Source organism: Mytilus edulis, chromosome 3, assembly GCF_963676685.1.
Source record: "Mytilus edulis chromosome 3, xbMytEdul2.2, whole genome shotgun sequence".
Classification (NCBI taxonomy): domain Eukaryota; kingdom Metazoa; phylum Mollusca; class Bivalvia; order Mytilida; family Mytilidae; genus Mytilus; species Mytilus edulis.
The window spans coordinates 19,743,820-19,865,715 of NC_092346.1; the positions used below are offsets into that span (position 1 = coordinate 19,743,820).

Below are 121,896 nucleotides of genomic sequence, written 5' to 3' on the forward strand. Positions count from 1 at the left end.
TTATGATAACTAGGTATAAATAAAAAACTACTAACCATCATTTTCACAATTTTCTGTGGTGTACAAGGTGAAATTATCTTAAGATATCTCTGGATCTTGTCTTAGAAGATGGGGCAATATGCGCAATTGTTTCTCCATAGGCCGTAATGGTAACGTTTTCTTCAGTTGCTCAGCCCATATCGTAAACTTGTATATGTATGATGGCTTGTTTCGAAGCTGAGACATTTTTACATATGTGGTTAAATTTTCGGGGTACGAAGTGTGATTCATTTTTCCGTAATTTAGCAAACCCCGAGAATCCTTTTGCGATGTGGCTCCTCATGGTAAAAAATCCCATTTTTAACACAATAAGTTCTTTGAAATTTTAATACTTTGAACACATTTAATAGCTCCATGGTTTTTACACATTTATTCTGTGTTCCCCTACTTTCTAAATTAACACTAATGGTTCATCTCAGTCATTTGTTTATCATAGAAATGTGTCAAATATCACTACACAGAGATTTTTTGTTTACACGTGACTTTTGTGTTCCTCATTTCAAGGCGCATTAGGGGTATTGTCCCATATTGAAATCCATAGTTCTGATTTTTCCAAATATTTTTAGGTGATCTTCATCGGTATGACATTCTGAATAAATCTGTGTATTTTTGTCCATTTCTGAAAAAAAATAAAGTTGTTTCAGCACTATATGGCAATGACACTTTTATCGCTATATTCATTTATTTTTAATACAACGTGTATGTATAATTAATTTCTTCCAGTATACCTTTACTAGTCAAAACAAGGACAAAACTTCTGATGATAACCTTAAATTACAATATACAGACCCTGTTAAAGCATTCCATAACATTTTCCTGTGTCTTAAAGTGCATTTTGACAGAGAAATTATGCAAAAATGTAGATTTCATAAAAAAAACCAACCAAAATAACTATTCTTACTAGTAGACATCTGGTATATAATACTATGAAAACCCCTCAAAACTACTGGGAAAGTCATTCTTATTATGTAATTAGAGTGCAATGAAGTGCAAATTTTCAAAACTTGTCCATTCACATAATTCTATTTGAGAAAAAAAGGCTTTTTACATGTATTTTAGTGAAAACCCTTTCTCAGTGAGAAATCCACATGAGGTATTATAGGAAACATTGTGACATCACACGTATTATGGCGTCATTAAATAACGACAGATCAAAATAGTGCTAAATAGAGTTTGCAGTGTTACATGAGAATCAGTTGCCGCAAGATTTAACTCAAAATGTTGAGTCGAAAAGATCAGTAACCAAGCCTTTTCATTTAATAGCAAGACCATAGCAACAGTTTTCATATAAGCATATTTATAACATACCGACTGTAATTTCATTTGCACAAATACCATAAATAAATAATTTAGAGCTTACCTAATAAATCAAAATGCTTACCAGTTATTCAGGACTTTTTAAAACCTTTAGTTTGCCATCTCATGTTTAATAGTAATGATATGTCTGGAACTGAAATAAGACAAAATTTTTTACTCCGGCTGTGTTATCATTTAATTTAAGTACATAAGTATTATCGAGAGAGAAAAATCTAATTCTTGAAAGTTTTATCACAAAGAAAGAAAAATGCCTCTCCCTTGTGGCTTAGCCACCTTCATTTAAACTGTGTATATTAGAAGCAATGGGTAGTAGCTAACTAGCTTAATACATGTAGTTGAATAGCAATATTGTTTTCAAGAGGGTTGGCCCTCCCCCTTTTTCACTGAGAAATGACAATATCTTGTGTTTGCTCGTGTGCATTAACAATAGTAATACATGATTTTCTTAATACATGTACAAGGTTTTTTTCTGTTTATTTGCATATGATATCTACTGACCAAGGTCAAATCATTGTATAAAAGCATGTGATGATGTATCTCACTTTACTCGTGTGAAGTGTGTTATCTCCCTTGATTATCAGCTATTCCTGCAGACCAGAGTGATAATTACATAACAAAGACTATATTGTGTCATGTTTACTTACAATTAATTCATATTACATGTAAGTTTTCCTGCCTTTTTCAATTGAATAAACAATTCCTTTCGGATCTCTCGGGGTAAACAAAGTTATGATTGTGCCTAAAAAAAGTGTTCAGCCCCGTGCCAGTAACGATTTTAAAAGCGAAAAATTCATTGAATTTTTGCTGTTCTTTATCAATAATATTTATCTTAAATCATTTATGATAACTAGGTATAAATAAAAAACTACTAACCATCATTTTCACAATTTTCTGTGGTGTACAAGGTGAAATTATCTTAAGATATCTCTGGATCTTGTCTTAGAAGATGGGGCAATATGCGCAATTGTTTCTCCATAGGCCGTAATGGTAACGTTTTCTTCAGTTGCTCAGCCCATATCGTAAACTTGTATATGTATGATGGCTTGTTTCGAAGCTGAGACATTTTTACATATGTGGTTAAATTTTCGGGGTACGAAGTGTGATTCATTTTTCCGTAATTTAGCAAACCCCGAGAATCCTTTTGCGATGTGGCTCCTCATGGTAAAAAATCCCATTTTTAACACAATAAGTTCTTTGAAATTTTAATACTTTGAACACATTTAATAGCTCCATGGTTTTTACACATTTATTCTGTGTTCCCCTACTTTCTAAATTAACACTAATGGTTCATCTCAGTCATTTGTTTATCATAGAAATGTGTCAAATATCACTACACAGAGATTTTTTGTTTACACGTGACTTTTGTGTTCCTCATTTCAAGGCGCATTAGGGGTATTGTCCCATATTGAAATCCATAGTTCTGATTTTTCCAAATATTTTTAGGTGATCTTCATCGGTATGACATTCTGAATAAATCTGTGTATTTTTGTCCATTTCTGAAAAAAAATAAAGTTGTTTCAGCACTATATGGCAATGACACTTTTATCGCTATATTCATTTATTTTTAATACAACGTGTATGTATAATTAATTTCTTCCAGTATACCTTTACTAGTCAAAACAAGGACAAAACTTCTGATGATAACCTTAAATTACAATATACAGACCCTGTTAAAGCATTCCATAACATTTTCCTGTGTCTTAAAGTGCATTTTGACAGAGAAATTATGCAAAAATGTAGATTTCATAAAAAAAAACAACCAAAATAACTATTCTTACTAGTAGACATCTGGTATATAATACTATGAAAACCCCTCAAAACTACTGGGAAAGTCATTCTTATTATGTAATTAGAGTGCAATGAAGTGCAAATTTTCAAAACTTGTCCATTCACATAATTCTATTTGAGAAAAAAAGGCTTTTTACATGTATTTTAGTGAAAACCCTTTCTCAGTGAGAAATCCACATGAGGTATTATAGGAAACATTGTGACATCACACGTATTATGGCGTCATTAAATAACGACAGATCAAAATAGTGCTAAATAGAGTTTGCAGTGTTACATGAGAATCAGTTGCCGCAAGATTTAACTCAAAATGTTGAGTCGAAAAGATCAGTAACCAAGCCTTTTCATTTAATAGCAAGACCATAGCAACAGTTTTCATATAAGCATATTTATAACATACCGACTGTAATTTCATTTGCACAAATACCATAAATAAATAATTTAGAGCTTACCTAATAAATCAAAATGCTTACCAGTTATTCAGGACTTTTTAAAACCTTTAGTTTGCCATCTCATGTTTAATAGTAATGATATGTCTGGAACTGAAATAAGACAAAATTTTTTACTCAGGCTGTGTTATCATTTAATTTAAGTACATAAGTATTATCGAGAGAGAAAAATCTAATTCTTGAAAGTTTTATCACAAAGAAAGAAAAATGCCTCTCCCTTGTGGCTTAGCCACCTTCATTTAAACTGTGTATATTAGAAGCAATGGGTAGTAGCTAACTAGCTTAATACATGTAGTTGAATAGCAATATTGTTTTCAAGAGGGTTGGCCCTCCCCCTTTTTCACTGAGAAATGACAATATCTTGTGTTTGCTCGTGTGCATTAACAATAGTAATACATGATTTTCTTAATACATGTACAAGGTTTTTTTCTGTTTATTTGCATATGATATCTACTGACCAAGGTCAAATCATTGTATAAAAGCATGTGATGATGTATCTCACTTTACTCGTGTGAAGTGTGTTATCTCCCTTGATTATCAGCTATTCCTGCAGACCAGAGTGATAATTACATAACAAAGACTATATTGTGTCATGTTTACTTACAATTAATTCATATTACATGTAAGTTTTCCTGCCTTTTTCAATTGAATAAACAATTCCTTTCGGATCTCTCGGGGTAAACAAAGTTATGATTGTGCCTAAAAAAAGTGTTCAGCCCCGTGCCAGTAACGATTTTAAAAGCGAAAAATTCATTGAATTTTTGCTGTTCTTTATCAATAATATTTATCTTAAATCATTTATGATAACTAGGTATAAATAAAAAACTACTAACCATCATTTTCACAATTTTCTGTGGTGTACAAGGTGAAATTATCTTAAGATATCTCTGGATCTTGTCTTAGAAGATGGGGCAATATGCGCAATTGTTTCTCCATAGGCCGTAATGGTAACGTTTTCTTCAGTTGCTCAGCCCATATCGTAAACTTGTATATGTATGATGGCTTGTTTCGAAGCTGAGACATTTTTACATATGTGGTTAAATTTTCGGGGTACGAAGTGTGATTCATTTTTCCGTAATTTAGCAAACCCCGAGAATCCTTTTGCGATGTGGCTCCTCATGGTAAAAAATCCCATTTTTAACACAATAAGTTCTTTGAAATTTTAATACTTTGAACACATTTAATAGCTCCATGGTTTTTACACATTTATTCTGTGTTCCCCTACTTTCTAAATTAACACTAATGGTTCATCTCAGTCATTTGTTTATCATAGAAATGTGTCAAATATCACTACACAGAGATTTTTTGTTTACACGTGACTTTTGTGTTCCTCATTTCAAGGCGCATTAGGGGTATTGTCCCATATTGAAATCCATAGTTCTGATTTTTCCAAATATTTTTAGGTGATCTTCATCGGTATGACATTCTGAATAAATCTGTGTATTTTTGTCCATTTCTGAAAAAAAATAAAGTTGTTTCAGCACTATATGGCAATGACACTTTTATCGCTATATTCATTTATTTTTAATACAACGTGTATGTATAATTAATTTCTTCCAGTATACCTTTACTAGTCAAAACAAGGACAAAACTTCTGATGATAACCTTAAATTACAATATACAGACCCTGTTAAAGCATTCCATAACATTTTCCTGTGTCTTAAAGTGCATTTTGACAGAGAAATTATGCAAAAATGTAGATTTCATAAAAAAAAACAACCAAAATAACTATTCTTACTAGTAGACATCTGGTATATAATACTATGAAAACCCCTCAAAACTACTGGGAAAGTCATTCTTATTATGTAATTAGAGTGCAATGAAGTGCAAATTTTCAAAACTTGTCCATTCACATAATTCTATTTGAGAAAAAAAGGCTTTTTACATGTATTTTAGTGAAAACCCTTTCTCAGTGAGAAATCCACATGAGGTATTATAGGAAACATTGTGACATCACACGTATTATGGCGTCATTAAATAACGACAGATCAAAATAGTGCTAAATAGAGTTTGCAGTGTTACATGAGAATCAGTTGCCGCAAGATTTAACTCAAAATGTTGAGTCGAAAAGATCAGTAACCAAGCCTTTTCATTTAATAGCAAGACCATAGCAACAGTTTTCATATAAGCATATTTATAACATACCGACTGTAATTTCATTTGCACAAATACCATAAATAAATAATTTAGAGCTTACCTAATAAATCAAAATGCTTACCAGTTATTCAGGACTTTTTAAAACCTTTAGTTTGCCATCTCATGTTTAATAGTAATGATATGTCTGGAACTGAAATAAGACAAAATTTTTTACTCAGGCTGTGTTATCATTTAATTTAAGTACATAAGTATTATCGAGAGAGAAAAATCTAATTCTTGAAAGTTTTATCACAAAGAAAGAAAAATGCCTCTCCCTTGTGGCTTAGCCACCTTCATTTAAACTGTGTATATTAGAAGCAATGGGTAGTAGCTAACTAGCTTAATACATGTAGTTGAATAGCAATATTGTTTTCAAGAGGGTTGGCCCTCCCCCTTTTTCACTGAGAAATGACAATATCTTGTGTTTGCTCGTGTGCATTAACAATAGTAATACATGATTTTCTTAATACATGTACAAGGTTTTTTTCTGTTTATTTGCATATGATATCTACTGACCAAGGTCAAATCATTGTATAAAAGCATGTGATGATGTATCTCACTTTACTCGTGTGAAGTGTGTTATCTCCCTTGATTATCAGCTATTCCTGCAGACCAGAGTGATAATTACATAACAAAGACTATATTGTGTCATGTTTACTTACAATTAATTCATATTACATGTAAGTTTTCCTGCCTTTTTCAATTGAATAAACAATTCCTTTCGGATCTCTCGGGGTAAACAAAGTTATGATTGTGCCTAAAAAAAGTGTTCAGCCCCGTGCCAGTAACGATTTTAAAAGCGAAAAATTCATTGAATTTTTGCTGTTCTTTATCAATAATATTTATCTTAAATCATTTATGATAACTAGGTATAAATAAAAAACTACTAACCATCATTTTCACAATTTTCTGTGGTGTACAAGGTGAAATTATCTTAAGATATCTCTGGATCTTGTCTTAGAAGATGGGGCAATATGCGCAATTGTTTCTCCATAGGCCGTAATGGTAACGTTTTCTTCAGTTGCTCAGCCCATATCGTAAACTTGTATATGTATGATGGCTTGTTTCGAAGCTGAGACATTTTTACATATGTGGTTAAATTTTCGGGGTACGAAGTGTGATTCATTTTTCCGTAATTTAGCAAACCCCGAGAATCCTTTTGCGATGTGGCTCCTCATGGTAAAAAATCCCATTTTTAACACAATAAGTTCTTTGAAATTTTAATACTTTGAACACATTTAATAGCTCCATGGTTTTTACACATTTATTCTGTGTTCCCCTACTTTCTAAATTAACACTAATGGTTCATCTCAGTCATTTGTTTATCATAGAAATGTGTCAAATATCACTACACAGAGATTTTTTGTTTACACGTGACTTTTGTGTTCCTCATTTCAAGGCGCATTAGGGGTATTGTCCCATATTGAAATCCATAGTTCTGATTTTTCCAAATATTTTTAGGTGATCTTCATCGGTATGACATTCTGAATAAATCTGTGTATTTTTGTCCATTTCTGAAAAAAAATAAAGTTGTTTCAGCACTATATGGCAATGACACTTTTATCGCTATATTCATTTATTTTTAATACAACGTGTATGTATAATTAATTTCTTCCAGTATACCTTTACTAGTCAAAACAAGGACAAAACTTCTGATGATAACCTTAAATTACAATATACAGACCCTGTTAAAGCATTCCATAACATTTTCCTGTGTCTTAAAGTGCATTTTGACAGAGAAATTATGCAAAAATGTAGATTTCATAAAAAAAAACAACCAAAATAACTATTCTTACTAGTAGACATCTGGTATATAATACTATGAAAACCCCTCAAAACTACTGGGAAAGTCATTCTTATTATGTAATTAGAGTGCAATGAAGTGCAAATTTTCAAAACTTGTCCATTCACATAATTCTATTTGAGAAAAAAAGGCTTTTTACATGTATTTTAGTGAAAACCCTTTCTCAGTGAGAAATCCACATGAGGTATTATAGGAAACATTGTGACATCACACGTATTATGGCGTCATTAAATAACGACAGATCAAAATAGTGCTAAATAGAGTTTGCAGTGTTACATGAGAATCAGTTGCCGCAAGATTTAACTCAAAATGTTGAGTCGAAAAGATCAGTAACCAAGCCTTTTCATTTAATAGCAAGACCATAGCAACAGTTTTCATATAAGCATATTTATAACATACCGACTGTAATTTCATTTGCACAAATACCATAAATAAATAATTTAGAGCTTACCTAATAAATCAAAATGCTTACCAGTTATTCAGGACTTTTTAAAACCTTTAGTTTGCCATCTCATGTTTAATAGTAATGATATGTCTGGAACTGAAATAAGACAAAATTTTTTACTCAGGCTGTGTTATCATTTAATTTAAGTACATAAGTATTATCGAGAGAGAAAAATCTAATTCTTGAAAGTTTTATCACAAAGAAAGAAAAATGCCTCTCCCTTGTGGCTTAGCCACCTTCATTTAAACTGTGTATATTAGAAGCAATGGGTAGTAGCTAACTAGCTTAATACATGTAGTTGAATAGCAATATTGTTTTCAAGAGGGTTGGCCCTCCCCCTTTTTCACTGAGAAATGACAATATCTTGTGTTTGCTCGTGTGCATTAACAATAGTAATACATGATTTTCTTAATACATGTACAAGGTTTTTTTCTGTTTATTTGCATATGATATCTACTGACCAAGGTCAAATCATTGTATAAAAGCATGTGATGATGTATCTCACTTTACTCGTGTGAAGTGTGTTATCTCCCTTGATTATCAGCTATTCCTGCAGACCAGAGTGATAATTACATAACAAAGACTATATTGTGTCATGTTTACTTACAATTAATTCATATTACATGTAAGTTTTCCTGCCTTTTTCAATTGAATAAACAATTCCTTTCGGATCTCTCGGGGTAAACAAAGTTATGATTGTGCCTAAAAAAAGTGTTCAGCCCCGTGCCAGTAACGATTTTAAAAGCGAAAAATTCATTGAATTTTTGCTGTTCTTTATCAATAATATTTATCTTAAATCATTTATGATAACTAGGTATAAATAAAAAACTACTAACCATCATTTTCACAATTTTCTGTGGTGTACAAGGTGAAATTATCTTAAGATATCTCTGGATCTTGTCTTAGAAGATGGGGCAATATGCGCAATTGTTTCTCCATAGGCCGTAATGGTAACGTTTTCTTCAGTTGCTCAGCCCATATCGTAAACTTGTATATGTATGATGGCTTGTTTCGAAGCTGAGACATTTTTACATATGTGGTTAAATTTTCGGGGTACGAAGTGTGATTCATTTTTCCGTAATTTAGCAAACCCCGAGAATCCTTTTGCGATGTGGCTCCTCATGGTAAAAAATCCCATTTTTAACACAATAAGTTCTTTGAAATTTTAATACTTTGAACACATTTAATAGCTCCATGGTTTTTACACATTTATTCTGTGTTCCCCTACTTTCTAAATTAACACTAATGGTTCATCTCAGTCATTTGTTTATCATAGAAATGTGTCAAATATCACTACACAGAGATTTTTTGTTTACACGTGACTTTTGTGTTCCTCATTTCAAGGCGCATTAGGGGTATTGTCCCATATTGAAATCCATAGTTCTGATTTTTCCAAATATTTTTAGGTGATCTTCATCGGTATGACATTCTGAATAAATCTGTGTATTTTTGTCCATTTCTGAAAAAAAATAAAGTTGTTTCAGCACTATATGGCAATGACACTTTTATCGCTATATTCATTTATTTTTAATACAACGTGTATGTATAATTAATTTCTTCCAGTATACCTTTACTAGTCAAAACAAGGACAAAACTTCTGATGATAACCTTAAATTACAATATACAGACCCTGTTAAAGCATTCCATAACATTTTCCTGTGTCTTAAAGTGCATTTTGACAGAGAAATTATGCAAAAATGTAGATTTCATAAAAAAAAACAACCAAAATAACTATTCTTACTAGTAGACATCTGGTATATAATACTATGAAAACCCCTCAAAACTACTGGGAAAGTCATTCTTATTATGTAATTAGAGTGCAATGAAGTGCAAATTTTCAAAACTTGTCCATTCACATAATTCTATTTGAGAAAAAAAGGCTTTTTACATGTATTTTAGTGAAAACCCTTTCTCAGTGAGAAATCCACATGAGGTATTATAGGAAACATTGTGACATCACACGTATTATGGCGTCATTAAATAACGACAGATCAAAATAGTGCTAAATAGAGTTTGCAGTGTTACATGAGAATCAGTTGCCGCAAGATTTAACTCAAAATGTTGAGTCGAAAAGATCAGTAACCAAGCCTTTTCATTTAATAGCAAGACCATAGCAACAGTTTTCATATAAGCATATTTATAACATACCGACTGTAATTTCATTTGCACAAATACCATAAATAAATAATTTAGAGCTTACCTAATAAATCAAAATGCTTACCAGTTATTCAGGACTTTTTAAAACCTTTAGTTTGCCATCTCATGTTTAATAGTAATGATATGTCTGGAACTGAAATAAGACAAAATTTTTTACTCAGGCTGTGTTATCATTTAATTTAAGTACATAAGTATTATCGAGAGAGAAAAATCTAATTCTTGAAAGTTTTATCACAAAGAAAGAAAAATGCCTCTCCCTTGTGGCTTAGCCACCTTCATTTAAACTGTGTATATTAGAAGCAATGGGTAGTAGCTAACTAGCTTAATACATGTAGTTGAATAGCAATATTGTTTTCAAGAGGGTTGGCCCTCCCCCTTTTTCACTGAGAAATGACAATATCTTGTGTTTGCTCGTGTGCATTAACAATAGTAATACATGATTTTCTTAATACACGTACAAGGTTTTTTTCTGTTTATTTGCATATGATATCTACTGACCAAGGTCAAATCATTGTATAAAAGCATGTGATGATGTATCTCACTTTACTCGTGTGAAGTGTGTTATCTCCCTTGATTATCAGCTATTCCTGCAGACCAGAGTGATAATTACATAACAAAGACTATATTGTGTCATGTTTACTTACAATTAATTCATATTACATGTAAGTTTTCCTGCCTTTTTCAATTGAATAAACAATTCCTTTCGGATCTCTCGGGGTAAACAAAGTTATGATTGTGCCTAAAAAAAGTGTTCAGCCCCGTGCCAGTAACGATTTTAAAAGCGAAAAATTCATTGAATTTTTGCTGTTCTTTATCAATAATATTTATCTTAAATCATTTATGATAACTAGGTATAAATAAAAAACTACTAACCATCATTTTCACAATTTTCTGTGGTGTACAAGGTGAAATTATCTTAAGATATCTCTGGATCTTGTCTTAGAAGATATTGAAATCCATAGTTCTGATTTTTCCAAATATTTTTAGGTGATCTTCATCGGTATGACATTCTGAATAAATCTGTGTATTTTTGTCCATTTCTGAAAAAAAATAAAGTTGTTTCAGCACTATATGGCAATGACACTTTTATCGCTATATTCATTTATTTTTAATACAACGTGTATGTATAATTAATTTCTTCCAGTATACCTTTACTAGTCAAAACAAGGACAAAACTTCTGATGATAACCTTAAATTACAATATACAGACCCTGTTAAAGCATTCCATAACATTTTCCTGTGTCTTAAAGTGCATTTTGACAGAGAAATTATGCAAAAATGTAGATTTCATAAAAAAAAACAACCAAAATAACTATTCTTACTAGTAGACATCTGGTATATAATACTATGAAAACCCCTCAAAACTACTGGGAAAGTCATTCTTATTATGTAATTAGAGTGCAATGAAGTGCAAATTTTCAAAACTTGTCCATTCACATAATTCTATTTGAGAAAAAAAGGCTTTTTACATGTATTTTAGTGAAAACCCTTTCTCAGTGAGAAATCCACATGAGGTATTATAGGAAACATTGTGACATCACACGTATTATGGCGTCATTAAATAACGACAGATCAAAATAGTGCTAAATAGAGTTTGCAGTGTTACATGAGAATCAGTTGCCGCAAGATTTAACTCAAAATGTTGAGTCGAAAAGATCAGTAACCAAGCCTTTTCATTTAATAGCAAGACCATAGCAACAGTTTTCATATAAGCATATTTATAACATACCGACTGTAATTTCATTTGCACAAATACCATAAATAAATAATTTAGAGCTTACCTAATAAATCAAAATGCTTACCAGTTATTCAGGACTTTTTAAAACCTTTAGTTTGCCATCTCATGTTTAATAGTAATGATATGTCTGGAACTGAAATAAGACAAAATTTTTTACTCAGGCTGTGTTATCATTTAATTTAAGTACATAAGTATTATCGAGAGAGAAAAATCTAATTCTTGAAAGTTTTATCACAAAGAAAGAAAAATGCCTCTCCCTTGTGGCTTAGCCACCTTCATTTAAACTGTGTATATTAGAAGCAATGGGTAGTAGCTAACTAGCTTAATACATGTAGTTGAATAGCAATATTGTTTTCAAGAGGGTTGGCCCTCCCCCTTTTTCACTGAGAAATGACAATATCTTGTGTTTGCTCGTGTGCATTAACAATAGTAATACATGATTTTCTTAATACACGTACAAGGTTTTTTTCTGTTTATTTGCATATGATATCTACTGACCAAGGTCAAATCATTGTATAAAAGCATGTGATGATGTATCTCACTTTACTCGTGTGAAGTGTGTTATCTCCCTTGATTATCAGCTATTCCTGCAGACCAGAGTGATAATTACATAACAAAGACTATATTGTGTCATGTTTACTTACAATTAATTCATATTACATGTAAGTTTTCCTGCCTTTTTCAATTGAATAAACAATTCCTTTCGGATCTCTCGGGGTAAACAAAGTTATGATTGTGCCTAAAAAAAGTGTTCAGCCCCGTGCCAGTAACGATTTTAAAAGCGAAAAATTCATTGAATTTTTGCTGTTCTTTATCAATAATATTTATCTTAAATCATTTATGATAACTAGGTATAAATAAAAAACTACTAACCATCATTTTCACAATTTTCTGTGGTGTACAAGGTGAAATTATCTTAAGATATCTCTGGATCTTGTCTTAGAAGATATTGAAATCCATAGTTCTGATTTTTCCAAATATTTTTAGGTGATCTTCATCGGTATGACATTCTGAATAAATCTGTGTATTTTTGTCCATTTCTGAAAAAAAATAAAGTTGTTTCAGCACTATATGGCAATGACACTTTTATCGCTATATTCATTTATTTTTAATACAACGTGTATGTATAATTAATTTCTTCCAGTATACCTTTACTAGTCAAAACAAGGACAAAACTTCTGATGATAACCTTAAATTACAATATACAGACCCTGTTAAAGCATTCCATAACATTTTCCTGTGTCTTAAAGTGCATTTTGACAGAGAAATTATGCAAAAATGTAGATTTCATAAAAAAAAACAACCAAAATAACTATTCTTACTAGTAGACATCTGGTATATAATACTATGAAAACCCCTCAAAACTACTGGGAAAGTCATTCTTATTATGTAATTAGAGTGCAATGAAGTGCAAATTTTCAAAACTTGTCCATTCACATAATTCTATTTGAGAAAAAAAGGCTTTTTACATGTATTTTAGTGAAAACCCTTTCTCAGTGAGAAATCCACATGAGGTATTATAGGAAACATTGTGACATCACACGTATTATGGCGTCATTAAATAACGACAGATCAAAATAGTGCTAAATAGAGTTTGCAGTGTTACATGAGAATCAGTTGCCGCAAGATTTAACTCAAAATGTTGAGTCGAAAAGATCAGTAACCAAGCCTTTTCATTTAATAGCAAGACCATAGCAACAGTTTTCATATAAGCATATTTATAACATACCGACTGTAATTTCATTTGCACAAATACCATAAATAAATAATTTAGAGCTTACCTAATAAATCAAAATGCTTACCAGTTATTCAGGACTTTTTAAAACCTTTAGTTTGCCATCTCATGTTTAATAGTAATGATATGTCTGGAACTGAAATAAGACAAAATTTTTTACTCAGGCTGTGTTATCATTTAATTTAAGTACATAAGTATTATCGAGAGAGAAAAATCTAATTCTTGAAAGTTTTATCACAAAGAAAGAAAAATGCCTCTCCCTTGTGGCTTAGCCACCTTCATTTAAACTGTGTATATTAGAAGCAATGGGTAGTAGCTAACTAGCTTAATACATGTAGTTGAATAGCAATATTGTTTTCAAGAGGGTTGGCCCTCCCCCTTTTTCACTGAGAAATGACAATATCTTGTGTTTGCTCGTGTGCATTAACAATAGTAATACATGATTTTCTTAATACATGTACAAGGTTTTTTTCTGTTTATTTGCATATGATATCTACTGACCAAGGTCAAATCATTGTATAAAAGCATGTGATGATGTATCTCACTTTACTCGTGTGAAGTGTGTTATCTCCCTTGATTATCAGCTATTCCTGCAGACCAGAGTGATAATTACATAACAAAGACTATATTGTGTCATGTTTACTTACAATTAATTCATATTACATGTAAGTTTTCCTGCCTTTTTCAATTGAATAAACAATTCCTTTCGGATCTCTCGGGGTAAACAAAGTTATGATTGTGCCTAAAAAAAGTGTTCAGCCCCGTGCCAGTAACGATTTTAAAAGCGAAAAATTCATTGAATTTTTGCTGTTCTTTATCAATAATATTTATCTTAAATCATTTATGATAACTAGGTATAAATAAAAAACTACTAACCATCATTTTCACAATTTTCTGTGGTGTACAAGGTGAAATTATCTTAAGATATCTCTGGATCTTGTCTTAGAAGATCTTGGGGCAATATGCGCAATTGTTTCTCCATAGGCCGTAATGGTAACGTTTTCTTCAGTTGCTCAGCCCATATCGTAAACTTGTATATGTATGATGGCTTGTTTCGAAGCTGAGACATTTTTACATATGTGGTTAAATTTTCGGGGTACGAAGTGTGATTCATTTTTCCGTAATTTAGCAAACCCCGAGAATCCTTTTGCGATGTGGCTCCTCATGGTAAAAAATCCCATTTTTAACACAATAAGTTCTTTGAAATTTTAATACTTTGAACACATTTAATAGCTCCATGGTTTTTACACATTTATTCTGTGTTCCCCTACTTTCTAAATTAACACTAATGGTTCATCTCAGTCATTTGTTTATCATAGAAATGTGTCAAATATCACTACACAGAGATTTTTTGTTTACACGTGACTTTTGTGTTCCTCATTTCAAGGCGCATTAGGGGTATTGTCCCATATTGAAATCCATAGTTCTGATTTTTCCAAATATTTTTAGGTGATCTTCATCGGTATGACATTCTGAATAAATCTGTGTATTTTTGTCCATTTCTGAAAAAAAATAAAGTTGTTTCAGCACTATATGGCAATGACACTTTTATCGCTATATTCATTTATTTTTAATACAACGTGTATGTATAATTAATTTCTTCCAGTATACCTTTACTAGTCAAAACAAGGACAAAACTTCTGATGATAACCTTAAATTACAATATACAGACCCTGTTAAAGCATTCCATAACATTTTCCTGTGTCTTAAAGTGCATTTTGACAGAGAAATTATGCAAAAATGTAGATTTCATAAAAAAAAACAACCAAAATAACTATTCTTACTAGTAGACATCTGGTATATAATACTATGAAAACCCCTCAAAACTACTGGGAAAGTCATTCTTATTATGTAATTAGAGTGCAATGAAGTGCAAATTTTCAAAACTTGTCCATTCACATAATTCTATTTGAGAAAAAAAGGCTTTTTACATGTATTTTAGTGAAAACCCTTTCTCAGTGAGAAATCCACATGAGGTATTATAGGAAACATTGTGACATCACACGTATTATGGCGTCATTAAATAACGACAGATCAAAATAGTGCTAAATAGAGTTTGCAGTGTTACATGAGAATCAGTTGCCGCAAGATTTAACTCAAAATGTTGAGTCGAAAAGATCAGTAACCAAGCCTTTTCATTTAATAGCAAGACCATAGCAACAGTTTTCATATAAGCATATTTATAACATACCGACTGTAATTTCATTTGCACAAATACCATAAATAAATAATTTAGAGCTTACCTAATAAATCAAAATGCTTACCAGTTATTCAGGACTTTTTAAAACCTTTAGTTTGCCATCTCATGTTTAATAGTAATGATATGTCTGGAACTGAAATAAGACAAAATTTTTTACTCAGGCTGTGTTATCATTTAATTTAAGTACATAAGTATTATCGAGAGAGAAAAATCTAATTCTTGAAAGTTTTATCACAAAGAAAGAAAAATGCCTCTCCCTTGTGGCTTAGCCACCTTCATTTAAACTGTGTATATTAGAAGCAATGGGTAGTAGCTAACTAGCTTAATACATGTAGTTGAATAGCAATATTGTTTTCAAGAGGGTTGGCCCTCCCCCTTTTTCACTGAGAAATGACAATATCTTGTGTTTGCTCGTGTGCATTAACAATAGTAATACATGATTTTCTTAATACATGTACAAGGTTTTTTTCTGTTTATTTGCATATGATATCTACTGACCAAGGTCAAATCATTGTATAAAAGCATGTGATGATGTATCTCACTTTACTCGTGTGAAGTGTGTTATCTCCCTTGATTATCAGCTATTCCTGCAGACCAGAGTGATAATTACATAACAAAGACTATATTGTGTCATGTTTACTTACAATTAATTCATATTACATGTAAGTTTTCCTGCCTTTTTCAATTGAATAAACAATTCCTTTCGGATCTCTCGGGGTAAACAAAGTTATGATTGTGCCTAAAAAAAGTGTTCAGCCCCGTGCCAGTAACGATTTTAAAAGCGAAAAATTCATTGAATTTTTGCTGTTCTTTATCAATAATATTTATCTTAAATCATTTATGATAACTAGGTATAAATAAAAAACTACTAACCATCATTTTCACAATTTTCTGTGGTGTACAAGGTGAAATTATCTTAAGATATCTCTGGATCTTGTCTTAGAAGATGGGGCAATATGCGCAATTGTTTCTCCATAGGCCGTAATGGTAACGTTTTCTTCAGTTGCTCAGCCCATATCGTAAACTTGTATATGTATGATGGCTTGTTTCGAAGCTGAGACATTTTTACATATGTGGTTAAATTTTCGGGGTACGAAGTGTGATTCATTTTTCCGTAATTTAGCAAACCCCGAGAATCCTTTTGCGATGTGGCTCCTCATGGTAAAAAATCCCATTTTTAACACAATAAGTTCTTTGAAATTTTAATACTTTGAACACATTTAATAGCTCCATGGTTTTTACACATTTATTCTGTGTTCCCCTACTTTCTAAATTAACACTAATGGTTCATCTCAGTCATTTGTTTATCATAGAAATGTGTCAAATATCACTACACAGAGATTTTTTGTTTACACGTGACTTTTGTGTTCCTCATTTCAAGGCGCATTAGGGGTATTGTCCCATATTGAAATCCATAGTTCTGATTTTTCCAAATATTTTTAGGTGATCTTCATCGGTATGACATTCTGAATAAATCTGTGTATTTTTGTCCATTTCTGAAAAAAAATAAAGTTGTTTCAGCACTATATGGCAATGACACTTTTATCGCTATATTCATTTATTTTTAATACAACGTGTATGTATAATTAATTTCTTCCAGTATACCTTTACTAGTCAAAACAAGGACAAAACTTCTGATGATAACCTTAAATTACAATATACAGACCCTGTTAAAGCATTCCATAACATTTTCCTGTGTCTTAAAGTGCATTTTGACAGAGAAATTATGCAAAAATGTAGATTTCATAAAAAAAAACAACCAAAATAACTATTCTTACTAGTAGACATCTGGTATATAATACTATGAAAACCCCTCAAAACTACTGGGAAAGTCATTCTTATTATGTAATTAGAGTGCAATGAAGTGCAAATTTTCAAAACTTGTCCATTCACATAATTCTATTTGAGAAAAAAAGGCTTTTTACATGTATTTTAGTGAAAACCCTTTCTCAGTGAGAAATCCACATGAGGTATTATAGGAAACATTGTGACATCACACGTATTATGGCGTCATTAAATAACGACAGATCAAAATAGTGCTAAATAGAGTTTGCAGTGTTACATGAGAATCAGTTGCCGCAAGATTTAACTCAAAATGTTGAGTCGAAAAGATCAGTAACCAAGCCTTTTCATTTAATAGCAAGACCATAGCAACAGTTTTCATATAAGCATATTTATAACATACCGACTGTAATTTCATTTGCACAAATACCATAAATAAATAATTTAGAGCTTACCTAATAAATCAAAATGCTTACCAGTTATTCAGGACTTTTTAAAACCTTTAGTTTGCCATCTCATGTTTAATAGTAATGATATGTCTGGAACTGAAATAAGACAAAATTTTTTACTCAGGCTGTGTTATCATTTAATTTAAGTACATAAGTATTATCGAGAGAGAAAAATCTAATTCTTGAAAGTTTTATCACAAAGAAAGAAAAATGCCTCTCCCTTGTGGCTTAGCCACCTTCATTTAAACTGTGTATATTAGAAGCAATGGGTAGTAGCTAACTAGCTTAATACATGTAGTTGAATAGCAATATTGTTTTCAAGAGGGTTGGCCCTCCCCCTTTTTCACTGAGAAATGACAATATCTTGTGTTTGCTCGTGTGCATTAACAATAGTAATACATGATTTTCTTAATACATGTACAAGGTTTTTTTCTGTTTATTTGCATATGATATCTACTGACCAAGGTCAAATCATTGTATAAAAGCATGTGATGATGTATCTCACTTTACTCGTGTGAAGTGTGTTATCTCCCTTGATTATCAGCTATTCCTGCAGACCAGAGTGATAATTACATAACAAAGACTATATTGTGTCATGTTTACTTACAATTAATTCATATTACATGTAAGTTTTCCTGCCTTTTTCAATTGAATAAACAATTCCTTTCGGATCTCTCGGGGTAAACAAAGTTATGATTGTGCCTAAAAAAAGTGTTCAGCCCCGTGCCAGTAACGATTTTAAAAGCGAAAAATTCATTGAATTTTTGCTGTTCTTTATCAATAATATTTATCTTAAATCATTTATGATAACTAGGTATAAATAAAAAACTACTAACCATCATTTTCACAATTTTCTGTGGTGTACAAGGTGAAATTATCTTAAGATATCTCTGGATCTTGTCTTAGAAGATGGGGCAATATGCGCAATTGTTTCTCCATAGGCCGTAATGGTAACGTTTTCTTCAGTTGCTCAGCCCATATCGTAAACTTGTATATGTATGATGGCTTGTTTCGAAGCTGAGACATTTTTACATATGTGGTTAAATTTTCGGGGTACGAAGTGTGATTCATTTTTCCGTAATTTAGCAAACCCCGAGAATCCTTTTGCGATGTGGCTCCTCATGGTAAAAAATCCCATTTTTAACACAATAAGTTCTTTGAAATTTTAATACTTTGAACACATTTAATAGCTCCATGGTTTTTACACATTTATTCTGTGTTCCCCTACTTTCTAAATTAACACTAATGGTTCATCTCAGTCATTTGTTTATCATAGAAATGTGTCAAATATCACTACACAGAGATTTTTTGTTTACACGTGACTTTTGTGTTCCTCATTTCAAGGCGCATTAGGGGTATTGTCCCATATTGAAATCCATAGTTCTGATTTTTCCAAATATTTTTAGGTGATCTTCATCGGTATGACATTCTGAATAAATCTGTGTATTTTTGTCCATTTCTGAAAAAAAATAAAGTTGTTTCAGCACTATATGGCAATGACACTTTTATCGCTATATTCATTTATTTTTAATACAACGTGTATGTATAATTAATTTCTTCCAGTATACCTTTACTAGTCAAAACAAGGACAAAACTTCTGATGATAACCTTAAATTACAATATACAGACCCTGTTAAAGCATTCCATAACATTTTCCTGTGTCTTAAAGTGCATTTTGACAGAGAAATTATGCAAAAATGTAGATTTCATAAAAAAAAAAAACCAAAATAACTATTCTTACTAGTAGACATCTGGTATATAATACTATGAAAACCCCTCAAAACTACTGGGAAAGTCATTCTTATTATGTAATTAGAGTGCAATGAAGTGCAAATTTTCAAAACTTGTCCATTCACATAATTCTATTTGAGAAAAAAAGGCTTTTTACATGTATTTTAGTGAAAACCCTTTCTCAGTGAGAAATCCACATGAGGTATTATAGGAAACATTGTGACATCACACGTATTATGGCGTCATTAAATAACGACAGATCAAAATAGTGCTAAATAGAGTTTGCAGTGTTACATGAGAATCAGTTGCCGCAAGATTTAACTCAAAATGTTGAGTCGAAAAGATCAGTAACCAAGCCTTTTCATTTAATAGCAAGACCATAGCAACAGTTTTCATATAAGCATATTTATAACATACCGACTGTAATTTCATTTGCACAAATACCATAAATAAATAATTTAGAGCTTACCTAATAAATCAAAATGCTTACCAGTTATTCAGGACTTTTTAAAACCTTTAGTTTGCCATCTCATGTTTAATAGTAATGATATGTCTGGAACTGAAATAAGACAAAATTTTTTACTCAGGCTGTGTTATCATTTAATTTAAGTACATAAGTATTATCGAGAGAGAAAAATCTAATTCTTGAAAGTTTTATCACAAAGAAAGAAAAATGCCTCTCCCTTGTGGCTTAGCCACCTTCATTTAAACTGTGTATATTAGAAGCAATGGGTAGTAGCTAACTAGCTTAATACATGTAGTTGAATAGCAATATTGTTTTCAAGAGGGTTGGCCCTCCCCCTTTTTCACTGAGAAATGACAATATCTTGTGTTTGCTCGTGTGCATTAACAATAGTAATACATGATTTTCTTAATACATGTACAAGGTTTTTTTCTGTTTATTTGCATATGATATCTACTGACCAAGGTCAAATCATTGTATAAAAGCATGTGATGATGTATCTCACTTTACTCGTGTGAAGTGTGTTATCTCCCTTGATTATCAGCTATTCCTGCAGACCAGAGTGATAATTACATAACAAAGACTATATTGTGTCATGTTTACTTACAATTAATTCATATTACATGTAAGTTTTCCTGCCTTTTTCAATTGAATAAACAATTCCTTTCGGATCTCTCGGGGTAAACAAAGTTATGATTGTGCCTAAAAAAAGTGTTCAGCCCCGTGCCAGTAACGATTTTAAAAGCGAAAAATTCATTGAATTTTTGCTGTTCTTTATCAATAATATTTATCTTAAATCATTTATGATAACTAGGTATAAATAAAAAACTACTAACCATCATTTTCACAATTTTCTGTGGTGTACAAGGTGAAATTATCTTAAGATATCTCTGGATCTTGTCTTAGAAGATGGGGCAATATGCGCAATTGTTTCTCCATAGGCCGTAATGGTAACGTTTTCTTCAGTTGCTCAGCCCATATCGTAAACTTGTATATGTATGATGGCTTGTTTCGAAGCTGAGACATTTTTACATATGTGGTTAAATTTTCGGGGTACGAAGTGTGATTCATTTTTCCGTAATTTAGCAAACCCCGAGAATCCTTTTGCGATGTGGCTCCTCATGGTAAAAAATCCCATTTTTAACACAATAAGTTCTTTGAAATTTTAATACTTTGAACACATTTAATAGCTCCATGGTTTTTACACATTTATTCTGTGTTCCCCTACTTTCTAAATTAACACTAATGGTTCATCTCAGTCATTTGTTTATCATAGAAATGTGTCAAATATCACTACACAGAGATTTTTTGTTTACACGTGACTTTTGTGTTCCTCATTTCAAGGCGCATTAGGGGTATTGTCCCATATTGAAATCCATAGTTCTGATTTTTCCAAATATTTTTAGGTGATCTTCATCGGTATGACATTCTGAATAAATCTGTGTATTTTTGTCCATTTCTGAAAAAAAATAAAGTTGTTTCAGCACTATATGGCAATGACACTTTTATCGCTATATTCATTTATTTTTAATACAACGTGTATGTATAATTAATTTCTTCCAGTATACCTTTACTAGTCAAAACAAGGACAAAACTTCTGATGATAACCTTAAATTACAATATACAGACCCTGTTAAAGCATTCCATAACATTTTCCTGTGTCTTAAAGTGCATTTTGACAGAGAAATTATGCAAAAATGTAGATTTCATAAAAAAAAAAAACCAAAATAACTATTCTTACTAGTAGACATCTGGTATATAATACTATGAAAACCCCTCAAAACTACTGGGAAAGTCATTCTTATTATGTAATTAGAGTGCAATGAAGTGCAAATTTTCAAAACTTGTCCATTCACATAATTCTATTTGAGAAAAAAAGGCTTTTTACATGTATTTTAGTGAAAACCCTTTCTCAGTGAGAAATCCACATGAGGTATTATAGGAAACATTGTGACATCACACGTATTATGGCGTCATTAAATAACGACAGATCAAAATAGTGCTAAATAGAGTTTGCAGTGTTACATGAGAATCAGTTGCCGCAAGATTTAACTCAAAATGTTGAGTCGAAAAGATCAGTAACCAAGCCTTTTCATTTAATAGCAAGACCATAGCAACAGTTTTCATATAAGCATATTTATAACATACCGACTGTAATTTCATTTGCACAAATACCATAAATAAATAATTTAGAGCTTACCTAATAAATCAAAATGCTTACCAGTTATTCAGGACTTTTTAAAACCTTTAGTTTGCCATCTCATGTTTAATAGTAATGATATGTCTGGAACTGAAATAAGACAAAATTTTTTACTCAGGCTGTGTTATCATTTAATTTAAGTACATAAGTATTATCGAGAGAGAAAAATCTAATTCTTGAAAGTTTTATCACAAAGAAAGAAAAATGCCTCTCCCTTGTGGCTTAGCCACCTTCATTTAAACTGTGTATATTAGAAGCAATGGGTAGTAGCTAACTAGCTTAATACATGTAGTTGAATAGCAATATTGTTTTCAAGAGGGTTGGCCCTCCCCCTTTTTCACTGAGAAATGACAATATCTTGTGTTTGCTCGTGTGCATTAACAATAGTAATACATGATTTTCTTAATACATGTACAAGGTTTTTTTCTGTTTATTTGCATATGATATCTACTGACCAAGGTCAAATCATTGTATAAAAGCATGTGATGATGTATCTCACTTTACTCGTGTGAAGTGTGTTATCTCCCTTGATTATCAGCTATTCCTGCAGACCAGAGTGATAATTACATAACAAAGACTATATTGTGTCATGTTTACTTACAATTAATTCATATTACATGTAAGTTTTCCTGCCTTTTTCAATTGAATAAACAATTCCTTTCGGATCTCTCGGGGTAAACAAAGTTATGATTGTGCCTAAAAAAAGTGTTCAGCCCCGTGCCAGTAACGATTTTAAAAGCGAAAAATTCATTGAATTTTTGCTGTTCTTTATCAATAATATTTATCTTAAATCATTTATGATAACTAGGTATAAATAAAAAACTACTAACCATCATTTTCACAATTTTCTGTGGTGTACAAGGTGAAATTATCTTAAGATATCTCTGGATCTTGTCTTAGAAGATGGGGCAATATGCGCAATTGTTTCTCCATAGGCCGTAATGGTAACGTTTTCTTCAGTTGCTCAGCCCATATCGTAAACTTGTATATGTATGATGGCTTGTTTCGAAGCTGAGACATTTTTACATATGTGGTTAAATTTTCGGGGTACGAAGTGTGATTCATTTTTCCGTAATTTAGCAAACCCCGAGAATCCTTTTGCGATGTGGCTCCTCATGGTAAAAAATCCCATTTTTAACACAATAAGTTCTTTGAAATTTTAATACTTTGAACACATTTAATAGCTCCATGGTTTTTACACATTTATTCTGTGTTCCCCTACTTTCTAAATTAACACTAATGGTTCATCTCAGTCATTTGTTTATCATAGAAATGTGTCAAATATCACTACACAGAGATTTTTTGTTTACACGTGACTTTTGTGTTCCTCATTTCAAGGCGCATTAGGGGTATTGTCCCATATTGAAATCCATAGTTCTGATTTTTCCAAATATTTTTAGGTGATCTTCATCGGTATGACATTCTGAATAAATCTGTGTATTTTTGTCCATTTCTGAAAAAAAATAAAGTTGTTTCAGCACTATATGGCAATGACACTTTTATCGCTATATTCATTTATTTTTAATACAACGTGTATGTATAATTAATTTCTTCCAGTATACCTTTACTAGTCAAAACAAGGACAAAACTTCTGATGATAACCTTAAATTACAATATACAGACCCTGTTAAAGCATTCCATAACATTTTCCTGTGTCTTAAAGTGCATTTTGACAGAGAAATTATGCAAAAATGTAGATTTCATAAAAAAAAAAAACCAAAATAACTATTCTTACTAGTAGACATCTGGTATATAATACTATGAAAACCCCTCAAAACTACTGGGAAAGTCATTCTTATTATGTAATTAGAGTGCAATGAAGTGCAAATTTTCAAAACTTGTCCATTCACATAATTCTATTTGAGAAAAAAAGGCTTTTTACATGTATTTTAGTGAAAACCCTTTCTCAGTGAGAAATCCACATGAGGTATTATAGGAAACATTGTGACATCACACGTATTATGGCGTCATTAAATAACGACAGATCAAAATAGTGCTAAATAGAGTTTGCAGTGTTACATGAGAATCAGTTGCCGCAAGATTTAACTCAAAATGTTGAGTCGAAAAGATCAGTAACCAAGCCTTTTCATTTAATAGCAAGACCATAGCAACAGTTTTCATATAAGCATATTTATAACATACCGACTGTAATTTCATTTGCACAAATACCATAAATAAATAATTTAGAGCTTACCTAATAAATCAAAATGCTTACCAGTTATTCAGGACTTTTTAAAACCTTTAGTTTGCCATCTCATGTTTAATAGTAATGATATGTCTGGAACTGAAATAAGACAAAATTTTTTACTCAGGCTGTGTTATCATTTAATTTAAGTACATAAGTATTATCGAGAGAGAAAAATCTAATTCTTGAAAGTTTTATCACAAAGAAAGAAAAATGCCTCTCCCTTGTGGCTTAGCCACCTTCATTTAAACTGTGTATATTAGAAGCAATGGGTAGTAGCTAACTAGCTTAATACATGTAGTTGAATAGCAATATTGTTTTCAAGAGGGTTGGCCCTCCCCCTTTTTCACTGAGAAATGACAATATCTTGTGTTTGCTCGTGTGCATTAACAATAGTAATACATGATTTTCTTAATACATGTACAAGGTTTTTTTCTGTTTATTTGCATATGATATCTACTGACCAAGGTCAAATCATTGTATAAAAGCATGTGATGATGTATCTCACTTTACTCGTGTGAAGTGTGTTATCTCCCTTGATTATCAGCTATTCCTGCAGACCAGAGTGATAATTACATAACAAAGACTATATTGTGTCATGTTTACTTACAATTAATTCATATTACATGTAAGTTTTCCTGCCTTTTTCAATTGAATAAACAATTCCTTTCGGATCTCTCGGGGTAAACAAAGTTATGATTGTGCCTAAAAAAAGTGTTCAGCCCCGTGCCAGTAACGATTTTAAAAGCGAAAAATTCATTGAATTTTTGCTGTTCTTTATCAATAATATTTATCTTAAATCATTTATGATAACTAGGTATAAATAAAAAACTACTAACCATCATTTTCACAATTTTCTGTGGTGTACAAGGTGAAATTATCTTAAGATATCTCTGGATCTTGTCTTAGAAGATGGGGCAATATGCGCAATTGTTTCTCCATAGGCCGTAATGGTAACGTTTTCTTCAGTTGCTCAGCCCATATCGTAAACTTGTATATGTATGATGGCTTGTTTCGAAGCTGAGACATTTTTACATATGTGGTTAAATTTTCGGGGTACGAAGTGTGATTCATTTTTCCGTAATTTAGCAAACCCCGAGAATCCTTTTGCGATGTGGCTCCTCATGGTAAAAAATCCCATTTTTAACACAATAAGTTCTTTGAAATTTTAATACTTTGAACACATTTAATAGCTCCATGGTTTTTACACATTTATTCTGTGTTCCCCTACTTTCTAAATTAACACTAATGGTTCATCTCAGTCATTTGTTTATCATAGAAATGTGTCAAATATCACTACACAGAGATTTTTTGTTTACACGTGACTTTTGTGTTCCTCATTTCAAGGCGCATTAGGGGTATTGTCCCATATTGAAATCCATAGTTCTGATTTTTCCAAATATTTTTAGGTGATCTTCATCGGTATGACATTCTGAATAAATCTGTGTATTTTTGTCCATTTCTGAAAAAAAATAAAGTTGTTTCAGCACTATATGGCAATGACACTTTTATCGCTATATTCATTTATTTTTAATACAACGTGTATGTATAATTAATTTCTTCCAGTATACCTTTACTAGTCAAAACAAGGACAAAACTTCTGATGATAACCTTAAATTACAATATACAGACCCTGTTAAAGCATTCCATAACATTTTCCTGTGTCTTAAAGTGCATTTTGACAGAGAAATTATGCAAAAATGTAGATTTCATAAAAAAAAACAACCAAAATAACTATTCTTACTAGTAGACATCTGGTATATAATACTATGAAAACCCCTCAAAACTACTGGGAAAGTCATTCTTATTATGTAATTAGAGTGCAATGAAGTGCAAATTTTCAAAACTTGTCCATTCACATAATTCTATTTGAGAAAAAAAGGCTTTTTACATGTATTTTAGTGAAAACCCTTTCTCAGTGAGAAATCCACATGAGGTATTATAGGAAACATTGTGACATCACACGTATTATGGCGTCATTAAATAACGACAGATCAAAATAGTGCTAAATAGAGTTTGCAGTGTTACATGAGAATCAGTTGCCGCAAGATTTAACTCAAAATGTTGAGTCGAAAAGATCAGTAACCAAGCCTTTTCATTTAATAGCAAGACCATAGCAACAGTTTTCATATAAGCATATTTATAACATACCGACTGTAATTTCATTTGCACAAATACCATAAATAAATAATTTAGAGCTTACCTAATAAATCAAAATGCTTACCAGTTATTCAGGACTTTTTAAAACCTTTAGTTTGCCATCTCATGTTTAATAGTAATGATATGTCTGGAACTGAAATAAGACAAAATTTTTTACTCAGGCTGTGTTATCATTTAATTTAAGTACATAAGTATTATCGAGAGAGAAAAATCTAATTCTTGAAAGTTTTATCACAAAGAAAGAAAAATGCCTCTCCCTTGTGGCTTAGCCACCTTCATTTAAACTGTGTATATTAGAAGCAATGGGTAGTAGCTAACTAGCTTAATACATGTAGTTGAATAGCAATATTGTTTTCAAGAGGGTTGGCCCTCCCCCTTTTTCACTGAGAAATGACAATATCTTGTGTTTGCTCGTGTGCATTAACAATAGTAATACATGATTTTCTTAATACACGTACAAGGTTTTTTTCTGTTTATTTGCATATGATATCTACTGACCAAGGTCAAATCATTGTATAAAAGCATGTGATGATGTATCTCACTTTACTCGTGTGAAGTGTGTTATCTCCCTTGATTATCAGCTATTCCTGCAGACCAGAGTGATAATTACATAACAAAGACTATATTGTGTCATGTTTACTTACAATTAATTCATATTACATGTAAGTTTTCCTGCCTTTTTCAATTGAATAAACAATTCCTTTCGGATCTCTCGGGGTAAACAAAGTTATGATTGTGCCTAAAAAAAGTGTTCAGCCCCGTGCCAGTAACGATTTTAAAAGCGAAAAATTCATTGAATTTTTGCTGTTCTTTATCAATAATATTTATCTTAAATCATTTATGATAACTAGGTATAAATAAAAAACTACTAACCATCATTTTCACAATTTTCTGTGGTGTACAAGGTGAAATTATCTTAAGATATCTCTGGATCTTGTCTTAGAAGATATTGAAATCCATAGTTCTGATTTTTCCAAATATTTTTAGGTGATCTTCATCGGTATGACATTCTGAATAAATCTGTGTATTTTTGTCCATTTCTGAAAAAAAATAAAGTTGTTTCAGCACTATATGGCAATGACACTTTTATCGCTATATTCATTTATTTTTAATACAACGTGTATGTATAATTAATTTCTTCCAGTATACCTTTACTAGTCAAAACAAGGACAAAACTTCTGATGATAACCTTAAATTACAATATACAGACCCTGTTAAAGCATTCCATAACATTTTCCTGTGTCTTAAAGTGCATTTTGACAGAGAAATTATGCAAAAATGTAGATTTCATAAAAAAAAACAACCAAAATAACTATTCTTACTAGTAGACATCTGGTATATAATACTATGAAAACCCCTCAAAACTACTGGGAAAGTCATTCTTATTATGTAATTAGAGTGCAATGAAGTGCAAATTTTCAAAACTTGTCCATTCACATAATTCTATTTGAGAAAAAAAGGCTTTTTACATGTATTTTAGTGAAAACCCTTTCTCAGTGAGAAATCCACATGAGGTATTATAGGAAACATTGTGACATCACACGTATTATGGCGTCATTAAATAACGACAGATCAAAATAGTGCTAAATAGAGTTTGCAGTGTTACATGAGAATCAGTTGCCGCAAGATTTAACTCAAAATGTTGAGTCGAAAAGATCAGTAACCAAGCCTTTTCATTTAATAGCAAGACCATAGCAACAGTTTTCATATAAGCATATTTATAACATACCGACTGTAATTTCATTTGCACAAATACCATAAATAAATAATTTAGAGCTTACCTAATAAATCAAAATGCTTACCAGTTATTCAGGACTTTTTAAAACCTTTAGTTTGCCATCTCATGTTTAATAGTAATGATATGTCTGGAACTGAAATAAGACAAAATTTTTTACTCAGGCTGTGTTATCATTTAATTTAAGTACATAAGTATTATCGAGAGAGAAAAATCTAATTCTTGAAAGTTTTATCACAAAGAAAGAAAAATGCCTCTCCCTTGTGGCTTAGCCACCTTCATTTAAACTGTGTATATTAGAAGCAATGGGTAGTAGCTAACTAGCTTAATACATGTAGTTGAATAGCAATATTGTTTTCAAGAGGGTTGGCCCTCCCCCTTTTTCACTGAGAAATGACAATATCTTGTGTTTGCTCGTGTGCATTAACAATAGTAATACATGATTTTCTTAATACACGTACAAGGTTTTTTTCTGTTTATTTGCATATGATATCTACTGACCAAGGTCAAATCATTGTATAAAAGCATGTGATGATGTATCTCACTTTACTCGTGTGAAGTGTGTTATCTCCCTTGATTATCAGCTATTCCTGCAGACCAGAGTGATAATTACATAACAAAGACTATATTGTGTCATGTTTACTTACAATTAATTCATATTACATGTAAGTTTTCCTGCCTTTTTCAATTGAATAAACAATTCCTTTCGGATCTCTCGGGGTAAACAAAGTTATGATTGTGCCTAAAAAAAGTGTTCAGCCCCGTGCCAGTAACGATTTTAAAAGCGAAAAATTCATTGAATTTTTGCTGTTCTTTATCAATAATATTTATCTTAAATCATTTATGATAACTAGGTATAAATAAAAAACTACTAACCATCATTTTCACAATTTTCTGTGGTGTACAAGGTGAAATTATCTTAAGATATCTCTGGATCTTGTCTTAGAAGATATTGAAATCCATAGTTCTGATTTTTCCAAATATTTTTAGGTGATCTTCATCGGTATGACATTCTGAATAAATCTGTGTATTTTTGTCCATTTCTGAAAAAAAATAAAGTTGTTTCAGCACTATATGGCAATGACACTTTTATCGCTATATTCATTTATTTTTAATACAACGTGTATGTATAATTAATTTCTTCCAGTATACCTTTACTAGTCAAAACAAGGACAAAACTTCTGATGATAACCTTAAATTACAATATACAGACCCTGTTAAAGCATTCCATAACATTTTCCTGTGTCTTAAAGTGCATTTTGACAGAGAAATTATGCAAAAATGTAGATTTCATAAAAAAAAACAACCAAAATAACTATTCTTACTAGTAGACATCTGGTATATAATACTATGAAAACCCCTCAAAACTACTGGGAAAGTCATTCTTATTATGTAATTAGAGTGCAATGAAGTGCAAATTTTCAAAACTTGTCCATTCACATAATTCTATTTGAGAAAAAAAGGCTTTTTACATGTATTTTAGTGAAAACCCTTTCTCAGTGAGAAATCCACATGAGGTATTATAGGAAACATTGTGACATCACACGTATTATGGCGTCATTAAATAACGACAGATCAAAATAGTGCTAAATAGAGTTTGCAGTGTTACATGAGAATCAGTTGCCGCAAGATTTAACTCAAAATGTTGAGTCGAAAAGATCAGTAACCAAGCCTTTTCATTTAATAGCAAGACCATAGCAACAGTTTTCATATAAGCATATTTATAACATACCGACTGTAATTTCATTTGCACAAATACCATAAATAAATAATTTAGAGCTTACCTAATAAATCAAAATGCTTACCAGTTATTCAGGACTTTTTAAAACCTTTAGTTTGCCATCTCATGTTTAATAGTAATGATATGTCTGGAACTGAAATAAGACAAAATTTTTTACTCAGGCTGTGTTATCATTTAATTTAAGTACATAAGTATTATCGAGAGAGAAAAATCTAATTCTTGAAAGTTTTATCACAAAGAAAGAAAAATGCCTCTCCCTTGTGGCTTAGCCACCTTCATTTAAACTGTGTATATTAGAAGCAATGGGTAGTAGCTAACTAGCTTAATACATGTAGTTGAATAGCAATATTGTTTTCAAGAGGGTTGGCCCTCCCCCTTTTTCACTGAGAAATGACAATATCTTGTGTTTGCTCGTGTGCATTAACAATAGTAATACATGATTTTCTTAATACATGTACAAGGTTTTTTTCTGTTTATTTGCATATGATATCTACTGACCAAGGTCAAATCATTGTATAAAAGCATGTGATGATGTATCTCACTTTACTCGTGTGAAGTGTGTTATCTCCCTTGATTATCAGCTATTCCTGCAGACCAGAGTGATAATTACATAACAAAGACTATATTGTGTCATGTTTACTTACAATTAATTCATATTACATGTAAGTTTTCCTGCCTTTTTCAATTGAATAAACAATTCCTTTCGGATCTCTCGGGGTAAACAAAGTTATGATTGTGCCTAAAAAAAGTGTTCAGCCCCGTGCCAGTAACGATTTTAAAAGCGAAAAATTCATTGAATTTTTGCTGTTCTTTATCAATAATATTTATCTTAAATCATTTATGATAACTAGGTATAAATAAAAAACTACTAACCATCATTTTCACAATTTTCTGTGGTGTACAAGGTGAAATTATCTTAAGATATCTCTGGATCTTGTCTTAGAAGATCTTGGGGCAATATGCGCAATTGTTTCTCCATAGGCCGTAATGGTAACGTTTTCTTCAGTTGCTCAGCCCATATCGTAAACTTGTATATGTATGATGGCTTGTTTCGAAGCTGAGACATTTTTACATATGTGGTTAAATTTTCGGGGTACGAAGTGTGATTCATTTTTCCGTAATTTAGCAAACCCCGAGAATCCTTTTGCGATGTGGCTCCTCATGGTAAAAAATCCCATTTTTAACACAATAAGTTCTTTGAAATTTTAATACTTTGAACACATTTAATAGCTCCATGGTTTTTACACATTTATTCTGTGTTCCCCTACTTTCTAAATTAACACTAATGGTTCATCTCAGTCATTTGTTTATCATAGAAATGTGTCAAATATCACTACACAGAGATTTTTTGTTTACACGTGACTTTTGTGTTCCTCATTTCAAGGCGCATTAGGGGTATTGTCCCATATTGAAATCCATAGTTCTGATTTTTCCAAATATTTTTAGGTGATCTTCATCGGTATGACATTCTGAATAAATCTGTGTATTTTTGTCCATTTCTGAAAAAAAATAAAGTTGTTTCAGCACTATATGGCAATGACACTTTTATCGCTATATTCATTTATTTTTAATACAACGTGTATGTATAATTAATTTCTTCCAGTATACCTTTACTAGTCAAAACAAGGACAAAACTTCTGATGATAACCTTAAATTACAATATACAGACCCTGTTAAAGCATTCCATAACATTTTCCTGTGTCTTAAAGTGCATTTTGACAGAGAAATTATGCAAAAATGTAGATTTCATAAAAAAAAACAACCAAAATAACTATTCTTACTAGTAGACATCTGGTATATAATACTATGAAAACCCCTCAAAACTACTGGGAAAGTCATTCTTATTATGTAATTAGAGTGCAATGAAGTGCAAATTTTCAAAACTTGTCCATTCACATAATTCTATTTGAGAAAAAAAGGCTTTTTACATGTATTTTAGTGAAAACCCTTTCTCAGTGAGAAATCCACATGAGGTATTATAGGAAACATTGTGACATCACACGTATTATGGCGTCATTAAATAACGACAGATCAAAATAGTGCTAAATAGAGTTTGCAGTGTTACATGAGAATCAGTTGCCGCAAGATTTAACTCAAAATGTTGAGTCGAAAAGATCAGTAACCAAGCCTTTTCATTTAATAGCAAGACCATAGCAACAGTTTTCATATAAGCATATTTATAACATACCGACTGTAATTTCATTTGCACAAATACCATAAATAAATAATTTAGAGCTTACCTAATAAATCAAAATGCTTACCAGTTATTCAGGACTTTTTAAAACCTTTAGTTTGCCATCTCATGTTTAATAGTAATGATATGTCTGGAACTGAAATAAGACAAAATTTTTTACTCAGGCTGTGTTATCATTTAATTTAAGTACATAAGTATTATCGAGAGAGAAAAATCTAATTCTTGAAAGTTTTATCACAAAGAAAGAAAAATGCCTCTCCCTTGTGGCTTAGCCACCTTCATTTAAACTGTGTATATTAGAAGCAATGGGTAGTAGCTAACTAGCTTAATACATGTAGTTGAATAGCAATATTGTTTTCAAGAGGGTTGGCTCTCCCCCTTTTTCACTGAGAAATGACAATATCTTGTGTTTGCTCGTGTGCATTAACAATAGTAATACATGATTTTCTTAATACATGTACAAGGTTTTTTTCTGTTTATTTGCATATGATATCTACTGACCAAGGTCAAATCATTGTATAAAAGCATGTGATGATGTATCTCACTTTACTCGTGTGAAGTGTGTTATCTCCCTTGATTATCAGCTATTCCTGCAGACCAGAGTGATAATTACATAACAAAGACTATATTGTGTCATGTTTACTTACAATTAATTCATATTACATGTAAGTTTTCCTGCCTTTTTCAATTGAATAAACAATTCCTTTCGGATCTCTCGGGGTAAACAAAGTTATGATTGTGCCTAAAAAAAGTGTTCAGCCCCGTGCCAGTAACGATTTTAAAAGCGAAAAATTCATTGAATTTTTGCTGTTCTTTATCAATAATATTTATCTTAAATCATTTATGATAACTAGGTATAAATAAAAAACTACTAACCATCATTTTCACAATTTTCTGTGGTGTACAAGGTGAAATTATCTTAAGATATCTCTGGATCTTGTCTTAGAAGATGGGGCAATATGCGCAATTGTTTCTCCATAGGCCGTAATGGTAACGTTTTCTTCAGTTGCTCAGCCCATATCGTAAACTTGTATATGTATGATGGCTTGTTTCGAAGCTGAGACATTTTTACATATGTGGTTAAATTTTCGGGGTACGAAGTGTGATTCATTTTTCCGTAATTTAGCAAACCCCGAGAATCCTTTTGCGATGTGGCTCCTCATGGTAAAAAATCCCATTTTTAACACAATAAGTTCTTTGAAATTTTAATACTTTGAACACATTTAATAGCTCCATGGTTTTTACACATTTATTCTGTGTTCCCCTACTTTCTAAATTAACACTAATGGTTCATCTCAGTCATTTGTTTATCATAGAAATGTGTCAAATATCACTACACAGAGATTTTTTGTTTACACGTGACTTTTGTGTTCCTCATTTCAAGGCGCATTAGGGGTATTGTCCCATATTGAAATCCATAGTTCTGATTTTTCCAAATATTTTTAGGTGATCTTCATCGGTATGACATTCTGAATAAATCTGTGTATTTTTGTCCATTTCTGAAAAAAAATAAAGTTGTTTCAGCACTATATGGCAATGACACTTTTATCGCTATATTCATTTATTTTTAATACAACGTGTATGTATAATTAATTTCTTCCAGTATACCTTTACTAGTCAAAACAAGGACAAAACTTCTGATGATAACCTTAAATTACAATATACAGACCCTGTTAAAGCATTCCATAACATTTTCCTGTGTCTTAAAGTGCATTTTGACAGAGAAATTATGCAAAAATGTAGATTTCATAAAAAAAAACAACCAAAATAACTATTCTTACTAGTAGACATCTGGTATATAATACTATGAAAACCCCTCAAAACTACTGGGAAAGTCATTCTTATTATGTAATTAGAGTGCAATGAAGTGCAAATTTTCAAAACTTGTCCATTCACATAATTCTATTTGAGAAAAAAAGGCTTTTTACATGTATTTTAGTGAAAACCCTTTCTCAGTGAGAAATCCACATGAGGTATTATAGGAAACATTGTGACATCACACGTATTATGGCGTCATTAAATAACGACAGATCAAAATAGTGCTAAATAGAGTTTGCAGTGTTACATGAGAATCAGTTGCCGCAAGATTTAACTCAAAATGTTGAGTCGAAAAGATCAGTAACCAAGCCTTTTCATTTAATAGCAAGACCATAGCAACAGTTTTCATATAAGCATATTTATAACATACCGACTGTAATTTCATTTGCACAAATACCATAAATAAATAATTTAGAGCTTACCTAATAAATCAAAATGCTTACCAGTTATTCAGGACTTTTTAAAACCTTTAGTTTGCCATCTCATGTTTAATAGTAATGATATGTCTGGAACTGAAATAAGACAAAATTTTTTACTCAGGCTGTGTTATCATTTAATTTAAGTACATAAGTATTATCGAGAGAGAAAAATCTAATTCTTGAAAGTTTTATCACAAAGAAAGAAAAATGCCTCTCCCTTGTGGCTTAGCCACCTTCATTTAAACTGTGTATATTAGAAGCAATGGGTAGTAGCTAACTAGCTTAATACATGTAGTTGAATAGCAATATTGTTTTCAAGAGGGTTGGCCCTCCCCCTTTTTCACTGAGAAATGACAATATCTTGTGTTTGCTCGTGTGCATTAACAATAGTAATACATGATTTTCTTAATACATGTACAAGGTTTTTTTCTGTTTATTTGCATATGATATCTACTGACCAAGGTCAAATCATTGTATAAAAGCATGTGATGATGTATCTCACTTTACTCGTGTGAAGTGTGTTATCTCCCTTGATTATCAGCTATTCCTGCAGACCAGAGTGATAATTACATAACAAAGACTATATTGTGTCATGTTTACTTACAATTAATTCATATTACATGTAAGTTTTCCTGCCTTTTTCAATTGAATAAACAATTCCTTTCGGATCTCTCGGGGTAAACAAAGTTATGATTGTGCCTAAAAAAAGTGTTCAGCCCCGTGCCAGTAACGATTTTAAAAGCGAAAAATTCATTGAATTTTTGCTGTTCTTTATCAATAATATTTATCTTAAATCATTTATGATAACTAGGTATAAATAAAAAACTACTAACCATCATTTTCACAATTTTCTGTGGTGTACAAGGTGAAATTATCTTAAGATATCTCTGGATCTTGTCTTAGAAGATGGGGCAATATGCGCAATTGTTTCTCCATAGGCCGTAATGGTAACGTTTTCTTCAGTTGCTCAGCCCATATCGTAAACTTGTATATGTATGATGGCTTGTTTCGAAGCTGAGACATTTTTACATATGTGGTTAAATTTTCGGGGTACGAAGTGTGATTCATTTTTCCGTAATTTAGCAAACCCCGAGAATCCTTTTGCGATGTGGCTCCTCATGGTAAAAAATCCCATTTTTAACACAATAAGTTCTTTGAAATTTTAATACTTTGAACACATTTAATAGCTCCATGGTTTTTACACATTTATTCTGTGTTCCCCTACTTTCTAAATTAACACTAATGGTTCATCTCAGTCATTTGTTTATCATAGAAATGTGTCAAATATCACTACACAGAGATTTTTTGTTTACACGTGACTTTTGTGTTCCTCATTTCAAGGCGCATTAGGGGTATTGTCCCATATTGAAATCCATAGTTCTGATTTTTCCAAATATTTTTAGGTGATCTTCATCGGTATGACATTCTGAATAAATCTGTGTATTTTTGTCCATTTCTGAAAAAAAATAAAGTTGTTTCAGCACTATATGGCAATGACACTTTTATCGCTATATTCATTTATTTTTAATACAACGTGTATGTATAATTAATTTCTTCCAGTATACCTTTACTAGTCAAAACAAGGACAAAACTTCTGATGATAACCTTAAATTACAATATACAGACCCTGTTAAAGCATTCCATAACATTTTCCTGTGTCTTAAAGTGCATTTTGACAGAGAAATTATGCAAAAATGTAGATTTCATAAAAAAAAAAAACCAAAATAACTATTCTTACTAGTAGACATCTGGTATATAATACTATGAAAACCCCTCAAAACTACTGGGAAAGTCATTCTTATTATGTAATTAGAGTGCAATGAAGTGCAAATTTTCAAAACTTGTCCATTCACATAATTCTATTTGAGAAAAAAAGGCTTTTTACATGTATTTTAGTGAAAACCCTTTCTCAGTGAGAAATCCACATGAGGTATTATAGGAAACATTGTGACATCACACGTATTATGGCGTCATTAAATAACGACAGATCAAAATAGTGCTAAATAGAGTTTGCAGTGTTACATGAGAATCAGTTGCCGCAAGATTTAACTCAAAATGTTGAGTCGAAAAGATCAGTAACCAAGCCTTTTCATTTAATAGCAAGACCATAGCAACAGTTTTCATATAAGCATATTTATAACATACCGACTGTAATTTCATTTGCACAAATACCATAAATAAATAATTTAGAGCTTACCTAATAAATCAAAATGCTTACCAGTTATTCAGGACTTTTTAAAACCTTTAGTTTGCCATCTCATGTTTAATAGTAATGATATGTCTGGAACTGAAATAAGACAAAATTTTTTACTCAGGCTGTGTTATCATTTAATTTAAGTACATAAGTATTATCGAGAGAGAAAAATCTAATTCTTGAAAGTTTTATCACAAAGAAAGAAAAATGCCTCTCCCTTGTGGCTTAGCCACCTTCATTTAAACTGTGTATATTAGAAGCAATGGGTAGTAGCTAACTAGCTTAATACATGTAGTTGAATAGCAATATTGTTTTCAAGAGGGTTGGCCCTCCCCCTTTTTCACTGAGAAATGACAATATCTTGTGTTTGCTCGTGTGCATTAACAATAGTAATACATGATTTTCTTAATACATGTACAAGGTTTTTTTCTGTTTATTTGCATATGATATCTACTGACCAAGGTCAAATCATTGTATAAAAGCATGTGATGATGTATCTCACTTTACTCGTGTGAAGTGTGTTATCTCCCTTGATTATCAGCTATTCCTGCAGACCAGAGTGATAATTACATAACAAAGACTATATTGTGTCATGTTTACTTACAATTAATTCATATTACATGTAAGTTTTCCTGCCTTTTTCAATTGAATAAACAATTCCTTTCGGATCTCTCGGGGTAAACAAAGTTATGATTGTGCCTAAAAAAAGTGTTCAGCCCCGTGCCAGTAACGATTTTAAAAGCGAAAAATTCATTGAATTTTTGCTGTTCTTTATCAATAATATTTATCTTAAATCATTTATGATAACTAGGTATAAATAAAAAACTACTAACCATCATTTTCACAATTTTCTGTGGTGTACAAGGTGAAATTATCTTAAGATATCTCTGGATCTTGTCTTAGAAGATGGGGCAATATGCGCAATTGTTTCTCCATAGGCCGTAATGGTAACGTTTTCTTCAGTTGCTCAGCCCATATCGTAAACTTGTATATGTATGATGGCTTGTTTCGAAGCTGAGACATTTTTACATATGTGGTTAAATTTTCGGGGTACGAAGTGTGATTCATTTTTCCGTAATTTAGCAAACCCCGAGAATCCTTTTGCGATGTGGCTCCTCATGGTAAAAAATCCCATTTTTAACACAATAAGTTCTTTGAAATTTTAATACTTTGAACACATTTAATAGCTCCATGGTTTTTACACATTTATTCTGTGTTCCCCTACTTTCTAAATTAACACTAATGGTTCATCTCAGTCATTTGTTTATCATAGAAATGTGTCAAATATCACTACACAGAGATTTTTTGTTTACACGTGACTTTTGTGTTCCTCATTTCAAGGCGCATTAGGGGTATTGTCCCATATTGAAATCCATAGTTCTGATTTTTCCAAATATTTTTAGGTGATCTTCATCGGTATGACATTCTGAATAAATCTGTGTATTTTTGTCCATTTCTGAAAAAAAATAAAGTTGTTTCAGCACTATATGGCAATGACACTTTTATCGCTATATTCATTTATTTTTAATACAACGTGTATGTATAATTAATTTCTTCCAGTATACCTTTACTAGTCAAAACAAGGACAAAACTTCTGATGATAACCTTAAATTACAATATACAGACCCTGTTAAAGCATTCCATAACATTTTCCTGTGTCTTAAAGTGCATTTTGACAGAGAAATTATGCAAAAATGTAGATTTCATAAAAAAAAAAAACCAAAATAACTATTCTTACTAGTAGACATCTGGTATATAATACTATGAAAACCCCTCAAAACTACTGGGAAAGTCATTCTTATTATGTAATTAGAGTGCAATGAAGTGCAAATTTTCAAAACTTGTCCATTCACATAATTCTATTTGAGAAAAAAAGGCTTTTTACATGTATTTTAGTGAAAACCCTTTCTCAGTGAGAAATCCACATGAGGTATTATAGGAAACATTGTGACATCACACGTATTATGGCGTCATTAAATAACGACAGATCAAAATAGTGCTAAATAGAGTTTGCAGTGTTACATGAGAATCAGTTGCCGCAAGATTTAACTCAAAATGTTGAGTCGAAAAGATCAGTAACCAAGCCTTTTCATTTAATAGCAAGACCATAGCAACAGTTTTCATATAAGCATATTTATAACATACCGACTGTAATTTCATTTGCACAAATACCATAAATAAATAATTTAGAGCTTACCTAATAAATCAAAATGCTTACCAGTTATTCAGGACTTTTTAAAACCTTTAGTTTGCCATCTCATGTTTAATAGTAATGATATGTCTGGAACTGAAATAAGACAAAATTTTTTACTCAGGCTGTGTTATCATTTAATTTAAGTACATAAGTATTATCGAGAGAGAAAAATCTAATTCTTGAAAGTTTTATCACAAAGAAAGAAAAATGCCTCTCCCTTGTGGCTTAGCCACCTTCATTTAAACTGTGTATATTAGAAGCAATGGGTAGTAGCTAACTAGCTTAATACATGTAGTTGAATAGCAATATTGTTTTCAAGAGGGTTGGCCCTCCCCCTTTTTCACTGAGAAATGACAATATCTTGTGTTTGCTCGTGTGCATTAACAATAGTAATACATGATTTTCTTAATACATGTACAAGGTTTTTTTCTGTTTATTTGCATATGATATCTACTGACCAAGGTCAAATCATTGTATAAAAGCATGTGATGATGTATCTCACTTTACTCGTGTGAAGTGTGTTATCTCCCTTGATTATCAGCTATTCCTGCAGACCAGAGTGATAATTACATAACAAAGACTATATTGTGTCATGTTTACTTACAATTAATTCATATTACATGTAAGTTTTCCTGCCTTTTTCAATTGAATAAACAATTCCTTTCGGATCTCTCGGGGTAAACAAAGTTATGATTGTGCCTAAAAAAAGTGTTCAGCCCCGTGCCAGTAACGATTTTAAAAGCGAAAAATTCATTGAATTTTTGCTGTTCTTTATCAATAATATTTATCTTAAATCATTTATGATAACTAGGTATAAATAAAAAACTACTAACCATCATTTTCACAATTTTCTGTGGTGTACAAGGTGAAATTATCTTAAGATATCTCTGGATCTTGTCTTAGAAGATGGGGCAATATGCGCAATTGTTTCTCCATAGGCCGTAATGGTAACGTTTTCTTCAGTTGCTCAGCCCATATCGTAAACTTGTATATGTATGATGGCTTGTTTCGAAGCTGAGACATTTTTACATATGTGGTTAAATTTTCGGGGTACGAAGTGTGATTCATTTTTCCGTAATTTAGCAAACCCCGAGAATCCTTTTGCGATGTGGCTCCTCATGGTAAAAAATCCCATTTTTAACACAATAAGTTCTTTGAAATTTTAATACTTTGAACACATTTAATAGCTCCATGGTTTTTACACATTTATTCTGTGTTCCCCTACTTTCTAAATTAACACTAATGGTTCATCTCAGTCATTTGTTTATCATAGAAATGTGTCAAATATCACTACACAGAGATTTTTTGTTTACACGTGACTTTTGTGTTCCTCATTTCAAGGCGCATTAGGGGTATTGTCCCATATTGAAATCCATAGTTCTGATTTTTCCAAATATTTTTAGGTGATCTTCATCGGTATGACATTCTGAATAAATCTGTGTATTTTTGTCCATTTCTGAAAAAAAATAAAGTTGTTTCAGCACTATATGGCAATGACACTTTTATCGCTATATTCATTTATTTTTAATACAATGTGTATGTATAATTAATTTCTTCCAGTATACCTTTACTAGTCAAAACAAGGACAAAACTTCTGATGATAACCTTAAATTACAATATACAGACCCTGTTAAAGCATTCCATAACATTTTCCTGTGTCTTAAAGTGCATTTTGACAGAGAAATTATGCAAAAATGTAGATTTCATAAAAAAAAAAAACCAAAATAACTATTCTTACTAGTAGACATCTGGTATATAATACTATGAAAACCCCTCAAAACTACTGGGAAAGTCATTCTTATTATGTAATTAGAGTGCAATGAAGTGCAAATTTTCAAAACTTGTCCATTCACATAATTCTATTTGAGAAAAAAAGGCTTTTTACATGTATTTTAGTGAAAACCCTTTCTCAGTGAGAAATCCACATGAGGTATTATAGGAAACATTGTGACATCACACGTATTATGGCGTCATTAAATAACGACAGATCAAAATAGTGCTAAATAGAGTTTGCAGTGTTACATGAGAATCAGTTGCCGCAAGATTTAACTCAAAATGTTGAGTCGAAAAGATCAGTAACCAAGCCTTTTCATTTAATAGCAAGACCATAGCAACAGTTTTCATATAAGCATATTTATAACATACCGACTGTAATTTCATTTGCACAAATACCATAAATAAATAATTTAGAGCTTACCTAATAAATCAAAATGCTTACCAGTTATTCAGGACTTTTTAAAACCTTTAGTTTGCCATCTCATGTTTAATAGTAATGATATGTCTGGAACTGAAATAAGACAAAATTTTTTACTCAGGCTGTGTTATCATTTAATTTAAGTACATAAGTATTATCGAGAGAGAAAAATCTAATTCTTGAAAGTTTTATCACAAAGAAAGAAAAATGCCTCTCCCTTGTGGCTTAGCCACCTTCATTTAAACTGTGTATATTAGAAGCAATGGGTAGTAGCTAACTAGCTTAATACATGTAGTTGAATAGCAATATTGTTTTCAAGAGGGTTGGCCCTCCCCCTTTTTCACTGAGAAATGACAATATCTTGTGTTTGCTCGTGTGCATTAACAATAGTAATACATGATTTTCTTAATACATGTACAAGGTTTTTTTCTGTTTATTTGCATATGATATCTACTGACCAAGGTCAAATCATTGTATAAAAGCATGTGATGATGTATCTCACTTTACTCGTGTGAAGTGTGTTATCTCCCTTGATTATCAGCTATTCCTGCAGACCAGAGTGATAATTACATAACAAAGACTATATTGTGTCATGTTTACTTACAATTAATTCATATTACATGTAAGTTTTCCTGCCTTTTTCAATTGAATAAACAATTCCTTTCGGATCTCTCGGGGTAAACAAAGTTATGATTGTGCCTAAAAAAAGTGTTCAGCCCCGTGCCAGTAACGATTTTAAAAGCGAAAAATTCATTGAATTTTTGCTGTTCTTTATCAATAATATTTATCTTAAATCATTTATGATAACTAGGTATAAATAAAAAACTACTAACCATCATTTTCACAATTTTCTGTGGTGTACAAGGTGAAATTATCTTAAGATATCTCTGGATCTTGTCTTAGAAGATGGGGCAATATGCGCAATTGTTTCTCCATAGGCCGTAATGGTAACGTTTTCTTCAGTTGCTCAGCCCATATCGTAAACTTGTATATGTATGATGGCTTGTTTCGAAGCTGAGACATTTTTACATATGTGGTTAAATTTTCGGGGTACGAAGTGTGATTCATTTTTCCGTAATTTAGCAAACCCCGAGAATCCTTTTGCGATGTGGCTCCTCATGGTAAAAAATCCCATTTTTAACACAATAAGTTCTTTGAAATTTTAATACTTTGAACACATTTAATAGCTCCATGGTTTTTACACATTTATTCTGTGTTCCCCTACTTTCTAAATTAACACTAATGGTTCATCTCAGTCATTTGTTTATCATAGAAATGTGTCAAATATCACTACACAGAGATTTTTTGTTTACACGTGACTTTTGTGTTCCTCATTTCAAGGCGCATTAGGGGTATTGTCCCATATTGAAATCCATAGTTCTGATTTTTCCAAATATTTTTAGGTGATCTTCATCGGTATGACATTCTGAATAAATCTGTGTATTTTTGTCCATTTCTGAAAAAAAATAAAGTTGTTTCAGCACTATATGGCAATGACACTTTTATCGCTATATTCATTTATTTTTAATACAACGTGTATGTATAATTAATTTCTTCCAGTATACCTTTACTAGTCAAAACAAGGACAAAACTTCTGATGATAACCTTAAATTACAATATACAGACCCTGTTAAAGCATTCCATAACATTTTCCTGTGTCTTAAAGTGCATTTTGACAGAGAAATTATGCAAAAATGTAGATTTCATAAAAAAAAACAACCAAAATAACTATTCTTACTAGTAGACATCTGGTATATAATACTATGAAAACCCCTCAAAACTACTGGGAAAGTCATTCTTATTATGTAATTAGAGTGCAATGAAGTGCAAATTTTCAAAACTTGTCCATTCACATAATTCTATTTGAGAAAAAAAGGCTTTTTACATGTATTTTAGTGAAAACCCTTTCTCAGTGAGAAATCCACATGAGGTATTATAGGAAACATTGTGACATCACACGTATTATGGCGTCATTAAATAACGACAGATCAAAATAGTGCTAAATAGAGTTTGCAGTGTTACATGAGAATCAGTTGCCGCAAGATTTAACTCAAAATGTTGAGTCGAAAAGATCAGTAACCAAGCCTTTTCATTTAATAGCAAGACCATAGCAACAGTTTTCATATAAGCATATTTATAACATACCGACTGTAATTTCATTTGCACAAATACCATAAATAAATAATTTAGAGCTTACCTAATAAATCAAAATGCTTACCAGTTATTCAGGACTTTTTAAAACCTTTAGTTTGCCATCTCATGTTTAATAGTAATGATATGTCTGGAACTGAAATAAGACAAAATTTTTTACTCAGGCTGTGTTATCATTTAATTTAAGTACATAAGTATTATCGAGAGAGAAAAATCTAATTCTTGAAAGTTTTATCACAAAGAAAGAAAAATGCCTCTCCCTTGTGGCTTAGCCACCTTCATTTAAACTGTGTATATTAGAAGCAATGGGTAGTAGCTAACTAGCTTAATACATGTAGTTGAATAGCAATATTGTTTTCAAGAGGGTTGGCCCTCCCCCTTTTTCACTGAGAAATGACAATATCTTGTGTTTGCTCGTGTGCATTAACAATAGTAATACATGATTTTCTTAATACATGTACAAGGTTTTTTTCTGTTTATTTGCATATGATATCTACTGACCAAGGTCAAATCATTGTATAAAAGCATGTGATGATGTATCTCACTTTACTCGTGTGAAGTGTGTTATCTCCCTTGATTATCAGCTATTCCTGCAGACCAGAGTGATAATTACATAACAAAGACTATATTGTGTCATGTTTACTTACAATTAATTCATATTACATGTAAGTTTTCCTGCCTTTTTCAATTGAATAAACAATTCCTTTCGGATCTCTCGGGGTAAACAAAGTTATGATTGTGCCTAAAAAAAGTGTTCAGCCCCGTGCCAGTAACGATTTTAAAAGCGAAAAATTCATTGAATTTTTGCTGTTCTTTATCAATAATATTTATCTTAAATCATTTATGATAACTAGGTATAAATAAAAAACTACTAACCATCATTTTCACAATTTTCTGTGGTGTACAAGGTGAAATTATCTTAAGATATCTCTGGATCTTGTCTTAGGAAATCCATAGTTCTGATTTTTCCAAATATTTTTAGGTGATCTTCATCGGTATGACATTCTGAATAAATCTGTGTATTTTTGTCCATTTCTGAAAAAAAATAAAGTTGTTTCAGCACTATATGGCAATGACACTTTTATCGCTATATTCATTTATTTTTAATACAACGTGTATGTATAATTAATTTCTTCCAGTATACCTTTACTAGTCAAAACAAGGACAAAACTTCTGATGATAACCTTAAATTACAATATACAGACCCTGTTAAAGCATTCCATAACATTTTCCTGTGTCTTAAAGTGCATTTTGACAGAGAAATTATGCAAAAATGTAGATTTCATAAAAAAAAACAACCAAAATAACTATTCTTACTAGTAGACATCTGGTATATAATACTATGAAAACCCCTCAAAACTACTGGGAAAGTCATTCTTATTATGTAATTAGAGTGCAATGAAGTGCAAATTTTCAAAACTTGTCCATTCACATAATTCTATTTGAGAAAAAAAGGCTTTTTACATGTATTTTAGTGAAAACCCTTTCTCAGTGAGAAATCCACATGAGGTATTATAGGAAACATTGTGACATCACACGTATTATGGCGTCATTAAATAACGACAGATCAAAATAGTGCTAAATAGAGTTTGCAGTGTTACATGAGAATCAGTTGCCGCAAGATTTAACTCAAAATGTTGAGTCGAAAAGATCAGTAACCAAGCCTTTTCATTTAATAGCAAGACCATAGCAACAGTTTTCATATAAGCATATTTATAACATACCGACTGTAATTTCATTTGCACAAATACCATAAATAAATAATTTAGAGCTTACCTAATAAATCAAAATGCTTACCAGTTATTCAGGACTTTTTAAAACCTTTAGTTTGCCATCTCATGTTTAATAGTAATGATATGTCTGGAACTGAAATAAGACAAAATTTTTTACTCAGGCTGTGTTATCATTTAATTTAAGTACATAAGTATTATCGAGAGAGAAAAATCTAATTCTTGAAAGTTTTATCACAAAGAAAGAAAAATGCCTCTCCCTTGTGGCTTAGCCACCTTCATTTAAACTGTGTATATTAGAAGCAATGGGTAGTAGCTAACTAGCTTAATACATGTAGTTGAATAGCAATATTGTTTTCAAGAGGGTTGGCCCTCCCCCTTTTTCACTGAGAAATGACAATATCTTGTGTTTGCTCGTGTGCATTAACAATAGTAATACATGATTTTCTTAATACATGTACAAGGTTTTTTTCTGTTTATTTGCATATGATATCTACTGACCAAGGTCAAATCATTGTATAAAAGCATGTGATGATGTATCTCACTTTACTCGTGTGAAGTGTGTTATCTCCCTTGATTATCAGCTATTCCTGCAGACCAGAGTGATAATTACATAACAAAGACTATATTGTGTCATGTTTACTTACAATTAATTCATATTACATGTAAGTTTTCCTGCCTTTTTCAATTGAATAAACAATTCCTTTCGGATCTCTCGGGGTAAACAAAGTTATGATTGTGCCTAAAAAAAGTGTTCAGCCCCGTGCCAGTAACGATTTTAAAAGCGAAAAATTCATTGAATTTTTGCTGTTCTTTATCAATAATATTTATCTTAAATCATTTATGATAACTAGGTATAAATAAAAAACTACTAACCATCATTTTCACAATTTTCTGTGGTGTACAAGGTGAAATTATCTTAAGATATCTCTGGATCTTGTCTTAGAAGATGGGGCAATATGCGCAATTGTTTCTCCATAGGCCGTAATGGTAACGTTTTCTTCAGTTGCTCAGCCCATATCGTAAACTTGTATATGTATGATGGCTTGTTTCGAAGCTGAGACATTTTTACATATGTGGTTAAATTTTCGGGGTACGAAGTGTGATTCATTTTTCCGTAATTTAGCAAACCCCGAGAATCCTTTTGCGATGTGGCTCCTCATGGTAAAAAATCCCATTTTTAACACAATAAGTTCTTTGAAATTTTAATACTTTGAACACATTTAATAGCTCCATGGTTTTTACACATTTATTCTGTGTTCCCCTACTTTCTAAATTAACACTAATGGTTCATCTCAGTCATTTGTTTATCATAGAAATGTGTCAAATATCACTACACAGAGATTTTTTGTTTACACGTGACTTTTGTGTTCCTCATTTCAAGGCGCATTAGGGGTATTGTCCCATATTGAAATCCATAGTTCTGATTTTTCCAAATATTTTTAGGTGATCTTCATCGGTATGACATTCTGAATAAATCTGTGTATTTTTGTCCATTTCTGAAAAAAAATAAAGTTGTTTCAGCACTATATGGCAATGACACTTTTATCGCTATATTCATTTATTTTTAATACAACGTGTATGTATAATTAATTTCTTCCAGTATACCTTTACTAGTCAAAACAAGGACAAAACTTCTGATGATAACCTTAAATTACAATATACAGACCCTGTTAAAGCATTCCATAACATTTTCCTGTGTCTTAAAGTGCATTTTGACAGAGAAATTATGCAAAAATGTAGATTTCATAAAAAAAAAACAACCAAAATAACTATTCTTACTAGTAGACATCTGGTATATAATACTATGAAAACCCCTCAAAACTACTGGGAAAGTCATTCTTATTATGTAATTAGAGTGCAATGAAGTGCAAATTTTCAAAACTTGTCCATTCACATAATTCTATTTGAGAAAAAAAGGCTTTTTACATGTATTTTAGTGAAAACCCTTTCTCAGTGAGAAATCCACATGAGGTATTATAGGAAACATTGTGACATCACACGTATTATGGCGTCATTAAATAACGACAGATCAAAATAGTGCTAAATAGAGTTTGCAGTGTTACATGAGAATCAGTTGCCGCAAGATTTAACTCAAAATGTTGAGTCGAAAAGATCAGTAACCAAGCCTTTTCATTTAATAGCAAGACCATAGCAACAGTTTTCATATAAGCATATTTATAACATACCGACTGTAATTTCATTTGCACAAATACCATAAATAAATAATTTAGAGCTTACCTAATAAATCAAAATGCTTACCAGTTATTCAGGACTTTTTAAAACCTTTAGTTTGCCATCTCATGTTTAATAGTAATGATATGTCTGGAACTGAAATAAGACAAAATTTTTTACTCAGGCTGTGTTATCATTTAATTTAAGTACATAAGTATTATCGAGAGAGAAAAATCTAATTCTTGAAAGTTTTATCACAAAGAAAGAAAAATGCCTCTCCCTTGTGGCTTAGCCACCTTCATTTAAACTGTGTATATTAGAAGCAATGGGTAGTAGCTAACTAGCTTAATACATGTAGTTGAATAGCAATATTGTTTTCAAGAGGGTTGGCCCTCCCCCTTTTTCACTGAGAAATGACAATATCTTGTGTTTGCTCGTGTGCATTAACAATAGTAATACATGATTTTCTTAATACATGTACAAGGTTTTTTTCTGTTTATTTGCATATGATATCTACTGACCAAGGTCAAATCATTGTATAAAAGCATGTGATGATGTATCTCACTTTACTCGTGTGAAGTGTGTTATCTCCCTTGATTATCAGCTATTCCTGCAGACCAGAGTGATAATTACATAACAAAGACTATATTGTGTCATGTTTACTTACAATTAATTCATATTACATGTAAGTTTTCCTGCCTTTTTCAATTGAATAAACAATTCCTTTCGGATCTCTCGGGGTAAACAAAGTTATGATTGTGCCTAAAAAAAGTGTTCAGCCCCGTGCCAGTAACGATTTTAAAAGCGAAAAATTCATTGAATTTTTGCTGTTCTTTATCAATAATATTTATCTTAAATCATTTATGATAACTAGGTATAAATAAAAAACTACTAACCATCATTTTCACAATTTTCTGTGGTGTACAAGGTGAAATTATCTTAAGATATCTCTGGATCTTGTCTTAGGAAATCCATAGTTCTGATTTTTCCAAATATTTTTAGGTGATCTTCATCGGTATGACATTCTGAATAAATCTGTGTATTTTTGTCCATTTCTGAAAAAAAATAAAGTTGTTTCAGCACTATATGGCAATGACACTTTTATCGCTATATTCATTTATTTTTAATACAACGTGTATGTATAATTAATTTCTTCCAGTATACCTTTACTAGTCAAAACAAGGACAAAACTTCTGATGATAACCTTAAATTACAATATACAGACCCTGTTAAAGCATTCCATAACATTTTCCTGTGTCTTAAAGTGCATTTTGACAGAGAAATTATGCAAAAATGTAGATTTCATAAAAAAAAAACAACCAAAATAACTATTCTTACTAGTAGACATCTGGTATATAATACTATGAAAACCCCTCAAAACTACTGGGAAAGTCATTCTTATTATGTAATTAGAGTGCAATGAAGTGCAAATTTTCAAAACTTGTCCATTCACATAATTCTATTTGAGAAAAAAAGGCTTTTTACATGTATTTTAGTGAAAACCCTTTCTCAGTGAGAAATCCACATGAGGTATTATAGGAAACATTGTGACATCACACGTATTATGGCGTCATTAAATAACGACAGATCAAAATAGTGCTAAATAGAGTTTGCAGTGTTACATGAGAATCAGTTGCCGCAAGATTTAACTCAAAATGTTGAGTCGAAAAGATCAGTAACCAAGCCTTTTCATTTAATAGCAAGACCATAGCAACAGTTTTCATATAAGCATATTTATAACATACCGACTGTAATTTCATTTGCACAAATACCATAAATAAATAATTTAGAGCTTACCTAATAAATCAAAATGCTTACCAGTTATTCAGGACTTTTTAAAACCTTTAGTTTGCCATCTCATGTTTAATAGTAATGATATGTCTGGAACTGAAATAAGACAAAATTTTTTACTCAGGCTGTGTTATCATTTAATTTAAGTACATAAGTATTATCGAGAGAGAAAAATCTAATTCTTGAAAGTTTTATCACAAAGAAAGAAAAATGCCTCTCCCTTGTGGCTTAGCCACCTTCATTTAAACTGTGTATATTAGAAGCAATGGGTAGTAGCTAACTAGCTTAATACATGTAGTTGAATAGCAATATTGTTTTCAAGAGGGTTGGCCCTCCCCCTTTTTCACTGAGAAATGACAATATCTTGTGTTTGCTCGTGTGCATTAACAATAGTAATACATGATTTTCTTAATACATGTACAAGGTTTTTTTCTGTTTATTTGCATATGATATCTACTGACCAAGGTCAAATCATTGTATAAAAGCATGTGATGATGTATCTCACTTTACTCGTGTGAAGTGTGTTATCTCCCTTGATTATCAGCTATTCCTGCAGACCAGAGTGATAATTACATAACAAAGACTATATTGTGTCATGTTTACTTACAATTAATTCATATTACATGTAAGTTTTCCTGCCTTTTTCAATTGAATAAACAATTCCTTTCGGATCTCTCGGGGTAAACAAAGTTATGATTGTGCCTAAAAAAAGTGTTCAGCCCCGTGCCAGTAACGATTTTAAAAGCGAAAAATTCATTGAATTTTTGCTGTTCTTTATCAATAATATTTATCTTAAATCATTTATGATAACTAGGTATAAATAAAAAACTACTAACCATCATTTTCACAATTTTCTGTGGTGTACAAGGTGAAATTATCTTAAGATATCTCTGGATCTTGTCTTAGGAAATCCATAGTTCTGATTTTTCCAAATATTTTTAGGTGATCTTCATCGGTATGACATTCTGAATAAATCTGTGTATTTTTGTCCATTTCTGAAAAAAAATAAAGTTGTTTCAGCACTATATGGCAATGACACTTTTATCGCTATATTCATTTATTTTTAATACAACGTGTATGTATAATTAATTTCTTCCAGTATACCTTTACTAGTCAAAACAAGGACAAAACTTCTGATGATAACCTTAAATTACAATATACAGACCCTGTTAAAGCATTCCATAACATTTTCCTGTGTCTTAAAGTGCATTTTGACAGAGAAATTATGCAAAAATGTAGATTTCATAAAAAAAAAACAACCAAAATAACTATTCTTACTAGTAGACATCTGGTATATAATACTATGAAAACCCCTCAAAACTACTGGGAAAGTCATTCTTATTATGTAATTAGAGTGCAATGAAGTGCAAATTTTCAAAACTTGTCCATTCACATAATTCTATTTGAGAAAAAAAGGCTTTTTACATGTATTTTAGTGAAAACCCTTTCTCAGTGAGAAATCCACATGAGGTATTATAGGAAACATTGTGACATCACACGTATTATGGCGTCATTAAATAACGACAGATCAAAATAGTGCTAAATAGAGTTTGCAGTGTTACATGAGAATCAGTTGCCGCAAGATTTAACTCAAAATGTTGAGTCGAAAAGATCAGTAACCAAGCCTTTTCATTTAATAGCAAGACCATAGCAACAGTTTTCATATAAGCATATTTATAACATACCGACTGTAATTTCATTTGCACAAATACCATAAATAAATAATTTAGAGCTTACCTAATAAATCAAAATGCTTACCAGTTATTCAGGACTTTTTAAAACCTTTAGTTTGCCATCTCATGTTTAATAGTAATGATATGTCTGGAACTGAAATAAGACAAAATTTTTTACTCAGGCTGTGTTATCATTTAATTTAAGTACATAAGTATTATCGAGAGAGAAAAATCTAATTCTTGAAAGTTTTATCACAAAGAAAGAAAAATGCCTCTCCCTTGTGGCTTAGCCACCTTCATTTAAACTGTGTATATTAGAAGCAATGGGTAGTAGCTAACTAGCTTAATACATGTAGTTGAATAGCAATATTGTTTTCAAGAGGGTTGGCCCTCCCCCTTTTTCACTGAGAAATGACAATATCTTGTGTTTGCTCGTGTGCATTAACAATAGTAATACATGATTTTCTTAATACATGTACAAGGTTTTTTTCTGTTTATTTGCATATGATATCTACTGACCAAGGTCAAATCATTGTATAAAAGCATGTGATGATGTATCTCACTTTACTCGTGTGAAGTGTGTTATCTCCCTTGATTATCAGCTATTCCTGCAGACCAGAGTGATAATTACATAACAAAGACTATATTGTGTCATGTTTACTTACAATTAATTCATATTACATGTAAGTTTTCCTGCCTTTTTCAATTGAATAAACAATTCCTTTCGGATCTCTCGGGGTAAACAAAGTTATGATTGTGCCTAAAAAAAGTGTTCAGCCCCGTGCCAGTAACGATTTTAAAAGCGAAAAATTCATTGAATTTTTGCTGTTCTTTATCAATAATATTTATCTTAAATCATTTATGATAACTAGGTATAAATAAAAAACTACTAACCATCATTTTCACAATTTTCTGTGGTGTACAAGGTGAAATTATCTTAAGATATCTCTGGATCTTGTCTTAGGAAATCCATAGTTCTGATTTTTCCAAATATTTTTAGGTGATCTTCATCGGTATGACATTCTGAATAAATCTGTGTATTTTTGTCCATTTCTGAAAAAAAATAAAGTTGTTTCAGCACTATATGGCAATGACACTTTTATCGCTATATTCATTTATTTTTAATACAACGTGTATGTATAATTAATTTCTTCCAGTATACCTTTACTAGTCAAAACAAGGACAAAACTTCTGATGATAACCTTAAATTACAATATACAGACCCTGTTAAAGCATTCCATAACATTTTCCTGTGTCTTAAAGTGCATTTTGACAGAGAAATTATGCAAAAATGTAGATTTCATAAAAAAAAAACAACCAAAATAACTATTCTTACTAGTAGACATCTGGTATATAATACTATGAAAACCCCTCAAAACTACTGGGAAAGTCATTCTTATTATGTAATTAGAGTGCAATGAAGTGCAAATTTTCAAAACTTGTCCATTCACATAATTCTATTTGAGAAAAAAAGGCTTTTTACATGTATTTTAGTGAAAACCCTTTCTCAGTGAGAAATCCACATGAGGTATTATAGGAAACATTGTGACATCACACGTATTATGGCGTCATTAAATAACGACAGATCAAAATAGTGCTAAATAGAGTTTGCAGTGTTACATGAGAATCAGTTGCCGCAAGATTTAACTCAAAATGTTGAGTCGAAAAGATCAGTAACCAAGCCTTTTCATTTAATAGCAAGACCATAGCAACAGTTTTCATATAAGCATATTTATAACATACCGACTGTAATTTCATTTGCACAAATACCATAAATAAATAATTTAGAGCTTACCTAATAAATCAAAATGCTTACCAGTTATTCAGGACTTTTTAAAACCTTTAGTTTGCCATCTCATGTTTAATAGTAATGATATGTCTGGAACTGAAATAAGACAAAATTTTTTACTCAGGCTGTGTTATCATTTAATTTAAGTACATAAGTATTATCGAGAGAGAAAAATCTAATTCTTGAAAGTTTTATCACAAAGAAAGAAAAATGCCTCTCCCTTGTGGCTTAGCCACCTTCATTTAAACTGTGTATATTAGAAGCAATGGGTAGTAGCTAACTAGCTTAATACATGTAGTTGAATAGCAATATTGTTTTCAAGAGGGTTGGCCCTCCCCCTTTTTCACTGAGAAATGACAATATCTTGTGTTTGCTCGTGTGCATTAACAATAGTAATACATGATTTTCTTAATACATGTACAAGGTTTTTTTCTGTTTATTTGCATATGATATCTACTGACCAAGGTCAAATCATTGTATAAAAGCATGTGATGATGTATCTCACTTTACTCGTGTGAAGTGTGTTATCTCCCTTGATTATCAGCTATTCCTGCAGACCAGAGTGATAATTACATAACAAAGACTATATTGTGTCATGTTTACTTACAATTAATTCATATTACATGTAAGTTTTCCTGCCTTTTTCAATTGAATAAACAATTCCTTTCGGATCTCTCGGGGTAAACAAAGTTATGATTGTGCCTAAAAAAAGTGTTCAGCCCCGTGCCAGTAACGATTTTAAAAGCGAAAAATTCATTGAATTTTTGCTGTTCTTTATCAATAATATTTATCTTAAATCATTTATGATAACTAGGTATAAATAAAAAACTACTAACCATCATTTTCACAATTTTCTGTGGTGTACAAGGTGAAATTATCTTAAGATATCTCTGGATCTTGTCTTAGGAAATCCATAGTTCTGATTTTTCCAAATATTTTTAGGTGATCTTCATCGGTATGACATTCTGAATAAATCTGTGTATTTTTGTCCATTTCTGAAAAAAAATAAAGTTGTTTCAGCACTATATGGCAATGACACTTTTATCGCTATATTCATTTATTTTTAATACAACGTGTATGTATAATTAATTTCTTCCAGTATACCTTTACTAGTCAAAACAAGGACAAAACTTCTGATGATAACCTTAAATTACAATATACAGACCCTGTTAAAGCATTCCATAACATTTTCCTGTGTCTTAAAGTGCATTTTGACAGAGAAATTATGCAAAAATGTAGATTTCATAAAAAAAAAACAACCAAAATAACTATTCTTACTAGTAGACATCTGGTATATAATACTATGAAAACCCCTCAAAACTACTGGGAAAGTCATTCTTATTATGTAATTAGAGTGCAATGAAGTGCAAATTTTCAAAACTTGTCCATTCACATAATTCTATTTGAGAAAAAAAGGCTTTTTACATGTATTTTAGTGAAAACCCTTTCTCAGTGAGAAATCCACATGAGGTATTATAGGAAACATTGTGACATCACACGTATTATGGCGTCATTAAATAACGACAGATCAAAATAGTGCTAAATAGAGTTTGCAGTGTTACATGAGAATCAGTTGCCGCAAGATTTAACTCAAAATGTTGAGTCGAAAAGATCAGTAACCAAGCCTTTTCATTTAATAGCAAGACCATAGCAACAGTTTTCATATAAGCATATTTATAACATACCGACTGTAATTTCATTTGCACAAATACCATAAATAAATAATTTAGAGCTTACCTAATAAATCAAAATGCTTACCAGTTATTCAGGACTTTTTAAAACCTTTAGTTTGCCATCTCATGTTTAATAGTAATGATATGTCTGGAACTGAAATAAGACAAAATTTTTTACTCAGGCTGTGTTATCATTTAATTTAAGTACATAAGTATTATCGAGAGAGAAAAATCTAATTCTTGAAAGTTTTATCACAAAGAAAGAAAAATGCCTCTCCCTTGTGGCTTAGCCACCTTCATTTAAACTGTGTATATTAGAAGCAATGGGTAGTAGCTAACTAGCTTAATACATGTAGTTGAATAGCAATATTGTTTTCAAGAGGGTTGGCCCTCCCCCTTTTTCACTGAGAAATGACAATATCTTGTGTTTGCTCGTGTGCATTAACAATAGTAATACATGATTTTCTTAATACATGTACAAGGTTTTTTTCTGTTTATTTGCATATGATATCTACTGACCAAGGTCAAATCATTGTATAAAAGCATGTGATGATGTATCTCACTTTACTCGTGTGAAGTGTGTTATCTCCCTTGATTATCAGCTATTCCTGCAGACCAGAGTGATAATTACATAACAAAGACTATATTGTGTCATGTTTACTTACAATTAATTCATATTACATGTAAGTTTTCCTGCCTTTTTCAATTGAATAAACAATTCCTTTCGGATCTCTCGGGGTAAACAAAGTTATGATTGTGCCTAAAAAAAGTGTTCAGCCCCGTGCCAGTAACGATTTTAAAAGCGAAAAATTCATTGAATTTTTGCTGTTCTTTATCAATAATATTTATCTTAAATCATTTATGATAACTAGGTATAAATAAAAAACTACTAACCATCATTTTCACAATTTTCTGTGGTGTACAAGGTGAAATTATCTTAAGATATCTCTGGATCTTGTCTTAGGAAATCCATAGTTCTGATTTTTCCAAATATTTTTAGGTGATCTTCATCGGTATGACATTCTGAATAAATCTGTGTATTTTTGTCCATTTCTGAAAAAAAATAAAGTTGTTTCAGCACTATATGGCAATGACACTTTTATCGCTATATTCATTTATTTTTAATACAACGTGTATGTATAATTAATTTCTTCCAGTATACCTTTACTAGTCAAAACAAGGACAAAACTTCTGATGATAACCTTAAATTACAATATACAGACCCTGTTAAAGCATTCCATAACATTTTCCTGTGTCTTAAAGTGCATTTTGACAGAGAAATTATGCAAAAATGTAGATTTCATAAAAAAAAAACAACCAAAATAACTATTCTTACTAGTAGACATCTGGTATATAATACTATGAAAACCCCTCAAAACTACTGGGAAAGTCATTCTTATTATGTAATTAGAGTGCAATGAAGTGCAAATTTTCAAAACTTGTCCATTCACATAATTCTATTTGAGAAAAAAAGGCTTTTTACATGTATTTTAGTGAAAACCCTTTCTCAGTGAGAAATCCACATGAGGTATTATAGGAAACATTGTGACATCACACGTATTATGGCGTCATTAAATAACGACAGATCAAAATAGTGCTAAATAGAGTTTGCAGTGTTACATGAGAATCAGTTGCCGCAAGATTTAACTCAAAATGTTGAGTCGAAAAGATCAGTAACCAAGCCTTTTCATTTAATAGCAAGACCATAGCAACAGTTTTCATATAAGCATATTTATAACATACCGACTGTAATTTCATTTGCACAAATACCATAAATAAATAATTTAGAGCTTACCTAATAAATCAAAATGCTTACCAGTTATTCAGGACTTTTTAAAACCTTTAGTTTGCCATCTCATGTTTAATAGTAATGATATGTCTGGAACTGAAATAAGACAAAATTTTTTACTCAGGCTGTGTTATCATTTAATTTAAGTACATAAGTATTATCGAGAGAGAAAAATCTAATTCTTGAAAGTTTTATCACAAAGAAAGAAAAATGCCTCTCCCTTGTGGCTTAGCCACCTTCATTTAAACTGTGTATATTAGAAGCAATGGGTAGTAGCTAACTAGCTTAATACATGTAGTTGAATAGCAATATTGTTTTCAAGAGGGTTGGCCCTCCCCCTTTTTCACTGAGAAATGACAATATCTTGTGTTTGCTCGTGTGCATTAACAATAGTAATACATGATTTTCTTAATACATGTACAAGGTTTTTTTCTGTTTATTTGCATATGATATCTACTGACCAAGGTCAAATCATTGTATAAAAGCATGTGATGATGTATCTCACTTTACTCGTGTGAAGTGTGTTATCTCCCTTGATTATCAGCTATTCCTGCAGACCAGAGTGATAATTACATAACAAAGACTATATTGTGTCATGTTTACTTACAATTAATTCATATTACATGTAAGTTTTCCTGCCTTTTTCAATTGAATAAACAATTCCTTTCGGATCTCTCGGGGTAAACAAAGTTATGATTGTGCCTAAAAAAAGTGTTCAGCCCCGTGCCAGTAACGATTTTAAAAGCGAAAAATTCATTGAATTTTTGCTGTTCTTTATCAATAATATTTATCTTAAATCATTTATGATAACTAGGTATAAATAAAAAACTACTAACCATCATTTTCACAATTTTCTGTGGTGTACAAGGTGAAATTATCTTAAGATATCTCTGGATCTTGTCTTAGAAGATGGGGCAATATGCGCAATTGTTTCTCCATAGGCCGTAATGGTAACGTTTTCTTCAGTTGCTCAGCCCATATCGTAAACTTGTATATGTATGATGGCTTGTTTCGAAGCTGAGACATTTTTACATATGTGGTTAAATTTTCGGGGTACGAAGTGTGATTCATTTTTCCGTAATTTAGCAAACCCCGAGAATCCTTTTGCGATGTGGCTCCTCATGGTAAAAAATCCCATTTTTAACACAATAAGTTCTTTGAAATTTTAATACTTTGAACACATTTAATAGCTCCATGGTTTTTACACATTTATTCTGTGTTCCCCTACTTTCTAAATTAACACTAATGGTTCATCTCAGTCATTTGTTTATCATAGAAATGTGTCAAATATCACTACACAGAGATTTTTTGTTTACACGTGACTTTTGTGTTCCTCATTTCAAGGCGCATTAGGGGTATTGTCCCATATTGAAATCCATAGTTCTGATTTTTCCAAATATTTTTAGGTGATCTTCATCGGTATGACATTCTGAATAAATCTGTGTATTTTTGTCCATTTCTGAAAAAAAATAAAGTTGTTTCAGCACTATATGGCAATGACACTTTTATCGCTATATTCATTTATTTTTAATACAACGTGTATGTATAATTAATTTCTTCCAGTATACCTTTACTAGTCAAAACAAGGACAAAACTTCTGATGATAACCTTAAATTACAATATACAGACCCTGTTAAAGCATTCCATAACATTTTCCTGTGTCTTAAAGTGCATTTTGACAGAGAAATTATGCAAAAATGTAGATTTCATAAAAAAAAACAACCAAAATAACTATTCTTACTAGTAGACATCTGGTATATAATACTATGAAAACCCCTCAAAACTACTGGGAAAGTCATTCTTATTATGTAATTAGAGTGCAATGAAGTGCAAATTTTCAAAACTTGTCCATTCACATAATTCTATTTGAGAAAAAAAGGCTTTTTACATGTATTTTAGTGAAAACCCTTTCTCAGTGAGAAATCCACATGAGGTATTATAGGAAACATTGTGACATCACACGTATTATGGCGTCATTAAATAACGACAGATCAAAATAGTGCTAAATAGAGTTTGCAGTGTTACATGAGAATCAGTTGCCGCAAGATTTAACTCAAAATGTTGAGTCGAAAAGATCAGTAACCAAGCCTTTTCATTTAATAGCAAGACCATAGCAACAGTTTTCATATAAGCATATTTATAACATACCGACTGTAATTTCATTTGCACAAATACCATAAATAAATAATTTAGAGCTTACCTAATAAATCAAAATGCTTACCAGTTATTCAGGACTTTTTAAAACCTTTAGTTTGCCATCTCATGTTTAATAGTAATGATATGTCTGGAACTGAAATAAGACAAAATTTTTTACTCAGGCTGTGTTATCATTTAATTTAAGTACATAAGTATTATCGAGAGAGAAAAATCTAATTCTTGAAAGTTTTATCACAAAGAAAGAAAAATGCCTCTCCCTTGTGGCTTAGCCACCTTCATTTAAACTGTGTATATTAGAAGCAATGGGTAGTAGCTAACTAGCTTAATACATGTAGTTGAATAGCAATATTGTTTTCAAGAGGGTTGGCCCTCCCCCTTTTTCACTGAGAAATGACAATATCTTGTGTTTGCTCGTGTGCATTAACAATAGTAATACATGATTTTCTTAATACATGTACAAGGTTTTTTTCTGTTTATTTGCATATGATATCTACTGACCAAGGTCAAATCATTGTATAAAAGCATGTGATGATGTATCTCACTTTACTCGTGTGAAGTGTGTTATCTCCCTTGATTATCAGCTATTCCTGCAGACCAGAGTGATAATTACATAACAAAGACTATATTGTGTCATGTTTACTTACAATTAATTCATATTACATGTAAGTTTTCCTGCCTTTTTCAATTGAATAAACAATTCCTTTCGGATCTCTCGGGGTAAACAAAGTTATGATTGTGCCTAAAAAAAGTGTTCAGCCCCGTGCCAGTAACGATTTTAAAAGCGAAAAATTCATTGAATTTTTGCTGTTCTTTATCAATAATATTTATCTTAAATCATTTATGATAACTAGGTATAAATAAAAAACTACTAACCATCATTTTCACAATTTTCTGTGGTGTACAAGGTGAAATTATCTTAAGATATCTCTGGATCTTGTCTTAGGAAATCCATAGTTCTGATTTTTCCAAATATTTTTAGGTGATCTTCATCGGTATGACATTCTGAATAAATCTGTGTATTTTTGTCCATTTCTGAAAAAAAATAAAGTTGTTTCAGCACTATATGGCAATGACACTTTTATCGCTATATTCATTTATTTTTAATACAACGTGTATGTATAATTAATTTCTTCCAGTATACCTTTACTAGTCAAAACAAGGACAAAACTTCTGATGATAACCTTAAATTACAATATACAGACCCTGTTAAAGCATTCCATAACATTTTCCTGTGTCTTAAAGTGCATTTTGACAGAGAAATTATGCAAAAATGTAGATTTCATAAAAAAAAAACAACCAAAATAACTATTCTTACTAGTAGACATCTGGTATATAATACTATGAAAACCCCTCAAAACTACTGGGAAAGTCATTCTTATTATGTAATTAGAGTGCAATGAAGTGCAAATTTTCAAAACTTGTCCATTCACATAATTCTATTTGAGAAAAAAAGGCTTTTTACATGTATTTTAGTGAAAACCCTTTCTCAGTGAGAAATCCACATGAGGTATTATAGGAAACATTGTGACATCACACGTATTATGGCGTCATTAAATAACGACAGATCAAAATAGTGCTAAATAGAGTTTGCAGTGTTACATGAGAATCAGTTGCCGCAAGATTTAACTCAAAATGTTGAGTCGAAAAGATCAGTAACCAAGCCTTTTCATTTAATAGCAAGACCATAGCAACAGTTTTCATATAAGCATATTTATAACATACCGACTGTAATTTCATTTGCACAAATACCATAAATAAATAATTTAGAGCTTACCTAATAAATCAAAATGCTTACCAGTTATTCAGGACTTTTTAAAACCTTTAGTTTGCCATCTCATGTTTAATAGTAATGATATGTCTGGAACTGAAATAAGACAAAATTTTTTACTCAGGCTGTGTTATCATTTAATTTAAGTACATAAGTATTATCGAGAGAGAAAAATCTAATTCTTGAAAGTTTTATCACAAAGAAAGAAAAATGCCTCTCCCTTGTGGCTTAGCCACCTTCATTTAAACTGTGTATATTAGAAGCAATGGGTAGTAGCTAACTAGCTTAATACATGTAGTTGAATAGCAATATTGTTTTCAAGAGGGTTGGCCCTCCCCCTTTTTCACTGAGAAATGACAATATCTTGTGTTTGCTCGTGTGCATTAACAATAGTAATACATGATTTTCTTAATACATGTACAAGGTTTTTTTCTGTTTATTTGCATATGATATCTACTGACCAAGGTCAAATCATTGTATAAAAGCATGTGATGATGTATCTCACTTTACTCGTGTGAAGTGTGTTATCTCCCTTGATTATCAGCTATTCCTGCAGACCAGAGTGATAATTACATAACAAAGACTATATTGTGTCATGTTTACTTACAATTAATTCATATTACATGTAAGTTTTCCTGCCTTTTTCAATTGAATAAACAATTCCTTTCGGATCTCTCGGGGTAAACAAAGTTATGATTGTGCCTAAAAAAAGTGTTCAGCCCCGTGCCAGTAACGATTTTAAAAGCGAAAAATTCATTGAATTTTTGCTGTTCTTTATCAATAATATTTATCTTAAATCATTTATGATAACTAGGTATAAATAAAAAACTACTAACCATCATTTTCACAATTTTCTGTGGTGTACAAGGTGAAATTATCTTAAGATATCTCTGGATCTTGTCTTAGAAGATGGGGCAATATGCGCAATTGTTTCTCCATAGGCCGTAATGGTAACGTTTTCTTCAGTTGCTCAGCCCATATCGTAAACTTGTATATGTATGATGGCTTGTTTCGAAGCTGAGACATTTTTACATATGTGGTTAAATTTTCGGGGTACGAAGTGTGATTCATTTTTCCGTAATTTAGCAAACCCCGAGAATCCTTTTGCGATGTGGCTCCTCATGGTAAAAAATCCCATTTTTAACACAATAAGTTCTTTGAAATTTTAATACTTTGAACACATTTAATAGCTCCATGGTTTTTACACATTTATTCTGTGTTCCCCTACTTTCTAAATTAACACTAATGGTTCATCTCAGTCATTTGTTTATCATAGAAATGTGTCAAATATCACTACACAGAGATTTTTTGTTTACACGTGACTTTTGTGTTCCTCATTTCAAGGCGCATTAGGGGTATTGTCCCATATTGAAATCCATAGTTCTGATTTTTCCAAATATTTTTAGGTGATCTTCATCGGTATGACATTCTGAATAAATCTGTGTATTTTTGTCCATTTCTGAAAAAAAATAAAGTTGTTTCAGCACTATATGGCAATGACACTTTTATCGCTATATTCATTTATTTTTAATACAACGTGTATGTATAATTAATTTCTTCCAGTATACCTTTACTAGTCAAAACAAGGACAAAACTTCTGATGATAACCTTAAATTACAATATACAGACCCTGTTAAAGCATTCCATAACATTTTCCTGTGTCTTAAAGTGCATTTTGACAGAGAAATTATGCAAAAATGTAGATTTCATAAAAAAAAAACAACCAAAATAACTATTCTTACTAGTAGACATCTGGTATATAATACTATGAAAACCCCTCAAAACTACTGGGAAAGTCATTCTTATTATGTAATTAGAGTGCAATGAAGTGCAAATTTTCAAAACTTGTCCATTCACATAATTCTATTTGAGAAAAAAAGGCTTTTTACATGTATTTTAGTGAAAACCCTTTCTCAGTGAGAAATCCACATGAGGTATTATAGGAAACATTGTGACATCACACGTATTATGGCGTCATTAAATAACGACAGATCAAAATAGTGCTAAATAGAGTTTGCAGTGTTACATGAGAATCAGTTGCCGCAAGATTTAACTCAAAATGTTGAGTCGAAAAGATCAGTAACCAAGCCTTTTCATTTAATAGCAAGACCATAGCAACAGTTTTCATATAAGCATATTTATAACATACCGACTGTAATTTCATTTGCACAAATACCATAAATAAATAATTTAGAGCTTACCTAATAAATCAAAATGCTTACCAGTTATTCAGGACTTTTTAAAACCTTTAGTTTGCCATCTCATGTTTAATAGTAATGATATGTCTGGAACTGAAATAAGACAAAATTTTTTACTCAGGCTGTGTTATCATTTAATTTAAGTACATAAGTATTATCGAGAGAGAAAAATCTAATTCTTGAAAGTTTTATCACAAAGAAAGAAAAATGCCTCTCCCTTGTGGCTTAGCCACCTTCATTTAAACTGTGTATATTAGAAGCAATGGGTAGTAGCTAACTAGCTTAATACATGTAGTTGAATAGCAATATTGTTTTCAAGAGGGTTGGCCCTCCCCCTTTTTCACTGAGAAATGACAATATCTTGTGTTTGCTCGTGTGCATTAACAATAGTAATACATGATTTTCTTAATACATGTACAAGGTTTTTTTCTGTTTATTTGCATATGATATCTACTGACCAAGGTCAAATCATTGTATAAAAGCATGTGATGATGTATCTCACTTTACTCGTGTGAAGTGTGTTATCTCCCTTGATTATCAGCTATTCCTGCAGACCAGAGTGATAATTACATAACAAAGACTATATTGTGTCATGTTTACTTACAATTAATTCATATTACATGTAAGTTTTCCTGCCTTTTTCAATTGAATAAACAATTCCTTTCGGATCTCTCGGGGTAAACAAAGTTATGATTGTGCCTAAAAAAAGTGTTCAGCCCCGTGCCAGTAACGATTTTAAAAGCGAAAAATTCATTGAATTTTTGCTGTTCTTTATCAATAATATTTATCTTAAATCATTTATGATAACTAGGTATAAATAAAAAACTACTAACCATCATTTTCACAATTTTCTGTGGTGTACAAGGTGAAATTATCTTAAGATATCTCTGGATCTTGTCTTAGAAGATGGGGCAATATGCGCAATTGTTTCTCCATAGGCCGTAATGGTAACGTTTTCTTCAGTTGCTCAGCCCATATCGTAAACTTGTATATGTATGATGGCTTGTTTCGAAGCTGAGACATTTTTACATATGTGGTTAAATTTTCGGGGTACGAAGTGTGATTCATTTTTCCGTAATTTAGCAAACCCCGAGAATCCTTTTGCGATGTGGCTCCTCATGGTAAAAAATCCCATTTTTAACACAATAAGTTCTTTGAAATTTTAATACTTTGAACACATTTAATAGCTCCATGGTTTTTACACATTTATTCTGTGTTCCCCTACTTTCTAAATTAACACTAATGGTTCATCTCAGTCATTTGTTTATCATAGAAATGTGTCAAATATCACTACACAGAGATTTTTTGTTTACACGTGACTTTTGTGTTCCTCATTTCAAGGCGCATTAGGGGTATTGTCCCAAATGCTTCCTTACATAATTAAATAGTACATTTTTGGAAATAGCTCCCCTTTTCATTAATGGTACCTACTCTTGCAAACGGTTAACATTTCTAAGGCATTTTTCTTATATGTTTACCGTTACCATAAACTTTTCCATAGCTTGTGACTGCGATGTTTACCGTAACCATAAAAATTATATCAAAGGTTTACCGTAGCTCAACTAGTATAAGAGTATACTCTGCAGTTTACCGTTTCTTCGCACGCTGAAGGTTTACCACAACAAACTAAACGATATTAAATCACTGTCTGAATGTTCAAGGGGATATTTGCTTCCAATTTAGTCAACGAGTTTCGGATTAGAAATGAATTCCACAGAAGACAAAAAAAACTGTATGCTGATACGGTTAACTGGACTATAAAGTATAATACTGGGTCCTTTTATTTTGGTATTGCATCTTTGTTTACCGTACCCTCATACAATTAGTTTACCTAGATTATGGGTGTTCAGCCGCTCGACACAAGGTGAAGCTCTCTGGCTCGCGGCTGATATGTTCAGATATCAATGGACAGAAACCATAAAATCATTACCTATCAATATCCTTATCTTGTTTCTTAAAAATTTAATACAAAGGAACGGGAAACTGAAATGTTAAAGGACTGTTTGGTGATACGGTAAACTAGACTAACAAATAGTCTTAATCACTTAGCAGTGTCTCATTGATAAAACAAGAAGTATAAGATGTGCCAATCCTTAAAGAAGGAATGTAGACCAAACGTTAACATTTGTTTACCGTAACCGCATATCGTATTTGATCAAGTTACATTAAAAGAAGGTCCGCACGGTTTACCGTAACAACAGCTCAGACAAAAAAAAAAGGCATCCTTGAAATCACAACATTGTGATTTCAAGGATGCTTAATTATGTGTTTAAAACTGGCTCAAGGCAAGACGGACTGAGCTTGCATTAGCGCGTTTTTCAACAGAGGGTTCAAGCATAGAGGAGATGAGAGACTTTAACGTTTCGTTAGTGTTTTCTGGGAAAGAGAGGGTGTTGGAGATTTGAGATTGGACCATAGAGGTAGCGTCACTATCGGAGAATGGGAAAGCTCCGAAGAGCATGACGTAGAGCATAACTCCCATACTCCACATATCGGCTTTCATGGTGCTGTGTTCCATTCCCATAATAACTTCTGGGGCAGCGTATGGGAGGGTTCCACAAAATTCTTCAGATTCGGCAACAATATCGGACGACTTGGCAAATCCAAAGTCGGCCAATTTGACACAACCATTAGACAACAAGACGTTTTCTAATTTAATGTCATTGTGGGCGATTCCAATTGAGTGGCAGTATTCGATTGCTTTGACAACCTGAGAGAAGAGAGAGAGGGTGGCTTCAACGGACATGAGACCGTTTTTCATTATGTATTCAAAAACATCTCCGAATTCAGCGAATTCCATCAAAACGAAGGCAAATTCTTCGGCTTCGATGATTTCAATGGCTTCGACGATGTTTTCGTGTTTGAGGCTGAGAAAAGCTTCAAACTCAGTTGAGGTTTTGATGACTTTCTTTATTGCAACTTTACCGAATATTTCGCTAGAGGCAGAGAAAACTTCTTCAGTAAGAGCTACAACATTTGAGAGTCCACTGTTCATTAAAAATTCCATTTTAAACTGGCGTGGATGTGATGTGATAAAGATACCAAATAGTGAAATGCAAGCCTTATATAGTGAATCGGCCGATATGGCCTCTTCCATGTCTTGATGTTCAAGGGGAGACAAGTCTTAATAAATGCTTCCTTACATAATTAAATAGTACATTTTTGGAAATAGCTCCCCTTTTCATTAATGGTACCTACTCTTGCAAACGGTTAACATTTCTAAGGCATTTTTCTTATATGTTTACCGTTACCATAAACTTTTCCATAGCTTGTGACTGCGATGTTTACCGTAACCATAAAAATTATATCAAAGGTTTACCGTAGCTCAACTAGTATAAGAGTATACTCTGCAGTTTACCGTTTCTTCGCACGCTGAAGGTTTACCACAACAAACTAAACGATATTAAATCACTGTCTGAATGTTCAAGGGGATATTTGCTTCCAATTTAGTCAACGAGTTTCGGATTAGAAATGAATTCCACAGAAGACAAAAAAAACTGTATGCTGATACGGTTAACTGGACTATAAAGTATAATACTGGGTCCTTTTATTTTGGTATTGCATCTTTGTTTACCGTACCCTCATACAATTAGTTTACCTAGATTATGGGTGTTCAGCCGCTCGACACAAGGTGAAGCTCTCTGGCTCGCGGCTGATATGTTCAGATATCAATGGACAGAAACCATAAAATCATTACCTATCAATATCCTTATCTTGTTTCTTAAAAATTTAATACAAAGGAACGGGAAACTGAAATGTTAAAGGACTGTTTGGTGATACGGTAAACTAGACTAACAAATAGTCTTAATCACTTAGCAGTGTCTCATTGATAAAACAAGAAGTATAAGATGTGCCAATCCTTAAAGAAGGAATGTAGACCAAACGTTAACATTTGTTTACCGTAACCGCATATCGTATTTGATCAAGTTACATTAAAAGAAGGTCCGCACGGTTTACCGTAACAACAGCTCAGACAAAAAAAAAAGGCATCCTTGAAATCACAACATTGTGATTTCAAGGATGCTTAATTATGTGTTTAAAACTGGCTCAAGGCAAGACGGACTGAGCTTGCATTAGCGCGTTTTTCAACAGAGGGTTCAAGCATAGAGGAGATGAGAGACTTTAACGTTTCGTTAGTGTTTTCTGGGAAAGAGAGGGTGTTGGAGATTTGAGATTGGACCATAGAGGTAGCGTCACTATCGGAGAATGGGAAAGCTCCGAAGAGCATGACGTAGAGCATAACTCCCATACTCCACATATCGGCTTTCATGGTGCTGTGTTCCATTCCCATAATAACTTCTGGGGCAGCGTATGGGAGGGTTCCACAAAATTCTTCAGATTCGGCAACAATATCGGACGACTTGGCAAATCCAAAGTCGGCCAATTTGACACAACCATTAGACAACAAGACGTTTTCTAATTTAATGTCATTGTGGGCGATTCCAATTGAGTGGCAGTATTCGATTGCTTTGACAACCTGAGAGAAGAGAGAGAGGGTGGCTTCAACGGACATGAGACCGTTTTTCATTATGTATTCAAAAACATCTCCGAATTCAGCGAATTCCATCAAAACGAAGGCAAATTCTTCGGCTTCGATGATTTCAATGGCTAATTTATTTTCTGGTTAAAAATAGGCGATTTACTCAGATAATCATCCACCGTGCACATTTAACAATCACACAAAATGTCCGAATTTTCGAAAGTATGACGATTATTCTTTGAGAAAAATATAAATTCAATCATCTTACCATACTTATCATCTAGTAACAATATCCCATTTACAACATGGAAGTTTTGTTAAGGATTTTTAAGGGACTTTATTCGTGGGTACTGAACTGGTATCCCGTCAACTGGAATCCTACTCCATATTTGATAAAATGCGATTTGATAGTTACTTTAAAAACTGCATAAGAATAAAATTTGGAAAATAAAGTTTGGAATATAATTTGTTGTAGACAGTTTATAAAAGGTTTTTCATATCAAATTATGTATATCCTCAAGAATAATCTATAATGTATTTCTTGGCTGCAAGAATTTCATGAACTGTTTGAAAACATTAATACCAGCTTAAAAGAGGGACGAAAGATACCAGAGGAACAGTCAAATTCAAAGATCGAAAATTAACTGACAACACCATGGCTAAAAATGAAAAAGACATTTACACGGCCGACACTCGGCTAACCGAGAGATTGGTCGGTTAATCTATATTGAGTATGCGGCTATATGGTAGATTGGTCTGTTAATCGGGTTGGTTATACGTCTGTTAAGAGTAAAACGCACAATTTAATGTTAAACTCTATTAAATATAAAGATTTTTGGCATATTATAAGAACCAAATCAAAAAAAGAAAACTGTCTGACAAAATCATATCTATCATAGAACATTTTCCACTTGTAAAAACATTTCATAGTCTACGCAGTTTTCAGTAAAATCAAAAGGCGTCGCGCAAGTATGTAGTATTTCTGCTTATACGCATAGCATTTTTTTTAATAAAAGTCGGAACAAACAATTTTAGATATCATTTAAAGGACACAAAATAGTACTTTGGTTCTAAAACATAAATTTACATTGGTAAATATTTCATAATTGTAGTAAAAAGTGAATATTACCACGTTTTAGTGAAAATTATGGGAATAAAGTCTGTTAATGGGTTGGACAATTGAAATTGTGTCAGTTAAGAGTAATTTAGCCACAGTTATTTTTGCTACCTTTATATTTTCCTATAGAAAAAATTAAGAATGAGATGTTCCTGAGTAAAAAAAAAATGACAATACGGTGCAACAGTATCCTACAGAAGCGAATTAGCGCAACACATTTTTTTTTAATTTTTCGTCCTATATTTGCGTTACAACGCAAACCTTTTGCGTTATAATGCTAACCTTTGTGATAAAACGCAGACCTTTGCGAAATAACGCAAACCTTTGCGTTGTAACGCAAACCTTTGCGTTATAACGCAATCCTTTGCGAAATAACGCAAACCTCAAATATCTTGATTTCAATTGTTCATTAAGTTTTGTAAAAAATGTCCGTCTGTCATTCATTTCGGTTGTGATTTACTAGTAAGAGCATTTTTATTTTGACTTTCTTTGCATTTTATTGAAGGGTGTGTCACTTCAATATAGTGTGATATGGATTGGCCGCTGGAATACGCAATGCATTTATTATTAACGTTTTCAATCAGCCTCAATTTTTGTGTCTGTTCAAAGTAGCACGTTCTCAAATCCAACTGAAATTAAGTGTCTTTCTAATACAACACAGGGTACATATAACGTGTTGTCATTCTCATATGCACATGATATTTGTCACTGGACGTTTAACCCTAATTCGTAAGCATCGTCCAATTGGTTCTTTATTTCTATTACTTAATCATATGTTGTTTACAAATCATTCTCAAGTAGTAAATGGAAATGAGCGAATGCAGCTACATTTGGTCATCTTGAGTTTAATACATTTTATTCCGTTTAGTTCCTTTCTTCATAAGTGTAGAGGAGAACGGCAGTTGTCCGCATGTAAACTTCTACCATTTGTCACCAATTAGAGTACATCGAAATCTGTTACTGTTTCAACACCCAGGGATGTTTCTTAAACAATTATTATTTTTTCTCTCTTTTTTAGCAATGCATCACTCTCTACTGTCCTTATCTACTATTATTCTATATTCTGCTACTCCATCCAGATTATCGTATATACCATGAGGGTTCGGATTAGGGGGGGGGGGGGTTATTTCTGTATTCTTTAAATTGTTATGTCACGTTTCCTCCGTGACTTTTTTTCCTTTGACCTTTTATTTATCTTACTCATTATTCTTTCTCTATTCTTTATATTTTAGCATCCCAATATATTTTACTTACTGATGTTTAGTTACATTACGATGTTTATCTCTGATCTATATACTGGTTACCAATGTATACGTAGATGACAAATTGGTGTCATTCATGACAATTAAACAGAATCCACATGACATATGCGACCATTCTTGGATGAAATTAACATTACTTTAATATTACACTTTTTGAAACCGTTTTTATCAATTTTCAATTTCCATTGTTTAAATTGTTCATTGTCCATGTGTTGTTTCCGTATATTTTATGCTTCATTGCTCACGTGTTGTTACCGTATATTTTAGCCGCTCGTCTTGAGCCTACCCATTTGATCCGATAACACCCCATATAGCAATAAAATTATACTTTTATTGCCATTCATAACTCTTAACAGACCAATTAAACAGACTGGGTTTTATACATCCGACCCATTAACAGACCAGGTTTTAAATCAAGATTGATTTATGTCACCAAAATACAGATTTTCGTGAAGATTTTTCACACAATGATTTCATTATGGTTAACAAACATAATGCCCGTCTTTTCTCGATGTTCAAAATATTGCATGCACGTAAATTCAACCAACGTGTCATTTTGTGTACAGTTTGTGTGTGTAAAATGTGTATAAATTTATTGATGAGTAACCCGCCTTTTCATTTCATAGATCGTACATTGAAGCTAGAAAAATAATAATTACACCACTGGATTCAGTACATTGAATTGTTTTGTTAGACATGAATATTTTTTATGATAAAAATATATTTAAAAAGTTATACAATGAAACATGCTGAACTTTCAATGATTTTCTCGATAACACCTGATTAACAGACTTTAGCCAACCCGATTAACAGACCAACCGCCGATATAGCCGCATACTCAATATAGATTAACCGACCAATCTCTCGGTTAGCCGAGTGTCGGCCGTGATTTACAGACAAATACTAGTACACAAGACACAACATAGAAAACTATAGGTTGCATTTCTGTAAATATTGACAATGCAATTTCCCATAGGAACTCCTTTTACGGCTGAAGTTTTGAAAAAAATCTTATCCTAGAATTGAAAGTTCATATGCACTACAATTTTTTTCAAAGGTCAAAATATAGGGCTGTGCGGCATATTTTCAACGTTTATATGCCCTGAACTTTTCAGAGTATAAACTAACACTAATTTTCTTAACTACCCCTACCTCGAATGAAGGGTTACAACAGATTTCAATGTAAACAATATACACATGTATATTTACTGGTAACATTCCCAAGTTGTGTCTCTATGAGATGGAACACAAGAGAGCATAATTGGGAACCAGTATGTAAACAAAATTAATTTTCTATGAATATTCTTAATCTCCCCAAAAGAGGCGTGGTTTGAGAAACAGCTGTATTTACAAAGTGCAACCTAGCTATAGACTAAGCAACACGAACCCCACTATAAACATTTGCATTACTTATTATCTTTGTTGCTGAGGCTGTGTATACATCTGACGCGAAACTTACATTCACCAGGAACAGTCAAACCAAAAAATCTGAAAACCAAATGAATATTAGTAATTATTGTATTTAACATGGATGCTTCGATTATTTATATTTTGCGTGTTTAAAGAATCCAAATGACAACAGTATAATGACTAAATCATTTTGTTTGAAATTAAATATTCATTAAATAAGACTATACTGTATATATAGTATAATGTTAAGTACGTAAGAGTTTGATGTTTACCAAAAGGTTTTTGTAATTTGACATCAAATATTTTACAGAAATATTAAAGTGAAAAAAAAATCGAGACGAACAATTATTATAACTGAAATTTATAAAAACATATAGAAGTGTAAAAATTATGTGCTTCTTCGTTTCATTAAGTCGGTATGCAGTTTGAAGTCAGAGCTTCGTGATCTAAAATAACCCATCAAAGACATTATGTCTACTGGCATGGTTAGGAAAATCACAGAGGGGATACTTCAAATAAGATTCAGTTCCCGCATTCAGTAAACTGATTATTTTTTTGTGAATTCCAATACTTATTCTAGATCGAGTGTTTGCTTTCAGAATGAGTCACGTTTAGTGTTTCACTACGACCGCGGCATATGTTTGTTATTCTAATTATTGACCGGGTTAACATTAGCCCTTCACAAAAATACTTACCTGTGTTATAAAACTTTTTGTGAAACGGTGATAAAAATACTGTAGGATAATGAAATATTCGGGTAAGTACATTATTATCGCTATTTTGTTATTTAAGTAAATTTAAGCATGTGTAATTTATTTACTGGCTGTGATACAGTGTGAATTCGTTTTGTTAACAGCTTCAGACACAATTGACCTTTCCATTTCGTTATCATAGGGGCGAGTACAGGAGAACTGTTATGCAATATTCTATTACTATGTAAGTGTAAGGTCTTAGGTGTGTGGTATTTAAATACATTAGAAAACTGAACATTCAGTGCAAATAATGAAAAATACCGTTCGAAATCATGTCTTCGTTAAATATAGTACGCTACACGATGCAAACTTAAATATTAAAACAGTTCTTGTCCGCAACAATGTTCGAGCAATTCATTAATTCATTTATTCATTAACTGATTTATAAAATATTATCTTGATAAAAAAATAAGGAGACTGTGGTATGATTACCAAAGAGACCAACTCCTTACCACCAAAGTTTGAATTACAAGTGGATCAAATATAGGCAACCGTACGGCCTTCAACGACGAGAAAAAAAAACCATGCCGTATTGTCGGGTTTTAAAAAAAAACCAGTCATGATAGATTTGAAATAACCCAATTGAGTAAACATGCAGGCTTATTTATAACATTTTTAACAATTTACGAAAACAAAATGACAGACATGAACCAATGACAACCACTGAAATACAGGCCAATGACTTAAATCAGGCACATAAAGAAGCGGGGTTAAACACATCCTGGGACAGTGTTGTAACAGTACATCAAAAGAACAAACTGTAAAAATCAGTTGAAAAGTTTTTAAGTCATCAGATCAGTACTAGTATAATGATGAAAAACATGTAACAAAAACACAGATCGGACGTGGCAGCGAATTTATACATCCCTCAAAACGAAAAAGGCACAAAGTACAAACCTGAGAACACTCGCAGTTACTGATAGTTAGTTCAAAACCAATAACAACTGTTAACAAAATCATGTATTGAGGTCATTGCTAGGGAAAATACGGTAATATTTATTTAAGGTCAATAGCCTTGGCCAGTGAGATGAAGATTGTTACAAGTTTAGTCTTATACAAAGATTTTAGTGTTTAATAAAATATCTTTTAGTGAGGATTGTAGGTATACCAAATGGTATGGTCAAATACCTTAAGGTCAAATTTGAAGTTTTTTTTGTGTTTATGACACCACAGTGGAACTGCAAATTAATGGTCATTTCTGTATACTATACTTTCCCCCCACCCACCACACCCCTTTTGATTTTGATCCCCCACTGGTGAACTGATATCATCTATACTCTCTTCTAAACTTGAAAACATACATAATGTACTATCATGATATCAGATTATATGCATATGTATACTTGAAATTAAAAAAAATAAAAATTGACACATATTGGAGGAATTTCAAGAAAATCAAATTTAATCAGATACAGTTATACTTGAGTTATATGGTGTTTTTTTTTTTTTTTTTTATTATTACATTTCATTTGCCTTTATCGACCTAAAGGGGGGTCTGCACCAATCGTGCGTCAGCGATTCCGTATATAATCTACCATATGTTCCCACTAAAGGGGTGGCCCGGGCCCCGAGACCCTCCCTTTTGGTTACGCCTATGGTTTGTAATAAACGGTTCCGGTGCGGGATTTTCTGGCCGTATTTAAGACACACTGATAGCCTTCGGTTGTTTTCTACTCTTTGGCGGGTTGTTGTCTCTTTGACACATTCCCAATTTCTATTCTCAATTTTATATAAATCTTAACTGGTATCCCGTGTATATGAAATATGAATTATTGGTTGAGCAATAATGTCTTTGGCCATCATTCTCAAAACCAAACACGCATAGTACTGAAAGTTTAACTTGTAAAACTATATACTTAGTACATCAGATTCTGCCACACAATCTCATTATGTTCGATATTCATCCACTCGAGATAAAGGTCAAATTTAAAACTCTGAAGTTGTATTTTTGTAAATTGTCAAATTAAAAATCATTAAAACATTTGTTATGGCGGGGAATAACACGAGACAAATTTTATCGTGGTTCATCAAAATTTATCAAACTTGCCACAACCAGAATGAGAGAGTATAATAATTTCTTCAAATATTGGTTTATCCTTGAAATCATACGTTTTACATTCATGATTAGGGTTGCCGAATTAGGTTGATTTTCGATTTTTCGATTTTCAATTTTTATCTTTTCGTAATTTAAAAAATGTATAGAAATTCCGAGGGCTCTACATATTCATTTCAACATATATTTTCGTAACGTTTTATTTTTGTTATAGAGGTCGTTTTGAATATTGCCGCATCTTAGGAAAATAAAATAACACTTATTTTACAATACTCTTTATGAAAATAGTACATGTTTAGGTAAAGAAATGTATTAGATAGCAATTTAATCCAAATAATCCCCCGCTTTTGTCGCCGAGTTGTTGCTCTTAAGAAAGTGTGAACAGGTCAGAACCACTGTCGCGCAGAGGGAATGCATAAAACCTTTTGATTGAATGCGTCAACTTTGATGTTACTTTTTTTAAACTACAAACAGCTGTTAACTGACTTCAAGACCAACCCACTTTCTGGCCTTGGCAGGTTTTACAAATACTTTTAACGACTTTTTAGCGACGTCATTCATGTTTAAAATTTTCAAGTTTCTGTAATGGCAAGTTTCAAGAAGAATATAAATATAGGAAAATGCGGTACGTATGACTGCCAATGAAACAACTATTCAACAGAGCCCAATTGATTTTCGCAGTTAAAAAGGTAACAATGACCAAGCAAACAGCAAAACCTAAACCGCATAGTACGACCAGCTAGAAAAGGCGCTTATGAAGTTGTATATATATGTCTTAATTTTCTATGTTCAGGCAGAGTTGCATTCATTGCTGGTGGTACAGGTATTGTTGGATCAGGATGCGCAAGATCTTTACTGAAAGAAGGAGCCAAGGTATGTCGTCATTTTGTCAACATAAATCGATATTTGAGGATGTTTTTTGTTTAAGTTTTTTTTTTATATATAAATTGACGGTTTGCACCATGACTCAAATTCGTTCCCATTCCCGGAGCATCCATCTTCAATTTCAGACATATGTTTTCAACAAGTTTAAAATTTGTTCTCCGTATTCCAAGAATTTCTAAAAGTATTTTCCAAGTTGGTAATCCGGTTTTTACATAAAAATTATATTAATTTTGATATTTAGGTAGCTGTTAGTTCAAGGTCTCAACAGCGCTTAGATGATCTGAAGAAGAGTTTCAGTGCAGACTTACAGAAAAATCTGATACTTATTGCGGTGAGTTTTGTAGAAACTCTGTTATGTGTTTGTGCTGTATTCTAACAAACGGAGTCAGTGCGAAGATTTATCTTGAATCGTATGCTAAATATGATTAGTTTTGATCACGTATTTTGGTCCCCAAAAAGGGAATCTATGAGGGAAATACTGGAAATGAGTCATGTCACGGCAAGTGTTTCCCCATCACAAACAATTTCGACTCCGACTATCGTAGTCAGGTTCAGATATCAACCAATCAAATTACTGGATTTAGTGTTTCGATCAAACATTTTTTCTCTCAAATTACTGAGTAAAGTTTAATGTCCAAGAGAGCAAAATTTGTTAGTTCGTAACTAGCAAAGTGACAAAAATTGTCAAAGATCGGTAACTTTGTCTCATGGATTCAGCAGTTTATGAAATGGAAATGTATCGAATTTATGTTGTACAGTCGGACTCGCGCATTTGTTTTAATTTTATAAAAGACAAATTTCTAACTGTATGATTTTTTAAAATCTGTGATCCACTTTATAAAATACTATGACCTCATTCAAGTTGTTTTAATTACTAGTATACATGTTTTAGGACTAACGAAATATATTGTTTTTGAAACATGACGTACGATGTTTTGAAAAATTCATTATCTTCTCTCTACAGGAAGACATTGGAACTGAAGCTGGCGCAAAGAAAATTCTTAAAATTTTACAGGAACAACATGGCGGCGTTCATCACGTGTTGTCTGCCTTTGGTAAATGGTGGGAGGTAGTAAACAATATGTTAAACAGTTTAGCTTAAAATGAATATCAAAGTGTCATACAATTTTCAGTGTATATGGTCATAGGTTTTAGAAGATGTGGTATGAGTGCCATTGAGACAACTTTCCATCCAATTCACAATGTGTAAAAGTAAACGATTATAGTTAAAAGTACGACCTTTTTCATACGGAGCATTGACTCACATCGAACATCAATCTATAAAAAATACATTACAGCCGATTGCATTGAGTGTGTAGGTAAAGGTAATATCTTTGGTTGGCTTGCTTGTTAGTTGAACCGTGTAGTCATTATAAGGTAAGGTATACTACCCTCCTCTCGAAGTACCCTATAGTCTTACAAATATAGTGTGTATCTGTCAGACTTATCTACTCATATAGAAGGGTAGTTTACCTATTAAACTTATAATTAAATTCAAATTAAATCTTTATTGCCATAAAACTACATATTTATAGTTTTTGACACAACATAACAAAATGAAAATAAAAAATAACAATTACTTCACGGTTCAGCTAGCAAGTTATTACCTTTATCTACACAGGCAATGCAATCGGCTGTAGTTACCAAGATTACTCTGTTTCGCCATATGCTACTTGTTCTCAACGTCACAATAAATGAATGAGAGTATTTTTATTATTTTGTCCAGTAGGAAATTAGATAACTCTAAAAATCAGTTAATCCTTTAAAAAAACAGCTACATGCATGTTTTCAATCTGTGTTACTTAAAAACTTTAGAGTGAACTTTTAAAAATCGTTGATTGAACGAAGAGTTATGTCCACTATCCTAGGATTAAACATGTTTCAGATTTTGTTTCAGCTATGAAATTAATAATTATCATCAGAAATATATTTCACAATAAAAACAAATATTTAGTCTGCTTTTTAAATACCGACAGAAAACATAAGAAGAAAAGGTCAAGTTATACATACCGTCGTTTGAAATGTGTGTTTGATGTAGCAATAACTGTATAAATATCATTACTGTAGTTTTTCATGAAATAGAATTTTCAGGAAGGTCCACTGTACTAGGTTTAAACCTGCTCAGTCAGATTTTGTTTCACTTCTGAAATTCTAATTATCAGATTATCCTTAATTTTGCATGAAATTTAATTTTCAGGAAGGTCCATTGACAGAACAAAGTGTGGAAGAGTTCGATAACCAGATAAACATGAGAGCTAAATCCCATTTCATTTGTTGCAAGACATTTCTACCTGTTCTAGCAAAGGAAAAAGGTATTACTGTTCTATTATCGTAACGGGAGGATGAGCTTGTTTGATGATCGTAGGATTGCAACGCAATATCTCATCCCCTCAAGTTTGGTTGTATTAACTGACTCTTTAATGACCCTTCTCTTTATTAACATGGTTTCTTGTAAAATATTTTTTTCTTTTTTTAGTAATTATGGTGGTTCAACTTTAGGTGATTGTGAAAATAATTCATAAAGGGTATCACATACAAACTTATTTAACATCGATGCTACCGTTTGATTATCTTCATACAGAAAAGGATATTTGTGAATTGCTATTTAAATATCTGACATCGTTGTTTATCATTTATTTAGTCTTTATTAATAAACTGTCAACCTTTACCAACATTTTATAAAATTGGACAGAACTTCATTTCTAGTAACCAAAATTTAACGCTTTTATTTTTTTTATTCATTTTCATGCATTTGAATGAACTTTGATTCTCAGGTAAACATGCCAAAATTATACAATTCACACCGAAATCAGCTAGATATGGCACACAATCATCATCATGACATCAGCAATCAGGATCAAGACAGAAGATTCCATTGAACCCTATTGGAGATGTGGTATGATTGCCAATGAGAAAACTCTCCACAAGAGAACAAAAGACACAGAAATAAACAACTGTAGGTCACTCGTGTTTTTTTTTCTTTTCAGATACGACTTACACATTTGTAAACGGACTGTCCTGTGAAGGCGTATTCTCACCGAACATCTCACTGCTAGCTATCGGTGCATGTGCACTCATGGGAATATCAAATTCTGCACAGGCGCAATATAAAGATTCGAACGTAGCAGTAAATGAACTTCGCATTGCAATATTTATTAAACCTAAGGTATTATTAACTGTATCACATTTTTTACTTTATGAGAGAAAGTGAAAATGGTTAAAACCAATGAGCCCGCGGGAACATTTTTGTAAAATGGTAGGGGCAAAAATGAGAATCAAATCAAATTACTTTTCTTTTATTTATCATAAGTGTCTTGACAAGCAAATAAATTACAAATCATTGTGGAGTTCATATACTATACGATATCAGTGTAAGATTTAGAAGGCCAGTATGATGAAGCTGAAGCTGACTGGCCTTTAAAAAAATTTTGTAGAACTTTATTCGGCTGATGGCAATATGTTGCACCTGTTTCGAAGGAATGTGCAATTGGCATGACTGCCTCAACATTTTAAACACGAACCCAATATATCTTTTTTTCAAATGCATTTATTCTTGAGATTAATAATTCGGACATTTGAATATTAGTTTTCGCGAATGGGTTATTTACGCTTATTTTGCAACTACCATCTGATTAGGAGCCGTTAAAAGGATTTGGTCTAAGAAATTACGAAAATAAACTACTTTAACTTATTTTTTTTCAGCTCGACAAGGACTTAACCAAAGAGGACAGAATTACAGTAGTCAATGGAATGAAGATTGATACAGTCGGTAATGACGTCATTGGAGATTTTTTTGCTGATTTCACTAGAGTTGGTAAAAGAGGTCTTATCCGTGTAACCTCCGTAAAAGATATGGAAACATATAGGAAGGATTTCCATAAGTAGACCTCTGAAGAATTTTGAATAAAATGTAGGACTTTGAAAAAAATCAGATTCAAATAAATTTTATTCCATTAAATTTAGTGTGTGTGTTGTGACTTTTTTTACTCGAGAATAATATAAGTCATACCGAATATTGAAAGATATTCAGTTTATAAAGAAAAACTCCCTTTCCAAGGTTGAAGTAAAGCGGAACAAAAGAAAAGATGCGCAATAACTTATAAGAGCAGAAGATATACATCACAATTTTATTTAAAAAGTAAAATCACAAAAATACTGAACTCCGACGAAAATTCAAAAAGGAAAGTCAAATTCAAAAGCTCAAACGCATCTAACGAATGGATGACAACTGTCATATTTCTCACTTCGTACCGGCATTTATACGAGTATGAGTATTTCAAACTGATAAGGACTTTGTCTTAGATACATGATTTTTTTATTAGTTGCTTTGAACTAGCTGTCAGTAACTATGAATACTCACAGATCTGTACTAAGTGTCTTTTTGTTGTTGGGATGTACAAGTTCCCGTCCACGTCAACCCAGTGTTTTTGTTATATATTATTATTTCCGTTTGTATCAATCTAATGTGTTTAGTCTTTTTCAACTGATTTTGATAGTTTGTTCTTATGTTGAACTATTACAATACTGTCCCAGATTAAAGGAAGTTTGAGCAATCAAGAAAGAATAGCATATAACAATTAACGTTATAAGCAAAATCTACTAATGGATCTGCTATAACATTCTGGACCAACTGAGTTCAAACGGCTTTTTGTTGTGTAGAATCGTAATTAACTGGAGTACTGGGCCTCCTGATTTGTGTTCTTGGTCTCCTTATGGATATAACCTATCATATGCTCAATACATACACTTTTTATACGCCCATCAAAATTTTGACGGGACTTTTTATGGTATACAAATGTCCAGCGTCCGCCTGCCTGTCCGTCCGTAAACATGTTGCACCGTAACAGGCGTAACTTGAGAAAAAAAAACATATCCAAATTTTATGAAACTTAATATAGTTGTTTCTTATGATGGTCAACAAATCTGTATACTTTTTGGTGAAAATAAGATAATAACTTTTTGAGTTACGGGACTTGGTAACTAAAACAGGGGGGGGGGGGGGGTGCTTTTTTCACATGTCGCGTCATATCTCAAAAATGGTTTATGAGTATTGCTTAAAACTTTACACACTTCTTAGGTATATGAATCTACAGATCTGTATACTTTTTGGTGATGATTCAAAATTTCATTTTAGAGTTATTGAGTATTTTAAAAGAAAAAAGGGGGGGTTCACATATCATTCCGTATCTCGAAAACGATTTATGATAATTGCTTAAAACTTTATACATTTCTTAGATATATTAATCTTAAGATCTGTATACTTTTTGGTGATGATTCAAAATTTCATTTTAGAGTTTAGTTTTTGTTAAAAAAAAACAAAGGGGGTTTTCACATGTTGCGCCGTATTTCATAAACGATTTATGATTGTTGCTTAAATTTTTACACACTTCTTAGTTATATTAATCTTAAGATCTGTATACTTTTTGGTGATGATTCAAAATTTAATTTTTGAGTTATTGAGGTGGGTTTTTTTAAAAGGGGAGTTCACATGTCGTGCCGTATCTCAAAAACAATTTATGATAATTGCTTAAAACTTTACACACTTCTTAGTTATATGTCGTGCCGTATCTCAGAAATTATTTATGGTTATTGCATATAACTTAACACACACAAGACGACAGGCGTGTCGCTGCTGTTTATTACAAATATCAATCCAAACATTGGCTTGCAAAGCCCCCCTCCATTCTTTTTCATAATCCTGGATCTGCACCTAATACGGTTTTCTTTGTAGTTCTATGAGCACTGTCATTTGTCTTTTCGTGATGTATCTTTTTAGTCATGTATTGTACCTTTTGATTTATTTTTTTGAAAGCATTCCATTAAAGCCGTCTTTTCGTATATTCTTATGTAGCATTTAATATTCTTTAATGATATAAGAAGTCTTCTACTATCATTAAAGCTCTCTTTCGTCGTTTTTCACAAGAGTACACATGGTGATGTCTCGCCTGTTTAACTTATCATTGAATTTATGTTGAAAGTATGTAACATGAAGGTTTCATTACAACAATGAATTACATATACCTAACATAGGTTTTCTTTGATAACGAGGTCATGGTCAGATGAATCATGCCAGAAAGACATTTACACCTTACAATCATTCACCATATGTTGTTGACCTCTTGCTTATGGTATCTGATTGACCAAAAAAATAATAAAATCTTATCATTGACTAATGAACCATGGAAATGAGGTCAATGCCAGATAATATCTGCGAGACAGTCATAAAGGCCTTATAAATGTTCCATACACAAAACAAAAGATGACCTATTGCTATAAGTATTTGGATAACTGACCAAAACACAAAAACCTAACATTGATCAATGACCTGTAAAATTGAGGTCAAGGTCAGATAAATCCGACATAACAGACTTGTACAACTTACATTTACTCCATACATCTATTGCTTATAGTGCTTGAAAAACAGACAAAAACACGAAATCCCAACATTGACCTGTACCCATTTACAATCATTCCATACATCACATTTAGTTGTCCTACTGCTTATAGTGTTTAAGAAACCGACACAATCACGTAATTGTAACCTTGATCATTGATCCATAAAAAGAGGTCGAGGTCAAGTTAACTTCGGTACTTATACATCTTCGGATTTCAAATGTTTGGCTTTGAGCGTTCCTGATGAAGGTAAATCTAGAAAAGCGCTTCGGACGCAATAAATTATAAAACGTGTTGTTTTCCATTTTTTACCTCACTGGGTCGATACCTCTGCTGGTGGACTATCAGTCCCCGAGGGTATCATCAGCTCAGTAGTCAGTGCTTCGGTACTGACATGATTTAACAAACTTTACTAAAATTGTCTGTTTATAAATTTTGAAATTATTATGAAACTAAGGTTTCAACTCCCTCAAGCAAAGTTGGCTTTAGATGAATTTGGCTATTTATTTTAGGTATTTTTGACATAAAGCTCTTCAACGATTTTCGGTACTTATACATCTTCGGATTTCAAATGTTTGGCTTTAAGCGTTCCTGATGAAGGTAAATCCAGAAAAGCGCATTGAACGCAATAAATTATAAAACGTGTTGTTTTCCATTTTTTAACGCTGTCTGACATTCATGTAGGCGTTGCAAGGAACCTACAATATACGAAATATTAGTTGTCCTACTACTCATAATATGTGAAAATTCACACGACAAAAAAACACACTATTTTTCTAAGCAGTCGCAGAGTTATGAAAATGAGATCAAGGACTATGGACATATACCCGACCGAAACTAATATAAGGTATCTCTTTATACAAGGGTTTATGCATCCAGGTCTTCTACCCTATGAAATATAAAGCATTTAATTTATACAAATCGGTTACGCCGCCACCTCCGGATAGTTCTACCTGTGTCTCGCATACTGCTACTTTTGTCGCAAGTGGGAGGAAAATGAGAATTTTGCACACAACCTGTGGCTTGGAAGCTTGATGATTTTATTACACTCGTAATTACAAATGAAATACTAAGTATATATGTATAAGTACATGTTTTAATTATGCATGGGTTTTTTTTTCTTGGTATTTATATGCTGTGGTTTAGTTTGTTTTGTTTCGATCCTTATTTGGTATAAACAAATACGTACTTTTGAAAATAACCTAGTATACTGCATTTTGGTAGAGCATACCATTTTTACACGTCAATACCACCTAAACAGCTAATCTAAAAATAATGAACAAAAATATGTGTTTTATATTGTTTAATAAAGCACTATAAAATAAAATAGACAGGCTAGTTGCACTTTGTGAATACCAATAGATATTCAAAACAGTTAGTTTTAGATAAGTTAAAAATGTATGGTCGGGTGGTTGTCGCTTTGACATATTCACCATTTCCTTTCTCAATTTTATGTATATATTTCAAAGCATAGCACTACACAGTTTCAAAACAAAATTCCCCTAAACTTCTCTTCCAATTGGAGACAGGCGCATCTGAGAACTTTGTTTGTCTTGGAGTTTTGTCTTTTTCTGTTGACCAAGGATAGTTTGTCGGAGTTTCAGTGCAGCACTATGGTCATCATAACGGAATGTTTCTTTTATAACAATTTCGGTACTAACAGATGACAGACATGTATCTACAAATTCCCAGCATGCCTTTCTCAAATCAGCAATGTCAAATTCAACAGCACAACAAAGAAGACCAACAACAGTTGAAGCATCCATGGTAACTGATCCACAGTGCAAAAACAATAAAAATGAACGGAACACTTCGATGTCATAACTATCAATTATTATGGTGGTCTTCATGCTACTTTTGGTTTGTTTCTCATCTTTGGATTTCTTCAACTTTTTCTTGCTATTCATGTCTTCCCGCGACTGCTTTATAAACATGTCACAGAAAACGCGGCTCCTTATTCCAAGTATCGACTTCAATCCACATACTGGAATTCTCTGTTCTCCAACAAGGAACATGACATCACATAAGTCTGGCATGGACAGAATATAGCGAAAATTATCAATCACAGCCTGTATCTTGGTAACTTTCATCGAATCATTGGTTGACTGTATGTCATCTATATCATCTAAATCGTCGCTGTCGTCGTCTGAGGAATCATCGTCTGCTTCATCGGATGAGAAATCTGAATCGTCTAATGAATCAGCTTCAACCATTTTAGCTGTAACTGTTTTCTTGTCGTCTTTGCTTTCATCGGAGACATATACAGGAGAATCATAGCCAGATGAACTCTCGCTGTCGCTCTCGTCCAGATTCAGCAACAAGACTTTTTCTCTAAGTTTAGATTTAGGAGTACTAGTAAATAAAGCCATCTTGATATTAAAGCGTGTGTGTTCGTCTTTCGGAATAGAATATTTTTGAAATATATAAAAGTTTGTGACATATATATACAAAGGTCATCTGTACTTTTGACATTTTGAATTTTGATATGTCAGGTCGAAGTGGCATACAGAGACAAACTTAACTTGTAGAAGATGGCATACTGAACTCCAAATGTCGGCTTGGGGTAATCAGCATGCCAAATTACATTTATGTCATGTGATTAGATTGTTGATTATAATTAATCACATTTTTTTTTTAACTTTACCAAGTGTTCAGTCAAAATGTTTTTTGGGAGAATGTTTAACTGGGTATGTGTACAACAAACTAAAAAAAGGAATAAGAAATCTGGGACTATTTCTCAGTCAACATAAATTGTGTATTGTAGGGTATAGTCATGCACACGGAAATAGTGAAGAAAATAAAACTTAAAAGTCGAATTAGATAATTATTTTTATTTACAATTTCGGCCATTAAATAATATATTTCAGAATATCCTATAACTAAAAAATCTGAATTCAATTAGTTTTGTTCTCAATGGAATGAATTAAATACGACTTTCTCTATATTTATTCCACTTCGAATGCTGACCATTTTGAGATCGAATTTAATGAGCTTCATGTTTAAGTTTGTGCCGAAACAGGGAAAATAGTAAGTTGCAAACCAAATAACCTTAGTGTGTTTAGATGCAACATGACTTTAACATTACTACTACAGTAACTACTAAATGGAGTTTAATGGCGACTACCCTTACGGATATTGCGCCAGATTACCTGATTTAAAAACATTTCAAATAAATGTTCTAAAATTATTATTAATTATCTTGTGGTTAATTTATAGTGAGAAGAAAAATTTATGTGAGCTTATTATTCCGGTATTTGTAATTTAGTCTGCTTTGTTTATAAATATTAAATGATTTGGTATGTAGGTGTGTCTGTTTTTTATCCATGGAAACTGTAATACTCTTGGATAGACATATCTGACTTTTCTAAATATGCAAATCCTAGAAGGGGTCTGACATATTCCCGTACATGGTATATACATTAATACAGTTATACCGCGGCTCGCACGTCCTTGGTAAATTGTGATTCTCTGCATATTTTTTTTCAGTCATAATAAAAGTGAAATAGTGTAGTTTAGTTAAATTGAGTTAAAATTAGATAAACAAAATCATCGCTGATGAATTATTTACTTGCAAGAACTGTTCCTCCTCTTTTAACTGACTTAAATGTTTCACTTAACTAGATATAAAAGTAGAAATGTATTTTCTTTTACTGCGGTATCTGTCACATTTAATGAAGAAATGTCACAGTAAAATTTCCTGAATCACCCATGTACCCAAGTAAGGAATATGACAGTTGTTGTCAATTCGTTTGATGTGTTTAAGCTTTTGATTTTGCCATTTGATTAGGAACTTTCCGTTTTTAAATTTTCCTCGGAGTAGAATTTTTGTGATTTAACTTTTCAGTCATGTATTTTTTTGTTGTTGCTTAGCTTGGTGTTTTAAATAAATGAAACCGATTTATGTCTTACAAGAAGACATTGTCTTCTTTTAGATCTAATAATAAATTTAAAATATATATTTATCAAAGACTGTGCCAAGTTGTTTTACCTTCGGTAATAATGCAAATCTTTAGAGTTTGTAAAGGCATCATATTATAATGGAAATTCTGACAAGTTCTATATACGGTTAAAATATTTCAACATAGATTTTTAACACTACTATTAATATGGTGTAATCGGGAAAGCTTACAAGCTCTGATAGTGATGCAAAGTTGACACTTTTGTTATGCAAAATTAGGGACTATCTTTACTAAAAAAGTATAGATAAGAGTAAGATATATGTTCTATTAATCAAGTAAAAATACGTTCCAACAAATACTTTATACATAACCGCATACTGTAACCACAAAAAACATGTGGGAGTTATCGCTCCTTCCGTAATTTAGTTCGGAAGTAACTTCCGGTTTAAAAAATTGTCATACTTCAAAATGGCGTCAAGCAAAAGAAAGCAAGATGAGAAACACCTCAAAATGTTACGAGAAATGGCAGCGTTACCTCCTAACAAGCAGTGCTTCGACTGCCACCAAAGAGGCCCAACATATGTCAACATGACGACGGGTGCATTTGTCTGCACATCGTGCAGTGGCATCTTGTAAGTTACTGAGTCTGACAGCAGTCAAATAAACATGTATTTTAATACTGTATCTTCAAAGAAAGATAGACAATAGGCCCATTTTTATATACAATGATATTGTTAGAAAAGTTAACAAACATGACCCAGTTTTGATACACTTAATTCAATGAAACACCAAGAAGATAAGCAGAAATAACACTAATAACTTTTTGTCACTTTGCCTTTTGGAAGTTTGTCTTTGACTATACACCTTATGGCTTTTCCCAGCGGATAAATTGTCCCGATTGAACTATTGAGGTCATATAACAATCACTTTTCCATTGTGGCATCAGACATTTTTTATTATGACATAAACATGATAAAAAAAATACTCAGTAATGCCTAATAGCGGACAAATAGCAATCATGTGTATTATAACTATAAGTTGACAACCTCATATTTACATATTTAAAAATCAAATTATTGAACATACAGCACAACAACTTGCGGTCATAAAACATTCAAGCTGTCATTAGGGAATTGTGATAAAGTACTGTACATTTGCAGTCTTCTCCCCAGGATTTTTGGATAGCGCTGTGGTAATCACGTAATTTTCGACAATGCTCAGCAACTTCATCGCGGCGCACGGTTTGTTTGTAATTGTTTTGTTATGTGTTTTTATTATATTATGCTGTTGATGTTTCCTCTTGTTATGATGTCCTCATCATGGATTCATGCTCATGGAAGTTACAGTGTACCCCTTAATTAGGCTTTGTTTGTTAATGTTATTGTCTGGATAAAGAAGAAGAGTATTTTTTTCTCCATTGTAAATTCATATATTAAATCCTCATACTATCTATGTATAAAACTGGAGAAGTCTTTTTCCATGATGGGTCTACACCAGACATGCCTGTGTGAAGATTTCTTAGCACTATCAGGTAATGTTGCAGAACATGTAAGGACCAACAATAAAGTCATTGTCAGCTTCTGTTTCAGTGTTTGGTTTTGTAACCAACTGTAGCAGTGTACTGTTAACCTTACGATGTTTGACAGGAATTAACATTTTTTTGCATAAAGATTTCTCATTTTTATGACCTTAACATTTTATAATATTTAAATGGCCTCATCCAAGCTTGACATCGAGACAGTAAAATTTCTCAAGTCGTATCAGCTTGGGTTTGTTTTTCTAATCATATGCTCTCAAATGGTAGAATTTCTGACTAAACAATTATAAGTTCGAATAGGGGATAATGAATACTTAAAAGACTTGCTCATTTTCGGGGTTCGTATGGATAGTAAACCAGACAAATAATTTGTAACAGACCCCTGTGTTTGATCGTTTTTAAAATCTGCATTTGTTCAAAGTTCGTAAAACAAGTTTGTGAGTGACGTTGGGAAATGCGGTCAATTCATTTCATCGCATTTCATTCATATATGCCTCTATATATTCTTTAAATTAAAAAAATAGATGTCAATGTTGAAATCTTTGTTTATTTTGATCTTTCAAAAACGCCATTTTGTAAAATTTATTAAACTGGTCCCGCGGAGTTATTTTAATATAATGGAAATAATTCTTTCAAAAATCATAAACCAGTCGATCACTTGATCCGAAGTGAAAAATAAGCGGGAAATTTGAAAAAAAATTGAAAAATATGAAAAAAAATATAGCGACGTGTTTGCGTGGGATAGCGCTGCGGTCAGTGCAATAGGACAGCGGGGAATTGCAATAGCGCTGAAAAGCACTGTGCTAAAACGGCCTGGGGAGAACACTGCATTTGTACCTGCAGAACAAACATTTCTAGTTTACATGTACCCCTTTACAATGACAATCACTAAGACGCTTGAAGAACGTTTTTAGGGCAGGAATACAGGCAATCTCCTCTACATGTATCTGGTAAATGACCTGCATTATTCATTAGTTTTTTTCTGGTAATCCTGAATCCTATCAATCTTAAGTCATTCTTAATATTGTTTATCAGTAATTATAAAATTGTGTAGGACTTGTTAAATCTTATGTTTTGATATAAACAATGATAAAGTTCCAGTTAAAAAAAGATAACCTGTTGATTATCCAATGGGTCAATATTCCTTTTGTGTCTCAAATTGAAGAATACAAAATTGTTCTAAAAACAAAAAATCTCTGTGTAGTGATATTGGACATATTTCTATATTAAACAAGTTACAAGTGACAGCTTACATGTATATTACCATTTGTGCTGATTTGAAAAAGGTTATTTTTTACCTGTAGCAGACTAGAAGCCACATCACAAAAAGATTTTCGGGGTGTTATTAGTGATGGAAAAATTAATAGAGTCACTTAACGCAGAAAATTTAACCACATACATGACATATCTGTGAAAATGTCTCAGCTTCAAATTGAGCCATCATACATGATACACAAGTGAACAATATGAGCAGAGGAATTTAGAAAAAGCCTACCATTACCAACTTTGACACTTAACATTGGACCCTAATTAAGAGGATTCTTAAGACAGTCATAACCTATCAGTATCAAACATAGAACTTACTGTTAAATTAAGTTCTGTCATCTTAACCTAAAGTTATGTTGTGAATTTTAAATGTGTAAATAAGTGGGCCAATGCCTATACATGTACATCTTGCAATTAGTCCAAAAATTATAACTTGAAGAAGCAAGCTTAAGGTTATTAGAGAAGGTTGTAGGTTGTGATTTGAAATGAAATAATTTTTTAGATATATACATGATATATCATATCTATCATGTCTATGATCATGAAGTATATACTAGTGTAATATTCAATGCTGTTCAATTTCAATTTTCAGGAGAGGTTTAAATCCACCACACAGAGTAAAATCCATATCGATGGCCAGTTTTACACCAGATGAAATGGACTTTTTAATATGTCATGGAAATGAGGTTTGTATGTTTATTTTATTCAAACTGCCTTATTCTGTAATTCATTTATTAGATACAAGTCCATGTATTTTGTGAGTTATTAATAGTTTCATAGATGCCAACCATTTCTGTAATTTTTCTGATTTTGCAATCAAAACTACGCTATTACGGTCAAAGTCGAATAGTTTCGGATTCAGTCATTGCCATTCAATTTTGTGAAACTCGGATTTCTATCCTTACTTTTCCAGTCTGGTCTGGTATTTAGAAAACGCCAATGTAATGCTTCCTGTTTCTCAGAGTTATCGACCTATTGTTTGGTAACTAACTGACTTCCGATGAGGCAAACTTGCATTTTTTGAAGTAGCTTTCCCCCTTTCTCTACTTCTCCATGACAAAACAAAAATGTACGAGTCGAAAACGCCTAAACAATTAATGAATGGAATACAAACTACAGATAACATGTTTATCGAAACTTGTTACTGCACATCACTTTGCAACCACTGGTCAGAATTTTTTTTGTTAAATGCACATTTTTGAATGAATACTGAAAACTTTTCAAAATTACAGAAAATTCGACATATTGTTACTGAATGTGTTAAAAGGGTGTTGGCATCTATGTAGTTTGTACTCTATGGACTGACATGTACATTGTAAATGAAAATAAGATGTGTCTGCATACATTTGGACATGCTGTTGATTCATTTATCTTTGTTAGTACCAACTTTCATGGAATTAGCAAAAATTGTACATGTATGTCCATGATCAATAATGACTATTAGACTTGTATAAAAGACAATATAAGTAAAAGGAATTTTGGGGTATTTGCCAATGAGACAGCAAATCTAGGAATTTGGATACAAGTAACCACAAGACGTCTGAGAGTCAAAATACATGCAATGTGTTGAAAAATTGAGAGATTTATATACATGATATATATAATCAATAGTCTTGATTATTTATGAAAAATGAATAAGTTAATCAGAAACTATTATGATCAAAGATCATCAAAATAAGAAAGCAAATGCCTTACACTAGGCCAGAATTTTTTAATTTGTTGGTTTACGGATCCGCCGATCCGATTTTGCCGATTTCCAGAATAAAAATAAAATTCACTTTTCATGCTTTTTTATTCCCGCCGACCGTAACAAATGCATTATCCCTAAAAAATAATTAAAATACTCGTTTTTTTATGAAATGAAATGCATTAATCACTATCAAAATTGATAACACTTTCTGTAGTGAAAAAAATAAAACTTCCAGTTTACGTTTCTAAAAATAGACAAATCAATTATAACTGACCTTGAAATGTTGTTTGCGCAAATAATTTTGCGAAACGAAACCTGTCTTTAAAACCAATTACAAAATCAATTCGTTTACCGTATTTTTCATCAGTCCGTAAGATGCATCATCTGATAGATATAGACTTGTCCAAATGTGGACAGGTAGAAGACGTCAAGTTAAAGTACTAAATATTAACAAATTATTTGAAATTTTCTTGCTTCATAGATCATAAAAAAATATCGTCCATTTGGCCAAAAAAACGTGAATGCATGACAACAGATTAATCCGATATTCTCGTTTTTCCAGTGGACCATTACGTTTGTTGACATGTGTGTTGAAACTTATTTTCGTACGACGTTTTTACATTTTTTCTACTTTATCAGTTTTCGTGCTTGAAGATCGTAATTCACCAAGCCCACCAAGTTATCGGGAATTGATTAAGAGCTACGCGAATCTGTTTTTCATGTTTGTGAAATGACGATATCCGTGCAGTCCCCGTCCACTTTTTGTTTACGGGAAATTATTAGAATGTCATGCGATGTTTATGACAGCTGATTTCATCGAACTAAAATCTAAGAAATAATGATAAAATAGCATATTTTTTTTTATTTTTTTTGTCGACCGACCGACCCGACTTTTTCATTGGTAAAATCTGTAAACCAACAAATTAAAAAACCCTGGCCCTATATGTTTTAATTTTAATGGTACATGTACAACTGAACGGAAAAATGTAGTCTGTAAAAATATTAAAATGTATGTCTATGGCAGAAAGAAGTCATTAAGAATCAGTTTTACTTTTAATACATAAGAAATATAGTTTTAATTTTATCAAACTTTAAACCACATTTTAAGAAAGTTAAAGAAAGTAAGTACATGAACATGAAGCAACTACAGGCACAGATACGTGTGAAATGCCAATTAAAATATTTACATATTTTAATATGTCCTCTGCTTTTACAAATGTTTTAGTCATTGTTGAGGCCATGTTAGATGTTTTATGTGCAGCTTTAAATTTACTCAGCAGCTCTTAAAATTGTTCTAAATTGAAGAAAAACATCTTATTTTGCAGTTTTGTAGAAAAGTATATTTAGGACTTTATGACAATAGATCAGGAGCGGAACCAGATTCAAGAGATGAACAAAAAGTAAAAGATTTCATGGTACAAAAATATGAGAGAAAACGATATTATGTTGCACCTACGGAGGCAATGAAAACAGAAGCAAAACAGGTCAACGAGTCTTCTATGAATAAACAGACCACAACTAAACCATTGAGAGCATTATTAGGAGAAAAAGGTCCCAGTCTTATAGTTCATCAAAATGATAATGTAAGGACTGTTACTTTTATAAAATCTTATTTAGTTTCAGTTTGCAGTTAAAATATTATATGGGAAAATCCAAGAACACTGTACGTATGTACATGTTCTCTTTCCCTTCAAAACTACCTGTGTTTTATTTTTAAGAGGCTCAAAAACACAGAATCAATGCTATAATTTAAATGGCATGCTTAGCAAATTGCGTTGATTTTATGGTTTTTAGATGAGATTTGTAAACTGTAACAATGGCTTCAATTTGAATTCAAAATTTACTGGTATAGAAAATATATGCCAAGATAGTTGTGCAGTCTTTGTAAAACAACATGTGTATCATTTGTTTGTGTCTAATCTATGCAGAAAGATATGATAACAGAAGACAGTAGTGAATCAGTAAGTCATGTGTACATAAATGTAAGACTCAATAACATATGTCATGTATCTTTTCACATTGCCTGCATGGTAGTACACCAGTGATTTCAAATTTGTTTTTAGCATTGCAGAAATTTGTATTATTTGTCATACCCTGATCGGGACACCTGTAAAGGTTTGAATATGACAGGAAGTGTCTACAAGTTCAATTATTTGCTCCAAAGTTTAGATTTTGTCCCACTTAGTATCTCATATGTTATGTTATGATTTGGTTTTTAGTTTGTCTTGGTCTAAGACTTATAGCTTTTCCATTAGGTCAATTGTGAAAAAAGTAGATGAAATGGTATTACAACAACACACATTATCTGAAAGTCTTAGCAATTGGAAGTGTTTTTTTCTGATAAGAATTTAAAAAATAACAAACATTCAAACTTTTCTTGCTGGTGAAGAGTGATTCATTGAGAATTTTAGATACTGCAGGTGAAGGTGATAAGATCAATTTAATCATCCCAGTAGTCAGCACTTTTGGTCCTCAATGCTCTTGTTTATTTGAGTGTCACTGGTGAGTCTTTTGTTGACGAAATGCTCATGTGGCACAAATACATAATTTCAATCCTGGTATCTATGATGAGTTAAGTTTAAATACCAAAGAAAAAGTTGATTTGGTATGAATCAAAGGATATATAAATATATGCATATAAAGACTAGAAACAAAAATTGGATTTTTTTTTATGATTGTTTCCGTACTAAAATACTTTTTAGGGACATGTTTTCCGTGTGTTATTGAGTTAGGTTTTTCTATGTTTATTGTGTATTTTGTTCATATTGTCACAAATCTCTTATGATTTATATAACAAATAATATTTGTTTTTTTTAATGTTATGTTTCATTATATTGGATGAGGAAGGATTTGTTTGATGTCTGGTATTAAAGATCAATCTTATATATTTTATGAGATCTATTTTAAAGGGATTTCCGACATGACTGAATGTGTTTGCAGACCAATCTGTCAACCATATGCATAATGATGTGTACCTTACTTTGATCAGGCACATTTGTGGAAACATACACATATTTGCTATTTCAGACACTAAAGCATATTTTTATGTCCCACCTACGATAGAAGAGGGGCTATATGTTTTCTGGTCTGTGCTCCGTTCGTCCGTTCGTCTGTGCGTCCGTTCAGGTTAAAGTTTTTGGTCAAGGTAGTTTTTGATGAAGCTGAAGTCCAATCAACTTGAAACTTAGTACACTTGTTGCTTATGATATGACCTTTCTAATTTTAAAGCCAAATTAAACTTTTGATCCCAATTTCATGGTCCACTGAACATAGAAAATGAAAGTGGGAGTTTCAGGTTAAAGTTTTTGAAATTGAAGTCCAATCAACTTGAAACTAAATACATATGTTCTCTATAGTATAATCTTTCTAATTTTAATGCCAGATTAGATTATTACCCAATTTTACGGTCCATGGAACATGGAAAAGGATAGTGCGAGTGGGGCATCCATGTACTTTGGACACATTCTTGTTGAGTCTTACATTTATGTTATACCGTAGCAATCCATCCATGTTTATGCGTATAAGTACATATCTTTTCTATAACAGGTCAAATCTGATTAGATTTTTAGTGTATATACATGTATATATAAAAGTTATTTCAATATGATATCAAAAACAACTGCAAAAAAGAAGTTATTCAGGATTATATCACCAAATTAGCTACAAACAGATTTGACCTGTTTCAAGAAAATCTGGACACACTTTTGTGGTAGAAAATTTCCATCATAAGTCCTTTATAATTTAACCTTATGTCAAGCACTTCAATCCCTTTGCACTAATTATAAACACATTACTACAGAAAACATGGATTTGTCCAACCAATTTTCTAGCAAGTGATCAATTCAGATTCAAGGGCCTCAGTGTCCAAGTGGTCCAAGTAATTTCTACTATAGCCAGTCAACACTGAGGTTGTGTGGGTGCACTGGACTCCAATCTTAATTGACTAGGATTGTCAGTTCCCTATTGCAGGTTGGTGGTTTTCTTCAGGCACCTCCACCGACAAAAACTGGCCCCAACAAAAAAGCCCAAAAGTGGCATAAAAATTCAAAAATCAAAATCAAATCAATAGGTTCAGATTCAATTTAATAAAATTAAAAGCATACACAAATTCAGGTGTTAAAAGTAAATTTTCTCAGATAGAACTCAGGTAGAGATACATCAGTGTCAGAATATGAGTCACTAGAATCTGTGCCATATTTATGTCAGCAACTAACTATAGCTAAAATGAACTAATATTGGTTAATTCATGTGTGGTTTATACAGTAAAAAACAGTAAATTTTTCAATGAAAAATAATTGATCAAGAATTATATTTGATTCATATAAATAAGTCATTTGCTACTATCCTTTGTTTGTTTATCCTGTTGAATATTCATAGGATGATTATTTACCACAATATTGTCAACATTGTGTTATCTATTGTAAATAAAACTCCATTGATAAAAATCATAACTTCCTTGATAATTGAATGTTTATGAATGAAATTATTGACATACTTGGACATGATAATGAGTATTTATTACACTGAACAGCATGCTTACAGCAGCAGATCCATATAAACCACTTCCTTTAATCTTAGTTTTTTTCTTACACAAACAGCATCCCTCAAAGCCTCACCATTCTCCCAGAATCCAAATATAATGTAAATTCACTTGCAAAAGTTCTGTTTCCTAATGACAAAAATTAGGAGGTGAAACAAAACTTTTTTTAATCATGAAAGAAAATATTATTCGTTATGATTGAGCTTCATTAAGCTCCACTTACCACAGTCCAACTATTCAATACCATATTTGAATTACCAATTACTGTCTTATTATTTTATTATTAGAAATCAATCACACAATTTCAGAGATTGCCAATTTTGGTCAATAATTCCCTTGTTTTGATTTATCTTTTAATTTGTTTTCCAAAAAAATGGCTGTAAGTATTTCTGAGCCAAAAAGCCCAGATTTGTAGTACATTAAGTATATCTTTAGGTGTTTACCACTGGGTTATTTTCAGGTTCTAAGTATTGTACATGTACATGTAAGTATTAGATCTTGCCTGTCAATGTGGATGATATGATGATATGATGTCATTATTTATTATCAGTTAAAGCCATATTTGTTTATATAGTCTTGTAAGGTAGAAGTGGGATACTTACCATCTATTAATAATATAAAAATGTAAAAGTCTGATAGACTTGGTACAGGAAACCCCAAAATTCACAGTTCAAAATTAAAAACCAGATGCAATATTGCATAACTCGAATTCATGTTCTAAAGATTAACCTGTACAAGTCTTGTTGAGTTCTGTCAAGTCATTTTCAAAGAGTTAGGGATTAACAAACTGAGATAAGCAGGAATGGGTTACATGCCCTCCTCTTCTTTTAATTTCTCCTCAAATCAAGACCACTCCAATAAAAATTAATGAATAATATTATAATGATTTACATATTGTAATAAAATGCATTAGTATTAAAAAAAACCAACATACTATAGATTCTTTATCTACGTATTCTTTAAGAACTTAAATAGTTCTCGTTTAACTTTTTTTTTTTTTTTTACCTCATTGTTTGTATTGTATTATGAAAAAATTATTGATGTTGTAATGTTTATGCCCTTTGGGGCCCATAATTGGAAAATAAAAAAAAAAATAAAAAAAAAAAAATATCTTATCTTATTGTACTGTGGTGATCAGTATACATGTACATACCAGTACATAATTGTTTTAATCAACACAGGTCACCTAAATCTAATTGTCAGTTGATAATGTGAGATTAAGATACTAGGTGTTAGATGGTAGTACTATCCTGTAACATTCTGTATAATTGGATTATTTTGTGTAGAGACCACTTGATGTTAGGTTTCCTGAGTGTTGTATTTCCTTTGTAAGTACTTCCTTACTTCTCAGTGTTTGTAATTGTTACATGTACTTTGTTGTGTGCAGATAGGGTAAATGTAAGTGTTCTGTAAAGGGGCACTAGCTACGATATATATAACAAAATAAAGTATGATTTTTTTTAGATCAATCATTAATCAAATTGGAATAATGAAATAATAATTTGCTTTTAGCAATCAATTTCCTTTAATTTTGTTGAAATAAGCGATTAAACATAATTTTTGACTGATTCACTCATCGATTCACTTGCAAGTGAAAACGTCATCATCATTCTAACCGGTATTCATGTGAACTTCAAGTTAACCCCTAGCTAGAGATTGACAACGCATGCATTGTACGTGTACTGGTTATTTAAAGAAAAAAAATGTCAACAATGAAAGTGAAACTACGGTAAATCATTTGATTACTAATTCGATGCACATAAAATCATTCTTATATGGTTAAAAACAATGAGAAACATCTATTTTTAATCTATAAAATAAAATCAAACAGTCCTATAAAATGCAATTGCACGTGTTGGTTTAATCTATTCGTATCTTTATTTTTGTTTACATCGCTTATATGGTCATCTGAGGTCAAATCGATAGTTAATTAGATGGCGTCTGGACTAAAATACACACGAAACGAACCTATATATTATCTACCCCAATGCTCTGTAAACTGTTTATTTTAGACTTTTGATAGTTTGGATAAATGTTTAACATTGTTATAAACCAAATATAAGAATTTGAGTCAAATCGGTTACAATGAATTTGACAGCTAGTGCCCCTTAATAGACTAACAGTGCACTTAAATTGACCCTTAGCCTATATGCAGTCACAACAAGTGTTCATTTCAGATGTTTACTACTTAATATTTTTTTATGAATAATGCTATGGCTGCTTGGTTTTTTTTTCACAATTGTGTTTCTACTTCTATTGACTATCCTGTCGCACAAGTTATTTTCATTAGTTACAACTGTAATGAACATTGTTTTTCTGTCGGTACAAATGTTTTAAATACATGTAAATTGAAGCTACTCAGCCAATGACCACAAAATAGTGTTCTCCTGATGAGGATAAATGACATTTGTGATGGTTTCAAAGAATTTAATACTTTCTGTCTACAATCTTATTGTTGCTTTTGCTGTTACTAAAAATTGTAATTTGACCCCCTCAACCACTTTACCCTTACAAAAAGTCTTTAAGACATCATAAAAAATTCTTAAACAGACACTGTATTTAAATTTTAAGTTAAAAAATTATGATTGACAATGCTAAGGCACAACCTTCAAACAGAAAATTCGACTAACCCAATATTAAAGAAAAATTCTGTGAGATTTTGCTACAAAATTTTGATAAAACTATACATTTGAGATCCTTTATTTAAGAGTCATTGCTGACAACCTTAACTGCCATCAGATATGCACACAACTGTTATTCTTAAACATGTAGTAAATTCAAGATAGAAATTGAAAAAAAAATAGACTAGATTAGATTAAAAATAAAGCAACAATATTTTAAAATCAGACCTGGCACACTGCTCCATATTAATTGTCTTATCTACGTTATTATTCCAGTTTTTTCCACTGTTTAAAATAATTAGTTTCTCTTTCAGTCACCAAAAATAACATTAAAGAGTCAGGCTGCATCAGTACCAGGACAGATAACTCTAGGTCAACAGCCACCAAAAGACGCTTCATTCCAGTCCCCAGGACAACAAAGTCAGTCCTCCCAGTCTTCAGGGTCAGCTACAATGGATTTATTAGGAGATTTAGGAGGAGATCCATTTGGTTCTTCATCGTCGACTCCATCACAGCCGTCAGCGGCAGGAGATCATGGTTGGTGAAGTACTTGATGTAAAAAAAAAATGCAATTTGTTGTTTTTCATTTGTTGATGTTCTGTGTGAATTTCATGGTCTATATGAATAAGGAGTTGTATGGAAAAAACAAAAATCTTGCTTTTCATATTTATTTCAAATTTTAAGCATATACAAATCTCAGAAATGTCTAATATGAATATATTTACAGGATATTTTATTTAATTTATGAATTTTTAACTGAAGGTTAATCTTGTGACAGCAGAATTCAAGATTAATATCAGAAAATCATTTAAACTTTAAAAAATGTTGTATCCTATCTTTATGTATCATTCATTAAACAGCAAGTTGAAGTAATTTAAAAAATTTCTATTAATGAAAACAAGTTTAATTTTATTGTTCTGATAAAATTCTGAATTTTAACTTTCAGGAGGATTTGCTGACTTTGCTAGTTTTAATCAGTTTGGAGCACCACCACCATCACAGCCACCAGTACAATCTTCATTCCCAGGTTTCCAGGCTCCTCCTAGTAGTAAGTCAGGTCTAGACATTTTTCAGAAATAATTGAATGGAGAGGGTTTCAGGGGTCCCTTAACTCATTCGCCCCCAAGACATTTTTGGAAAATCCGGCATTTTCTAAAATTTGCAAACATATGCAAATTATATGCAAATGAGCAAACTCCTGATGCTGTATCTGATGCTCATCTATTAAACTACTTATTGGGATTTGGGGGCAGATGGCATGGGTGGGGGGTGGGGTGGGAGGTGGAATATTTTCTCGTGGGTTTGAACCCACCCCCAGTGAAAAATGGTAATTTTCCGTCTATTTTCCGATTTCTAAACGACCTTGAGAGTTGAACACTGACACGACTATGTTTTTTCGTCATTCAAGTATTACCCTATAGTTACAGTAGTCCATTCATGCTAGCTGGGAGTATATTGGACTTCAGTGTCTTGCTTGGGAATTATTATTGTCAAGTCAGGTCTGCCTAAATGTCCGTTTTTATGGATTTTTGACAAAACGGTGACCTAGATTTTACAGACTAGATTCCTATTGGCCATATTATACCTCGTTGTGTTCCTATACCACCTATGCATGCATATATGATAATAGTTTTTACCAACAGTCACTTCCAGTTACGTAGTGGCCATCAAAAGATGCCCACCCCCACCTGATTTTGGCTACTTTTCATGTTTTTCCGATTTTGAACTCTTAAACGGCTTTCAAAGTGCCATTTTTTCATGAACAGACACCTGAGAAGAGTTGATGGACCATGAACTGCTTGGTTGAAGTCCCTGCTATCATGACAGTTCAGCTGGGGCAGTTCAAAAAAAGTATGGAGGGTCATACGGGCCATCAAAGAATGGTTGTCGCCATCACGCCTACAGGCGGGATTGGGGGTTAAAGGGTTAAAGGACAAAGTACTTTATCAAAAAAATTTATAAAGTACTGAGAATTTTCTAAATGAGGAAGTCATATGTTTTAAAATACCTTTTGTCCCCATAAAGAATGTGTTTAATCATTCAAAATCTCTCATTAAAAATGAACAATATAGGGGACAATTGCCAATGAGACTGCTATCCACCAGAGCATAAACATGTGAATGTAAGCAACTATAGGTCACTGTTGACCTTAAACAATATGCAAATCCCATACCATATAGTCATCTAATAAAAGGTCCTGGACATGACAAAATGTGAAACCATTCAAACCAGAAAATCAATGGCCTGATCTATGACAAAATGTGAAACCATTCAAACCAGAAAATCAATGGCCTGATCTATGACAAAATGTGAAACCATTCAAACCAGAAAATCAATGGCCTGATCTATGACAAAATGTGAAACCATTCAAACCAGAAAATCAATGGCCTGATCTATGACAAAATGTGAAACCATTCAAACCAGAAAATCAATGGCCTGATCTATGACAAAATGTGAAACCATTCAAACCAGAAAATCAATGGCCTGATCTATGACAAAATGTGAAACCATTCAAACCAGAAAATCAATGGCCTGATCTATGACAAAATGTGAAACCATTCAAACCAGAAAATCAGTGGCTTGATCTATGACAAAATGTGAAACCATTCAAACCAGAAAATCAATGGCTTGATCTATGACAAAATGTGAAACCATTCAAACCAGAAAATCAATGGCTTGATCTATGACAAAATGTGAAACCATTCAAACCAGAAAATCAATGGCTTGATCTATGACAAAATGTGAAACCATTCAAACCAGAAAATCAATGGCTTGATCTATGACAAAATGTGAAACCATTCAAACCAGAAAATCAATGGCCTGATCTATGACAAAATGTGAAACCATTCAAACCAGAAAATCAATGGCTTGATCTATGACAAAATGTGAAACCATTCAAACCAGAAAATCAATGGCCTGATCTATGACAAAACAATAAATAAAATCAACATCAACCAATAATAATCACTGTATTACAGGTTCCCATATTTGAGATTTCACAATGAGAATTAAGGTAGCCAGTAGTAGAATTTATTATTTTAATTACAAACTTTTATCTATTTCAGATCCTTTAGTACCAATGGGTAATACTCCCTCAGGGTCAGCACCTCTGACAAATGGATCAACGGCACAAGCTATATCCATTCCAGCACCCTCTGGTGGTGATAAATACTCAGCTTTATCAGATCTGTTTAGTTCCTCGCCCTTGTCCTCGGCACCTGCACCGGTTAGTTCAAATGTCAACTGGGCAGGAGGATCTAGTGCAGAAATAAGTTGGGGAGGAGGCGGAGCTAATACTTCTGCTGGGGGTGGTAGTCTTAATTGGAATAGCAGTAGTGGTGGTCAGGGAGTTAGCTGGAACAACACTAGTACAGCATCATCTACTAATCAAGGAGTTGATTGGATGTCACCGACTAACACATCAAGTTCAACAAATGCTTTTCCTGGCGCAGGTAAAAGAAAATTAAAGATAGATTATTTGTACATGCATTTAAAAGATTCACACGCTATTTGAAGGGGATAACGATTGGTTTATGTTAATAACTTTGTGCTTTTACTAATAAATGGTTGAATTTTTATTTGAGCCTGATTAATTGACAAACACAACTTAAAAGCTTATGGAATAGGAAAAATAAAATAAGGTGTACAGTAAGATAACCTAAGACTTTATGCCACTAAGGTGGTACATAATACTACAGGGAGATAACTATGTAAAAATTAGCTGAAAGTTTTAAATTAAGAAAATATTAAGCTTCTCAATGCTCAAAATAAGTGTTAGTCAAAATGCTATATACATGATATATCCAATGAAATTTATCAGACTAAGTTAGTGGTTCAAGTTTTTTAAATAAAAAAAAAATTTGCATAAGGGTCAAAGTAAATATTTTAACAAAATTTTATGCAAATTAAAACATTTGTAAAAGAGCCAAATTTATTTTAGTCAAGTTGTTTAGTACCACATTATTATAATTTTAATATTATCATCAAATTTTATAAAGAAATTGGATTGGTTTAAGGATTTTGTTTTTTTATGTTCATGCTTTTGGAAAAATCTTTATAGGGGAAATTATAACTTTTGAAGTTTGTAATAATTTTCAAAATATTGTAATGTTTTCATGATTTGGACAAATGCAGCGAGATTATTCTCCCATTTTGTTTGTTGATTAACAATCCCAATGGATTAAAAAATGAAGAAAATATCTTTGATGAAGAAAATAGAATTATACAAAATAATCAGGATGGTTTATTTAATCACCAGGATAAATTATATAAAAGGGGAAAACTATTAATATTTTCCATAAAATGTTTGTCATTATTGAAGTATTATTGTATTTATATGATTATTTTGCTAGGACAGTTTTTTGCCCATCATGTACCTGTAGGAAAACCAGGCAATCCGTTTTTCACTGATTATGGTACAGTAAACACTCATTTTGGTGCATGAATGAATTTTTGCATTGCCTTGTTTTAAAGCCTGAAAAAATAAGATTTATCATGAAAGATGCATTTTTTATTTGAAATGTGGAATTTTAATAGTTTAAAAATAAAGTTTGAGATGTAGAGTAAATGAAAAACACAAGGTGATTCAGCTATAACTCAGTTTTGATACTGTTGAGTAATAAACTTTTAAACAGATTAATACTGTTTGGTTGGAAGATTATCATTGGAGTTTTATTACAAAGGAAGTCATCCAAAACCAACCATGTTCAACTTTACAAAAAATGTTAACACCAAAAGTAATTTTAGCTGATCCATTTTGTGTTGTTTACTACATGTACAGGTACCATACTGGATATCCTAATCCAAAGTCTGTGAAGGGATCCTAATTGCAATGAGCAATATTAACATGCAAAATACAAACTGGATATGTAAAATCAAAATGCAATTCCCAAAAAGCGTTATTTTCTGTGGGAATAAAACCCAGACTTTACTCGCCCACCATTTGTATTTTTGTGTTAATGCTTTTCAGCAATTCTTATCCCTCTGTGGATTTTAGATGTGGATATAACAAGTGTGGATCTATACATTTTACTTTTATTTCCATGAAAAGGAATAAAAAACATTTTATTTAAATTTGGTCATTGAAGTTCAGTTTAACCATAAAAAGAAAAGGTTTTACATGATTTGTTTTTAATAAATAGAATAGTGCGCAAGTCTTCATGATATATTTGGGCATTATGCATATGTTTTTAAAATTCTTCGTTTAGTTTTCAGTTCAGGGCCTGTTATTTTATTACATGTATTATATTATGCTATAGTTATAGTATGAATATATTGATGAAAAATATATGGATGGTTGAACAACAAAATTCAAATACTATTTTAGAGAAAGAAAGTTGATACCACAAGTTTAGTTAGTGGCTCTTATAATGGTTTTGCCCACTGAGTAAGGGCCAGTAGCTGAAATACAATTAGGGATGAATGTCCTTTTCAGAAAATGCCTCTTCCATACTATTCAAAGATAGTTGGAACACAAGTATAGCATTTGCCTTCTATGATTTCAATACCAGTATTTGGATCAAGTAACCAAATATGTTTAAAATGAATTTTTAATGGTTTTGACATTCTTAAAAAGATTTCGTTTTGCAATGACCATTAATTGAATTTACATGCAAAGTTACAGGCAGGTGACCAATGATTTCATTCAATATTTGGAACATTTATAAATTTTTAAAAAAATGAAAATTTTATGTTTGGATTAGAAGAGCTCAAAACAAGAGTAAAAGTGATAAAAGATTTTATACACCAGACACCTATTTTACACATATTTTGTCTGCAAAGACTTATAAGTGGCCCTCTAGTAAGTGGCCCTCTAGTCAAATCATATCGCAGGTCAAATAAGTTCCAAAGTTGAAATGATTTCCACACCATTCTCCCCACAAAAGGCAAGTTAAAAAGTTACGACTTTCTTTAATATGAACAAAAACAATAATATGTGATTAAAGGAAAATAAAGAAGGATGTACATGTAATATCAACAAATTATTCTGCATCTTTGTTATGCAATGTTAGCTTCTCTTTAATTTTGTTTAACGTTGAAGCTTGAGTATACGTAATGCTTACTAATTGAAATCACATGTAATGATGGCTTTGTATTTGAATGAAAAAGGCATGTTTTGTTTTTATTTGCAAGTGATTAACACAAAATGTGATTACTGATAATCAATAAAAGTGAATTTTACTAATCCAGTTTAAAATAGAATTTGTATATTTTATGATGGATGGCTGTTAAACAACCAGTGGCAAATTAAATGTATATATATTTAAGATGTGAACATTTTGATGTTATATGACTATAAAGTTAAGAATGTTATTTTGTAATAGATGAAATGTTGAGCCAGATTTTTAAAACAATTTGCAAGGTAATAGTCTGCAGAAAGACATGTTACTCCACCTGTACCTATTAGTCTGAATCCAGGACAAGCAGTTAGTGTGCTTACTTCTTATGCCAATTGCTTATGACAGAAGCATCAAATACAAGTTTTCAAGTTTTTGGTTTGATTTTGGTCAGTCTCATGGATTAAACCCACAACCTCCCCAACTAGAGGAAAATTTGAGACCATTGAGTAGGGGATTTGTGTTTTGTAATTTGAAAATATTAAATATTATTCCACTGCATGTTGATTTTGATAACTTTTAAAATCAGTACTGATTATCATTGTGTTTGTTGTGTTTATTTGTAAAACAAAATGGATAAGAAGACAATTATGTAAAAAAAGTTTAGGCAGTGAAATAAAACATTTATTTCCCTTGACTTTGGGAGATATGAATTTTTGTTCACATTGAAAAGTCATATTTCCCTCCAGCGATGCCCTTGTGAAATATGATTTTTCTTTGGTGAGCAAATATAAATATCTCCCTCAGGCAAGGGAAAAAAATGTATATAATTGAATTTTCAGAATGAAAAGATAAAATTTTCCTTTTCTTAGTGCATATTTTGTAACTATATTTTATATTAAACAAATATATTCAAAGGTGATGGGATGGAAGTTATCAAATTAACAATTCATACACATTTGTATATACATTATACCTGGTGCATTTGTTTTTTTCTGCCAACCCAATGTTTTCCTACCAAAGATTGGTGGTTCTCTCCTGGAACTCCAGCTTCCTCCACCAATAAAAAACTAACTTCAACGAAATAGCACAATAGTGTTGAACACCAATCAATCAAATCGTTGTTTAATGGGCATGATAGAACCATTTTAATGACCTAAGGATTGGTGAATTTAAGGTCCAGGACCCTAAGGTCAATAAATTGATTATCCCAGACTTTAGCAATAGATTTAAATATGTTTCATTTACTTTTTGCTTACTTATAAATAATATCAATTTTAAGAATAAGCAGATTATTGTTGAGCAAAAGAAAAAAGTTTGTTAAACAGTGCAATATGTTTAAAATATACATCCTGTTTTAGAAAAAATAGAGAGTATGATAACATGCTATAACTTGAGGGGGCCAAGTTGCAGGTTAAATTATGTTAAAGAATACATTTTGATTGAATTTGAAATAACAGTCTGAAGTACATTATTAAATATAAATTGATTTGTTTCTTCTATAGGTGGAACACCAAATCCTTTTGGAGGTGTATCTAGTGCTTCACAAGGAGGAGCTGGTGTTAGTAATCCATTTGGAGGTGGACAACAAGGAGGTTTTGGGCAAACACCAGTATCCAATCAAATGCCAGGATTTGGGCAACAACAGCCGGCTGGATTTGGACAACCTGCTCCTCAGCCAGCATTTGGACAGCCATCAGGGTTTGGGCAGCCTGTCAGTTCAGCTGCAGGATTTGGACAGCAAGCTGCTGGTTTTGGACAACAAGCTGGAGGTTTTGGACAGCATGGGCAACCAGCTCCTGGAGGATTTAACCAAACACCTGTTAGTGCTAGTTTTGGGGGACAACCTGCTGGATTTGGACAGCAGGCACAACCTGCTGCAGGTTTTGGTGGACAACAAGCTGGGTGGGGAGGGGGTCAACAACAGCAAGGTTTTGGACAGTTTCACATGCAAAATGGAGGGTTTTCAAGTGCTGCAGGATTTGGGGGACAACCAGTGCCTGCAAACTATGGAAATACAATGACAACACCATCAACACAGTCAAATAAAATGGGAGGAAATCCTGGTGGATTTGGACAACAGCAGGGATTCCCATCTGCACAGCCAGGTGGATTTGGTGGTTGGGGTCAACCTGCTCCTAGTGCTAATCCATTCATGGTAGGTTAAACTTCTTCTGTCTGTAGATATAATCATTTGATGAGCTACATGTGAATGTGCATGACATGGATATTTTAGTAGTGCCCATCATAGACAGAAAAATGATTTATAAAGGTATCCTTTTGAATTTGGAATGCCATAAAAAGAATTTGAGTTTAATCGATTTCCTTCCTGTATCTCTTTGAAGTAAAATATTACAAAAAAAAACAATTTTGATTGTGATGTTCATACTGCCAAATTGTTTGGCTTTGATTTATAAACCTACAACTGTATATATTTATAATATATATATAAGGTTTTTTTTCTTTTTCAGTCTGCTGCCACACAGCCAATAGCACCAAAAACAAATTCAACCAATCCTTTCTTATGATGATGATAATAGATATATACAATTTAAATAATCAGCACTCGACAAGGAGAATTTCATGTTTGAAGACGTAGGAAAACATGTTTTGAAACAACATGGTGTACATGTGTCATGCACAATATTAGCAGACAGCTAAGCAAAATATTTTGTTCATGTTATTTTCGACAGACGAGATTCAAATATCATCAAGTGTAACTCTAGTCAGTAAAAAAGTACAAAAAAAATAAAGGAAGAAAAAAATCATACTTGCATTAATAGAAGATATATGTAATGTTAACTCTAACTGAGTATGGAGAAAAAATAAGGCATTAGATTTTTCCCTGTAAACAAAATTATTTTCGTGTGGCACTGTGTAGCCGACTTCACGGCAATGCATTTTTGCAATTTTCCTACTTTGTTCATGTATTCATTTATGTGACGAATCAAGTTTGATAAAACTATCACATTATTTTTATACTCATGACTGTTGCATCAATGAATTGCTTGCAAATTGGGTGGTTTAACTCTATTAGTCCTATGTATAGACAGCTTTAATGCTATTGAAAGAACAAAGACCAACATTTTCATACGTAAGAATCATTTGTTATTTATAAAGATCTTGTCTTTCCTTCATAAGTTTCATAATATATAGTTTAAATATATAGGGTAATTTATGAATATATATATATATTTCATTTTAGTCAGTGATACCAATTTACTAAAAGCAAATGTTTTGGCTTTGTCAACTCATGTATTCAGCGCTCTATTGGTCAATGGCCTTTTCAGAGGTGTGTTTCTGTTGTTGATTAGATTGGAATGCCCAATTTAATCAGGTTACAACCATAAACTATATATGTTAACTGCTTTTTTATTGAGAGCTTTTTAATAAAAACAGGTGTGGAAATAAAAATAAATTAAACTTATTTAAAACGAAGACAAAGTGACCAAGCTCTCAATAAAATTCAAGTTATATGATGCAAAATGATTGTAACTTACCAAATGAAAATGATTTAAATATGTGATTTTAAATGCATGCAGTTTTGTGTTCTTGTATTTCGTTTGTTCTTTTTTGTTTGTTTGTTGATCGAAGACAAAAAACATTCCACAAGTTCTTCTAAATCTTTACCAAAACTATGACAAGGACAATCTTAGAATTGGGTTAAGTTATTCCAAGAAGTAACGCAGGAATAAGAGCTTTTGTCTGTATAAATGTTTATTCCACGGGGGGGTCTCTTCCTATATAAAGGTATATACATATGTGCCGCTGGAATGGGTCACTTTTTTGATCTGTCAAATATATCAATGGGGTGCAATTTTACCGAGGAAATATATCAATAGGTAGTAATTGACCGATTGTGATATATCAATGGGTCCTAAATATATGAATGGGTTATGATTTCGCTGTGAAATGTATTTATAGGTAGGGATTTCACAATTATTCAATATATGAATGGGGGGTGTTTTTAAAATCCCAGCTGCACACCTGTACCCAAAATCCCATGTTGAGACCCCCCGTGGTTTATTCCTTTAGCAGGAGAGATATTTTGTTTTTCTTGGGGATGGGGTGGGGTGGAGAGGGTAAGAACCAAATAATTGACATGTTGAACAAGAAATTATTTAAGTTCTTCCCAATATTTTTCTTTAATAACCATTGTCTTGATTTTTTCCAAGAAATAACACATGTATAACAAGATATTCAGATTATTTGTAAAAATGAAAAATGTTTTCAATTACGAATTGTATATGTACTTGAAATGTATGATATACTGTTTATTAATTTTTTTTCGTTGGATACCAATTTTCGTGGATTTTGTGGTTAAAGGTGAATCACTATTGAAATGTTTTTGTAAATTTTCTAAAGGCTGCCTTGTATGCAGACTTCGGCAAAAACACGAAATCCAATGTACACGAAATAATGAATTGTTTCTCAATCCACAAAAAAATGGGTATCCACGAATATAAATAAATCCAGAGTATAATGATAATACATGTATTGAATATGACATGAGGGTTGATAGAAATGGTTGTGAGATGATATGACTTGTTGTTCAATGTGTGTGAAAGTCTGTTCAAAGTTTGCTTGAATGTCAGTGTGCTGAATGATAGGTGTGATTTAATTGAAAATTGCAATTGAACTCTACACTAAAATTCAGCTGTCAATCAAGAATAACTTTTCGGATAAATTACTTGTCAAAAAGTAAGAATTCAAATTTAATCAAATTTGGAAGTATCTATATAAGCCTATTGCAATGTGGAGAAAACTTGTCTTATCAAGTAAATGTTATTCTATCCAAAGATTGATTGTCTTTCACCATTTATGGCTAAAAATTAAAAAAAAATATATCATAAGGACCACAAGAGCTTCTGTTCCCCAGCAAGAGTATACACACTTTGCAATAAAGTATAAAAGTATGGGAATATGTGAGGAAGAGGGAAAAATGTGCTGTGTAGTTTGTGAGAATGAGATTTATTTTAATAATAGAATTCAATGTGTTTTTTATCATTCACATCATCATCACTAGAAGTAGTAGCATGTCTGGCACTATATTATTGGTTTTATGCATGTAGGGAAAAATAGCAATTTATGAGTTATTACGTAAATGTTACTTTTTTTGAAAATTCAGCAAGTAGTACAGTATACAAGTAGCCATGGTGCAAGTGGAAGAAAGAAAAGTTAAAGCATAATACTTTTAGACATTGTGAATACAAACAGTACAGGTTTATGAAGTTAAGTTTGTTTATTTGTCAATAATTCTGCTTTTAAAGTATTAGTCAAGTCTTCCAATTTTCATTAATATATATTGGAAATTCCTATTTTTGACAAAGGATATTTATACTGAGGATACCATTATTCTTGTGAGAGACATATTTTAGTTGGTAAAGGTTAACGATGAATTCAATGTTTAATAAAGTGTAAAATATCTATTAGCTTGTATGCACGCTGTGGCAAAAAAACAAAATCAAATGTCCATTTGAGCATAATTTTCCATGATCCACAGAAATTGCTTTCCGCAAAAATAAATGAATTCACAGTATAAGATTATGTTTTTGTGAGCTCTGTCCTAATTTTAAAGAGATAAAAACCTCGAAAATTGATTGTGAACCCAAGCTGAGGCTACAGCTTGTTGAAAATTTTGGTTACCACAGACCTAAATACAGTGAATTGAAAAGTATATGTCACCTACATACATATCATCTTATAAAACAAAATTCTGAAATAAAATGATTAATTGAAACACCAAATCATTATAACATAGTTTTATGTTTGTTATCTGATAAATGAACTGTTACTATGATAAAGAATTGAATGTGTTTGTTATGCAAGTCTTGCAGTATATCTGATTTAGTAGGAGGATATTTCTTGCAGATAATTTAAAGACAAAAATAAACATTCAAATTTTGATTTCAATATGAAAAAAAGCCAAATTGATGCTTGGTCTTATCTATGTTTGATGGGGTTTTCTCACTATTCCTAGTATAACTTAAAAGTAAACAATCTGATGTATAAATAAAGTGTTAATTTCTTTAAAGTAATTGCTAGATTGACATTTTTCTTTTCTTTTCAAAAAAGGAAGAAAAAGATAAAACAGGAGGGTCATTCTAATCTGTGAGATAAAACTTAAATTTTGTTGGTAAATCGAAAACCATCTATAGTTGTGTATAATCCGCACTCCTTGTACTAACTACATAAATAAGTTTTAAAAAAGTGGATTATATACGACCAAATACGGTAATAAAAGCTAGCTAGTACTGGTACGTTGTGAATGCCATGTTTAATGGTGTTATGTTTTATTGATACTGTTTGAATTTTACATTTTGTTACTTGTTTATTTATTTGTAGATTGTTGTTGTTATTTTGCTGTGAATAGAAATAATTTGTAAAATTTGAAAAATTTCCAAAGGAATGATTTTCTTTGTTTACCAAATTTGTCAGAATTTTTTTCTCTGTATTGCCCATATAGATTGAATACTTTTTCATCCATATAGTGTACCTTAATCTTAAACTTTCTTGTGTACAATTCTTGTCTATTTTCCTTTGCTTTATATGGGAGCTTTTTAGATTGAAAAATACCTCAGCATGAGACTTGGATGAATACTCTAGAAATATCAGAAGATAGACCTAAGGGAGAGAACTCTTTAAATCAGTAATGTGTTTGAAAAAGTTAGTTCATCATTACTTTTTAAAGCTTTCTTATGAAAAGGGAACTAGAATAAGTTGTGTCCCTTAATTTTGGTCTACTTTCACTGCATAAATGTCATGGGAAATCATAAATAATGGTCAAAGAATTGTGCTTTGTTTACTTGACTTATGACTTCAGTGAGACGTTTGTTTCATTAGCAACAGACAAAACTCTCAAAACAATTTTCACTTAGAGATGTGTCATTTACAATCATAAAGTTCTTAAATCTTTTTCAAAATGTTTATCATGTTTGTTTAGTTAACGTAACATTTTATAGATAAAAATTATTACAAGGTTAAACCATATTAATTTTTATATAAAATATGTAAAAAAATATATATATGCTGTAGCTCGTGCTACACATTACCATTATTAGAATTATGTATAGTCAGCAATAAAAAACTGTTTATGAAAGTCAATATGATATCTCTACATCGGATATAATGACACACCCTTAAAGAGGCAAACATTTATCATATCAAAATTGAAGATTTGTAAATTGATTTTGGCTTTGGGTCATTAAATGACCAAAGTCTTCCTTTTTAATGCACCATAAGTACAAATTGATACTTTTTAAAAGTTTAAATGGTTGTTGAACTTTGAAGTAGAATAAAGAAAGAGTTTAATTGCCCAAAAGATTCTTTTATAACTGATATCTGCAAATTTTGTGTATTAGATGAGAAGTTGTTTTCAAATTTTTTTTTTATTTCAAACTGGAACATATCAGTTTTTCACAAAGCCGAAAATTCAAGATTGAAAAAATTGTGATAAGTATGAAAATCAGCGATTTGATATATGAAATAAATAAAATATGAATAATCAATTTAAAAGTACTGAAGTTTAAATGAATGTATGCACTTAGAATATGGATGACAGAAATATTTTAATAAGGTGAATGTGCTGACTTTCTCATTAATATAAAAATATTTACAGTTTATATTTATGTGCTATGAATGTTTATTTCATATTTTCACATTGTTAATTTCATTTTTTTATTTGTACATATATTTATGTACATTGCTTGTAGCTATTGATATGTATATATTCCGTGATCAAAAGAACACTATTAATATTATGTGATCAATATTACATCAATTTTACCACATTATATGGATTCCTTGTTTATTATGCCAAAATCCCTCCTCCTCCCAAACTTATGGAGTGGATGTATACTGCAATGAATGTTTCTTTATGGACCGTTGCTTTCAAAACAAAGGATACAGGGTATTTGTACATGTTCATGAGAAAACACCTGAAGAAGTTTTATGAAATTGCTTATCTTGATCTTAATGATTGGTTGAATATCTTAAGTGATGTTCTTTTAAAAAACCTACCCCTTCCCCTTGAAACAACACAAAAAGCCTAATAACCCACATATTGAAGAGTGCAACAATAAAATTTCTTATGATTGACAAAAACTTAGAAAACAAACCCACAATTTACATATTTCAAGGACTAAGATACAGTATGTCTTTTATTAAAAAGGTATAAAAAATCCTCAGTCTATATAAACATGACAAAAATTGGCAGACTTAAAAAATTGTTAAAAACAATCCACAATCAGCCATCATTTCATTGTACATGTAATACCTCAAACAATATTATAAATGCTTTTTGAGCAGTACTCATAAAATACAGTGATAAACTATACAATACATCTCCAAATGAACATATTCTGCAAATTAAAAAAAAAATGTACTAATACTAGAGAAGTTTTGAAGTCTTTGCAATATTCATTATTTTGAGCCAGACGAAGGACAGAATAATTACTATTTTAAAAAGGTATAATAGAAGAACATATTCCTACACAGAAATCCTGTAACAATTACATGAAAGTGTTTAAAATAACAGTTAAAATTCAAAACGAAACAGAAATAGGTAAAATCCAAACTAGTTTGCATTAGGAAAGGTCTCTTTTTCACAAAGGAATATGGAATTTTTCTTCATGCTCATTCTTGTGGCAATCACCTCAAACACTAGATTAGATGTGGGCTTGTAAGCCACTGCAACTCCTTCACTTTAATAAAATTCCCATTATTTCCCATGGACATTGATGCGTTAAAAGAGGGGCGAAAGATACTAGAGTAACAGTCAAACTCATTCAGATTCAAGATTCAAAGTTTTATTTGGAGTCGATATTCAATAAACTACATAACACAAGCTCTAGTGAGCTTTTCAAATCGACTTAATAACAACATACAATACACACACATACACACAAAAGTCATGAAAACAACACAATTTTTTAAACATAATGCATAGTACCATAAATGACATATATAAGTTAAAAGCATATAGTAGACTTAAAACATAGCACAAGTTAATAGTCGGATTGCACAAATCATATATTCACACAAAAAATAAAAGTAAAATAAAACAGGCATAAACACTATGCATGCACTGCACTGACATGAGCTGTTACTTGGATCCCATGTTTGTACCAATTTTTTGAATTGGTCAAAAGATGTTTGAAGAAACTCATAAATCAAAAATAAACTGCCAACGCCATGGCTAAAAATGAAAACAGACAAATAATTGTACACAAGAAACTATATACGACTAAAGACTGAGCAACACGAACCCCACCAAAAACTGGGGTGATCTCAGGTGCTCCGGAAGGGTAAGCAGAATCTGCTCCACATGTGGTACTCGTCGTGCTGCTCATGTTATTACAAACCCGGTAAATAGGTTACATTCATGAAAAGGGAAGAGAATTGTAGTTACTACGTAAGAAACATATCCGATATCATCTGTGAAACGGTTATTCCATAACGGTCAACTAACTCGTGAATATTCACAGAAGAAATCCTCAGTGTGAACTCGGCCTTAGTTTGTCTTTCGTCAATGGGTTTGCTGTTCTGGTAATGTTTACGAAATAAATGCACTTGTACATAAAAATTAAGATTGACAACACTTTTGTCCAATATTTTGACTTGAATGATTTTGTGGCAGAGTTTCAATAAAATGATGACAATAATTACTTCTTGTCTATTACCTATTCTCATTTTCTGCTCTCAAAGTTTGAGTGAGGCCTTTAATATAGAGCAAACATGTTTTCTCATACCACAAGCAATAGGTTATATTTGACATATGAATTGATTGTCAACACGTGCACGTCTGGCACGGAGGGCTCATCTGACCTTGTCCCCATTTTCATGGATCTTTCAATGACCATAAGGAGGTGAATGTGCTATGCTTGCCAGTTGTACAATACTTCACCTGAGACAAGGACGTGCACATAAATTGATTCGTGGATATTATAAGCAGAAGGTTCATCATTGACATCATTTTCATGGACTATTTTAAGTTTATGTACAACCTGTCGTAAAACCTTGTTATTGGAGAATTTTAGTATACGATGCAGACAAAAAAATCAAGTATTCAAACTTATGTGATAAACGCGTTACTTCTTTCAAGGGGAGTGATATAATTATATAGGTTTTGTATCAATAAAAATAACTCATAAGGTATGTTTGCTGAAGGACGTATAACTAACATCTAATATACGTCCTTGGTTTGCTCTGAGACTACTATAACAGTAGTCTCAGGTTTGCTCAATACTTTTACAGATAACATTTTGACGTGAAATGTTGCAGTTTATAGGGGGGGGGGGGGGGGGCAAGGGGGGTCCCAATAACAGCAAAACAGCAAATTGATTTGGCTCATAACAGATAACAAGGAATTAAAATGGACAAAAACAGATAACAGTAAATGAAATATTAAAATAATTCGGTCTTTGACAAATCAGTATTTCTTATTACGGATATAATCCTTTGTAATGCATTCCATTTTTTATGACTATGTTCGTTTAGTATTAATTTATGTATCTAGAATGTGTTTAAATTACTACTCAATATATTATAATATTTTTTATTATATACGCTCGTTTACGGAACGTATTATGGTATACTGTTGTCCGTCTGTTGTCAACATGTCGGACATTAACTCAAAAACTCTTTAACCATTTGCATTAAACTTGGGGAAATTGTTTATATCTATTGACGTGAGCTCCCTTTTTTTTTATAAATAGTTTCTGGGTAATGGGTTTTTATTCAATAAAATTGGTGTTTTTTTTCAGTTTTCTGATAATATCTCAAAAATGCTTTCACAAAGCAAGGAATTTTAGTGAATTGTTTATATCTATTAACATGAGTTAACTTTCAATTTTTATAAATTTTAGATTTTACGTTTCCGAGTTAACGGGTTTTATTGATTAAAAAGGGGTGATTTTCCAGTTTTCAGACATTAACACAAAAATGTTTTCAGCAGTTCTCATGAAACGTTGGTGTATTGTTTATATATATTGACTGAAGCTCCCTTTGTTGCTAATCAAAAAAGTGACCTAAAAGAGTTTGAATATTCTGACTTTTTCTAAATGACCATTTAATGAGGTGTGTGAATTTTTCTTAATAAAACTATGAGGCAAAGGGGTAGAAAAATCAAAAGCACCAATTATAAGCATGCAATTTATCAAGTACTTCGAACGAATTTTGACACTCTAAAAGCAATTTATTCCACTATTTTCAAAGGCCTTATTTGAACAATTTTTTATCAGCTGAGGTTTTTGATTGTACCAAGTGTACTAGTAAGTAGAATACATAGTTTAGTAGGGAAACAATGGCTTGAAACGAAATAAATCTTTGTTTGTAATGAGTTATGTGCAGCTTCGGACACAAGTACAGGGTTGGAACTTTCATTGTACAATGCATTTGGTTCTGCTTTGAAAAGAATTACAGACCTGAGTCTATGTGCCATATTATATAAAAGGTTAAGTGGTTGTTAGGACCTAGTCCTTAATTGAGATCCTTGTCAGATATTCCTGGCCATATGTTTTCCTTTTTGTCACATTAAGAATTGTTTTAATTTAATATGTTCGTACGGAAAACAAGGAACATTATTCTCATACAAAAAATTAAGATAATTCTAAATACACATTCATAAAAAACAAGAATGTGTCCTCAGTACACGAATGCCCCACTCGCACTATCATTTTCCATGTTCAGTGGACCGTGAAATTGGGGTAAAAACTCTAATTTGGCATTAAAATTAGAAAGATCATATCATAGGGGACATGTGTACTAAGTTTGAAGTCGATTGGACTTAAACTTCATCAAAAACTACCTTGACCAAAAACTTTAACCTGAAGCGGGACAGACGGACGGACGAACGAACGGACGGACGGATGGACGCACAGACCAGAAAACATAATGCCCCTCTACTATCGTAGGTGGGGCATAAAAATGGAATTTATTACAAAGGATAATCATAAGATATACTTGAACTGTCCTGGACCTCACTTCTGTGATGGGTATATGTTAATGGAATCCTTCTTTGAATACGGGACAAACATATTAGTAGTGGTAGACCCCAATGGCCAATGATCTTCAATTTATACCGAATATTGACTGTCAAAAAAAATGCTAACATTCCAATTTTCAATAACAGTTAACAGCAAATACATTATCACAATAACAGATAACAAAAAAACTAAAAGCCCAATAACAGCTAACAAAGAATAAGACAATAACAGCTAACAGCAAATATATTTTCAAAATAACAGATAACAAAGAATTAAATTGCCCCATAACAGCATAACAGTTAAACCCCTTGCCCCCCTCTTTATACTTTGTACTGCAAATGGTGTTCATTTTTTCGTATAGTAGATATAATTTTGTTTTAGCAATAGAGGGGAGATCAAAGTAATAAAGTGGAAAAAATAAAAAGCCTTTTATTTAAAATAGAACAAAATAAAAGAAGTCTGTGTAAAAAAGTGTTTTATCTAACCCAGGATTTATATAGTAAGACTTACTATCTCAATCCTTGATCTACGTACCGTTCTTAAATTTCATTGGCAACCCTGTTAAAAAAAAAATGTTTTGATAAATCGTTTACATGGATAAAAAAGATGAAAATATTTTGAAGAACTATTTTTCCTCCTATGTGTTTTATTACATGTCTTACATCCCCGAATTTGTGTTTACACAAGCAAAATGACGGGTGCTACCTGTTTTCCGTGGTACCTGAATTTATCTCCGGTATTTTGTTGGTTTCGTGTTTCTATTCTACTAAATAAATGAATAAAGATGTACACTTCAAATTTGGGTAAATAATAGTAATTTATGTATGTATATTATGATAAAAAGTTTCAAGGATGTGAACATGGCAACAAACAATGCATGGGAAACAAGGCAAAAGTTTTTCAATTGAAAAGGCTACCTTAGTTATATTATCAGTTACCATTTACAACTTTTCGATCTATGGGGGGAAAAAAATAATTGTACCTCCACTCCTTGACCTATTATGGAATGTCATCCTCTGTCTTCAAATTTGTCAGACTATAATCCCTATATATTTTTATGTAACTATGGTGTATTGTCTATATTAATTGATGTAAGCTCTTTTCCTGTCTTTTATAACTTAAAGGAGTACTGGAACTTTGATTGGTTAAACAGCAACCTAATAATCATCTGCAACAGAATTCAATATATCAACCCATATGCAATACCTACTGATGAGTCCTAATTGCATATGGTCAAAAACCACATTTAAAAATAAAAAATTATTTCGGCATTTAGAAGGGACGAAACTCACAAGGCCTGACTGACGCAAAATTAATTCTTTTAAATGATTCAGTGAAGTCTATTTTGACACATATATAATTAACCATTCTAAATTAATTTCTCTCAAAAGATTAAAATTTATATAATTGTGATAAATTAAATGTCAACATGGTCTTGGGAGTCTAGGTGTTATATGAAGCAGCAGACCTTGATGTCAAGTTTTTGCTTTTTTTGTATGATTATTATATGATCGACCAAACATGAACTTACTATAATCAACTCAAATACAGATTATATATATTATATATTACCATATTTACTATATAACCATTCACCCATCGTGACCATCTGACAACAAATATAATCTTTTGACCCTATATTCTCTATTTTCAATCACAGCAAGGGTTAATCTATTCCCAAGATAATTTCAATCAATACAAAGTTTTGGAAACCGACCATTTCATGACCAAAGTATTACTATTGGGCATGTGATTAAAAATATTACTCAGAATATTAAACCATGCCTTTTTATAATAATCATTACAGTTGACAAATACTACAATCTACTCTTCCCAGTATTAATATACTTTTCATTCAATACATCATTAAAATAGAATAATATCCCAGATTATTATATACGATAACTTTTCTGATCCACAAACATGTATATATATAAAAAAAAAAAAAGTGGTAAAATTGCCAATGAGACTACCCTCTCCACAAAAGACCAAAATGACACAGAAATTAACAACTGTAGGTCACCGTATAGCCTTCACCAATGAGAAAAACCAGGTTACCTGTACCCCTAGTCAGCTATAAAAGGCCCCAAATGACAATGTAAAACAATTCAAACGAGTTAACTAAGGCCTTATATATGCACATCAACATTTGCAAATTTCCACCTCTTCAAATACAATGTAAATATATATTTGTTTGCCCTGTGAAATGTTGTAAAATTTGATTTTATGTTTAAAGTAAAGCTGATTTTAAAATACCCACCTACCACAGCAAACATGCCAGACTTCGATGTTTGCTTGCTGATACTTCCCAAACTTAATTATCTCTTGACAAATATTAACTTAGCATATACACAATGCTTTTAACAACAAAACACACCTCAATCATAGTGGCATCAGTGTAACAGTTATGCCCCTTTCCAAATGAAAAACTAGTGATTTTTTTATACCTGTTCTCAAACATTATAGTGCCTTAACCAAAAGTTATGACACTAATATTTACAATGATTATTACCACAAAACAGATGCAGTTCGAGTTTTATTAATGTTTCTTTTATTTTTGTTGAAGAGTTATGAAATATGTTTGATCCCTTTCTCCTGATGCTTTAATTTACCCCAACCAAATGCTCTAACACAATTGCAATAGACAATACAATACAGATCAAGCATGAATTTTGGTAACATCTTATTTACAGTCCAAAAGTTATGTCCCTTTATAATCGTTTCCATTCTCTAACATAAATTTCCCTAAACCAAATATTATTATTGTTATGCATCAGACTTATTACCAAAACCACTCACATCACATGTACATATTTAAGTAGCACGACTTATACTGTTCTTCACTTATTTCCTTTATAGTTTTATAGGATATGCAAGAACATGTATGATCTGTTTCCATAGGACCATTGCAAAAACAATTTTATATTATATTACTCCTTCAGTGAAAAAAATAGTCATTAGGTATCAAATGTATGAGTGTTCAATTTATAAAAACTACAAGATAACTAACTGATAATGTAATGTGCTTTTCAAATCTATTTTTTTAGATCTCAATTTTATTGATAATTTAAATGTGCTACCTTCTGAAGAGTCCTGAGCACATATGGTCTTTTATTAATGTTTATATACAGGACGAAACTTGCAAGGCCAAACAGACTTCCAAAACCCCCAAATTTTATATTAGTTTTTAAAATCAATTTTCCAATAACAAGGATCAATGTTATCCCCATCTTAATTTAAATTAATTCTTCAACTCAAATCCTGCACTGCTTTCCATGTTTGAAATTCACTTTTACTACCCCTACAGAAAAGCAATGGATATTCAATTTAAATAATGTCAACAAGGCCTTGGAAGTCTAGGTAAAACAAGTAAAAATAAAAGGATATAACTAAAAATAAATAGAAACCAAAGATTATATACTCCACATACTACTCAACTGACCTATCAAAATATATTCATGATAGCAACATGCTTCTTCAGAAAACACTCTAAATCATAGATTCAAACAAAAAAATATCCTGCTCATCAAAACTGGGAAAACCTAAAATAAAACATTACTATCCACACTCATCAGTGTCCATACTTGTATTGTCTATATAATCAAGGATATTACTATACAAATCCTTGATATAATGTATTTGTATACATAGAATTGGCTCATGACTTGTTACATGAATCTTTATTTCATTTATGTGTTGTTTTAATATTATAATTGTCTGTATTTGGATCACGCCTCTATTGTGCTCTTTCCAATAAAATATTGAATTGAATTGAATAAATGAACAGTACCAAAAACCTGAGACATATGTCTCTGCAAAAACATACAATAAGTATAACATTCAGTTCTTACATTTTCTAACTCTGTCAGCAGATTTATGGGACTTGTATTCTGTACTGTTCACTATAGAGACTAGAGATGACAAAAGTTTTCGACGAATTCACTGAAATATACATTTATGTAGCTGAAAGAAGATATCGAACGAATAACTAGGGAGCATGAGTTGCCCCGCCTAAATGCAATAACATTAAATGTATGTTTCATTATAAGAAATAATTTTGATTGGCTAACGGCAATCTCACGTCAATCTGAAATTAACCTTTATTTCAAGTAAATAAAATGAGACATTCGTGATAACAATTGCTTCATCAATAAAGTGCACATGTAAATAAAAGAAAACTTTCTTCTAAACGTGGGTTGTTTTACTGGCCATGATTAGTTTTTTGTAACTGTAGAGTACGATTTTCCTTCCAAAATGTATTGCTATACTATCCGGGATTACGTAGTCGCGGAACTCCATCGCACAGTAACCCACCGCTCTACCAACTGATCCAAATGAATTATTCACTATCTAGCGCAGCTTATAGAGGACACCTATAACTCTACTAGGTAAGGGTAATTTCTGCTTTAAGCACGAAAATAACTTATAATTGTGTTCATTATATTGTAAATAAATCAGGCCGTTAGTTTTCTCGTTTCAATCGTTTCACATTTGTCATTTTAGGGTCTTTTATTACCGACTTTACGGTAAGGACTTTGCTCATTGTTGAAGGCCGTACGTTGACTTTTAATTGTTAATTTCTGTCATTACATGGTCATTTGGTCTCTTGTTAAGAGTTGTCTCATTGGAAATTATACATCATCTCCTTTTTTATACATTATATAGAGATATAAGAAGATGTGGCATGAGTGCCAATGAGACAACTCTCCATCCAAGTCACAATATTTAAAAAAGTGAACCATGAAAGGTCAAAGTACGGCCTTCAACACGGATCATGGGCTCACACCGACCAGCAAGTTATAAAGTGCCTCAAAAATGACTAGAGTAAAACCATTTAACCAGGAAAGCCGACGGTCTAATCTACGTGAAAAACGAGAAACGAGAAATACATATGAACCACTTGCGATAATACACCAGAGGTGGTATGAAAGAAGAAGAACGACAAACGACAACCACTGAACATCAGGTTCGAAACCCAGAAGTTCGAATCATAGTTTCCAATTTTCAAGCTTGAAGAGCAGCAATTTTATAAACATTATTTTCCTCAAAATCTCATAAACATTTCAAAATAATCCTGGAGTAATTACTGTTTTATGCAGTTCAGAATAATTAAATTCGGCATTACTGACATTACTGATTAGACGGGAAAGCCAGTCCAGATTGATGTGAATTTCAATCTGAAACCAATTTAAAAAATGAGCTATATATATAAATGATACTGACCTATCCATTATCCACCCAACCAAACTATCAACGGCACATACGTCTGCTGGTAAAGTATAAGTTATCATGAAATAGGCTATGAGACTTAACACCGGCAGAATGACGAGAGCAACATAAAGCTGCTTCATCGCTGACGTTACTAAGGGTAACTAGGAATCCAGAGTTTACGTCATAGACAAGACAGTATAGAGCGAACGGCAACAAATACCTTTTTAGAAAATTTTAATATTTCGAATCGTCAAAAGGAATTTCTTTGAAATTGTGTTTTAATCTGCATTGGGATTAAGTTATTGAGGCATATTCGTACTAGTTGGAGACCTATCTTTTTTACGGTTTTGGTCAATTATTATTTAAAACTGTGCTTTGATTGACTTCTACCTCAGAATTCCCAAGTAATCAAGGACTATATCATTATTGTTAGTTTAAAAGTCCCAAAAGTAATGTGTAATTATAGTGCGATTTTGATATTTAAGTCATATGAAACGAGTGACTGGTGAAAATAATTATTATCCAATTCTTAAACCAATGCATGCATATATCATAAACTTAATTAGGCCGCATTTCTTTCTAACCAAAATTTTGTAAACGTTGTGTCGCGGCGTTTGTTGTTGTTTTCTAAACGCAACAAAAGTAGAAAAAAATACATCGTTTAATAAGTTTTTATTAACTTTACTGACCCTGTTTGAACTTTTAATACTCTATGCACATGTTGTTGGAAAACAGCCTTTTTACAAACGTAGAATCTTCATTTGACTGAGAATTATAAAAATGTACCGTTTGTGCTAACTTAAGAATGTACTTAGGTGAAATTAAATAAATCAAGAATCTAAAATTGACACTTAAAGCCGGAAGAGCATTGGTTAAGAATCAAAATAACCTAAAAATATTGATAGGTCATGGAGCTCCTTTTCGAGATATTTGATATTTAAAATATGGCGGGAAAAGACTGACTCGGACTTTTACCTTTAATTTGCATTGGTATTATTTGGGTCTCAAATCAAAAGAAAGAAAATTAACAATCTGCTATAATTTTAGTAAATGGCCTTTTATGAGCTATTAAATCATGTGTGAAAAAATAATTAGGTGTTATGGGGCAAAATATTTGACCTTGTATTGTATGGAAAAACACCAAGGAGTCCGAACATTTGTCACAAACGCCAAAACCTCACCTAAGTACATCCTTTAAGCCATTTAGATAAACAGAAAACACCATAAAATAAAGGGTTATTTTCATCACTAGACATTCTTGCTAAGTATTTCAATGATTCTGCTTTAAAAAAGACATCTATATGGGATAATGGGCTAGTTCTGCTCTAGAGCTATTTTGACATATTGATTACTAAGCCCCAGCAGATATCTGCAAAATTTTAAATGTGTCTTCTCCACTTGGTATAACCTTGCAAATAAATGCCATTTTTTAAAATCATCATGATATTACCTTCTTCGTTTGAAATTGTAAAATCTAAATTTGTCTTTAACAATAATGTTATATAACTCGTATATACGGTACCATATAAAACATATTCAACTTCTTTTTTTAAATTTATGTTTCCTATGACTTTATAATTATAGGTAGACTCAGTAGTCAATATAGTATGATCGACAAATGACGTGATTGTATCATGGTGAAATCATAAAAAAAAGGCTGGACAGTTTTGATTTGAAAAAAAAGCAAGATCAGCAACTTGGCAAAATAAAAAGGCAGTATAACAATTTATTTTAAATAGGGAGGACCTTACAGTAATTTTAAAGTGAAATATTATAAAAAAAAATATCCTTTTGTTTCTATACAAGACAGCATTTTTTTGGTGGTGTTCGTGTTGCTTAGTCTTAGTTCCTATGTTTGGTATTGTGTACTATTGTTTGTCTGTTGGTCCTTTTGTTTAGGCATGGCGTTCTGCTACGTAACACCAATAGCTTGAAATTCTTTCGTTGAGAAGGTATACAAATTAAATTGTGATTATAGTGATTTTGCTTGTCTTAAAAACAAAATTTTCTTTTTTGATTTTCCTTGCTTGTAAACTTGGATTTTTATTTATTCTCATGCAGTAATAGCAAAAAGAAAGCATTTTAAAACATCCCTAACTAAAATCGAACGTTTAAAGGGGACATATATTATAAGATCGACGTATAGGATTTAAAAAAATAACTTAATTTCCATAGTTAGTGGAGGGCAATCTGTGTGCAAATTTTTGTTATCTTAATACATTGAATTTTTGGGTTAACGAAATAGGTATGCAAGTGATGTCAAACCTGATAATAAATCATATGTTCGAACGTTCCATGCAAAGAAAAGGTAATACAGGGGTGAAATTCATCAAAGATACCAGACATAGGAGTGTCTAGAAGTGTGTACGTTAGATGGGCATTTCGTCTACATAATCAATGCATGGCATAAGAATCAAGACTGCTTGAAGGCTAAATCAAATACTAAATTTAAAGAATGAACAAAAAATCAATAATCTCGTATCTTTACCGAGAAAATTTGCAAAAAGTAGAATAACAAAAATATAGAACTCCGACGAATATTCAAAATGGGGTCCATATTCAAATGGCAAAATCAAAAGCTA

At 31.9% G+C, this 121,896-nt stretch overlaps 5 protein-coding genes and 1 long non-coding RNA gene across 11 annotated transcripts; 2 read left to right on the forward strand and 4 right to left on the reverse strand.

Annotated features, from left to right (window-relative positions):
- Nucleotides 1-64,427: 64,427 nt before the first annotated feature.
- LOC139515099 (testis-specific serine/threonine-protein kinase 3-like) lies at nt 64,428-65,255 on the reverse strand. The gene has a single exon (XM_071304659.1). It carries the CDS (start codon nt 65,253-65,255, stop codon nt 64,428-64,430), a length of 828 nt encoding a protein of 275 aa, XP_071160760.1.
- Nucleotides 65,256-66,194: 939 nt separating this feature from the next.
- LOC139515100 (testis-specific serine/threonine-protein kinase 3-like) lies at nt 66,195-66,686 on the reverse strand. Its single transcript, XM_071304661.1, has one exon. The coding sequence runs from the start codon at nt 66,684-66,686 to the stop codon at nt 66,195-66,197; it is 492 nt and encodes a 163-aa protein (XP_071160762.1).
- A 4,342-nt stretch (nt 66,687-71,028) lies between these two features.
- LOC139515990 (uncharacterized oxidoreductase SERP2049-like) lies at nt 71,029-78,079 on the forward strand. The gene is made up of 7 exons (XM_071305790.1): nt 71,029-71,184; nt 74,026-74,105; nt 74,359-74,448; nt 75,082-75,186; nt 76,315-76,429; nt 77,105-77,283; nt 77,820-78,079. The coding sequence occupies exons 1-7, from the start codon at nt 71,172-71,174 to the stop codon at nt 78,000-78,002; spliced, it is 765 nt and encodes a 254-aa protein (XP_071161891.1). The 5' UTR covers nt 71,029-71,171; the 3' UTR covers nt 78,003-78,079.
- Nucleotides 78,080-82,012: 3,933 nt separating this feature from the next.
- On the reverse strand, nt 82,013-83,084 carry LOC139515101 (serine-enriched protein-like). The gene has a single exon (XM_071304662.1). The coding sequence runs from the start codon at nt 82,877-82,879 to the stop codon at nt 82,013-82,015; it is 867 nt and encodes a 288-aa protein (XP_071160763.1). The 5' UTR covers nt 82,880-83,084.
- Nucleotides 83,085-84,839: 1,755 nt separating this feature from the next.
- Nucleotides 84,840-109,912, forward strand: LOC139515987 (arf-GAP domain and FG repeat-containing protein 1-like). 2 transcript variants are annotated; one of them, XM_071305787.1, is made up of 9 exons: nt 84,847-85,041; nt 87,805-87,898; nt 90,228-90,485; nt 96,378-96,600; nt 97,010-97,111; nt 99,129-99,515; nt 100,416-100,478; nt 103,625-104,277; nt 104,591-109,912. In XM_071305787.1, the coding sequence occupies exons 1-9, from the start codon at nt 84,878-84,880 to the stop codon at nt 104,645-104,647; spliced, it is 2,001 nt and encodes a 666-aa protein (XP_071161888.1). In that variant the 5' UTR covers nt 84,847-84,877; the 3' UTR covers nt 104,648-109,912. The 2 variants fall into 2 exon arrangements, with proteins under 2 accessions (XP_071161889.1, XP_071161888.1); XM_071305788.1 differs by lacking the exon at nt 100,416-100,478 and having other exon boundaries at nt 84,840-85,041.
- On the reverse strand, nt 92,976-119,481 carry LOC139515992 (uncharacterized). 5 transcript variants are annotated; one of them, XR_011662888.1, is made up of 4 exons: nt 119,327-119,481; nt 117,955-118,045; nt 115,086-115,271; nt 114,517-114,661 (listed from the first exon to the last, which is right to left on the reverse strand). It is a non-coding gene; the product is annotated as an uncharacterized lncRNA (long non-coding RNA). The 5 variants fall into 5 exon arrangements; XR_011662885.1 differs by lacking the exons at nt 114,517-114,661; nt 115,086-115,271 and adding an exon at nt 92,976-93,571; XR_011662887.1 differs by lacking the exons at nt 114,517-114,661; nt 115,086-115,271 and adding an exon at nt 99,394-99,506.
- Between the last annotated feature and the right edge of the window lie 2,415 nt (nt 119,482-121,896).

What these genes read in the sequence shown, in the direction of transcription:
- LOC139515099 (XM_071304659.1), bottom strand. Translation starts at nt 65,255, where the DNA reads ATGGAAGAGGCCATATCGGCCGATTCACTATATAAGGCTTGCATTTCA.
- LOC139515100 (XM_071304661.1), bottom strand. Translation starts at nt 66,686, where the DNA reads ATGAAAAACGGTCTCATGTCCGTTGAAGCCACCCTCTCTCTCTTCTCT.
- LOC139515990 (XM_071305790.1), top strand. An exon ending in AAAATCTGATACTTATTGCG is followed by an intron (nt 74,449 to 75,081) that starts GTGAGTTTTGTA and finishes TTCTCTCTACAG; the next exon opens with GAAGACATTGGAACTGAAGC. An exon ending in TGTTCTAGCAAAGGAAAAAG is followed by an intron (nt 76,430 to 77,104) that starts GTATTACTGTTC and finishes TTTTCTTTTCAG; the next exon opens with ATACGACTTACACATTTGTA.
- LOC139515101 (XM_071304662.1), bottom strand. Translation starts at nt 82,879, where the DNA reads ATGGCTTTATTTACTAGTACTCCTAAATCTAAACTTAGAGAAAAAGTC.
- LOC139515987 (XM_071305787.1), top strand. Translation starts at nt 84,878, where the DNA reads ATGGCGTCAAGCAAAAGAAAGCAAGATGAGAAACACCTCAAAATGTTA. An exon ending in ACATCGTGCAGTGGCATCTT is followed by an intron (nt 85,042 to 87,804) that starts GTAAGTTACTGA and finishes TTCAATTTTCAG; the next exon opens with GAGAGGTTTAAATCCACCAC. An exon ending in TTTCCAGGCTCCTCCTAGTA is followed by an intron (nt 97,112 to 99,128) that starts GTAAGTCAGGTC and finishes TATCTATTTCAG; the next exon opens with ATCCTTTAGTACCAATGGGT.